Source organism: Athene noctua, chromosome 1 (assembly GCF_965140245.1).
Source record: "Athene noctua chromosome 1, bAthNoc1.hap1.1, whole genome shotgun sequence".
NCBI lineage: Eukaryota > Metazoa > Chordata > Aves > Strigiformes > Strigidae > Athene > Athene noctua.
Window position 1 is genome coordinate 233,040,594 of NC_134037.1, and position 129,793 is coordinate 233,170,386.

The 129,793-nt window shown below is 40.9% G+C and overlaps 3 protein-coding genes and 2 non-coding genes across 6 annotated transcripts; 1 reads left to right on the forward strand and 4 right to left on the reverse strand.

Annotated features, from left to right (window-relative positions):
* Positions 1-2,226: 2,226 nt before the first annotated feature.
* On the forward strand, positions 2,227-95,041 carry GTF2F2 (general transcription factor IIF subunit 2). 2 transcript variants are annotated; one of them, XM_074931439.1, is made up of 9 exons: positions 2,227-2,393; positions 9,996-10,069; positions 10,528-10,546; positions 11,985-12,129; positions 20,046-20,084; positions 43,527-43,608; positions 79,338-79,437; positions 87,926-88,069; positions 94,171-95,041. In XM_074931439.1, exons 1-9 carry the CDS (start codon positions 2,328-2,330, stop codon positions 94,288-94,290), a joined length of 789 nt encoding a protein of 262 aa, XP_074787540.1. In that variant the 5' UTR covers positions 2,227-2,327; the 3' UTR covers positions 94,291-95,041. The 2 variants fall into 2 exon arrangements, with proteins under 2 accessions (XP_074787540.1, XP_074787548.1); XM_074931447.1 differs by lacking the exon at positions 20,046-20,084.
* Positions 33,039-35,453, reverse strand: KCTD4 (potassium channel tetramerization domain containing 4). Its single transcript, XM_074931425.1, has 2 exons — positions 35,414-35,453; positions 33,039-34,405 (listed from the first exon to the last, which is right to left on the reverse strand). Exon 2 carries the CDS (start codon positions 34,195-34,197, stop codon positions 33,424-33,426), a length of 774 nt encoding a protein of 257 aa, XP_074787526.1. The 5' UTR covers positions 34,198-34,405; positions 35,414-35,453; the 3' UTR covers positions 33,039-33,423.
* Positions 95,042-103,991: 8,950 nt separating the features above from the next.
* LOC141956604 (small nucleolar RNA SNORA31) lies at positions 103,992-104,127 on the reverse strand. Its single transcript, XR_012632975.1, has one exon. It is a non-coding gene; the product is annotated as a small nucleolar RNA SNORA31 (small nucleolar RNA).
* A 718-nt stretch (positions 104,128-104,845) lies between these two features.
* TPT1 (tumor protein, translationally-controlled 1) lies at positions 104,846-109,121 on the reverse strand. Its single transcript, XM_074912812.1, has 6 exons — positions 108,964-109,121; positions 108,576-108,649; positions 107,941-108,131; positions 107,111-107,216; positions 106,519-106,635; positions 104,846-105,083 (listed from the first exon to the last, which is right to left on the reverse strand). Exons 1-6 carry the CDS (start codon positions 108,989-108,991, stop codon positions 105,081-105,083), a joined length of 519 nt encoding a protein of 172 aa, XP_074768913.1. The 5' UTR covers positions 108,992-109,121; the 3' UTR covers positions 104,846-105,080.
* LOC141956603 (small nucleolar RNA SNORA31) lies at positions 105,149-105,278 on the reverse strand. The gene has a single exon (XR_012632974.1). It is a non-coding gene; the product is annotated as a small nucleolar RNA SNORA31 (small nucleolar RNA).
* Positions 109,122-129,793: the final 20,672 nt, after the last annotated feature.

Sequence of the window (129,793 nt, forward strand, 5' to 3'; positions counted from 1 at the left end):
AATAGGTTAACTAACACACAGCTCTGCTGCTCGGCAGCTGGCCTCCGAATCCTCCTCTGTGGTGCTAAATGTGTCCCTGGCAAACAGAATGTTGATATTTTAAATAAGGAATTAATGAAAATGTGCTCTTTTCATGCTTGTTGTCCCTTTAAATTCAGTTTCCAAGGAAACAGGTCTGGAGAGGCTGCCTGAAGGGAGCCAGGAGAGATCTCTGCCTGGCCGCCTTCCCCTCCAGGTTGCCAGCTGAGCCACCCCAATTTTCACGCTTTTACAGAGGTTTTCTCTATTGTTATTTACACCTGGAATAGGAGTGATGGCTCCTCACGGATTCCTTCTCTAAGGAGTCGTGAGGTGGTCAGCCATGCTGCTGTTGCCTGCAGCTGGGACACTTGTGAGCGGAGCTCCTCTCATTCCATTGCCCATCTGGTGGAGCACAGGCTCACCCGAAGCCACTGCGATGCCACCTCACTGAAAATGTCACTCCTGTTAGAAACATCCATTCCACCAGTTTTTTTCTTTTTTAAAAGTGGTGGTGGGTGTGATCTGAGCACTCAGACTGAGCTGGGAGTGGTGGCAGAGGGACAAATTTTTTGTTAATTCAATGTTTATCCTAGGGGAAAATTTGAGACACCACCTGGAGTACCATGACCAGCTCTGGTGTCCACAGCACAAGACAGACACGGACCTGTTGCAGCATGTCCAGAGGAGGGACACAAAAATGGTCAGAGGGCTAGAATGCCTCTCCTGTAAAGAAAAGCTGAGAGAGTTGTTCAGCCTGGAGAAAAGAAGGCTCCAGGGAGACCTGTTTGCGGCTGTTCAATATATAAAGAGGGCTTATGAGAAAGGTGGAGAGAGACTTTTTACCCAGGGCCTGTAGTAACAGAACAAGGGACAATGGTTTGAAACTGAAAGAGAGTAGGTTTAGATTGGACATAAGAAAGTAAGTTTTTTATGTTGAGGGTGGTGAGACACTGGCACAGACTGTCCAGAGAAGTTGTGGATGCCCCATCACTGGCAGTGTTCAAGGCCAGGTTGGACGGGGCTTTGAGCAACCTGGGCTAGTGGAAGGTGTCCCTGCCCATGGCAAGGGGGTTGGACTAGTTAATCTTTAAGGTCACTTCCAACCCAAACCATTCTGTGATTCTAGGAAAATCATATCACTGAACCCCTCATTACCTAGATGCTTGCCTATAATTAGAAAGATAGACTGTCATATCTGAGGTATAATACTGAGATCGTTTTCTGCAAGCCAGATAAGCAATGTCTTGCGTATTGTACCAGAAATATTCTCTGCTTGTTTCTGATGCAGTCTCAGATGGAGTATGACCTTCATTGCTGTGAAACCAGACTTCAGGGAGGATGTAAACCCGTACTGGGGAGAATTCAGAGAGCAATGGGCATGACCAGCTGTCTAGAAAATATGATCTATGAGACGAAACTGAACATTGCTTAGTGTAAGTGGAGATAAAGAAAAGGGATACATCTCGTGGAGGGATTAAGTAAAATGGAAGAGAGGAAGGTAATAAAATGCTTAACATGTCCACAATGGATAGAAGAGAAAAAATGAGCTTAAAGTGCAACAAGGGAGCCCATCTAGATGTTACGAGAACTTTCCCAGTGATAGGGACAGAGGCATAAAACAGACACCTAAGAGAGGTTATCTAAGCCCAAACCCTCCATCTCAAAGCAGAACTGTCAGCTGCTTACTCTCTCCTGACTTAAGCCCTTTTCAGTGCCAGAGACGCCATCCCATCTTCCGACAGCCTTTTCCAGTGCTTCACCGTGAGCTCCCTTTGCGGAAAGCTAAGCCTAATTCTTCAATTTTTATCCATGGTAAATGATTCAGCCGCTCTTTTTTCTCACTTTTGTGACATCTGGACACACTGTGGTGCTTTGACCCCTTTCCCCAGAGCTGCTCCCCAGGCCGCCATTTCCCACCCGCTCGGGAGCGCACTGGCACGGCAGCGTCACCTCTCTCCAGACTGCTCCTCCAGTTTCTCTAGATCATTTTGCATGCCGCTGCAGTTCTCCAGCATGCCGGAATAACCCTTCCCGTACAGGGAGAGAGTACCTTTTTGTCGCCACCATAGCGAGGGCCCGCCCTGCCCGCAGCCGCGCCGGGGCGGGGACTCGAACCCTCGTTCCCGCCTCCGCGAGGGCCCGCCGCGCTCCGCGAGCGGAGGAGGTATGAGCGCCGCGGGCCACCGTCTGCCGGCGGTGCGCCGCCGCGCGGGTCCGGGTGGGTACAAGCGGCCGCGGGAGCCGGAAGAGCTGCTCGCGTGCCCCGCCACCTCGCCCCGTCCTCCGCCCCGGCCACCTGCCCCGCCATGAGCGAGAAGGGCGAGCTGGACCTCACCGGGGCCAAGCAGAACACGGGCATGTGGCTGGTGAAGGTGAGAAGCCGCCGGCGCGCCCCTGGGCCCGGCGCGGCCTGTGGCGGCCGGGCCTCCCCTCTCGTCCCCGTCCCTCCGTTCCCGGAGAGGCGGCGGCGCGGAGCGGGGCCGTGCCTGGGGCGCGGGGGGAGCCGGCCCGCGTTGTGGGGCTGGGGTTGCCCGCGTCAGGCTCGCCCGGTGCCCTCGTTTCCCTTCTCGTGGGCACGGGGGCTGGGTGAGCTGCGACGCGGGGCGTCTGCCCGGGTGGCTGCTGGGATGAATGAGACACCACAGGGAAAATTGGGTTACGTGAGAGCTGTCCTTGGCTCGTGCTTTATTAGGGTAACAAATACGGTAGCCTAACTTTCCCAAAACTCTTGAGAGTCGGAGAAAGTTCGAGTGTTCCCAAGTTCGCATCCTGGTTAAAAAAACCAAGGAAAATAAACGCTCGTGTCTTGTCACTACAGCTCACCTTGGTGCTAGAGAAGTGCAGCTATAGTAAAGGTGCTATGAAAAGATACCGAAATCATCAAATCAAACCCAAGCACCCGTCTGGTGCAGGGCCACACTCATGTATGTTCCTGCCAACAGGGCCGCCACTGCCTACGTATCACCTCAGTTCTGTGGAGGGTCTTTCTGTCAAAATGCTTGGCTGCTTTTGCTGGCAACAGCAAGCCTTGGCTCAGGAAAGAGAAGACTCACAGCCAGTGGGGAAATATATGCCTTGGCTCCCTTCTAGTCCCCTGTGGGTGTGCCCCCATTTTTCTAGACCTCTATTTGTTCTGTCTGGGGAGAAGCAGTAGCCTCCTCTTGTTCCTTCTTTGGGGATGGAGGGATAGGCTCATACCATCAACTTGAAAGAACCTGTAGGGACAGGGGAGTACCCAAATACTGGTCCTAGGTGGTGAGGGGGATGTGACACCATCATACTTAAACTACCAAAACATCTTATTGCAGCCTTAAAAAATTACGGGGAGTTTCAGACTTGCTTTGCTGTGCAGAATTTCTGGCGGTGGGTAGGTCGCTGCATCTGGCTTCCTCTTTGATACTGACACCTGAATGTCTGGTTTCACAAAACCATAATGAACGGTGCACAGTGCTCTAATTGTAATAGCTTATCCAGGACAGTAAAAACGAAAGCTCGCAGCAGAAAGCTGTGGAAGTCTATCCTGATACACTGAGTGACAGGGTGATAAAGTGGCAGATGAAATTCAGAGTTGAAAAATCTAATCTGACATGCATAGAGAAAAACTATCCTAATTATATGTACATGGCAATTGGGTCTCTGCTGGTTGTCATTCAGGAGGAGGTTTAGTTTTTCAGTAGATGTGGATAACTCTATAAGAATGTCATGTCAAATGAGCAGATTCAACATTGGGCATGATTACCAAAGATACAGAGAACAAAAGAGAAAATATTATTGTGCCGTCATATTGCCTGTATCCTAAATACTGTGTGTAGTTCTGGTTTCATCTTCCCCATCATGGAAAGTATACAGTGGACCTAGAAACAGTACGGAGGAGAGCACCAGGGATGATCTGGGTAGCGAAGAATGCTGGCTGTGGAGGGAGCTCCTAAATACATTGTTACCTTTCAGGTTGGCAAGATGATTTTGGAAGTCTTACAGAGGTTTGAAGTAATAAGTAATGTCACAGATGGGTAAGGAAGAAGTGAATAGGCAAAGGGAAGCGTAAGTTTGAACACAAGAATAAGAGGTGTGTCAAAGTCAGTCATGTGGTGGGGCTCAGAGCAAACAAAGCAGGTACCTTTTTGGACAATATGTAGTTAAATTTTGGAACTTGTTGCAATAGGAAGTTGTGAATGTCAAAACTTTGCAGAAGCCCAAAAAGCCTTTAGACAAATTCAAGTGAGAAAATCAGATTACGAGATTAAAAATAAATATGCTTCCACACCCCAAGACTGCTGAGTAGAAGATCCTAGAAATTAGAAGAACATGCTGGGGAAATACCTTTTCTTCTTATTTTCTGCTGTTCTTCCGGAAGTATCCGCTGTTGGCTGCATTTGCAGACAGGACACTGAACTTGCTTAGTCTGATACAGTTTGATGTTTCTTGAAGTAAGCCAATAATTTTAAGGCATGTCTGTGCTTATAGTTGATCCCACTCCATGAGCACAGAGTGTTGCCTGGTTTAATGAGAAAACCACACTAAAAGGAACGCTTAAATACTACTCTTCTAAGTAAGTGTTAATGTAATCCTTCATGCATGTGGTCTGAATTTATAATTTGTCTGTCTTGTATAGTAATGATAATTAAATATTACAAAGTTGCTAACATTGATAGGCCATAGCAAGGGATATGCAGGATTTTATCTTTTGAATTTTTTCATACCTGAACTTGAAAACAACCATCCTGTGTTACTAGGACCTTCAACACAGTCAGAGGCATGACAGTGGGTAACACCTGCACTTTTTATCTTCACTAGGTAGGATGAAGCTGAATTTATCCTTCCTCTGAGGGGGGAGCTATCTATTCTGCTGGAATAAAAAACCTGGCTTATTTAATTTCCTTTTATCATGTATTAAGCTAGCACAGAAAATATTCCAGAGAGAATGCTTAACAGGCAGTAAAAAATGTAGTAATGAGTATTTTAGAAGAATGAGCAGTAAGAGAAGGTACCAGAAATGGAGTGAGTCGCTTTAGTACAAACCCAGAAAGCAACTTGAATATTTTTTCTGTGTTTTCAGTGAAAGCTAAGATAGGGAACTGTTGTAAGAACTGTTGGTTATATACAAGTAAAGCGAAGCCCGTTTAGTGTTAGCTGTTAGAATTGTTAATTTCTTGTTCCCTGTATGGTGATTTGTTTTTTTTTTTCAATTTAATCTGCTGCATTGATCTGTATTTAGAATGGTAATAGCTCTATATAATTTCTTTCTTTTTTATATGTTCAGAGAAAAATAGAACCTAACATCAGCCTTACTCAGTTTCTAATGCACATACTGCTATATAGAGAAAGAACTAATAATTTAATTTCATACAGAAAATTGGAAGTAGTTTATTACAGATAGGGGCTGATAGGAAGCTGTGAATAAGCTAAAGATGTATAGAGCAGGGTCCCTCATGTCGTACCGTAGCTGCAGGGTGCCTCGTGTACTGGAGCCTGGGTGTTTGTATGACGTGAGTAGCAAGAAGAAAACAGCAGTGTGAAGACATCTTGAAGCGATGCTACTTAGTACATCAGATTTCTTTTTGTGATTAAATTTTATGTTGTTATTGAGAGAAGAGTGTTCTTACCTACAAATCCCAGAATAAAAGTCACTTGTCTTGAAAATGTTCCGTAGCCCTTCAGTAGGAGAGGTGCTCTGTCCACAGGTCAGTCTTTCTGTAGGTGTGTATTTTTCTAAGTCCTGCTGTGGGATCTTTGAAAATTCTTTCTGCTCTGTAAAAGCAGGTCACTCTTGTTTTCTGTACGCTCTTCCAAGCTGTGTTAAGAGTTTGAAAACTGACTGTTCTCCATAAGTTAAACTTTTATTATGCTAAAGGTGAAAGAAAGTGGCAAATTAAGATGTGTACAGTGTGTAAGACTTCATTTTATCTTCCCTGTGATTGTTTACACCATTAGCATAGAGCTACAGAGTTTAGCATGTGGATTTGAGAATACCATCTGGTTTTATCTGAAGTATCTGTGTATAGCTAGAAGTAATCCTTTGATCACAGTCCTTCATAACCCTTTTCCTTTCTCTGTGTAGCCCTTGACTGCAGGTAGGGCAGCAGAAAGATGATTAATTACACTCGTTGACACTGTTTCCCATGCAGCTGAAAAAGGTATGATTGATCTGCAACCTCTTAATCAGAAGAAATTCCCTGTCTGATTATATTATATAGCAAGTCCTTCACTCCTTGTCCACGCATACTGAATGTGTGTCTACCTTATTTCCTAGCAATATAGATTAGATACAGATTAGATGTGAGCACATAATAATATTTCTGATGAGTCAGCTGGGGCACATGTCATAGCATTTCTCTTGGCTTTAGAAAGCAGATGATATCTGATCTGGCATGAAATCCACTGCAGAAAATTACCACTTTGAAAACTGTGGAAAAAGTATATATTAATAGATAAATTCGTGTCTTTCTGTTGTTCATTTGTGTCATTTTTGACCCAGTGTTAGGACTTTTTGGAAACACGGACTGGCATTTGCTTTGGCTGAGCAGTTGGAGGACATCTGTTTTTTCTAGCTGTTCCACAGTACTTCATGGGGTGCTGTGAGACTGAAGGAAAGTGCAAAGAACCATTACCAAGATGTTTTCTGGGTTTTTTTGGACAGGTAAATGCAAGGTTAGTGTTAAATCCATTTGAGTTTTAGGAAGTTAGCAAGTTGCCGTTTGTCAGCAAGTTCCTGGAACAGGCTCTTTGCCTCCTCAGTTGTGTGGTGAAACTTGGCTTAGTTTTATTTCTGTGCAAGGCAAAAATCAGACTACAAAGTACCTCTTTGCTGCTTGAAAGAGAAAATGCCACAGGCATAGCCTAGTACGTTTCTCTTTCTCACTGGCTGTGTCTCACACCATTTTTCTGTGTGGGCACAGATGTTTTCAGTAGCTGTGGACTGTGTGCGCCAGAATAAACTTTGCTGTACCAGTAAAGAACATTCTTGCAAAATTAAAGAATGTAGATTTGTCCTTATGTGTCATGAGCATACAAAGAAAAAAGGTGTAACATTCCTGTATCAGAATACTTCTTTAGTATGTGGCATGGGAACAGCAAATGACTTTTCATTTAACAAGTCACTGTTTTTCTAGACACTGAGACTACTGTAGGTCTTTAAGATTATGTTCTCCCAGCGATTGCTGCATCCTTATTAGAAAGGAAAGGGTTTATAGGAAGTAGGAGGTTCTATTAGGCTATTTTCAACTATTTCCTTTTGAAAAAAAATGGTAATTTCCATCTCACTTGAACATCTTACAGTTAGTTTTAAATAGTGAAATGTGAGATTGTCCTTATTGCCTTAGGTCTGTATTCCACCTCTTGATGTGCCACAGTACTTCTGCATCTCATAGTTTGTATGTAGGGGGGAAATCGCTCCAATCTCAGTTTGTTGTACTTACGTGTCATGTTCAGTCTTTATAGAAACCGTCATAGTAAAGACAGTCATAATTGCAGAATGGTGGGGAAAAAAACCTGTGATCTGCAGAGCATTGCATTTATAACTGACTGTGCTGGCTTCTTGCAAGGGAAGGTAGACATGCCTAGAACTGATGCCATGCAGTGGAGCAGAGAAGGTAGAGAAGATCCTTGTTCCTCTGGGGCTAAACTGGGAAGCTTGAAGTACCTCACCAGGGCTGGATGCACGGACATACGGGCTGAGCTGGGAGCTCCTCTCTGAGGCAGGGTGGTGGCAGCTACCAGTGCATGCCACCTTTTGAAGGCCTGGGGAACTGTGCATTCATACAAGTGTTCAGATTTATAGGTGTTCATCAGTGATAGCACCATATATGAAAACAAACTCTTAACCTTTTGATTTCACAGAATAAATGTTATTTGTCATCTTTAAGCTTGCTTGACCTTTAAGGAGAATTGTGGCAACTCTGCTGAGCACTGGACACATTCTTCTGGCATTACCAGCTTCAGAAAAAAGTGCTGTTGCTGCTGCACGCAGTGTGCATGCGTCATCACATCTGGGACACATCTGGGAGTCTGAGGAGCATGGGTGTGTGGCACAGTGGCAGCAGCAAGGTGTTGCGGCTGACTGGGTAACTGTCAGCTGTTGGGGTCCACGTTACCTGGCAGTAGTTAGCTGGTACTTTTTTGTCCAGAGAGTGGAGAGGCAGGCTGTGATTTCAGCTAACACTACATTGATGAGAAAAGAGGAAAAATGAGTCCGCCTGGAAAGCCAGCTTCCAGCTTGTTGGTTGGTTATGTAGACACCTTTAATGTCCATCATGAACCCAGGTCATGTGATGCTGCACATACCAAAACCTTTGTAACTGAAGGAACTTGTGTGCAGGTGAGTCAGCATCACTGGAGCAACTTTTATTCCTTGGATGTATTGAGTTAAGCAGGGCTGCTTGTTCCTGACCCTGCAGTGACCTCTGCTTTGTGCAGCCATTTTGGGAAACGTGTTGGGGAGCTGGTTTTATTGTTCTGCCCGCTAAATACAAAATCAGCACAGCTAAAACAGAGGAAATCTCTCACACCTCCCAGCCAGATCAGTCTTCTCTTTCTGTATACTGACCAGCTGCACAAAGACTTTTCCCGATACAGTGGAGGTGTGGTAATGAGTGATGGGAGGCACATCTGCCTAGGGCAGTTCTGCTGCTGGAGAAGTGGACATCTGGTGGGAGTAGGGCTGCAGTTTGCTGCCCAATGTGTCTGAGGTTTCCAAACTCCAAGCCTTCCCTTCACAGCACCTTTTGGTGTCTTAAGTTGTAATTGTGTAACTTCTCATCATTGTGGTTGTTTTATGGGTTTTGGTTTGTTTTTTTTTTCCCAGAAAGATGATAATTTCTACTGAATATTTAAAAATATAATTTTACCTGTTAAAATGATTGGGACTCCTTAGTTTAAGAATATGATGCTGATCTTATTTTGCCTTTCATAATTGGATAATAGTATTTGAGATTCAGAGTATTGTAAGATTTCTCCTTCATTTGGAAAATTTGGGAATCTATACCTGCCTTATTTTTGTGCTACATTACTCTCTTTGTTCTCCCTAACAAAATACATATATAAAACAGCTTGAGAAGGGGGCCCATGTGAACCTTATGAGGTTCAACAAGGCCAAGTGCAACGTCCTGCACCTGAATCAGGGCAATCCCTGCTATCAATACAGGACGGGGGATGGAGGGATTAAGAGCAGCCCTGTGGAGAAGGACTTGGGGGTACTTGTGGGTGAAAAGCTGGACACAAGCTGGAAACGTGCAATTGCAGCCCAGAAAACCAACTGTATACTGGGCTGCATCAAAAGCAGTGTGGCCAGCAGATCGAGGGAGGCAATTTTCTCCCTCTACCCAGCTCTTGTAAGACCCCACCTGGGGTGCTGTGTCCAACTCTGGGGCCCGCAGCACAGGGTTGACATGGACCAGCTTGAGTGGGTCCAGAGGAGGGTCACAAAAATGATCAGAGGGCTGGAGCACCTCTCCTGTGAGGTCAGGCTGGGAGAGTTGGGGCTGTTCAGCCTGGAGAAGGGAAGGCTCCGGGAAGACCCTATTGCAGCCTTTCAGTACTTTAAAGGGTCTTATAAGAAAGATGGGGACAGACTTTTTAGTAGGGCCTGTAGTGATAGGACAAGAGGTAATGGCTTTAAACTAAAAGAGGGTAGACTTAGAGTAGCTATAAGGCATAAATTTTTATGTTGAGGGTGCTGAAACACTGGAATGGGTTGCCCAGAGAGGTGGTAGATGCCCCATTTCTGGAAACATTCAAGGCCAGGTTGGATGGGACTTTGAGCAGTCTGATCTAGTGGAAGGTGCCCTGGCCCATGACAGAGGTATTGACTAGATGATCTCTAAAGGTCCCTTCCAACCCAAACCATTCTATGATTCTATATTGTATACCATACTTTGCTCATACTGTATCCTGAAGTGGTCAGAGTAAAAGCATTTAAAGTGTAAAAACTTACATAGTTTTAAAATCTGCTTTTCTTGAAATCTGTCTTCTTCTCTTAGGTCCCCAAGTACTTGTCACAACAGTGGAATAAAGCTTCAGGAAGAGGTGAAGTGGGAAAACTAAGGATTGCCAAGTAAGACTTTACTGTACCTTTATTGGTTGCAATTCTTAGAAGTTACCTACAGTAAAACAGATTATGTTACACCTCTTATAATCCTGTTTATTGCGAACACTGTGCATATTTCTCTGATACCTGAATGATACTTGCTTGTATAGTGATTATGAAAATAAATTATATGAAATTACACTGGGAAGTGTCTGTATCCCATTACATGATGTTTGATTTCTTAAACCCAAGAAATATGCACATCTAGCTGGAGAATGTTAACTTACTTGTGCTATTTTGCTGCTTCTGTTCTCACCTGCTGACTTTACCCTTTATTCTTGGGCATCAGCATAACAAAAATATTGAGCAGCTCAGGAGTGAAGATGAGTAGCTAATCTAGAATTTGAATGTGCTTTTTTATCAGGGAAGCTAAACTTGTGGAATTAGATTATGGAAACTAAAACATGAAATATTTTCTTTTACAGAAATCAAGGAAGAACAGAAGTAAGTAATTACTAAATACAAAGGCTGTGAACGTGTTATATTTTGAATTCTAAAAATTGTTTAGAACATGCTGGTTTCTGATGTTACATCTTTTTTGTTTCACCTGTAAAGAAGCATTGTGCCACAGAATCAGGAGGAGAGAATTCTGTTCATAGCTCTGCCCATAGTTTTACTGTGGGACTTTCATCAGGTCTCTTTGTTCCCCAAGTTTGTTTACTCGTCTGTAAGCAGCAATTGTAGTAGTGACCTTCTCTCCAAGCCTTTTGAGATGTATTAGTGCAAAAGACTGTCTGAGAACTAAGGAAGATGATGATAAAGCAAAAGAATTTGGAGATGGAGGGTTGTGATTTCAGAAAGTATTCTGTCTGGTATTTGGAATTTGGTCCTGCTAAATATAAAGCAACTTGAAGATTTTTCTGCAGTGCAAAGGTAACTGCTTTTATTAGCAGCCTCAGTGAATGGCAGTAACTTCCTGTATCTTTTACAGGAGGTAAGGAAAGTTGCATTAGTTAGAATTACTTCAAATACCACATATGTCTGTCACTGAATTGGAAGAACTGTGGACTGAAAAGTGGCAGGGAAGCAAGCTGCATTCGCCATTTTATAACTTGACCAGGCTCCTTTTAGAGTAAGTGGAGAGAGTTCCCCTGGAGGTTTGGATGTTCGCTTGGACTCTTCTAGGCAGGAATATGAAACAACCTCCCTAATTTTGTAAGTCCCACACCAAAATCTTGATATAGATGAGAGCCACAAAGCTCATTTTGCAGTCTGTGTAGACCCAAGTGGTGAGGAACTCCTGAGAATGTATGGCTTCCTGGGGACCCTGTTGCTGCATGGCGGAATGAGGCTGAGCAGGATGGGCAGGAAAAGCACAAAGTGCTGGTCTGAAATCTCTCTCTTCAGGTTTCTTGCTGTGTCCTGCAGTTAGGAATTCTGGTCACCCAGTCCCCCCAGTACCTCCTCAGCTCCTGTATTGGGCATACAATGTAAACATAGCAAAGGAGCCCTATTTTAACCTCTCCTGGGCCACAGGCATTTCAGGAGTCCCTGGGCTAATAACACTTATAGTGGTACATTAGCACTTTTTCTGGAGCTCAGCTGGCTGTGCGAAACATTTTAAAGCACTCATACTGAACAGTGTCTGAAAACCTATTATGCCTTACATTTTAATAAGTAAAATCAAATTGTTCTCTGACTTCAGGAGGAATTAATTTACAGTTTTTTAAAAGATGAGTAAATAATTTTATAAGTACATGAAAACTTTGGATTCTGTATTTCAACTAGAGATCAATATAGTAAGACTCTTATCCCACGCTTTATGTTTTTGAGATGGAAATGTGCTATACTACCTGTGTTTTCTCTCTTTTTGTTTCCCCATAACTCGTAAAACTGTGTAACTGAGTCTGTTTAGTAACACTGTGGTAATTGTGACTGTTAGGTGTCATTTACTTTGAATGAAGAGCTTGCAAGCATCAATGATATTGGAGGAAAACCTGCTTCAGTCAGCGCACCAAGGGAACATCCATTTCTTTTGCAAAGTGTGGGAGGACAGACCTTAACAGTGTTCACAGAAAGTTCAGTAGGTAAGTTAGAATTAAAGTTATTTGTTATGATTCCACTGTACATTATTTCAATAAACTGAATGTTCTAAAGGCCAGAAGATTCAGAAGTCAGATTTTGGCTCTATTTTGTTGTTACCTGCATACATAAGACTGTTGTACTTTTTTTGTGTGTCTGTCTCTTTTCTTCCTATGATTGAGCAACTAATTTAAGTTCTCCACATGGGGTTATCATGTACATTTCAGCGTGGGTCTGCTGAAGAGAATAGAGAGAGCATGGAGTGCAGTACATTTTGTATTCCCCTTTAGGGTTTTCAGTGGAAAAATGTTTTTGTGTTCCCATGTACTTTTGAGATCAACTGATCTATTTTTTTTCTCTGCTGTGAATATAGTTTTATAAGAATGCTCATTCTTCCTCTGTCCAGTTGAACAGATGTATTTTAGCAATAAACACATCTATTAACCACCCCTTCTTTATGTATATATATGGTTTAAATGTATTAAAGCTTAATAAGGTCGTAATAACAGACAGTCCAGCAGTAAGGTTTTAATTTTTCTTGCTGGATTTCAGCTGTTCGGCCTGTCTTAAGTTCAGCTCAGTAGCTGTATATGTGATTAGGATATTCAAGATCATATATCCTAAATTGCATGTTAGACTTAAGGAACATGGTAGTATGGTCATGTTCTGGATGTTAGAGAGAGAAGGAAGGTGTCTGCAGAGTGTATCTCATGTCTGCAGAAGGTATCTCAAGTTTCAGGCACTTAGGTTGTCTCTAGAAGACAAATAATAGTAATATTTTTTGATACTCCTGCCTTCTGTGGGATAGAAAACTACAGTGTGACCAGCTTCCAATGTTTTGATGTTCACAGGCTTTTAAGTAATTGCTGTGATGGCAGTGTGATGCTTTATCAAATAAATAAGGGAGGGAGAATCGTAACTCACAGGACAGAGTTAGAATACTTACTAAGTTTGACCACCTCTTTTCTAAAATTAATTTTAAAGATTTAATGACTGAACATTGAGATATTAAGGTACAGGTAGCTTGCCTGTCTAGTTGTGTTTAGAAATACAAGCTCTTATGCTACAACTCAGGCACTTTCTATTTGTTATCCCTTTTTTTGAAATTAATGTAATCATGTTATTGGTTTTTCACTTTTTAAAAAAATTGTATTTTCACGTGTGTGACTTGCAACAGTTTAAAATACTGCATTTTATAATTCATAGGTTACAAATGTGGAAAGAGATAGGGAGGGAGTTTTCAAGAATGTTGCAGGCATTTTAGTAGTCCCTCATCCTTTTTTGTTTCTCTGTGCCCCAACCTCAGAATGCTTGACAGAAGAGAGAGATTTCAGGTGTGAAGCTGTTTAGTGTATACATTCAGAGATTTTTGCATGTTTTTTGTGAATTGCATGGGATTTTGATTCCTAGGACATCTTTTCATACAAAATATTGCTTAAAAACCCTCTAATGGTAACTTATGCTGCAGTGAGTGCAAATGCTTAACTTGAATGTAGAGTCATCAGTTCGAATTAAAGTCTTTAGAATGTGGTAGTTAGAAGATGCCTATTTATTTGTGTTTTACCATCTGTAATACTAGTGTCTCGAAACCTTTAGGTACTTAGAGGCTGTCCAATTTTTATTTAATCAATTAAAAACTTTGCATTTCTTAGCAACTAGAAAATGTTATTCAAGGACCATGAGTAGAAGTTATTATATTAATCAGGAGCAAAGGGTAGTTAGTGAAATGAGAAGTGTTTGGAATGAAGCACTGAATAAGCATAGACCCTGTCAAAATTGGTTTTGCTTGAGATTAGCAAGCATAACATGCAGTCAATGAGTTTTCATGAAACTCGCTTAAATGCAAAATGGCTAAAATGTGTTGCTGTTGTGTTAAAGCTGGTGTTGGCAGTACAATCAAAAATAAACAATAATGCGCTTTTCTTGCTTGAATTTTTTTGGTTATAAAGATGAATGTGACACAAATATTCCAAATTCCACTCAGATTTCTTGCAGACACCACGTTCCTGCAGCCACACTTTAGTGTTTAAATGTGTATTGCCAGTATGTTTTGAGCTCCATGGCCAATTTCAACAAATTTGGTAGTGAATTATGGATAGTGTGAAAACAGATGTCTGAAGAGTGGAATGAAACTATATGGATATCCCAACTGAAAGAAAGGCTGCTACCCTATTTGATGCCAGAAAGTCCACATGGAAAAAACCACTATAATTATATCAACCATGGGAAAAGACTCAATAAAAATGTACACGTCTTTGCACATCAGTCAGTCATCAGTAAGAGATAGTCATAGGAACTGAAATTCATTCTTTATTATGTTCACAGACCACTACTTGTCTTCAAATTATAATTTGCATATTTTTGCCAGAAGCGTTGGTGATCTTGTTCCTTTTTCTTCTGCAAAGTGCACTATGTGAGAGAATCAATATGCCAGTTTGAACCATGGGCGGAAGATCAAGCTGGTGTGGAACTGCAGATGGCATTGCTAATGTTGCATCTGGAAGGATGCATTTGAGGAATTATGCAAATGAAATATCAATAAAAAAGTGCTTCATGTGCTATTGCTCTCAGTCAGTACCCTTGTTGAGGACTGAATTTACCTAAAATGGAACAAATGGCATAAAACACTTGCGTTTGATTCTTTTGTAAAGGGTAGGGATTTTTGGTTGTGGGTCTGGGGATTTTTTTTTTTCTATTTTTTGGAGCACATTAAAAGCTGTAACATCTATTCTGTGTGCTGACCTCTAATCCTGGGATCCTTATGTTGTAGTTACAATCTTTTTGATAGTCTTTCAGAAAATGAATGAGGGATGGCAAAGCTGTCTCTGAAATATTTTGTAGTCTTGGAGGATACTGCAGGGAGTTTACATATTCTGGATAATTCAGCACTTCACATTGACTCCTCAGGTCACTTAGAGCAAGCAAAAAAGATCAAATTTGACAAGTAATTTAATATTTTCTGCATGATGTAATTTCTAGACTTCTGAATGGATTTTATGTGGTTTTAGGTTTTTTTTTTTTTTGTCTTAACTGAACTTGTTTCTAATAGCTGTTGTAGTTGGAAGAAATCCTTTAGTTCTTACACGGTAAACCTCTGGTGGTCCCATATTAGTTACTGAACAGCAGTAAGCTCTTCTGAGGTGCCATTTGTTATGTTCAGAGACTAATGAATTGCAGTTTCATGGTCATCTGCAGTGTGTACTAGATCTGAGGCAATATAAAGCTGGATAAAGTGGATCCCATCCCAGATACTATTAAAAATCAGGTCTATGTTGGCTTTCACAAATGGTGCGCTTTCTGTTTAGACTAACTATGGTGTTTCTTCTGTTTCTTTTCTTTTCCTCTTTCTGTATTTTGAAATAGCTCTAATGAATAATACAGAGTAGTGCAGTGCACTCTGAAAGCAGTAGTTTGCAGGGCTGTTTGCACATGTGAGACATTGTGTTGTTTTTATTGCCGGACAAATCGCTAAGACCTGCGGTGGTGTTCCTGAACATCAGTTTAACAAAGCTGGCGGGAAGTGTGGCTTCTCTGATGTCTGCAGAGGGATCCAAAGCACAGTTGTCTCTTGCTGTCTAGGTCTTGCTGTCTAGGCTGGTTTCAGTATTATTTCTGCATTAAATATGAACTACACTCTATTCCATAAACATCACCATATGTACATCAACAGTTGCTATGCAACAATGCTATTTGTGCTTCTAGTCATTTTATCTTATCTTTGTCATCAGCTATCATAGCTGTAAATTTTTTGGGCGGGAGGAAAGGAGAGCATTTTGCATATATTTCAATGTGTTGTACTGAACAAAATGAATTTTTCTTATACGTGTATAGCTAAAGAACTATCTAGGGGAAAGTCATGGGTTTGATGTGTTTGGTTAAAATTGTTTTTTTCTGAGCATCCTACTGGCAGACACCCTGGCATAAGGAAGTGCTATAATTTGACAGTTTCTTGGTTGAAGGAATGGGAACATGCTTTGTTAAACATTTAACTGCAAACTTCTCTGATTGTGATTATAAATTAATTCCCTTACTGCTTTAATTGCCTGTTGCTTAATTTTTCTCCCAGCAGGTAGTTTAGGATTGCAAGCTCTAAATATAAATAAAAAATGCAGCTATGTTATAGATAATGATAAAACTTTTTTACTGCGCTAGTTCTTGAAAAAATGTTCCACTAATGTGGCTTGGGAAAACACAGACTTTGGTAGGCAATTACATCCCTAACTGTAAAGGACTGATCCATGGAGAGGAAGATTTTACACTGTAGGCACAAATAAATTATAAGATATTTCTGTAAAGTTGGGTGAGATGACTCATTTTATTGAAATCTTGAATGTATCTTCACAACTCCCCCTTCATAAGTGGGATTGCCTTAATGCTTGTTTTAGTGACTTTAAATTCCTTCATGCTTACTGAAAGTGAAAAGCGTTCAGAGAATTCCATTGACAGAATGACTACCAGACCTTTGTTTCTGGGCAGCATTCATGCATGGATTGTTTCACTGTTTCATGCTTCACGGAAGATTGTTGTCTCTTAATACTGCATTCTTCACCAGTTTTCTGAGTCTTCTCTTCTTTCAGAATCTTAGTTCATGAAATTCAGGTTTTTTGTATTACTGTTCAATAATACATATAACTCTGCCTGTACACCTTAGAGCAGCTCCTTTATTCCCACATCCGTTGAATATTCTCCCCTTGTTTTGGGTTGTGTTTTTTTTCTTTATACAGATTCTCATATATGAAAGGACCTTTTCTGAATTTGTACATGAATCATGCCTGCTATATGACTTACAATGAGCGATTGTATTCCAGTCAAAATGAATATTCAGAGGTTTATAGTCTGTATTTTGTATATTTATTTTTTGAAATATCAGATATATCCATCCATTTAAAGAAATGTGAAGGGAAGGAACACTAATAAAAATCATGGAAAGATGTTTCTTTTTTTAATTAAAGCAGTTACTCCTATAATTACATTTAATTATTTCCAGTAAAATACATAGTGCTCAGAATCTTGATGCCTTGTGATGTTACTACTAATCTTAGTACATGTATGTTTAACTTCTCAAATTTTTCATCAAACTCTTATTTAGGAAATAAACACCTACCCTCATCGTTTTACCATGCTGAGGAGTTTTGACATATACCTGTCTACTTGTAACAGTAATTTCCAGTTATCTCTGTTTGTTCAGGCTGTCCAGTCTCCAAAATGCTTTGGGTCTTACTTAATGCTTCTTTGTTCCTTTATGTACTTCAGTCTTTTACGGACTATTAGCAGAAGAGGAAAACTTATCAGCAGCCTCATGATCAAAAGAAATAGAAGCAACAGCAGCCTTTGAGATCTCTGGCATTTATGCAAATTTCCAAATATTTGTGAGGATCATAAAGAAGATGCAACCCATGATCAGAAAAGCAGAATATGTGACTCAAGCTAGTCTAATTACAGACAGCATTTTGATGGTTCAGGATTTTGTATGTATTATTGTTATATATGGTCCATTTAGAAAACAACTGATGGCTTACATCATCTCTAAAAAATGAAAACTATATTAACTTCATATGAGTATTGTCAGGATTAACAAATTACTATAAAGTGAGTTCAGCTGGCTGATAGGGGTAAACTCCCAATTTTCTTTTAATTTTTGTTGTTAAAACTATAGACTGTTTATTTCTGTACAAATTTAAACAATAGAGGATATAATGCATAAAATACATGGTATGTTTAGAAAGGGCTTGGTGTGATGGGAATAGAATTGGCTTTTGGCCTGCTTCATTGCCTTAAAATTTCTTTGTTTTTTTCGGTCTCACTGATGTATGTGTATAAAAACCTACCCCACCCCCGCACCCTTCCCCCAAAAACCCAACAACAAAAAAACCCAACCCAACCAACCCCAACCTGTTGATGTTTATCTGTGAATCTTGCATGTTGTGGAGGAGGCTGAGCAGCTGTAGTCTGCCTTGATAAAATATATCGAATAGATATAGCACAATGTCTTTTACCTTCTTTATGATATTAGTACTGAGAAGATTTTTGAAACAGACTTGTGACTGAATCATAACAACAACAAATTGTCTGACTCTGAGAAAAAACCCACCACTTCTTTGTGAGGCTTGAATTTTGTCTGCTTTTTTGTCTCTGCTGTTGAGGGTAGATTCTGTTGATCCATACAAGCAAACATACACACTCCCTCTGTAGACATGATACACATTATTTGAATCAGAGATGCTATTGACAATTTTTAAATGTGATGTCTTATGCAGTAGTTTTGGTTAGGTAGCTAGTCTTTCACTGAAACAGAGTTTAAAGAAACAGCTTTAAATCCAGCTGCTTCTTACATCTCAGTCCAGGCAGGGCTTGATAGTATGTTTGCATGTTCTTTATTATGTCCTCTTTGCTTCTTGTCTGTGTACTGAATGTTTCCTTAATTGAGTTACAACCAAGTTAGGGCATTGGTTGGTAGTAACATTATGCTGTAAATGTGCTAAATACATACAAAAAATAATGTCAATTAGAAAATACATGGGTTTTGACAAACAGGCTATCCTGCATGTATTTCTGAAAGTTGTCAAGGATCTTAACTCTCTTTGTGCATGCTCACAGGTGGGAAGAGGTCATATAATGATGTTTTCTCATTGAAAGAGCATGTGCCTTCAGCTGCTAAGTCTAATGACAGCCACGGGTAAAGAAAAGAGGATCTGTGACATACTGCTTTTTCCGTGTGCATTAGTCCTCAGGCTGTTATCCGTCTCAATAAGAAAACAGGGCCATTGGCCATGAAAGCCAGCAAAAATCAGTTACAAGAAAAAGGTTTTGTAAAATATTTTGTGTTTTAAGTTCTGTTAATACTCAGCCTGTAAATAGCAGAAATGATCAAACTGAACTCAAAAATTACTCTTTAGTTAGAGCAGTAATTCACTTTCACCTGTGAGTAGTCTGTAATGATAACTGTGACATGTCCGAGTTGAAAGCTAAGGACAAGTATGTTTTACCATTTTTAACTGTATTTCAGATAAGTGAAAATGTTCTTTTTATTCTCTACATTAGAAGATGTGTAAAAATGAGAAATATAGGAGGAGCAGTGAAATTTCAGGTTGACAAATTTATGTAGGGGTTTAATTTCATAGGACTTGGTAAGTGTTAGAACTCAGTTTACCAAAATACATCCGCCAGCTGCCACTTATTGAAATGTGGGGTTGGAATTTCATGCAGAAAGCTGTTTCTGAATCTGACTCTACCATTCACCCGAGTGATAATTTTTTGGCGAGTCACTTTGCAACACTTGTGTCTAGGCTTTTCTTTCATATATACTTTGATTCTGCTCTGTGGAACAGGGGACGTTTCTGATTATGTGGGTTTTTTTGTACCTAACAAGTTGGGCTATAGTACCATTTGAAGACCAATGTTCAGAAAGGAAAAAGATTGAAGAAATAAATTCTTGCATGATCTGCAGAAAGGGTAGAGGTTAATCAGTCATGTTCAAAAATTTACCTAGTGCCAATTAAAGAGCATTCTTTTGCAGAATTTTTTATTAAGTATACCAGTAATATTCATTTGTCCAGAGTGACCAGTGAGATAAATGGATGCTATTCATTGTTTTAGCATAATCCTACTAGGTTTTGTATAAATGTGTAACATCATTCTTGCAGAGCTCAATCAGAGGGGTAATGGAGTTCTCTCATTTAAATTGTGAGTTTGGGCAGTGAAGGAGATTATTTTTTTTGTTGCTCCTGGTGGCAAATTACTCTTCAGCAAGTAAATTTATAAACATTAATCAAATCCAGTGATTGTGGATTTGTTGTCATTTATCATTCTTTGCTTTGCAACCCACTTTTTAGATGTAATTTCAAATAATCAACACAGAAACATTATATTTCCTTTTTTGTTTATTTGTTGGTTTTTTGTTTTGTTTTGTTTTTTTTTCCAGAAAGCCAACCAGAAGAAAAATCTGAAAGCAGCAATGCTGGTGAGTATGGACACTTTCCTTGAAACACTTAAGAAATTACTTACGACTGCAGCTTTTCAGTTGTAACTTTTCAAGAATTCTGTAGATTAAAAAAAAAGGGGGGTTTTTTATATTTCTAAGGTAGAATATAATTAAATTGAAAAATTACTTCATAAACTGATTATCTGCTGCATCCAAAAGCTTAAATTATTAATATTTTTTATTTAAATGAAGTTGAATAAAATGATGAGGGAGAGCTATAGAAATGTAATGTTCTTTGGAATGTTATTTTAGAATTTTTTTATTATTTCTCAGCTCTCTTTTTTTAGATTCATTATATTTTTTAGTTTGAATTCTTCTCTCTTGATTGGAAAGTATGTAGCAAATTCCCAAATCTTTTGTTGTCAGAAAAATAGTGTGTCTAGTATTGTACTTTATTCAGTTTTTCTAATGGAGAAAAATGTTCTGGTGAAAGTTGTATAAATTCTTTGGGAAGAGTAAAAAAGGGTTAGTTCACTGGTATTACCTACCAATTACATGTTAGTTAGTCCAACAATGTCTGAAGTACAGTTAAAAATTCTAAGGTCTCTTCTCAAACTGCACTTACCATAGTAAAAGTGTTTGGGTTTTTTTACACAGTTCAGAGTATTGCCCTCCGATTGCTATTTTTCTGTGAGATAGGCAATGTGCTTATATCAGATAAGATATCTGCCTTAGGAATCTAAAGATTTCATTTCAGGTCTGAGCTAGTCTGTGCAGGATTCTTTTACAGTCACTGAAGCAGACAGTTCCAGAAAGTCTTACTCTGATGTAGGTATGTGCTAAGTGCAATTCTCCAGCAGCTGGAGCAGAGCTCTTTTGAGGCTGTGTATTCCTAGCCTGCTCCCTTCTGCTGAATCCTTTGGGCTTACATTACTGAAACTCCCAGATAGTACATGACAGGATGAGAATCTTACAGTGTAAAGTAGTGTTTAATAAAAAGTCCCCTTTTTGGCTTTTATTAAAGAGATGTTTCAAAAATATCATTAACATACTAGCGCAAATAAGTGCCAGTGTTAGCAGGAGCCTGTGAACCTGGGAAACTAGACACAGCTAATATTAAATATATAGGCAAATCTCAGTTTTGTTAGTAGAAGGATTACCTCTGATGAACACAGATTAAATAGTACTGGGACTGGGCGGGCACTCGTAAGTGGTAATGACAGAGATAGCAGATGGACTGGAAAGAGTCTCACGCCCATGCCTTTCTTAAAAAGCAATTCCTAAACATAAGACTAATGCTAGTGGGTTTTCAAAATGTCTTCTTGCAAGTAATTTTTTTTGGACACTTTAACATGGCGATGTCTGTTTTTTCTAATGTTTGACTTTTATTTGAATTGCATTTCAGCATCAAATGTTGTCAGAAGTGTATACTTTGCATCTGGCTGGAAGTAGGATTTGGATTTTGTTTTTTGTAGGAGGGAATTCTTTGTAATACTGAGATGCTTTTTATTACACTGGCTTAAGCATGTCAAAAGACTAGTGTTAGAAATATTACAGTCCGTAGACTTGTACTGAATCCAAGGTGGGTTTTTACAGCTTGCAGTTTTTCTTAGTTACTTGCTAAAACGTGTTCACTGATTATATGTTAATTGTGATGCGGTTTTAAAGTTATGAAGGGCTACTTTCTAGAGATTAGTATTTTATACCAGTTGAAAAATGAGACTCACTGCTGTGGGATGTTGCGTGTAAAGCAGATCTTGAGAGTTTAACTGCTAAAATGAATCAGAATTTTGATCCTTACTTTGCATTTCTCTGATGTTCTTTAGTTGTAGGGATGCACCCTTGGTTTTTGCTTGGCTTTTGGGGTTTTTACTCTGTTTGTTTGCCTTTGAATGATTGAATTGTCTGCTCTTCACTCTTGGTGTGTCCTCTTTGTTCTGCAAATATTGTGTAAGATGGCCACGTGTTTAGTTGTTTGTATTTTTTCTTCGATCACAAGAATGAATTCCTGTATGCTGTGGACTTTTTGAATATGCTGACAAAATGAGTGCTAAGCTCATTTGATGTAATCAAGCTGTTTGTGAATTCAGTTTCTGACTGATGGTAGTTGGTTACACTGGGGCATTTAAAGGAGGACTCTAAGCCACCTGTTGCACTTATTTGCTTATTCACTTTTTTCCTAAAATCATTGTGGAACTCAGATGACGTTTTCCAAACTACATCTCAAGTAAATCAGGTTATTGAGTGCTTCATTTTGTGTTAAACTATTTTATCCTGGCCTACATAAGTACTTTTGAGGCAAAGATTGTCTTTTATGTATTTATGTAGCGTTTAGTACAAGACCCTAATGACTGCTTTTGGGTATTACTGTAATAAAAATACATAAGGTTTATTGGTAGCTAGAGAGTAAATAAAGGAGATAAGTGAGATAAATAACATTCAGAAATTCTTTGATTTACATCCTTAAAAATTTCCCCCACATTTTTACATTGGGAGGGTACTGTCTATCTTCAGAATTCTTATGTCATAAATCATTAAAATTATGTATGACATTTTAAATAACATTTATTGTTGGGATGCTTATAAAACACTTACCAAAAGGTGAGATAGTACCGGTGTTGCTACTTGATACCAGTTGACAGAGACAACGTGATACTAGGTCAGACCAAAGATCATCTAGCTGGTATCCTGTCCTCAGTGGTAGTCAGTAACAGATGCCTTGAGAGTAGTGTAAGAACGATGCAAAAGCATAGTGATACATCCCCAGAATACTTCTTCCAGCCTTCAGTGACTCACAACTTGGAGAGATCCAGAGCCAGGGGTAATGGTGTTTTATTTAACAGGACCTTCTATGAAGTATTCCTGTTGCTTGAGCCCATGTAAACTTTTAGTATCCATAATATCTTGAATGGTGCTAAGTTACAGTCAAAATATTCAGGAATCAGGACATATGTAAACCAAGTTTATCTAAACTAAATTTGAGCTCCTTTTGCATATTATCATTTTAGCTCACTTTTTCCATACAGAAATAAATTTCATTAGTGCTTGTGATAAACAGTGGTTGGTGATTTTAGCGCGTGAAGGCTAGTTTATGTTAAACATAAAAGGAATATAGCAAATTACTCACTCGGCTAAAGGAAAAGAGAAATGAGAATTGTCTTTGCTTGTTCCTGTATGATGATAAGCAAGTGATTTAAACCCAAATATGTGTAGGTAGCTCCTGTTTGCTTATGGCTTTGCTTGCACCTACCTGTAAGTGCTGTCAGTGGTGACAGAAGCTGTGAAAACCAAGCATTTGTGCCAGTTAGTGTGATCTGCTCCCCACCCCCCAATAAAAATACCCAGAAGCTGCTGCCCCAAGCTTCTGTAGTCTGCTGTGAATGATACAGTAAAGAAATGCATTCTTATGTAAGAGCAAATGTAATTAGGTACTGTCCTTGTGGAAGTGTGTTAAATGAAAGTTGCATAGACAGCAGCTGATTATACTGTTGCCTAACTTGGACAATGTAGTTTTGAAAGCATAGTGTTGCTTTCAGGGGCAGGAGTGGTATATCAACTCTGTATGCAAACTACAGATGCACCTTTTTCTTCAAGAATGTGTATATCGGGGAGTGTTACATGCAATCTAGTAGTTGAAATTCCTGAACATTCTTCAAGCCAGTTGAACTCATTGTATCCAAATTTCATCTCTTAAAGTCTTTGATGTAAGTTTATAGCAAATAGTAGCCATCAGTACTTAACATGATTGGGACAAGGTATTAGTCATCTTTTTTCCCTAAACTGGCCAGTGAGTAGTACAGATGCCTTCTAATGAAGGAAGAGGCACCACTGGGACCATTTCTGATTTGTCTTTGGTTAAAAGGAATAAATTATCAGAGCTGATACAGACAATATACTGTGAACCTGGTATTAAAATTTTGCCAGTTGTGAATGTACATGTTTGCAGACACAAATATACAATGCTTGAATTGTCTGTAGATCACACTTGCTTCATTTTTTGATGTCGCAGTAAAGAAAGTTGATTATACATGTGTTGGAATAATTGAAATTCAGTGTAAGCACTTAGATAAACATTGAACTGCATGTGGTAAAATCAGCAATTTTTTGCTGAAGGCACAGAGTTCTTACATTATGACACAGGATTGTATAAAACTGCTAAGTGCACATTTGATTTCACACTCTATAAGTGGTTAGTGTATATTAATTATACTTCAAAAGGGGAACTAACTGAAAAATTACCATCAGGAGGAATAAAACAGTAATTCTTAATTTAAATACTAGCTTGAAACTCGGTGTTGAAGATAAGTTAGTTATAGAATCTGCCATTTGCAAGCCACAGAAACAGTTTTTGTCTTGGAAATATAACTGGTTTTGTTGGCAGCTAAATGCAACAGTAGTTTTCCAGGAGCCACAGTCAATAATGAGACAACACTTGTAGTTGTTAAAACACACAAATAAGCAACAATTCCTGCTTTAAGGTATATGTAGTCAAAGTCTGTCATACTAGTTATAATAAATATTGTAGAAAACAGGGAAGGTGCACTGGTAGGACAGCAAAAAGGATATGGATTTACTGTAGGTTAACACTAACTGGAGTTATATTTTTTAAGAACTTGAATAAATAGCCTTAGTGTCCTTATGGTCTGGCTATTTATTTTAGTATACTGTATGAATATCTAAAATTTTGTTTGCCTGAGCAGCACTGATATATATGTATTGATTGTCATGCAGTCTTTATGCTGAGAACAGAACCTGATATAAAGCAGTGGGAGTTAATGCTATGAGCCTGTCCTTCAGTGTTGTTCGTGTCCAGCTTGTCAAAGTACTGTGCTAAGCAGAAACATGTTTTTGGCTTGCATCAGAGTTCTTGGTCTTCCCTTGTGACTTTCGAGAAATCCCAGGAATTCCAGTCATGCCTGGCATCGCAGATTGTGACTCCACAAATTGTGTTTGTCTTCTGTGAGGAAATCCGCTGATTACTGCAGTTCACCCACTTACCAGCATGATCATATTTGATGGGTCCAAACCTTTGCAGTATTGCAAATTAGAGCCTTGAATGATGGATCAAAGGGGCAGAGCAAGATCAAATGCTTGCTGCCTTGGCCAGTACAAGACTGACATGTAGCAGATGTAAAGCTAGCAGGAGGCAGTTTCAGAGTAAATAAAAAGAGGTGGTTCTGCACTCAGAATGTATTTGAGCTGTTGAATTCCTTGTGAGAAGATGTGGATGTGAAGGTGGTATTTGCTAAAGGTTTACATGACCAAAGAGGTATGTGAAAGAAGATCCAGAGGGCACTAAGATAGAGAGGACATCTGATTTAAGAGTTCCCAAGATACAAAAGCTTGGGAAACACTGGGATGCATAGCCAGTAGGAGAATCATACATGGATGCTCTGTCCTTAGGCTTCTTCATGGATATCCACTTTTGGCCACTTTGCTGGAGTCAACAATGCTGAGCAAAGCAGACCTTTAGTCTGATTCAGTACTGTTACTCTGAAGCTCTGCCTGGTTTTTTCCCCCTATTTTTTTTTTCCCCAGTTCTGTACTGTTACTACACATCTTGCATCAGCGATAGTTGAAGTTTCATCTTCTTAATCATGGAAGTAATATTTGAGGGGGAAGGCAATGAAGGCAAAGGCAAGAGCAGCTCTTCTAAGGTTGTGTGTTACCTCTGCCTTTGCTAACTGCAGCTGCAAGAGCACTGGAGGCTGCAGCATAGTAGGTAGGACCTGAGTTTTCTGTATACTTGAGTCTGGAAACAGTCTAGCAGAGCTCATCTGGTGTTATTCCTGAGCTTTTCCAGCCCCAGCATCTTGTCAACAGCTGTGGTGATACAGGAGCAGTAGCAGTATGTAGCTGTGCTACAGCATTCATGCAGGTTGTCTTAGGGATTTCTGCACCGTACTCTCAGGGCAAACCCAAAAATCATCATCTGTGTGTGGCAGAAAAGTCTTACAGAGGTAGACTTTTATTATCATATGAGAAGGCATTAAAATAGCCTACATGTTAGATTTCTGCCCTGTTGGTAAGGAATATTATTTGCTGGTCATTTTAGAAAATATGTTGGAAATGTCACAAGACCTGACAATGCTGCAGGCCTTAGATAAAGTTAGTATTGATAAGACTCGTAACTTGAGAGTACCTATTTTCTCTACTTAGCTGATTCTTATCAGACTGGTTTGCAGGGCCTTTAATTTGTCTCCTCTGACATTACCAGATTCAGCATTGAGAAAATGTACTGCTTTATCCCTAATACTTGCCAGAGGCTTTATTTAAGTAGTAGAGAGGCAATAAATGACAGGGTTTGGTGTTACAGTTGCTTGATCTGTTTACATTTCTTGATGCTTAGCCTGTTCATTGATAGTTTGTTTGCTTAATTTTTTCTAATTGAGAGAGTCTGTACCCACCTCTTGACCTGTTACTTTTTTTCTTTTTTTCTTCATCTGTTCACTGTGGTACAAAATCAAGAACCTCCTTTGACACGACAAGCAGCTTTCTGTGCAGTTGCAACAGTAGACATGTAGCTCAAGGTTTTCTGTTTTTTAAATTTTTTTATTTTAATTTTTTAAAAAAGTGAATCTCTCCATTCCCCTGACTTCTGCAAAAAGAGAAAATTGCCTGTCTGAAACCTGACATATGAAAAGCCAAAAGATAAATTTATTTTATTTTATTTAGTAATTTCAGGATAATTAGATGTTACTCGTGTTGTACAACCTCAGTGTTGCACTGTGTTGGCATCTGTGCCTTCTCTATAAACCCAGGGACCCAAGATGATAGTCACTTACTTACCTGGAGTCCCTCAGCCCTCCTTTTCCTCTCGTGGTGCTCAGGTATTGTAGGCTCTCTTACCACACTGCTCCCTCCCCATCCTCACTGCTCAGAGTCCAGCACTACAGGTTTCCCTGAGCATCAGGCCCATGGCTCTAGCAAGCCCCTTCGATCCTCATCTTCCTGGAACATTTCCCTAGCAAGCAGCCTTGGGCTTTTAAATCTGAGTTCTCATCTCCTTGGTGTGCTCCTGTGGCTAGTGAAGTGCCACCCCCTTACACAGGACTCCAAATCTCCCTTCCAGAGATGTGAGCAAGAAAACCTGCTGCCTCCTTTTGGCCAGGCTTTACATACCTGGAACAAAACAGCTGTTGAAAGCTTAGGGTGAGGTGGTGTCAAAGGCAAAAAAGATGTATCCTGGAAAAGTGTAGTGATCTAGTTTTTCAGATATCCAAAATAACACTTAGGGCGGAACCAGTGGAATTGCCCTTTGATGTGTAGAAAGATTGTGGGTTTCATGAACTGTGTAAACTGAGGTTATGTCCCCAAAAGTCCCACCACCAGTAAACAAGGTAATACTGTAGTAATTTTTAGCATTAGAAGAAATTTACAGACCTTCAGAATGGCTTGATTTTTAACAGTCTTCCAACTACTTGGTTTTGAATCCTTAATGTGTTGAACTTGCATGTCATCATTCCCTAACTGGGTTTTGAATGAGTAGAAGCTGTTCATAGCTATAATTATTGTACCAGTTTTGTGAATGTTTTTGTTTCTGAAGCAGCAGAATGGTATTCTTTTCTGAAGCTTAAAATGAACAAACATGGTGTTAAATGATAATGGCAATGATGTTAAACTGTTACCAGTGCAGATAGAAACAGCTTTTTGGAGACTGTTGCTTTAGCTGTGTGTGGCACTCCTACTACACACATTTTTAGGAAAAGAAATCAACTGTCTAGTTCTACAGGATATTATACAATTTCTTTCAGAAAGCAAGGCAACTGTGCTTTCTTTTTCCAAGTGCTTGCTCATCCACATTCCTCAGGTGTCATTATACATCTCCCTCCTACCTTCCCCAGTCCTTGCTGTGCTTCTCATTTTCTGTCATTTTATTGTGAATGTGATGGTGATTTATAGAGGCAATGTTTTGAGGCAATATTCTGTGTGATATACCGGTACATAGGACTTACAGAATGTCTATTTCAAAAGTAACTAAAAACCGTAATGTTAATTTTCTAATCTTAAATTTATCATGCCTTAATGATTGCTTTTGTTTCAGCCTAGTAAATTATGCAAGCCTATCTCTCCAGATGAAAATATGTCTAGTTTTTTAACCAGTAGTTGCTTTCCTGACAGTCTTAAGAGTTTCTGCCCTGTGTTGCAGTACGGGAGACAAATTTAGGGTCAGCACCTAGTCACCTAGCAAAGATGAAATAATTCTAACCTGAGAAAATATTATTTATTTTGTCATAGACCCAAGTTAACTTGTCCTCTTCATCCCCAGTCCTGATTCATTAGTCAACAGAATTAGGGCAACGTGACCCTTCTATGCAAATAAATTCATGGATGAGGCACTGCTGTTATTAAATTGTAATATTTGTTGCCTGTCCTTATTCTGCTTGTATACTAATGGGGAGAGAAGGAGGAAGATAATTTTCTTAAGCTGTTTCCATCTTAGTGAATAGAAACCTTGTAATGCTTTTAAATAAGAGGTGGCATAACAATGCAACTGATTGCTGCAAATGATGTCATTTTTTTCCCCTTTAGGATCTAAAGAAATATTAACTACTGTAGAGAAGTGACCAATTGTCACTCACAGAGTTGTAATGGGTATAAATGCAAAAACACAATTAAAAATAAGACATGAGTGTTTGAAAATGTCAGTAGTGTGATTACGATGCTGTGAAACACTGGTCAGTGGTGGGCAGCTACTGAAGGTGTGGAGTTGGAGCTGTAATTTGACTGTGTTTCACAGCATCAGGGCTACCTCCAAGAAACCATGTCTAGCTCTAGAAGTCATTGGTCAGTAAGTGGCTGGAAACTGAGGGAGTACTTCAAGGGAGCATCATCCTGTATGTTTTTTTCTGGTTCTTATATCCTTTCCTGGGCATCTGCTTCTGGACACTGTCTTTACTGTTTCTCCTCTTGAGTCAGACTGCTGCCCCCTAACGAAGCTCTACAGCTCTCCTGATGAAAAGGAGGAGTATGGTTAAAAAAAAAAAGAAAAAAAAAGAAAAGAGAATTAGTTGCATGATGTGGGAGGAAGACAAGATAAGGCAAAGAATGTGAGGATCAACAGATGAAAAATGGGGATTCTGCCATGAGATGTGAAGGATCAGGGGATGGAAACAGTTCACAGTCACCAGGGGACACTGGGCTAGATAGACCTTAGTCTGACGTAGTGTGGCCACTCTTATGTTTGGTCCATATGTAGGAGAAAAACAAATAGGTGATAACTATGCCAGTGTACTGCCAAGTGTGATAAAAGAGCCACTGGCTTCTCCACCAGTGGAAAAGATGGGTGAACAAATGTGGGAGGAAGGAATACAATGGGTATTTTGGTCAGTTTGGCACTGCTCTGTCATGAGCAGTCATTCAGGAAACTCACAGGGGCAGATATCGTATTTTTTAGTGTATGGAGGTCAGTCCTGCCTTCAGCTCACTCAGTCCCTTCTGAATTATCTGTCTGGTGGCCCTTTTTCTCACCTGAGAGGATGGGCAGGTAGGCAAGAGAAGCTGACTTGTGTGGGAGCAGGTTGAGTGCCTCCTTGGGGAAGGGGGAAAAAGTTCCTTTTTATTCCTACTTGTGCAATTGAAGATCATCAGAGACATTATGGAAATTGCCATTTTTTTCGTGATACTTGTAGGAATATTCTGGTTAAGTTCATTGTGATCCAGCTCTTAATGAGAGAAAGATAAGTAGAAATACTTTTCATGCACATAATATTCAAAGTAATGTTGTTAGAACAGCTGTTAGTGTTTCCGAGTTAAGCACTTGATTTTGCAGCTTTCTCATTGTCATAGTAGTGTTAAATATGCAATTTTCAACCTTAAAGAAAACAAAGAAAAGGTAACTGATGCATAACTCGGTACCTTTTCTGGCACAGCCTGTGAGTGTGGAACGCAAGCATCTACCTGAGTGACTGAATCTATATGTATTTATGTTATATTGAATATATTTATGGATTAAAGAGGAAACATTATGCACAGTATGGACGTTTTTCACATTCATATACTAAAGCAAGACACTCTCCCACCCTGGTTTGAAAAATTATTCAGGTTTATAGCTAGCTTGAGCGTAGCTGATATGGTGTGATTCAATGTAGTTATGGATTTGTTTAATGTGAACAGGAAAGAGAATGATTCTGTCACCCTCGTCTTCCTTCTGTTTCTGCTACGTGAATCAAACAGCTGAGTGAAATGCCTTCGATCAGAGATGGCATGTAAAAATTTCAAACCCTGACACTTGTAGAAATGCATGAGTGTCCATAAAAATGGGAAAAGATGACAATATTGAAGTTAACGTTACAGCAGATGACTTTACATATATGATGTAGATGTCAGTGTTATCTACATGAAAATAAAAAAATGCAGTGAAGAGTGCTTAACGTAATGAATCATTGAGTTTAAAAAATAAAACATTTATTTTTACTAATGATTAGAGATGTACACTTTTCACTTTAAAACAAACAAAAAAGAGATTCAAGTGCTTACTTTTATACAGGTTAAGAGAGAAGTAGGTACTCTGAAACAAAGGCCTGGCAAATAAAAGCTTTCCAGTAAATCTTTTAAGAGTAGCTGTAGCCTATTCTTAGAAGATATTTCAGATGGTTTGAATTTTACCGGTGATTATCAGCTTGTGAATAGCTTATAATCCAAAAGCATTTTCTATAATAAATACAGAAGCATAAAAATCTCAATGGCTTTTTCATGAGTCAAGTCCTGCAATGATGAAAAACTGGTACTGCTTTCTGATACTAAGGTGTTAATGTTTTCTTGATATTGAGCATCCCAAGAGCCCAACTGAAAGGCAAGCAACTCCAGTATATTTTAATTAACATGTAAGTATATTAACTGTTTGAAATAAAAATTGATTTTTGTGATTTTTCTTTTTTCAACAGCAGTAATATTTTAAATTTCAGTCAAAGATTCATTACATGTGAAGGTTATAACCAAAAGCATTTAAGTGAAAATGGATGATTTGACATTCTAGGAGCAACAGCCTCCTCCAGACTTTGTGCTTATGCAGTCTGTGTATTTGACAGCACTAAGAGTATTCTTCTTTAAAACTTGTAGATTAGTTGGGGAGCTTTTTTAGATTGTCTTGTCCCTTTTTCTTGCTCATGTAGAGAATTGTGTCCACAAAGGGCTTTTCATGAAATTGCTTTGTGCAATGGCGTTTCTAGTCTTGTCCTACAAGAGCAGCAGGATTTTGGATTTCTTTTAAGGGAGCTTTTACGTTTACTTTTTTGCAGAAGTCCTATTGTATCATAGATTTATAGAATGATTTGGCTTGGTAGGGACCTTAAAGATCATCTAGTTCCAACCCCCCTGCCGTGGGCAGGGACACCTTCCACTAGACCAGGTTTCTCAAAGCCCCGTCCAACCTGGCCTTGAACACTTACAGGGAAGGGGCAGCCACAGCTTCTCTGGGCAACCTGTGCCCGTGTCTCGCCACCACAAGATTAGTGGTTAAGGAGGATTTTTTTGAAGATATCTTGGGGGGGAAAGAATGACACATAGTGATGATGTATGTAAAGAACTGTATTTTGCTATATATCTTTTGTTTATAGATAGTTGATGCATTTGGACACACAGAGAAGTTTTGGGATACATGAACAGTTCTTCATCTTCTATGCCTGAAACATAATGTGATCTGATTTTTTTAAACAGTTCAGTTTGAAAAAGTTCAACTTAGAACCACATCTTTTACGATGTCTAAGTATGTAACATGGGGACTGGATAGAAAAGTTTGTAGTTTCTAGACAGTGGGTTCATTGTCATGGAGTATTCTGGAGAGGCTGGATTTCCCCATTCAATAAAATTATATTGGAGTGTGTTTCAGTCACTGCTGCCTGGTCTGGAGATCTAGAGTCCCTCTCTTAATTAATCTCTGACGAGAGACCTAGTTAACAACACCTATTGTATGTTACAAGTGAAATAGTTTCATGTTGAAGGATAAGTGGACCTTGCATTTGAGTTCCCAGTCACTACTACTAAGAATGACTTGGTTTCCTCTAAAATCTGCAAGAAAACTGTCCTCAGCCTGCCTTGTGTTAGCTGTTCTTCTTGGTTGTCAGTTCTAGTATGGGTTGTACTGCATTTTGTTGACATTCTTAGTGGGCTTTTTTCTGTTCATAATTGATGTTGGCATTTTGGGAAATTTGAGAAACTACTTGGTTGCTTTTTCTTTCTTTCTTTAATACCATGTTACTTGAATTTTGGGTTCATATGAGCTGTGAATGATTGGGTTCAGCGATGGACAAAGCTTATACTTAAAGAGTTAGTACAGTTTCTTTCTGCCTTTTGTGATGATTTTTCAGTCCACTTTTGCGAAGTGACTGGTTTGTAGTGCTTGTGGTTAAAATAGTTACAGCTGTTTCATAGAAGCTATTAAAACTTTGTTTAACATAAGTGAAAAGATTTGATAAATAGTGGAGGTGAGGAGAAAAAAAGGCATTTATTCTCTTTATTGGAGTGATGCACCTTAAATGCCAGCAGGTGGTCTATTCAAAACTAATAGTACTAGTTGCTTTTAGTAAACCATTGTGCAGAGCAAGGGCTCTGTTAATTCCCTGTCCTTATGAGCACAAATTAGTAGGAAACAGCGACCTTAGCATTGTAGGATGTCATTACTAGAAACCTGTTATGTGAAACTTTGTCAAATATTTTATTAGCCATTTGATATATATATGCAATTAGAAAATTTAACATTCTGTGCAGATTCAACTCATTTCCCATAATGTAACTAACCCTCTCAGCATTATTTGGTTGGTTTGCATGTTTTTGGCAATTGTTATGTATTAACACAGCTATGAATGTGGTTTTAGGTGAGTTGAGAAATCATTTATTTTAAAGTTGATTAATTTTAAACCCTCTAGCAATCTCGTTGTTTGCAAATTCAGTACAATAGATTAGCATAAACACTAATGAACATTGAAAATCATTTATTCCAGTTAAAATCCATTCTGATTTTGTTATAAGCAAAACATATTTTAAGCCTGCTTATTATATGAAAATACTGTCACTGCTGTTTAGCAGAGCAGTTAGGGGTATTCATGTTAGTCATACAGGTACACAAAAATTCAGCTAGACTCTCTGGTTGAAAGACAGCATCAAGAAAACATGTATTACAAATAGCATAGAGCATTCAATCTGTATTTACAATGTTTAGCAGATAGTTTTTATTAAATTCAGGCATAAAATTTTCATTCAGCTTAAGTTAAACCAGACATGGATGTCATTATGAGATTTACATACCATTAGCTCACAACAATTGATTAGCAGCCGAGCTCTGTGGTACAAGGCTGGTTAGATACATTATTTGTGATGCCAGGAGGCTGCAGGTCAAGGAGGTTTACTGGCTGCATGCTCATTTCCTTTGCCTTTGTGATTACTTGATAAAATGAAGTGCATCACTGTGAACAATTGATCCTTTCGAACAATCCAGACTGGTCAGCAGTCTAAATCCACATTTTAAAGCCATCATTATAGCCTCAAACTTAAGAGTTTCCAGGGTGCAGACAAAGGTATTGTCCTCCTTCAGTACCAGTCGTGTACCGTTTTCAGACTTTATGAAGTACTTGAATTGAATAATATTTGAAGATACCGAAAACTCCTCCGGAAATCCATCCAGCCTGCTTTTGGACACCAGTACAATTCTGGATTTTATTTTTGCAATGAAATCAGGAGCATTACAAAAGATTCTAAGTCCTTGTGAACGGTCGTGGCTGTCAGTTATTTCAAGGAAAGTAGTCTCTCGAGATGCTAGCTGTTCCTTCTCCCACCTTGATTTCACTGCATCCGAGAGTGCCTTAAGCTGGAAAAAATCTGCTTCTTGTGCCAAAAGTTGATTTTCTCGAAACCCTTCTGGTAGAAGAAGTTCTCCATTTCGTAGGAAGTTGAGAATGTGTCTGAAAAGGAGTCCATCTCTGTCTATGAAGTAATGACCATCTGCATCAAATGGGCACATTATTTTTCCATTTATGATCCCTTCCAGAAAAGAATCTGGATACTTGGTTAGTGTCTGTTTTTGTGTGATATACAGATAGCCACCAACATTCAGAGTAATCAGAGACGTTTTATAGTCCTTGTCTTGCTCAGAGCCTTCGGAGTTGCTGTGGTTTTCTTCACATTCCTTTTCTCTTCTGTTTATTTTTCTCTCCATTATCGAAGCTAGGACAAAAAGCCGGCTATCTTGCTTTGTTCTTGTCAGCTTGCAAAGAGGTTTGTTTTTTTTTTTAAAAAAAAGCACCTTTATTCAGCTCCGGCACGATGTTGGAATGGAAATGCTGCTAGCATTGCTCCGACTGTCAGCTCGGGTTTGCAGTAGGTGGCGTATCAGCTGTGTATGCAGGGAGATATCAGGAATATGACTGTAAAGGAGAATTTGCATTTAACTGTATAAGGGAAGAAGGGTATAACAACTGTTTGTCTCTTTCTTCCCTTTAAGTCTAAGAAGTTTACGTAGTTTTGGGGGTTCACAGAAATATATGCTGCTATTCTAAATGACACCTTGTATTTAATACTTTAAGATGTATTTGTGCTATCAGCAGTATCAGTATCAGCATGCTTAGTGCTTATGGTGTTAAACAGATAGCTTCATTTATGCTTCAAGGATTTTAATTTTAACAAAGCATCTTTTCACATTTTTTGATACTGATTACAATAGCTCATGCATACTGCAGGTCAACAGTGAAAGGAAAGATGATGTCCCTGTCTGCACAAGGGGGGTGTCATCTGTGGAGTACGTGCACATACATATTCCTCATTTATCGAACACGTGCACAGCAATAAGATGTTTTCACGGAAGATACTCTGGAAGTGGTGCTGAGGACTTGTTGATCTGACTGCTTTAAGTTTGTGGTGAAAGCTGCCATTTGCAGTCGATGGGAGTATGTGCACCAACACAAGAACTGCAGCCTGATTAGGTTTCACTTTTTGCCTTTCTCTGTGCCGTAGATAAGACCTGTTTTAGAGAGGGGATTTGCTATTTATATTGGTGATGTTTTTTAAGTCATGAAGGCTATCTAGCATCAGTTTGTTCTTTCTCAATGGGAACAACTCAGCTGCCCTGCGGAACAAAGGGTTAGTGTGCCTACAGATAGCTTTGAACATCACATAACATGATAGCTTAGCAACACTTGGGTACGGGGAGGGGGAAACATCAGCAGAGCGCACTTGAATCAAATGGCTGTCTTCTCTCCATGAATCTGTGCTTTGAGGCTCGCTCTTGGTTGCCTCATAGAAAAAGGTTTCCCCTTTAAACATTTTCAGCTTGGAGCAGGAAAGGGAAAGCTCTCCACACATCTCTGTGTATTTCCTTGGGGAGCAGGGGGAGCGGCAGCATGCATTCCCTAGCACTGGCCGGAGCGAACGCTTACCTTGGGCTGGACCTGAAGAGGAGGTCCCATCTTTTTCAAGATGTGTTTTTCACTTTCCAGGTAGATGTCTCCTGCTTTGCCCGATTAGCAGTCAAAAGTCAGATTATTCATCTGTAAATTCTTCTGCTCTGTTTCTAAATATTCTATTCCTACTGCTCCCAGTGTCTAAGGCTGTTTATTGTTACCGTAGAGTCATCACTATAATATTTTATTAATGGATAACTGAATCTAGTAGAAATAAATGCACTTTTCTGTACTCGCTATTCTCCTTGCCAGGGTATCCCTAGCACTGATATGCTAAATTTTTCTGCTGCTGTATGTGATATATTAAGCAGATATTATTCATTAGATTCGATTTATCAGGTATTAGTCATGGTTTTAATGTTAACTCTTTAATGCCACTGGTATGTTTAGCATAACTTCAGTCAAAGAGTTTTCAACCAGTTTCTAATTTTTAAACAGTTGGACTTTTTTCAAAATTCACTCCTTTCACAATTATTAAGTGAATAATTGAGAAAATGAAAGAGCCAGTTAGTTTCAAGTATAATTTTTCTTTTTTGCCGTTACAGGAGACAGCCATTCAAATTTATTTTCTTGTTAAGTGATGGAAAATTCAGTTAATGTGCTTAGATCGTGCATAGCTACAGTGTTGAACCATCTTAGTGGCTGTTAAACTCTTAAGAGAATGATATCTGTGGTGTTTCTATGTTACACAGTGATCTTGAAATACTTTGAAGCTGAACTAGGAATGTCCTGGCACAAGTAAGTGGGGATTTCCAGGGAGATATGGGATTTGTAAAAGATACAAAATTTTTCATGGCCAGCTAAGCTGTCTACATTTTAAAAGATGGCAATTACAGAACAGTATCTGCTCACTTAGTTTTTCATGTTCATATCTTCTCAGTGTTCTAACACTTGTAGTTGAAATTTTCCATTTTTGTGAACGAGTAAGTAGTCTTTGAAAGATCATGCAAAATCATTTTAGTGGTTTGTATGATAAAATATTCGAAATTGATTTGATGTGGAAAATATCTGTGGAGATCATGAATATTTACATTTAAACCTTTGAGACTTGAAAAATGTAGAGCTGCTGTAAAATTTTCATCACCAAAAACCCATGTAACTTTACTGTACTGCAGCTGACAGTCATCTGTAACACAAAACTAATGCCTGGCATATCTTTCTGAAAATTTTCCACTTTCTGTGCCATACTACAAGACAACTTTTCCAAAGAGCCCTCATTCTTGCTGTGCACTTGGTGATACATATAGTATTGCAGCACATCTAGTATTAGTGGGGTGGTTTCATATAGCTCACTGTTTTCTGAAGGTGTAGCTATGCCTAGAGGAACTGGATTTCCTTTATTCTTTCCTTTTGTCCACATACTGGAAGATCATCCAGAAGTTCATTTTGGTAAAGGTATGCAAGTATTTCTTGCAATCAAGTTAGAGACTTTGATCATTCTTGTGTTCTGAGAGTCTTTGTGTTGTGCACCAGGCGTGTGATAGCTGAAATGTGCCCAGTGCATCTCAGGTCTTCTTGCTTCCCACCTGGATTGAGAGAGCAACTTACTGCTATGTGCTCTTCCATGCTGTGAGTTAACGGTCTGTCTCTGTCCTATCCAGCTGAAGTATCCTGCTTACCAATCTTGGTAGCTAGCAATCGTGAAGTGAGTGCTGCTTCACACATTGTTAGTGTCTCCTGTATGCTGGGGTTGGCCATTCAAGTAAGGAATATTGCTGAAATCCAGCAACTGAAAGGATATTGTTTTGGTTCCAGATTAAGTCAGAAAACATATTAAGAACTCTTGCACACACTTAAGAGAGTGGCTGTAGCAGTAGTACTCCATTTCTCACCCTTTAGGCTGCACCAGGAGGGCAATCCACAGAGCTTTTCAGTTCCTTCTTGGTCAGGCAAGCTGTCCTGGAGACAATGAAAATGCAGTGCTGGTGTCTATCAGCTACACAGGAAAACAGATCTGAGGAGGAGGGTGCTAGGCATCTGCCCCTCATTCTGTTCTACATGTTTCTTTTTGGAAAATGACCTCAATCCTCCTCAACTTCCATCTTCCTCAACCTCCTGGTCTGGAAGCTTGGGCATGCCATGGAACTGAGGATTCAGGACTGGAGCACACCACAGGAAAGTGGTGCTTTACCAGTGGTTCAGCTCACATGTCCAAAAGGCAGCAGCTTCCCTGAGAGTCTGCTGTCATTGAAAATGACTTGAGTTACAGAAAACAGCTACTTTTATTTATTACAGTGCAAAGGATAAGATGAGTTATCTGAGCTGTAAGAGGTAGAGGATTTTTGAAATGTATTAGGAAGTCATGCTAATGAAATCTGTTTGGGTTATCGAGGCAATTTGATAGTCATTTAATGTCATAACACTGAAAATTGGCCAGGTTGTTGGACAATTAAACCATTCAATAGCTACTATCTCACAGTGTTGATAGCATAGACATTCTCATTCCAATAATAACTCCAGGATGTTGATTAACAGCTATTGAAGACAATCTCTACACTCTAATTAAAATTGAAGATTTTCAAATCGGCAAGTCTGAACAATTTGCATTCAGGAGTTTTGAAAGAGCCATCTTAAATACTCTATCAACAGTTGCTGTTGATATTTTTAATAATTTTTGAGCGCTGCAGTTCTACAAGACTGAAAAAGCAAATGCTGTGCCAGTATTTGAAGGGTGAATTGGATGACCCAGGTATTAAAAAATGAAAAGGGACTGTATGAAAAACAATAAAACATCTGACTTGGAAGTCAATCAGTTAAAAGTTAAGGGAGAGTGATATAATACTAGTCAGTATGGGTGGAGGGAAAATGGATTGTTCCAAAATTTCTTCCCCCTTTTTTTGATTACAATTTGTTCAACAAAGGAGGTGATGCTTTTTTCTGTTAAATCTTTGAGTATGTCTCATTTGTCATTTTGAATTAGAATATATACTGTATTTGTTTCCCTTTCCTTCAACTATACAAAAACTATCTACAGGCTTCAAACTGACAAGTGTTAAGCAGCAAATTATCACTGAAATGTTGCTGTGATTTGGTTCTCAGTCCTATTTATTTTAGTGATAAGGAGGAGATAGTTACTGATGAAGCTGGGAGATGATAAAGACTGAGAATATAATCAATAAGGAGATAAATTGCTGATGCTGAAGCATCTGGATGGTTGGCTAGGATAATGTTTTGATATGACCATTTATGAAGTTTATATGCCCAGGAATACACTGTAGACGAGGCTTGCAGTACATAATGTTTGCAGGAGGATTAGGGCAGAGGTTTTGTCCTATGTATAAGGCATTATTGACATCTGAACATGAGGTCGTTGTTCTGCATGGTGGTCAGTAAATCAAATGTTGTATGTATCTTTGGATGCCTAAATAAGGGAGTGCCAAGTGAAGACTGGGCAATCTTATTCTCTAGCTACGTAGCTACCAGGGATGGATGGTCTGGAGAAGGGCACCAGCTTCAAGGCTGTCCTTTGAATGGAAGAAAGGTGCCACAAAATGCCTCTGGTCTGGAAGAGCAGAGCTGAGGTCTAGTGTAGTAGAGGACCTCTGCTCCTTGTCCAGCCATCACATACAATAGCCTGGGAAGCTGTACAGCAGTGTAAGTGAGCAGTGAGAACTACTGGGGCTTCCAGCTTGCAGGCAGTGCCCATAGCCTGTCCTTACTGCACTTTCTTCCACTTTTTCCTGCGGCCAGGGATCCTGAGGCAGGTCTTCATCTCCTCCTTCCCTGGCACCACTCACAAAGAGCAGGAGCTAGTAAACTTCAGATCCTGTCCCACATGCTGTCAAGTCTGGCTTTGAGACATGATGTCTCAGGAGAGACATTCATGAACAGAACTTTCTCAGGCCAATAAGAATGATTAAGAAGCTGAAAAATAGGACTAATGGAAGATTCAAGGAAACAATTTATTTTTATTAGGCTTGGTAAAGGTGGAGAGTACGTGAGTGCTTGGATGGACAGAAATGCTTCGCTATCAGGTTTAGCAGGCTCTTCAACTTAGCAGTCAGTGGTCTAACAAGACCCAGTGGCTAGAAGTTGGAGCTGGATGCAGTCAGACTAGAAATACTAACACATTAAAATCTCCAAGCCAGTCAGTCCATCCTCTCAAAAAAACCCCACAAAAAACCCAGCCCTTATCAGTCCATCTTCTGCACAATTCCAGCAAATTCAGCCAGTGCCAGTATTAAGATTGCCTTAAGAGTTTTAACCATATTCTGTTCATTTGATGGTGGTTGTTAGCAGGATTTGAAGCTGGAATTGGTGTCTCCCCAGAGATGCCAATTGGTATCTCCCTATCATCTCACTGAAAGAGTCAACAGTTGAAATTCCTTTATGAATTGGCACCAGGGCATTCAGGCAGGAAGGTCAGGGTGAACATGCATTTGGCAGCTAGTGGTGAAGCTATGGGTTATGTAGATCAGCCTGTCTGGAGCTGCACTCACAGTGTACTTGTACCTGCCACCCCACATAGGACAACTGAGAGTGTAAGATGTTTGGGAAAATGTCTGTTTTCTTTTCTAATCACTGGTTTTAGCGAGTCTTCCAGACCTAGTCATTTATCTTGTACTTTATGTTGAGGAGGTATTTTTAACAGGGAATTGCCACTTTCATGCCTTATTCATACTTTGGCTTCTAGGCTGATGTGGCTATGGAAATATCAAGGCAGACATGTAACACTTCGGATGTCTTTTCATTGCAGATCTGGTCCTGCAAAAAGGGAAGACAGACCCAAGTCTCTGAACTTGAGTTTGACTAATTAGGCTGTGAAACCTGTGTTACCCCGCTACAGTCTTGCATCTGGATGTTTGCATGCATCTTTGCAGATTTATTCTGCTAGACTCTCTGGATGTATTAAAATCCCCAAGAGGGTCCAGGGAAATGGGACATAAACCTTGGCTTTTGGACAATGGATGAGCTTTGACAGCAGAGTAGTTTAGCTGCAAGGCGGTGTTCTTGGACGTTGCGGACAGCCTGGTACTGTGAAGCAACCGGAATATTAAAAGCCAAATCTGGATCAGTGGTAATTAAAAAAGGGTATTAGCCAAGACATCAAAGATGAGATATTACTGAGGATAAGCATGTTTAATTGGCAGGTTCATTTCCTAAATAGTTGGGGGTGGGGGTGGGGCCATCTGGTTCACTAGTCCTGATTCTGAAAACGTGAGAATAATTTGAAAATTGTGCAAGGTGCAGAGATTGATAGAGGCATGTTGGCATTCAGACAGCTGGTCTGGGTGGCTCAGACGAGTATGGGCAAGTTAGCCTTGAACCTGTACCATAGAAACTAGGGGAAAAGTTGTTACGGAATTCAAGAGGTAGAAAAGATCAGAATTATAATGAATGCTAGCAAATACACACTTTATGTAAAGGTTTTCTGGTCAAACAAACCTAATCTTGTTTATTTTATAAATTGTGAGCTTAAAGTAACAGCGTGTTTGCAGCCTGCTTAGCATTTTGTATTGCACATAATTTAGAATCTTGTGACATTCTGATTTATGTCAAAAAAAAAAAAAAAAAGGAATAGCAAGCATAAAACAATATTAAAAACTGGCTGACAGTTATCAGAAAGTAATTATCAGTAGGAAGCCACTCAGGTTGTGGTTTGAAGGTCTTCCTCTGGATTAGCAAGAGGGACAATAGTAAGTGAGAATTACTGCTTATAAAACATGACATGATTGACATAAATGCTGGTCAGACGGTGAGTAACTACGACAGGACTGTCATGATGTGACCAGGATCACTTAATTCACAGAATCTGTTTAAAGACAATGCATTTTAACCAAGCCAAAGGTAATTATATACCTAGGAGCAGGGAATGCAGAGCACATCGGTAAAATGTGAGGCTTAGGAAAGACTCAAAATATATCAGTGATACAATAGCCAGTCAGCTCCATCAACCCCCAAAGCTTGACTTTTAGAGACAAATTGATCTTAACCCAGTTTAGCCATTAAACAAGAAGCACAGTCATGGGACACAGATGTGCCCTGCCTCCCCTAAAAAAAACCAACAAACAAGCAAAAACCAAACAAACAACAAAAAAACCCCACCCGCACAGGGCAGATCATTGAATCCCAAAAGAGATGGGACCAATTTTCTTCTGAATGTCTCCCTTCCTCCCTCTCTCAGCTGAATTCAGAGATTCTGCTGAATAACCTTGAGATGGCTAAAGTGAGGTGAGAGAAATTCCAGCTCTTGTATCTGTTATTTTACCTCTGTATATGGTTTTGGTAAGACCAGTACAATATTCCCATTTTCTGGTCTCTGTATTCTTAAAACATAGTTGCAAGTTTGAACAAGGTGCAGATAAGAGACCCAAAACTGATCTATATGTGCCATAAATGCCTTGTGGTGTGATAATGCAGGAGCTTGAATTACTTCACTTATTGCAAAGATGATTGAGAAGGGACTTGATTATGATGTGTAAGAACTTTCAAAGGGTGAAAACACCAGGTACTAAAAGACTCTTTAGCATAGTATAGAAAGTCATAAGAAGAACCAATTGCTAGAAGCTGAAGGCAAATTTGTGTTAGAAATTAAGCAGCAATATTAGTACCACTTTAGCCTCAAGTAAGTTACTAGGTACTATACAGAAGAAAGAGGGTAAAATTTGTCTGTCTGATATACAGGAAGTCAGGCAAATTTGCCAGGTTGTCTCTCCTGATCATAAACCTTAGAAATCTGTAAAGCCAGAAGCGGTTTAATGCAAGTTTTCTTTATTTCATTCAAAGCTACCTGGAAGAGTATGACATTCTTATTCCTTTCAAGGATTTAGTTTAAATCAAACCAAGAAATTTTAGATTAAATAATTTTAAAAATATCACTGTCTGCGTTATTTAGGGAGAAGAGACTCAGATTTCTGGATGTAATATTTCAGTCTATAAGACAATGGAAAAATTACAGACAACTCAGAATGCCTTGTGTTACTTAGCATCAGTATGTCTAAGCATTTCTCTTATCTTCTGTGACATTGCCAGCTGAAGGTGGCGGTGACAGTGTACACCAATAGCAGGACAAAACTCTCTGTTGGAAGGACATTTTAAATAGTGAGAGCTAATCAAGCCATTAAAGCTCATCCTTTCTTGTTATGCAAGACTGTTCCAGAGGTGTTTGTTTTAAACATATTGTGCTGCCTATGACTAAAAATGATGGATAAATTGCCACACAGACAGTCCACACACACACACTGTACACTAAGATATCATAGTAGAGAAGCAGGTGTTTGCCCATCATCACTTCTCTCTTTCTTTCTACATCAAGTTGCTTTTAATTTTTAGGCTTTTCTACCTTTACAGAGTAGGCTGGTACTATTGTACTGCTCTGTTAGTTGTCATTGCTTTAGGCAAAAAGGTGTTCACGTTGGATTACAAAGTGTCAGTGTTACAGAGGTGAATGTACAGAGAGCAGTATTAACTGACCCTTAATATGTGGTCTAGATTACTAACTGCAAGTTTTTATTTCTTTTCACCAAGTTTTAGCAAATGTAGTATTACTACTTTGTTGCATTATATTCCTTTAGTGAACAATTTTTTTTGGTGCTGTAATAAGATGAAAATAGGTTACTCTCTTCTGAGGATAGAATAAAATTAGCTCTCATTTTACTTTCCGCTAATTTTGGATACTTTGATGTTTGGATTCTCTTTGTAGATTACTTTTTCCATGGTCACTGACTGTATTCTATGCACATTTCTAGAAAACAGTTCATAGATAATCTGAGTGCAACAATCTAGAAAAAAGAGGAGCACACACAGTTACTATATCTTATTTAAAATTTGGTCGCAGTGATTCACTCTTAATATGTAAAACATCTGATTGCAAAATAAGGTCGTCTAGGGGATACCAGCTGTGCAAGCATGCTTTTCCTGCTTGTTTCTTCAGTTATTTAATCTAGTTAAATAAATTAATCTAGTTAATCTGAACTTAAATTCAGAGATTTTAGAACTTAATTTGAGATTTGAGAATTTATAATTGCATTATATTTACTAAATACTTAATTAGTGAAAAATAATTCAAATGTTGACCATGTTGGTGAATCTTATTTTAATGTCCAGTTTTGCTTTTTTTTTTTTTTTTTTTTTTTTTTGTCCATTCTAGATAAACTTTCTTTGGAAGGAATAGTGGTGCAACGTGCTGAATGCAGACCTGCAGCTAGTGAAAATTATATGAAACTGAAAAGGTAGGAGTGCTGTATAACAAATGGATATGTGATATTTGACTCTGATGTTTTTATTATTGCCTTACTCTGGATGGATGACTTCGTTATTATCATGACCTTACATGGGATTTATACAGAATTGGAACTGTTCTTGTCTTTGGGGTGTATTTACTTTAGGGAGGGAATGAAGGTTGACATGGGGCTTGTACATCCCTCTGGTATTGTCTGGTTGGATGAAGTAGACTTTTGTGTTCCACCATGTGCAGAGCTCTTACTAGAGCACACGTTGTGCCTCTTCATACCTGAACCTATGAATGTGTGGCTATATTCAAATGTGATTGAAGCTGAATTTCCTGAGGACTTAAAAGGTGTACATTGTCTGGTCAGTGTGCTTAAGTATGGGTTTCTGTGTGGATTGTTCAGATTTAATGCCACTTAATACTGTGCCATGCTAGACAAAGAGCACCTCTGAAAAGATATTTAAAATCCCCAAAATAGGAAAAAGTTCAGGGAGAAGTGCTAGACCTAAACTGGCACACTTGCTAGAAAGATAATGGCTGAAAATATCAGAAATGGCATGGAAACCACAAGACATACATTTAACAGACTTCTGAAAATTTATTCCAACACATCTAGAACTTACCATGTGATTCTTATATCAAATGGATAATTAACTTGATGTTCTCTAGTAATAAATCAGATTTAGAATTGAATTGTGCATGATATTAAATACATATTTATATATTTTAAGGATGTGGGTTTTAATTAAATCGCCCTTTTATATTGTGAGTTTGTTGTAAATAGAGAAATGCAAAGCAGGAAATTTCAGGAAGAGAATAATCCATGGCTAGTTCTAGAATCATCAAAAGAAATGCAGAAAAGGCAAAGTAATGTTTTTTTCCCCCCAATTTGTGATATGTTTCCTGTGTTATCGTATACTACATTTAGAATATCTTATGTTTTATTAACTTCTGCTGTCATCTAAACTGCTCCAGTATTTCCTTACTGTGTTCATTCAATTCTGAGACTTTATGTTCTAGCTGTTGGCAAATCAGTACCATAAGTTTGCTCATGTAGAGTGAACTACTTTATTCCAGACTGAGTTCTCTGATTGCTGTCATGATTTTTATCATCAGTGTGAAATGGAGTATGAAGCAAATGTGATGTTACTAGAAAAGGACTCATTTCAATGTGTCAATTTTAAATATATACAAATATAGTCTGTGCGATGTATTTCCTTCATAATTGTTGTAATCACAGGTTGCCCGATCCAAGTGTTTTTTGCATTTTTGTACATAGTTTTCTATGAGTTGATCAAATAAGCTGCTTCTGGTAAGGCCACAGCAGGAGACCAAAACATAACTGATAGCTTTAATGACATACTACCCAAACTTTGAATTCTACTTTCTGTCACACATGCATGCGTGTAGCCCCTCCTGGTCTTTGATTTTGTCATGTTCAACTTCTATAGGAGCAACAAAGAAGCAAACACAAAGGTAGGTTTTGTGTTTGGAAGCACTGGCAGCTGAAAACTGATGGTACTGTTGTTTTTTCTTTCCTGTGGAAAAATTGTCAGGCTGTGTATGCCTCGTTTCTAACTTTCCATGTTGTTAAAGATTTTTTTTTTACCTTTTACTGAGAAGTTTTTTAAAAAAATATCTGGTGGGAATCAGCATGAGATTTAGCAGATCTTGCAGTCACAGCCTCAGAAGAAATTGGTTTATGTCCAAATACTGTTTCTGCTATCTGAGTAGTAGGATCTAACTTTTCACTCCCTTTACTCTCTCCCACCCTCAACATGCTGCATTTATGCTTAAAAAAAGTGACAGAATTCAAGATAAACCACATAAGTTACAGAACTGTGTTATATTAAACCATTTTTATTCACTTTTCTATTTACTATTGTGCTTTACATGAGAGAGACTCTCCAAAGGTGGAATTGATAATATTGATAAAACAGCAAGTCTGTTGTGTAGGCTTTAAGTGCTGCAATAGTAAGTTGAGTTGGGAAGGAAATAAAATTAAAAGATAAATGCAGTTGCTTCAAACTTTAAACGTCTAGAAAATTAAGTTAAGCTGCACACTCTAATAACTCTAATCATTTGTTTTCTGAGAGCTGGCAGCAACCAAAAGGGTTTATATACCTCCCTGGTATTAAATGCAGATATGGATCATCTCTATTTTACCATCTGTATCTGGGTCAAGAAAATCAGCTGATGGGTATGTAGTGTGGTGTGGCATTTGCCTTCCGTGCTATGTCTAGGTCAAGGAAATCAGCTGATGGGTGCGTGGCGTAGCGTGGCATTTGATTTCCATGCGGCTCTGCAGAGTTTTAGTGAGAGGACAAAGTGATGGTCTTGTGATGGGGCTGCCAGCAGTTAGGTGGGAGATACGTGTGACGTGTGGGTTTAAGGATGCATAATGAAAGCACAGAATTTGGTGACACGCATGGGCGAAAGCGTTATCAAATGTAGCAGACAGGAGGGTATTTTCCCAAGGAGCAGCTTTTGATTTGATTACAGGAAGTTGTGTAGATGGCTGATGTTCAGAACACTGAATACAAAGGCACAAATGTGTGTCTAGGGATAACTAGTCAGAAAGGTAGAACAAAGATTGTGTGACCTTCACTGGATATTTTCCATTTTTGAAGTTTTGTTGCTGGCAGGTTTATTTTTTTTCTGTTTTCCTGAACTTCACGTTCTAGAAGGGGAACACATACCATGAAACATCTGCTATCCTGTACTAGTAAAGCTTCATGCTACTGAATTTCCTAGAAATTTTTTATTAACAATGTATTTGTTCTTTGTAACACCTTAATGATTAGTTACACATTTGCAGTTACTGCTGGTGATGCTATTGCAGCTAGTTGGAAAATAATATGTGGTTTCCAAGCACCTGTCCTAATTTCTGTCTTGTGGGAGTGGATCTCATGATCCCACTTAAAAATATTTAGACCATGTGGTGAAAAAAATAGGCGGACTGTTCCCAATTGCAGACGGTTTTACTAGGTGGTGGTTACAGAATATTGTCCCTACACTTCCTGGTTGATACTTATCCTCTTGTCCCATCAAACCTTTTGGATGAAGGAAGATGGTGGCATGTGAACTGTTGTAGCAGAGGGTGTGTAACACCGATGGGGTTACGTGCATGGTTTGCTGTACAGCACACGCTGTATTTGCACTAGTCTTGTGCCCCCACTCTCCATGTCACCTTAGGTGGGCTGCCTTTCCCTTCAGCCAGGCTGCCCTAGGTGGGCGCTCTGCATCCACTCCATCCAGTCCCACCAAACTAGACTATTTTCTTCATTTTACTGTAGTCAGCTTTCCACCACAAGGAGGTATTATCTGTCCCTTAATTTTGTCTTTTGAAGGCTTAAGATTTTTTTTTTTTTTTTCATTTCCTTCATTCCATGATCCCAGTGTTTAACTGCCTTGGGATTAATGACTCCCCAAAAGAGAGGTCCTCCAAGAGGCTTGTCTGCACTGGGAAGGACAGGGCACAGGGAGAGAGGAGTCCCCCAGGCATTCAGGATCCTCTCAGGCTCCAGATGACTTGAGAGGAGATAAGATTTTTAATACTCCCAAGGATCTTTTGCTATGCACAAAAGAGGGAAAATGGTGGACTGCCACACACCCCATCTCAGTCTCTCTGCCAGATTACCTGTTTCCGTCCTTGCACTGGTCCTCACATCTGTCTGTTCATGACTCTGACCCTAGCAAACCTTCTTCTTTCCTAATTCTTCCTCAGTCCCTCTTTCCCATTTCTGTGTACTTATGTTTCTCCATTTCATCCCAGAAAGAATTTTATTTTCAAAAACAATTTGAACACATAGCTATCATATACACTCAAACTACATTTCATTTTGAGGAAAAGTTAAGGAAAAAAAAATAACCTCAGGGAGCGACTTCTGCAAAACTCTTAATTCAAACTGACATTGTCAAGTTGAGTAGCTACAACGAGGTCTCCAGAACTGCTCAGATCCTCTGCAATTGGGGTGGCTGGGCACCAGGATTGCAGTTCTCAGAGGAGATTTTGAAGGCACATGCAGAGTGCAGGTCGAACAGTTGTTGAATGCAGTGTTTGATAGCACGTCTGCAACAGTAGTGGATGGCAGGCAAAAACTGGGATAAAATCAGAGCCCTTGGTTCATCCTCAACTGTGCTGGTGAAATGCTGGTCACTTTTCAAAATGGATTTTGAGAGAGTATGATTCAACTATACATAATCTGAATTAGTGATCTCTCCCAAACTGTACACCAAATAAAAAAAAAAAAGAGTCCCAGGATTACAGAAAGCCTAGAAGAGTTGACATTTAACACAGCAGTGAGGATGGTAATCCCTGTAATTCTCTTAAGTAGCGTTAAAATACATCTTGAAGTATCGTTAGTGAAAATGATAGTTGTCAACATGGCAGCTTGTAACAAGGCTGGAAGAATTCTGTATATCTTCTTGCTTTTTCTTTTAAGAATCTTCTACAGAGAGTGTGATAAAAGTACCTAGAACTGGAAAAAAAAGTACCTAGCTACTGGAAGGAACATGCGTGACAGGCTTTTAAGAGAAATGGGTGGCAAAACATTCTAGAATAATTAATGAATTGCCACTTTTGAAAAGTCATATTTCTTTACAGCCATATTACAGAGGCCACTAGAAGTCCAGACACTTGGTGGTCTAGGCCAAGCAAGTGAAATTTAATTGGTATAGATGAGGTGCTCATCTTTTCTAAAATACTGTGAGAGTATTGACTGACTGACAGTTCAGTATATTGCTGAAAATTAGCATTATGCCAGGGTTTTTTTCTCCCAAATACCCCCTACTAGCAAAAGAAAATGAATAATTTGACCAGCATGCCACTTCTTATATATTCTTGCAGATATGCTTAGTTGGCTATGAACTCACTTTCAAAATAAATATGTATGAATACATTTGTGCATTTTCCACAAAAGCTGTTCAGTTTGTTTGAAGTGGGAGGCCATTTTTACTCAAAGCTGAGATTGCATCTGCCTGTCAGTCAATGCAACCTTGATTTTTTATGTTATCGAGGATCGATTTCTTTGTCTTGAAGTAAGATTCAGCATAATACAAAAAGACATTCTCTAGGATGTTTTGAGTAACTCATTATTAAGTTCAAAAAACAGATTTTTTTTTCATATGCTAAAATATTTGCAATCCCAATTTTTCCTGGAGAATAATGTACAATTTGTGGAAAATTATCTAATAACCATATTCATAAGGGTTAAGCTGTATTGTTGAGAGATGTAATTCCCTTATGTTCCTGGACACCCACCAGTTTTAACAAATCAAGCAAATTCATTCTACTTGTGAACAATTGGACTGCAAAGTAGCAGGCACACTAGTACTTAAGTTTGTCCATTTTTGGTCCATTTTTCATATTTTTTGAATAGAGTAATAGAGAGGAGCAAGTAAGAGAAATAAGGTTAAAGTGAGATGAGTTCAACAGCACAGAAGAGTGACTGTTCCCCATTTCAGAGGTCAGGAGAGTTGCTTTTGTTGGTTTCCTACGTATTTCTTTGTGGTCTTAAGCTTTTTTCTCTGTCTCTTGTCCTTTCCATTTTGTCTGTCATCTTTTACTGTTCTTACAAGTGCTGTTCTGTAGCTGGATTTTAGTATGTCTTTTATATTACCATGCTTTTTTGTTCAGTGATAAGAAAAGGTCCTAATTTTGGTCGCTGCTTCCAGCCATTATAATAATTCTATAATGTACTGTTTGTAATGCAGCATATATTTTATCATGTTTCTTTTAAACCTGCAGAAGGTTACCATATCCTTTTTACTCCACTGTTGTCTTCAGCCTCTAGTAGCCAGGTATATATGGGCTAATCTAGGGGTGGGTAGGAAAAAAACCAGAGAAGAAAAACAGAGAAGCATGAAACATTGTTATTTTTCTGCTATTTACTTTCTAGAATATGAATCATTAGTTATGGAAACTGATACTCTTAAATTTTGGGAGAGATCATTGATCTGATAAATGGATCTCAATTTCCTTCCTTTTGCAAATGCCTGGAGGCAGAGGATGGAAAAAAAAGTAGGTTTCGTTGCTGGCTGACTTACCATTCTCCTTTTGTTTACCTTAGAATGTCTTTCTTACAGCGTGGCATGAAATTTGCCTTCTTTCTATCTTTTAAATATGATAGTTTCCATGTGACAGGCACAGAATCACAGAATAATTGAAGTTGGAAGGGACCTCTGGAGGTCATCTGGTCCAACCCCTCTGCTCAGACAGGGACACCTAGAGCCAGTTGCCCAAGACTGTGTCCAGACATCCCTGCATTTCTCTGGAATTGACATTTTGTGATAAGATGCTGCTGGAATGCTCTTGTGTTTCTTGACACTGGGCATACTGTATGTATTCTGTGCCTTTCAGAAAGGCATGTTGTTGAGAGGAACCTAGGATGAAGGTCATTTTCAGAAAGAAGAGAGATGCTTAGGGATGCGTATTTTAAAAGAGTTTATGGCAAATATGGCATGGATTTTTTCCTTATACCCTGGGGAAGTAAATCAATAGTTGTAATTGGAGAGTTCTCGTTGTCTGTTTCTTTAACACAGAGTTCATGAAACAGTATTCCTCTTCTGCTTGTTAAAACTGCTCCTTTTCCCCTGCTATCAGAAGCATTGCATTTAAGAACATATCTAATTTGCCTTTGTGGTAATTAGCCAAAAAGCATCCATTTCCTTTTTATCTGTTGAAGGGGGTGAGACTAAAAATAGTCACCATGGAATATGTTCAGGCTTCAGTCATAGCCAGCTTCTTCAGGCCAAAAAAAGCCTCATTCAGTACCAGTGCTCAGTACCAGAAGTTCCGGCTACTTGTATTTCCAGTAAACCTAAATGTCAGTGGCACAGATTCCTTCTCTTGAAACTAAAGCCTTTGGTGTTATACAGTACTGGAGGTCTTTTTACCTTACTGTTACCAGGGCTACAATAATTACAAATATGTCTCTGCTGCTAAGGTGCTTTCCAGATTTCAGTGAGGTAGTCATTTAGTACTTAGGGACATCCTTCCTCTTCCCAGAGTATCACCAATTCCTTCTTTTCATCTTCTTTTCCATCTGTAGTATGAAAGTCACACTATAATGGGTGAAAATCTCTGAAAGAGAGTGCAGTTTTAACTATCATGACTTATCCTGTGTTACTAGATATACTAACCTTGTGTTCTTTTTGTTTACCATCATGCTTGACCCCGTCAGGGAAGGTGGGATAGCTAGCTGGTATAAAAAAGGCCTTTTCTACATCACTGTCAGAGTTCAGATGTAAATATTCGTCTTCTCTGCTGCAGAGCAGAGCTCAGTGAAGCTCATGGATCTCTTCCTAGCCACCATGCCAGATACTATAGTCATGCTGAGTACTGCTGGTGTTCTGGGATCTGCAAAACTGCTTTGGCAACTACCAGGCTGACAAGCTCAAATTTACACAATATGTAGAATGTCAGCACCACAGCACATCTTCTATTTTAAGCAACTTTGTTCACATACTACTGATGATACTTGCAGTTTGTGAAAGATCGGTAGACTAGTATCGTCCAACAGTTACCCTGCTGCCAAGGAGCTCCAAAAATTGTATGATATCACTGAGTACTAAAAGTTATCCTGTGCAAACTCAAAGATTAGAATCTCCAGGTGGCAAACTCTGTTGGTAATGTATTCATTTCCTGGCTTATTAAAATATTTCTGAAATTCATGGAACTGCAGGAAGGCACTAAAACAAATGGCCTCAAGGTTGGCAGAGTACACATGTCCATCCAGATAGCAGTTACTTGGGATGTCGCTAAGTTCAAACAAGTTCATAGATGACAAACCATCCATCCTCTGTTTCTGGTTCTTTTGGGGGGAGTGTCTGTCTGTAGGGCTCCAGTGTTTCTCAAACTGGGGTTCCCTGTGATCAGTGGATGATTTAATTCCTGAAGATGGCAAAATTACAGTGGGAGCTTAACTCCTAGAGTGCCACTGGGCCAGCTACACCATGGGGGAAGCAAATAGAGGTATCTCTTGTACTCCTCAAAGGCTCTGTGGGTGGAAAGGATCCCAGCTTTAGAAATTAATCACAACATTACATTTTATGGGAGAATCTTTCATTCTCTAAATACCTCAGATATATATACAAGATACTGAGGCACTGCAACCATCAGTTACTCTCCAGACACAATCCTGAAATGTTGTGCAGCCACCTGCCAATGCTCGAGTCTGGGACATTTTTAAAATGGCTTGGAGTTGAAATCAAATGAACACCATAAAATGAAAAAGAGTGGTAAGTTGTTGTTTGGGTTTTGGGTTTTTTTTTGAGAGCAATATAATGCAAGATCCTTTGAATTTCAGTCATCTAGAATACATAAACTCACTTTTTTTCCCCTTGAGTTCTCTTGATAGAGAAAATGAGACTGCCAAGTATTGGAGGCCAATAAATTATACTTAAGTTGTAAATACAGTGAAGGAACTTTAAAATCCTAGGGATTTTATTTACATTTAAAATAAAGTTAAAATCATTTTCAGTAGTATTTTTCACCAAAGCTCTGCTACAGAATGTTACTTTCCACATCTTGAAAGAAGCAGAAATGAATATAAAGGACCACTGCCTAACTATATTTCTTACATACCTTCATGTATATGCTCAGATTTAACAGTACTATAAAAACAATGGTGTTCAACTTCTTTGTGTTCTCCATACCTGCATTTAAATACAGACCCATCAGCTTATGGCCTTAAGATAAATATATGCTGCTACTTTAATTCTGTTACCATCACAAGACCAACATGGCTGTGAGAGAACGAGATGGTTTCTCTTTGAAATGGTATTTTATCAACAGAATGTGACTTAAATGTCAGTGCTAGTGATGTGCAAATCATGAAAGTATTCTTTCTTTTTGAGTCTACATTGAGTTTGAAATTTGCAACTTACTTTGTGCTTTGTAATGAAATATGTTTAATAAGTGAACCTTGTAGACAGTAGTCATACAATTTCTGAGGTTTCTGGTAATGATGTTTCTGCTAAGCTCTTGCCTCCTTTGTTTGCAGTTAGTGGTTTTGTCTGGGATTTAATCATTGTCATATCAGTTTCTGTGATGCCTTGCTGAAAATTTGTCATTATACACTAAGCCAGTGCCATCAGTGGGACCTATTACAGTGTCCATGTGAAGCTGTTGTAGGGCTGATGTGCTTTACCCAGACCTGAGACTGGATTGAGAAGGTTTTTACAAGCTAACCTTATACCTTGTATATTGTGAGGATACAAGGAAAGCGTAAGAGTGCTGCAGAATCACTGCCGCTCAGTTCCTTCTTTCCCTGCTTCCCATGGCAGAAAGCTGGAACTGAGCAATTTTCTGACAGCTACCTGTAATCAGTAAGGTTTAGGATCAGTGTTACTTCAATGTACAATTTTGTTTGAGTTTGCTCTTGTATAATATGGTTGTCTTCTGTAGCACACACATACATATAATATACAAGGTCCTGCACCTGGGTCAGGGCAGTCCCCAATATCAGTAGAGACTGAGTGATGAATTGGTCAAGAGCAGCCCTGTAGGGAAGGACTTGAGGATATCAGTAGATGAAAGACTGGACCTAAGCTGGTAATGTGCACATGTGCACTCACAGCCCAGAAAGACAGTGGTATCCTGTGCTGCATAAAAAGCACTGTTGTCAGCAGGTCAAGGGAGGTGATTCTTCCCCTCTACTCTGATCTGGTGAGACCCCACCCGGAGTGCTGTGTTCAGCTCTGGGACCCCCAGTACAGAAAAGACATGGACCTGTTGAAGTGGGTCCAGAGAAGGGCCACAAAAATGATCAGGGAGCTGGAACAACTCTCCTATGAAAAAGGACTTAGAGAGTTGGAGTTGTACAGCCTGGAGACCTTATTGCAGCCTTTCAGTATATAAGGGGAGCTTACAAGAAAGACTTTTCGGTAGGACCTGTACTGACAGGACAAGGGACAACAGTTTTACATTGAAAGAAGGGAAATTTAGATTAGATATAAGGAAGAAATTCTTCACCGTGAGGGTGATGAGATACTGGAACAGGTTGTCCAGAGAGGTTGTGTCCCTTCCCTGGCAGTGTTCAAGGCCAGGTTGGACGGGGCTTTGAGCAACCTGATCTAGCGGAAGGTGTCCCTGCCCATGGCAGGGGGATTGGACTAGATGATCTTTAAAGATCTCCTCCAACCTAAACCATTCTGTGGTTCTATGAAAGTAATACATGGATATAAAACTATACAGTCAGTTTCATGCCTAAGGCAAGGAACTGACTCCTGCCTATGCAGTGAAGGCAGAGGTGTTGCATGAAAGTTGTGAAGGTCTGTTTTGCCTTGGAGGTGACTGTTTCAGGTGACTGCTCTGTGTTTTCCCAATGCTTCACAAAAGCCTGAAACATCCAGATACAAAGTTAAAATGGGTAGTGAGGCACCTGAGAGTTGTCAACTCCTCCTGTTTCGGGTGCTTGCAAGCCATGAGTCTGGAAGCAAGGTATAGCGTAAAGTGAAACTGAGAGAGAGAGAGACACTGTGCTGGTGTTTGAAATTAAAGTTTGCAATAAAGTGTAATTAATATAGCAAAGCCACTAAATGGAAATGTCAGTTAAAAAAAAGAAGTGTGCTCATCTTCACCTAAGTTTCTGGCATACCTGAACATTAACAATGTTCTGCTAAATCACTAAAAATGATTCTGCACAACTGAATTAATATTGTATTGATATCCATGTATATCATATCATTGTATATTAATTCATGTCACCCACCCTATCAAATTTTTTTTTTTTTTTCTCTTTAGGATCCAATGTTTTTACTAAGGTGTTTTAACATAGGTGTCTAAAGCCATTTCTAGTTGGGCTGTCTCTGAACAATTTAGAAACCACTGTGTGCACACACCAGAATTTACACCTACAAGGTGGAGGAGGGCAATAGTGAAACCTGTGGTGGCAGACTGAAGTTGGGATGTTTTGGAGGACAGACTGATTTATTTATTTTTTTGCAGTTGCTCACTCTGTGTTTGTCTTTTTCATCCCCTTGCTTTTCCTTCCCTTCTCTCATCCAGTGTACTTATCTTACTCAAACTTGAAGTGTGCCAGATGCTCCTGCTGTTTCCAAGCACTGTTGAAGGTCTACTGATAGAAGTTTAGGGTGGCCCTTTCTGACTCAGATAAAATTCCAAATGAGTTAATCCAGGGGTCATCTTCAGCAGCAGTTTTAATAGATAAAGCAATTAAATTCCATGCTCAACTCATATAATGTATTCTATTGACAGTTTACATCTAATTTTACAAATAACTAATGCCAGAGATAGCAAACTTTCAACTTTGTTAATGTATTAGTCCGTCCTGGCAGACGTTTCACAGAATTAATTCTGCTGCAAGTCCAAAAAGACCTGCCAGAAATGAACAAGTACAGCACTATCTTGCAGGTTCTGGGCACACTGAAACACTAACTGAGAGACATATGAATAGACTGGGTCCTCACCAAAATTAATGCCAATGAATTATCTCCTTATGTCTTTATATACTTAACTATTTTTCAGGAATATCTGGCTAATCCCCTTTTTAATGTTAGTCACAGAATCAGGAAGAGCTGTACCCTGTGACTTGTAATACAAATTTGAATTACTGTCCTGCTGTTCCCTCAGATTGTGTGTATGTGCTTGAGCGCTGACTGAGACCTTGCCAAGGAGGGAGATAAAGAAGAAATAGTAATGTATTAGGAAAAGAAACAGCTCACCAAAGAGCTTTCCTCTGTTCCTTCTGCTCTTGGACTGTATTCAATTCTGAAGCTTTGCGCAGCACTCCTTTTAACAAGCATAGGGAAGTTTCGGATTTTACAGGGTTCGGTTCTTTGAATAACATAAGGCTCTGGCTTCGTGATTCCAGTCTGCAGACGGTGGAGACACACGGGCTTCTGATCTTCTGCAAAATTGGTTGAACTGTGTTAACTTAGGTTAGAATAAGTTAGGAATGTGACAACAGCTTTAAGATGAAGAATCTAAATGTAAAAAAATAGGCTAACACAAGTGCTTAACTTCTCACCAACCCAGGCTCTTGTTAATCCTTAGACCATCATGACCACGACAATGCAACTGCTTCAGGTTTAAAAGCAGAGGGAGGTGAAAAAAATCACTTGTGAAATTGTTTTGATTAAAAAAACCCCTTTAGTTGGGGCTAGAAGCAATGAGACACCCATTCCAGCTGCTAAGTTAATTTTTAGAAGTTCCTGTGTCATACTTGAAGGAAGGAAAAGAAAGGATCCTAGCTCTCCAACAGTGTTAACTATAGCTGTTTCTAGGGTTAATGTTTCTATGCCCAAAACCCTGCTGTTGCAAGGCTGAACGTTATCTGTATCGTAGTTCATTCCGTTTTTTCTAACTGGAAAACAGACCGGAGAAATGGGAGCACAAAAATATCCATGGCCAGATTTCTTTACGTAAAAAAGGGAAAGAAAATCCCAGTTTTCTGAAATATATTTTGAATTGAGAAGTCATCTCAAAAGAGAAATTTCAGTGTATGTGAGTGTAGGCGGGAGTATAAAAACATGTGATAAAAATAGCAAACTACATGGAAATCAACACTGATATATGGATGTACCTGGAGATGTTACATGATAATATCTGAGAGTAATATGTGTTAAGTATGTATTTATATAATACTTTTCAAAATTAAAAAAAAAAACCTTCCATAGTTTTCACATTATACTTAATTGCTTTATTTTGAATTCTGATTTCAACTCAGACATTGGCTCCTGTTCTCACCTTTGGGAGCCACTTAGAAAAATCAAGATCATTTAAGTACTTTGAAGTTGGTGGCACATGTTGAAAAAGGACTTTTCAACAAAGGCCTTGAAAAGTAGGTATTCTTTCTCTGGAGTAAAATTCAGGAAATAAATACTACATCCTAAAAATCTGAAACTATGATCAAAACACTTAAAGCACTAAGAAATGGCTATATTATAGAAAGTACCTTTCAGTTGAGAAGGGGTTAATTGATTAAAATAATTATTTTCAAAGCGAGTGGGTGTTTTTGTAGGATCTCCTAAAGCGCAGCTATGGGTACAGCAAACTGAGAATTTTCATATACAGTCTTTTTGGTATTTGAAGCAACAGATACATTTTGTAGATTGTCAAAATGTGTAACTTCATGAGGTTAATTTGTTTATACTGTATAAAATACACTGCCCTTCAAGTCGGTATGGTAAACCAACTGGGAAGACCGTCAGTACTTTTATTCAACACTAGTGATTATTGTACCTAATGTCTTCAGAAAAACACATTTCAGATGTGCTCTTAAGTGTCAGTTGGTCTTTGTTATTATCAGCATGATGGGGGAGCATCATCTGTCTATGGGAATGCACTTTATGATAAAATACAGCTAATTAAAAATCCCTGGAGGATTTATATTCACACATGCTGTGAAACTGAATCATACAAATATTTCCTATTAGATTGTAGCAGAACTAAAGTGTTTTAATTTCTAACAGTGTGCACCTAAACCCTTTTTCCCTGTCTTACTACCATAAATGTAAAGTAATGTGAAATACACTTTATTACTGCGATATCGACCAGGAGAGCTACTCAGGGTAACTTGGAGAGAAACACGTACAGCATAGGTTATGCTGCCACATAATGGAGTAGGAGTAATAGTGTAGGTTCTGTAAAATGACACCTAAATCACCTGATCTGAGTAGATTATTAAAACTGGGTTTATTGCTATTTCTTTTTTTTAACTCTTATTAGCTCTTATTTTATTAGTAGATAAATATCCAATGTAGTATCCACTGGGAAAATGCTTCCCAGAAACGGTACCAGTTTGTGGTACCTTGGCACGGGCAAAACTAGCAAATAGTTCTTCTAGATTTGAGCCGTATTATTAGTCATACACAGATGCTTTTCCCCCTTCTCTATCCTGATCTCTTAGAGTTGCTTGATGTGGCACAGAAAGATTAATCACTTAATACATCCTTCTACTGTTTTGTAAAAAAAGTAACTTTGAATGTCACTTGGATATTAGTTTGTACTCTGCAGAGGAACTTTATTATATAGCATTTAGCTTTCTATTTTTTAAAATTTCATTAAACTGTATATAAGTGAAATGCTAGACTAGTAAATTATATATGTTCGCTGTAGTGTGCATATGCTGATTTCTGTTCCCGAGCATGCCTAAGAACCGCTGCTTGTGGAAAATGAGCTGTGGCTTTGTGTACTCAATGGAGTATATTAGCTGTTGCCTAGCCTGTGCTTGTGTAATCAAATTTGTCAGAACATAGATTGGAATATGGGAATTATTTGCTTTAATCACTTTATAGGCTCTTATAACCTAAGAAATTGTTTTCTATTACACTCTACTTCGTGTTTATAAATCCACATAGTACAATTGAAAGAGAAGTTTCACATGGCTTAATTACCTAAGCATATCACTTGTGAAAGTCTAGAAACTGGCAAAATGGAGAATAGGATTAAGTTTTGGGGAAATAAATAGGATTGTGTTTTTATCTTCTATGTATATACTGTGACTTCAGCTGTATGAAGGAAAGCAAGATTTGTGAAGACTGCCCTGTTTAGGCCAAGCACATGCTTTTCAAGCAAAGTCATTCATCTGAACTGTGAGAGAAAAGCAAACAAATCATAAACTCCAACAAAAATTTCGAACTTCAAACAGATAAAATATGCATTTCTTTTAATATATATATATTTAAATATTTTAAAACAGTGTGTAAGGGATCATAGGTAAAATGTTCCCAGCTTTAGTGAACCCAAGCTGTTATGTTTTAGCTATAGATACACAAGGTAGGAAATAAAATGGCATAACTTGTGGTTTTATTTCTCTTGAAAGGGTCAGTAAATTCATTTGTATACCTCAGGGACTTCTTGGTCCCTGAACATCTGGGTGATGAGGCTGGAACAAGGCCCTTGAAAATAATATCCTCTCTTGTAGAGGAATACAACCAAATCAAATGTATGTAATCAGTGACGTGTTCCAATCTGTACATGGGCAGCTGTATGATTGGTGCTGTGTAAATATTACAGAGATAAACATGAGTAATGAAAATCAGGACGTGCCTAATTATGCATGAAGTAATTTGGAGTTACACAGATAATGGGCAGATCAATTTCAGAAACTAATGAGTGAAGCACAAGTGTCCTGTGTATCATCCAGAGAAGATGAAGAGGATTTATAAGCATATTTGCCCAAATGTCAAGTATGCCATTATTTAAACATGGAGTTCAAGTTTGGTATTTAGAAAAACTGTTGAGTGCAAAGCAGAACTAATACTTGGTAGAGATGTCCAAAACTTGCTAGGAAGCAAGAACACAAGCTCTTACTAAGTTCAGAAAGACCTATGCTGGTTTTGGAAGCAAGGGAAACACTTTGTTACGTGGTCAGCTTTGATGTTTATATAGGCCTTTTGGTGTATTTGTGTGTCTACATAAAAAGTGACTGATACACAAGACATTTATTTGGCGAAATCCAAAAGGCAAAAATTAAATTATGTTTTGAATTCATGACATGCTATACATATAATACTTGCTTTGCCTTTTAAATGTTTTGGGTTTTTTTTTTTTTTGCTTTTCTCACTGGTCTGCCTCTACTTGTGTAAGTGAAGAAGATACTGCTGTAACAGTGGGGTTTTTTTCCTGAAACAAAATGCAAAGTGGAGGCCACCCATTTCTGCAGCACTGTCTTCAGAATGATTAAGCGTTGTTTTGTCACTCAAGTGCTCTTCACATAACCTGGCTTCTCACACTGGCTTGACAGTTGCATCTCTTCTCTTCATTAATCACTACAAATACAAGCAAGTGCCCTAGACTCAGTTACTATCTGAATAAAATAAATTGAACCTGGCTTTGGTTTCAGTTGTGAACGTGAATTGAAAGTCCCTTGTGAAGGTAATTGTGGCTAAAAAGGATCATCTGCTCTGCGCTCTCTTGGACCAGGCAATTAGCACACACTTCTATATTGCCTCCTATTAAGATAAATCAGTATTTTTCAATGTAAGTATATAGGCATCCTCCTTACTTTAAAAAAATATTTTGCTTTGGTTTTGTTCAAAATGTTTCTTAAGTTAAAAAAAAAAAATAAAATGTAGGTTTGGTAAGAAGTACTTCCTGTTCATTGCAATATTAATAAAGGAAAGAAAAGTCAAGTTTAGGGGTTTTAGCTATATGAAAGGCAGCTGACAAAGATAATCATCTTGTTCAGACATAGCTTCTGGCTGCAGTAGATAGGAGCTTTTTGGAAACAACTCTGTCAAAGTAAATGACTCAAAACAAGCAGCTAGTAGCCTATCTCCAAGGAAAATTAAGCTATAGACATTTTTTAAAAATAAACAAGATTACAAGAAAGAAATACTTGACTCCATCATTAGTTTTTGTTCCTCACTGAAATAGCCTCGAGGATGCCCTATGTTGATTTCTGGGTGGAGGTTGAAGTGCAGCAGCAGCTTCCCTATTTCCACCTACAAATGGTTGTATTTCTCATGAGAACCCCTAGTATATGAGCAAAATCCTGTCTGATGTCCCTAATCTCTGTGAAGTACAGAAAATTAATATATTATGATGGCTGTCTGTTGACCTCTTTTCTGTTTGTTGATTATCTTTTTTCCTTCCCATTGTGACTTTCCTTCTTTTTGAAGAAATCCTCTTTTACTTATGTAGTTGTGGCTTCTTGGATATTAAAAAAACTCTTCCAAAAACCTCCCCAATTTTCTGTAACATGTTTCTGTCTACATTTTCATTCTTCATTTTCTCTAGCTTTAGGAAATGGGCTTATCAGAATGTCTATACAGATGCATAGGGTTCTGTGCTTGAGACTGTCCTCATCAGGTCATGACTATGTTGCCTTATCCTAACTAAATGTAGTAACTGCAAAACTTTTTTTTTTTTTTTACTTCATTTTAGTTCTTTTAGTTCTTTACTATCTTAGGTGTAAAAACCCAGCTTTGTCATGGATGTCCATCTTGAATGAGTAATTTAATTCCTCTGCAGTTTCATTGGCCAGCAGGAACAAAGATTTCACTTTTTTATTCTTCTGCCTGGTTTTGGTTCAAATATTTACTTTGCATGTTACTCCAAAGTGGTACCTCTGTGTTTATTCACATGTTTAGGGCATAGTCTAGGGTTTGTTAATTGTGTAATATACCTCTATCCAAGGGTCATGAAAGGCATTGCATTTTAGATGGTCAATTTTATGTCGTGTTTTTAAGCAAGGAGATAGATGTGCGAAGAAGCTGACCAATCCAGATTTCGAGAGTGAACTGATAGTGTTCCTCTGCATGTCCTGCCAGAAATTCTGTGGCATGGCCACTTTTGAGTTTCAGGCAAAAAACAGGTTCATCTTATTTTCCTTTGTCTATATGTGTCATATGAGATGCTGCTTCTTTCCAAGACTCTGAAATCAAAAGCCTTGCTTTTGAAATAATACATACTCGACTCAGAAAGTCTTCCTTTCAATTTTTCTTCTATCTCTTAGACTTACTTCCAACAATAGGATTGCAACAATATATGCCTTTGTGTCCTTGAATTGGATCTCATCCTTCTGTTAAAGGTACCTTTGAGCAGGAGCTAATTAAATCTATCACACATTTGGAATGACATTAAAATTCTTTTTTTTTTTTTTTCTCATCTACAGTAGTTATGACATTTGATTACTGGCCCAGTAATTAACATTTCTCAGGACTGTCATTTCAAGTGAGTGAGAAGAAATCACAACAATGTCTGATATGTTTTCTCTTTCTGGATTGTCAGTTCTTTTGAGCTGGAGTGAGCATGTAGCACCTCCAAATCTTCATCTGTTTCCTACAGACCTGCATGTAGCTATGCTGTAGTTACAAAGAAGAGACTCTGTGGCTGCTCATTTTTGATATGCCATGGAGGGCACACCTCATGCCTTGCACTGCTCAACAGAAGGGGGGAGTGCAGTCTCTTCAGTTTTCCTGCTAAATCCAGCACATTATGCTTGTCCTGTGATACACATGAAGTTATATTTGATGCATATAACATGTTTTATGCCTTAATTTAAAACCATTTCTGCTGGGTCAGAGCAAACTGTCTCACCAAATGTCACAAAGAGTTACCAATAATGGGTGGCTTAGAGAGGACTATTAGAACAGGGCAGGCACCTGCAGATACTTCCTCAGCACAGTCTCTGAGTCTCCTTAGGACAACCCATCAGTCCCTGGTGTTTAACAGCCATCAATAGAACTACTCTTTGGGAATTTATCCTTTTCACAGAATCATTCAGGTTGGAAAAGTCCGTTGGGATCATTGAGTTCAACCATCAGCCCTCTACCCTACAGTAAAGTTCTCCCCAACAGCACATCCCCCAACATCTCATCTAAACAATACTTAAACACATCCATGGACTCCACCACCATCCTGGGCAGCCTAGTCCACTGTCTAACCACTCTTTCTGTGAAATTTTTTTTCCTGATGTCCAGTCTGAACCTCCCTTGTTGCAGTTTAAAGCCATTCCCTCTTGTTCTGTCACTAATTACCTGTGAGAAGAGACCCGCACCAACCTCTCTACAATGTCATTTCAGGTAGTTGTAGAGAGTGATGAGGTCTCCTCTTCCTCAAGCTATACAGTCAAGCCTTCTCTTCCTCAAACTGAACAGTCCCAGCTCCTTCAGTCGCTCCTCATAGGATTTGTTCTCCAGGCCCTTCACCAGCTTCGTTGCCCTCCTCTGCACTTGCTCCAGCACCTCGATACTGCTCTTGTATTGAAGTGCCCAAAACTGGACACAATACTCCAGGTGTGGCCTCACCAGTGCAGAGTACAGGGGGACTGTCACCTCCCTACTTCTGCTGGTCACACTGTTTCTAACACAAGCCAGGATGCCATTGACTTTCTTGGCCACCCGGGCACACTGCCGGCTCATGTTCAGCTGCTTGTCAATTAGAACCCCCAGATCCTTTCCTTCCAGACAGCTCTCCAGCCACACCTCCCCAAGCCTGTAGCCACGCAGGGGGTTGTTACGGCCCAAGTGGCACTTTGCCTTGTTGAAGCTCATCCCGTTAACATTGGCCCACCAATCCAACCTATCCAGGTCTCTCTGTAGTGCCTCCCTATCTTCATGCAGATCGACACTCCCGCTTTTGAACCCATAGGCACTTTTAGCATCCATAATATCCTGAGCAAGAAGTTCCATATTTATTTACAAATTGTGTGAAGAACTGCTTTCCTGTGTTTGCTTTGAATCTTCCTATATTCTGGGTTTAATGTCTGCTAGTTCTGGTACTTAAAACATACAGTTGTTCCCTATTTGTTGTCTTCCTAGACAAAATGATTTTGTAGACCTCAGTCATATCTTCATCTCTCACTTTTTCTCTTTTCCAGCCCTGAAGCATACTGCTCTTTGTTTTCTCTTACAACGTAACTTGTTCAATACCTCTGTGAATTTATACTGGGGTATAATACTGCCCCAATTTTCTTGTTTCCTTTACTGTCCTTTGAAAGAAGAGAAGACTGCCATTTTTAATGAAATACTGCTTCGTTAATTGCAATATCTTACTGGCCTGGAGATAATCATCCTTACTACTGAGGATATGTAGAATAATGATGCTGAAATCTCACCCTGGCCTCTCAGGCATTGAGTTCAGGTTTGTTTTTGCGAAGCCGGCATATCAGATGAGTGTTTCACCAATATGTCAGCCTGACTTTTCAGGTGCTTGTAAGAAGGAGCCTTGTGTATGAGATGTCAGTATTTCTGAAGTCATCTGGCTGTCTGCCCTGATGGCGAGTGGCACAGGGAGCCAGCTGGCCTGGGAGTGTGGGGCTCTGGCATTCCTGGGCAACTCACGGCTGGACAGCCAGAGATGAGGCACCATGGATGCTCTGGCAGCCCCTGAGCTTGAGTCTAAAGCAGTTTTTGTCATTTTTGTCACCGCAGCAAGCCATGGAAATGGCAATTGTGAAATGACAGGAATTGCATTAATTTCAGTCAGCAGCTGCTGAGGATACTGGGAAAGCATATTTTGTTTTGGGAACATCATGTTTGGGTTTCCAAAACAAAATTTTGAAGGATTTCTGTTCCATGAAAACTTTAAATGTTGGCTTACCTCCTGATTCAAGGGTTTGGGTTTTTTTCTTGAAAACACAAAAAGCATGTAATAAAGATTCAGATTTCCAGACAGCTCTACTTATGCTTCAGTTGGAAGATTATTTCTCTTTTTTCCTACGTGTTATTAGTAAGAAACTTTATTACATCTACACTTACTGCATTTGTGTTTCTCTCATTGCTGCAATGACTATTAGTGTCCCAGTGTGCTGCTTAAATTTTCTTCTGCCTAATTTCGTTTCATTATTTCATTGCGCAGCCTTCAAATAACCTAACTGCTTTTTTTTGTTTACACCCTTGACATTCACAAATTACGATGCTTTTCAGTCATTCCGCAGCTAAGCTACACCTATTTGTCTTGTAGTCTTCTGATTACAAAGTAAATACGCAGCTATGGAAAATACACATTCTCTAATGTATATTAGTAGAAGCAGATGGTGCAATCTGTTCATCGATGGAATTCAGTTTCTAAATCTGATTTAATCTGGTTTGCAGCAAATGCCATTCCAGCACCGTCTGTCATGGAACATGTGCAAAGGGAGAAGTCCCATTTCAGGTTGTTTGTATTTCATTGCAGTAAGGTGTTTATTTCATGTGTTACCCAGGCTATTGCACACCAGAACACCTATTGTAAAGGCATGTTGTTTCAATTCACAAGACTATATTCTTTGTTATTTGGTATTTTCATATATTATTATTTTTCATTACCCTTTTTGCATTACAAAGCTGTGTACTGCCGGTCCCTTTTGCAAACCTATTTTTCATGCAGCCATTAATAGAATTTGCACTTGAGAAGAAATGATGGTGAATTATTTTCTTAATTTGTGAACTGGAGAGGAATCTGAAATTAATCATATCAGCATTTTGCATAAGTTGGCATTTTTCCCATTGTGAAAAAGAAGTTTCCTCTTTTCTTCAGAATGGAGGCTTTTCCAAAATTATTAAGGCCAGAAAGACTGTTTGTGTTCTGTTTCTGCTAAGCCAACAGAAAAGAATACACTGTGTAGTATCTGTCATCTTCAGCTCAGATAGATCCTGTAACCCCTAAAGCAGGAATTACTTAGGCTGAAATGGTGAATTGCCATAGAAGTCTTGAGGCTCTGTGTAGCTGAAGAAACATGCTAGCAGAGACAACTTTCTTCTCCCCACTTACCACAAACACAAAATGTTTGCACCTTTAGATACCGATGGTGCAAGGAGTAAATATGAGAAAGTGATAGGTAATTTATATTCCATTTTGTTCTGCACTGAAGGATGTGGGAATCCTCCAAAATCTTGTGGAGTTAATAAAGGGTGTGGTGGAGTAGAGCAAGTAGTCTGAAAAATATTGCAGAAATAACATGATACAGAAGCGACCATTTGGAAGAAACCTGTTAGGCTTCTTACATTTCTGAGTAATTGCTTGACTGTTCTCTGCACTTTGAGAATTAAATATTTGCTACGGCCATTTCTTTCTTTTAAGTGTTTCTGTTTCTCTTTTCTCTAGAGTGCCCTCAGCTTCTCTGGACTTAGAGCTAGAATTTAAAAATCGATCTCCCACACAATTTAAACACTGTCCACCAGCTCCAAGTTGTCAAATGTCACAACTTTCACAAAAGATAGTTTGTTTCCCAGTCGCCCTAGAGATGCTTATAATTTTATTTTGTACAAAGCCATTAATTAATACACAAGAAAAATTAATACATGTACTGTAAGGTGATACTATTGTGTAGAAAGAAAGGAACTTAATAGGAAATGGATGAGTGGGGAAAATAAAAACTGCCTTTTTGTAAAGTAGTAAGTATATATGATGTACCATGATTGTTCCTAAAAATATACCATGTATGCCACTGAAGAGAGGGCAGATATCCAGCAGTTCACATTGTTCTGAGCTGACCTATATTTGCTGCTGCATATAGCAGATAGCAGTATGTTTATTGTTTAGTACAGAGCACTTCTCATACGGGTGTTAAATGCTTTTAAAAAAATTTACAGCTCTTAAAATCTCTAATCTCAAGGTAAATTTTAATAAAGTTACAAATTTATTAGCATTTCTAAGTGTGGTGGATTGACCTTGGCTGGCCACCAGACACCCACCCAGCTGCTCTCTCACTCCCCCCTCCTCAGCAGAACAGAGGGAGAAAATAAGATGGACAGACTCATGGGTTGAGATAAAGGCAGTTTAATAAAAGAAGGCAAAGGTTGTGTGCAGAAACAAAGCAAAACCAAAAGAGATTTATTCTCTACTTCATGTCAGCAGATGATGTCCAGCCACTTTGTGGGAAGCAGAGCCCCAGTGCACATAGCGGCTGCTTCAGAAGACAAATGCCTTAGTAACAAATGCCCCCCTCCTTTTCCTTTCTCTTTTGATATCGTATGGTATGGGATATTCCCTTGGTCAGCTGGGGTCAGCTGTCCTGGCTGTGTCCCTCCCAACCTCATGCCCACCCCCAGCCCACTCGCCTTTGGGTGGCGTTGGAGAGAGCCTTGATGCTGTGCGGGCACTGCTCAGCGGCAGCCAACACATGGGTGGGTTATCAACACCATCCTAGCCACTATATGAGCTGCTATGGGGAAGGTAAACCTCCTCCCAGCCAGGCTCAGTACACAGATATCTTGTTTTACATTCTGTATTTACAAGTGCCATTTGATACATACATACACACCGAATTATAAATTGTAGAAGTTTTTTTGAAAACCATACTTTTTTCTCAGTAATAATAGTTTCACAGTATATTCTATTTCATGTTTGGATTACTGACTGACAGATTCAGTTCCATGCAGGTTTATGACAAACCAATAAAACTTGTGTGGAACATTTCTTCTTGTATGTATTTATTTTTGTTAATTGCATCCTTAGGTCTAATTAAGAAAAACTGTGCAGGGCAGGCTTTAAAATATAATGGTTCCTGAAGCTTCTTTCAAGACTCTTTTTCAGTGGAGGACATACTCAGCCAAATTACACATTCATGGAGTCTGCTTTCACACAGATCTTATGGACAAACCCAATTATCCAGCTTCCTATTAGGGAAGCTAGACAATGTTTATGCTTCAGCCATTTACTGGTTTTGGAATTTGTCATGCCAGACAAATCTGTAATCAAATCTTTGGGGTTTTTTATTTAATAACAGAATAGGTATGGCTTCACAAAGTCTGGGTGAGTTTCTTTGTGTTCACAAATAACAGGCACTCTTCTGAAAATCTCTAATTAAGAGGAGAATACTAATGTATCAGAACTCAGAAGTACATGAAGCTTAAGTTTATTTCTTAACAAATAAGCTCACTAGGGAGTGTTCAAAATACAATGTTCTGAGCTACCAAGCTTATGTTGTTGTTTTTTTCTCCAAAACAAAGCTAGTTTTTAAATGCAAAACGAAATCTTATGCTTTCTGGGCTCAGTTGCCTCAAAACTTAGCCATGTCCTTGTTGTGCCTTGTGCTTATCGCTATGTTTTTAAAAGAAAGATATTTTGAAATAATTTTGAGAATTGTTGGTTTGAAGTTGTAGCAGAGCTTGAAGCTGAGTCTTGAGACACAGCCTCGAGATCGTGAAGGTTATTTTCAAAATACTGAGAGCTCTTATCAGGGGCTAACAGTGATGCACCTGTGGCTGTGATGAGCACTATACACCACGAAGTTGACACACAGAAGCCAAGTAAGGCTTTTAAAGAAAATAACACTCATCTTTGCCCTCTGCAGCAGAATTTCAAAGACCAGACCTCGAGGAAGGTGATTTGAGCTAGGCTGAATGATTCAGGGCTGGTGTAAAACCATCTGCACACAGTCTGGCAAACGGGAGCAGAGGTCTGCGGCAGGTGGCCCAGCAGTGGCTTTTTTCTCCCTATTGCCATCACCCCCCCAGCCGCAGAGTGACCAAGCAGCTCGCACCCCTAATCCTGCTTGCCAGGCTCCCTCCACACAGCTGGTTTCTGCCTCTGGCTTTGCTGCAGCTGTGTACCCCCGTGCTCTGCTTGTGAGAGCACAGTCCCCACTCGAACAACAGCTGAGGGATATCATAGCAGTGATTTGCAGGTGGAGGTGGGTGGATATGTAATGTATTGGGAGAGGGAGCTGGGAAAGCACTTGTTTTGCAAAATAGGAGGAGGTAAAATGTAATTAAACTATTTAAATAAATACAGCAGAGCAGCAGTGCTGTACAGTTGGTAAAGGAAATACAGTTGGCTGAAAGAATGATGATCAAACTTTTTTTAAAAAATCTGTTTTCTGCTTTAACTGATACATACATCTTTCGGTCTGCTCTTTGGTTTGCTGTGTTACATTTCCTTTTTTTCTGCAGCTTGCAGGAGAAACTGGTAAGTTTTCTAGTTGGAAGATAAGCAAAACTGATTTTACACCTAGACTAAGAAGTAAGACAGGTTTCTTTCCCTTTCAGTTTTTGTTCTGTAGTTTATAGTGTAGGGTTCCTAGGGCTGCTGAGCCTACACAGCTTTTCTTTTTAACTTAATGCTGATTTTATTTGGATTAAGTGTGTTTTCAGAGTTCAGTTAAAACCAATTTGGTTCTCTTCGCTTGCAGGGAAGAGCATTGGATAGGTTAATTCAGCAGTTCAATGTGAGCTAATTCAGCAATTTAGTGCAAGAATATGGTTAAGCTATTTAACAGTAGTTGAACTGTGCAAATTACCTTTTAAGCTACCGAGGGCAGTGTATAGTCATTAACACATGGGCATGCGCAATGCTTTCTCCTAGCAGTTTCTTTTCATTGCCCTTTGCAGCAGTCCCTTGCTGTTTTTTTCCAAGTTTATTTTAACAGAAGGGAGGTGGATGTCCTCAAAAACATGCCTTTCTTTGCCAAGAAAGGTTGGACCGGATGATCCTTGAGGTCCCTTCCAACCTAGTATTCGACGATTCTGTGATAATTCTAAGAAAAAGACATTCTGGCATTTTAGGTCTGCAGGCTAAGGAAGGAAGAGGCAGAGAAAAACCTCGAGGTTCTGAGCCGGCTAGGTTTTCTAGGGAAGCAATCCAAATGTTTCCCAGATTGCCACAAACTGTTAAATTGTTTACAGTAAATTGTAACTGGAATATCCCCAATGGAGCCAGATGCTGTGGCTGTTTGCAGAGCGATCGGGGGAGGGGTGAGGTATCTGGGAAGTGGAGTTTTAGAGATGGGAGCACGTAGTCGGAGGCAGAGTGTTGGCAGCTCTAACTCCCTGAAGACGTTTTACAGGAGAAGGGGAGGAGAGGTTCAGATTTAGGAGAGTTAGCTGAGATGCTGCAGGGGTTCTTTTTCACTTGAGGACTTGTAGCCAACAGTCTGCCTCTCTCGTTCCAGCTTCCCTTTAACTGTGAGCGGTTTCATTGCAGAGTGAATTGACTAGCTTGTAAATCATCCACCTTTTTACCAGTAATTCAAGACCTAGGCCTTTCAGGGTATGGTAAAGATGTAGCTTAGCTTTTTCTAACAGTCTTCTTCCTAAAATTCTCCTTTCTTGGTCCCATCAGCAAAATGTTACACAGTTTCTGTGTCTGCAGACAACCACGAGAAGTGTTGCCTTTCTGTTGCCTGGACATACAAGTCCCCATTATTTATACCATTGGTTTCAAAGCAGCAACAAGCATTGCAAATTAGTTTTGGCAGGAGAATGAATAATATGGGATTTTGAGACAAGTCTATTTATTTTACATTTAGAAATAATTAATAGTTGAGAATTTAAAATTCTTCTAAAATCAGAAATAGTGTCTAACAAAGAAATCCATTAGTTACGGAGAAATTTGGGGACTGAGGAAAATGGGATCAGGAAAGGAAACTGCATCATTGGAAATGTAAGTGGGAAAGGAGACTTTATTTTTAAACACATAAAAAGGAACAGACATACAGTGATTCTTCATAATTTTTGGTTTTTTGAATGATGACAGGATGTTTTTCTATAAATGATGTAGTGTAGCAAAATTGAAATTATATCACTGGATACTCTTCAGTCAGTAGGACACAGTAGAAAAATTTGAATTATTTCATTATTATAATAGTAATTTCTGTCTTTAAAATATACATATAAATAACTGAAGATAACTTCATTTTTAAAGATCTGTTTTGTCTTGGTTTTTACATTAGGATGTCAGATCTTTTTCTTCCCTCTTATCTCCTCAGGCATCCAAGTACAATATTGGCGCTAACTGGTTTACAATATCAAAGAAAATATTCAAGTTGAAGTTTTTCTTAAATGGAAAACAGTTTATAGCTGCAAGTTCCTGAGTACAGGCACAGACACTTTCAAACATGTTTTTTCATATTGGTGGGAGAGTGAGCAACCCAGAGTGAGCAACCCAAGTAGTCAGGACAGACCTAAAATATAGAACCTGGTGGTCCCCAAAGTTTGGATAAGAACAGGACTCCAAACTGCCTATTTTCAGAAGGGCTTATGTGACATAAGGAGTGCAGAGCAGGGCTTGACTTTAAACACATCCCAATTTCCTATTCAAAAATCTCATGGACACAGACATCATTTGTCAGCTAGATCAAAACTCAAAGTGCTCAGTGCTTGCAGGGTTTAATCCTTTCATCCATGCTGTTGTTTTTAGCAGTCTACATTTTGTCAAGGGTGTTTCAAATACTTTATTTCTGTGTTGGTTGGTTTTGTTTGTTGACAATTTAGAATAAACTTTCCTTTTAGTAAGAGGCAAGAGATTTCCAAACATCTGTCTGCAAAGCAAGAAAAAAGTCTTAAGCCAGCAACAGGGGAGATAAAACTATTCATTGCACTTTTGCCTTCAAAATCACAAGGACACTTCTTAATATGTTTTTGCATATATTTAAGCTCACATACATTAATTAAAGGGCTGGACTTCTATCCTGCTTAGACTGCTAACTAGTCACTTTTCCTAGATCTCCAATCTATGTCTTCTGTAGTACTAGTAATGGGCTTGTGAGATTCATGGTGTTTCCCCCAAAGCAAGGAACCACTTTCACTGGTTATTCATTCCCACTGATACTTAAGATAAGAAACAAACTCTGTTAGCCACACTAATAGATGGGACTACTTACAACCTACTTTAACAGGCACATTGCATAGAAGATACCTCTGAGTTATGAATCCTTTTTTGAGCTTAGCCTCAGATAACACACTTCCACCCTGTCCCCAGGAAGGATCAGGCACGGCTAGAACCTGACTTCATCAGCATCAGGACGCTTCTAAAGAAAGTATCCATAGGCACATGTGAGCTTGATTAAAAATATCCATGATGTCAAGCAGATCTTACAATTTTCTTCATGCTAATTGCATTAGGGCATCACTTGAAAAGTTTAAAGCTGGGCATCAAGTAATAGAGAAAGTTACTCTATCACTTGTAGAATGCTAAAGTCTGGCTTATTTTATCTTTACATTATTTATCCTTAGAACCTCAGCCCAGAAGGTTTTTAATCATTTGCAATACTAAACTCAGAAAAAATGGGAGCTTGGTGGTTTTAATCAATTATTCCCATTTTATTTAAACCAGAAAATAAAATACATAAGAATTGTTACTTATTGTTGAATTGCCATTCATATCATCTTGTGTTCTCTACTGGAGAAAGATACGTAGAATTGGAGTCTTCAGCTACGACTGTGGTGCCTGTCTCAATATTAGACATGAAATTATCTTATATTTGTATGATTCATTGATCAGCCTTCAACATAAAGAGTTGAAGATGTCAACTTCAGGAGAACCTAATAGGTTTCCTGAACATATAATAATTGCACCACTTTTCTTGAAATGCCAGGATTTCAAGGCTTAAAATTAGTTATAAATCACGTTCTATATTAATAATCTGAAACATTTCATTATTTAATGCTGGCAAATACATTTCTTAATGCCATTTCCATTCAGCATATCCTTTTCTCTTCCTGTCTAGTCTTTTTAAATGGGGTGGACTCGCTTTTCTTTGACTGGGTGTGTGTGCTGGAGTAACACTCGACTTCTGAAGGAGAACAGTAGATTCTTTCATGCAACAAGCTGCAGTCATCCATCCACCTCGGCTGAACATGAGACACGAAGACTTCTTGCGACATGCTGAATTTGCATGTTGTTAGTTCTTATCTTTCAGAATATACGACAGAGTGTTTTGTGTAGCAACAGATTGTCATCATTATTATTAGATAATGTGTATTCTTACCAGTGTGGTCATTCTGGTAATATCCTATGTTGTTTGTGGTTAGGCACTGCCATGGGATTGTTTTAGCAGGATATGCCCCACAGAGTGCTGAGTTCCCTTAGTTCTCACAGTATTACAAAAAAGTTTCAGCATCTCGTAGTTTTCATCTCTGGCCCATTGTCTGCTCACTTCTTCTATTACTAATATTCTTGGTTGGAAGAAAAGTCAGAAGAGATGCTACCTGAACCTCAGCAAGGTGAAGTAGTCCAAATGAACACAAGAGAAGTAGGTGTGAGGCTATTGTTATATTTATTTTATTAGCTTGTTTTGGATGAGATGTTGCAGGATGTACCTACCTCTGTCATCTTTGAGGTGCTTATCAAACTAAGGAAGCAAAGAAAAAACTTTGTTGCCCATATCAGGTATCATGAAATTTCACGTAATGCAGCTGTATCTGGTTCAAGTACAGAATTACTGAGTGAAGGACTAAGAGAGCATTAGTCCTTGGCTTTCACTCACATAGTACCAGCCTGGGAACTTCTGAGGGGAGTCAAAAAAAAAAAAAAAGACCTGCAAAACTGTGAGTATCTGGAGAGTTTGTGTTTCTTCTACTCCAAAGCTTGGGCAGTGGGCTTGCTCTTTTCCAGTGCATCTCTGTTGGGTGATATTTCAGAAAGAGAAGTAAACAAACCTTTCCGTTTTTGCAAGAGTGAGGTTAGCTCCTTACTTACTAGTGCCCTGTTTAAACACAGCCAAGCACAAAAAGGTATTGAAACTTTTCAGTCCCATCTGTACAATAATTTCTTTGGAGATGTCAAGAATTCACACCCAAGCAGTGTTTCTGATTAATACCTGCTTCTAATCTTTGAAACATTTGTTTTGTGGCAGATTAATCACGGGAAATCATCTATTCTAAAGATCTTTGGTTTGGTTTTTATTGCTGGAAGATACATATATTTAAAAGCCAATGAGCATCTCCTCCTAGGAATGTACATATTGCCTTCATCTGTCTCCCTTTATGAGCCTGCTGCATGTTGACAAGTCCTATAGAATTATTCCCAGCCTGTTTGAATGTTTTTTTCCCTTATTCAACTGTAGGCACAATGACAAATCAGAGTTGCAGTAGAAGATGTATTTTGCTGGGAAATGACCGTGGTGAATTCAATGCCTGCTGGTTACTTGCTGTATTTCAAGGCAGAAGAGCTATATTTGATCTTGGGGGTGGAAGAGAAAACCACAGTGTGCAGGCTGGTGGCTGCTCTGTCACTAATTTATTGGCAGTTTGGGGGGAAAAAGATCTGCATTCTCTTTTTATTTTTTAGGCCAGATATTAGCATGAATTATGGCACTAGCTTTTTCAACAAGACTCAAGTGGAAAATTAAACTCCTTAGAGAGTTGTATGTAGTTCTGAGCCATAACTAAGGCTTTTAACTGTCACACTCTTGCAAATCATAATAAAGAGTAATAGGTAAAAAGCCACTGCTCCTTTAAATCAGTGTCACCAGTGACTCAGAATATTGATTTTTTTTCTTTCTTTCTTCCTACCAACAGTTTCAATTAAGATTCAGCAGATCCACTCTGAGAAACCCCTGTATAAAATGCTTCATAATATTTTGGTTTAATATTGCTTTTTAAATTCTGTTTAAGAAATGAGCATTTTAAAATAATTATACCTGTAACACATTAAAACATCAATCTAAAAGGCTAGTATAATTCCCAATTCTTAGCTTTTGTTATAAATTTTTGAGTGTGTAATTACTAGAATGTATAAATATATATATTTCATCAACTTTTTTCAAACAACAGCTATACAAATTTTCAAAGTCAATTATATTCACCCAGACATACTACTTTCTGAATATGGGTGAATTATGGCATGGTTTTGAAAAGAAAACAACCAAAACACACCATATTTTCCATGCAAATAGTGTCTGTACCAACAAGTCATCTGGACAAAATGATTACAGGCTATTTGTCTTTACCCTTTGTAGTGCACTAAGCAAATTTCAGTGCTTCATCTACACATGAACCATTTGCTAATTTGGGGTTTGTAGCTCCTTTGTCAGGTCCTTTACCTGTATTTGTGCATTTTGAGGAGGCTAACTCCAGATGTACAGCAGCTGTTGTTCCACATAGGATTGTGTGACCATATTCCGCATGGAAGCCCAGTGAAAGAAAGGCAACCTGAGGCTCTGTTATTCTCCAGGAAGCCTTGTAAGCTGCAGAAAAGGAAATAAGATGGGCAGCCATTAGGGAGAAGAGCAAGATTCATGTGTAGAATAAATGTATATTAATAAAAAGGTTTGCCTCCTGAGTCACCATGCTTCCCATTTAGATTTTCATATTAGCATGTAGCAACTGCTGTAATTGCTTGCATTAAAAAGTAATACTAGGAACGTAATATATTTTTAGTTCTCACTATGGCAATTTATCCACTAGAAACAGAAAAAAGTTAACGTTGTACTGTTAGCCAGTTTTCTAAAGACCATCTGAGATCTGTGCATTCTAATTTGGAAAACTTTGACAAGAAATCTTGAAGTACAATGTGGATATATCTGAAATTTCTTACACAGACAAATATATTTGTAGGTGATATATTTGTTGTTTGGTACATGTAGATGTCACGTCCCGCTCCGACGAGGGGGACAAGTGACTCAGATTCGCAAATCCCCAATTGGAGCGGACAACAAGTCTCCAAGTTCAAGCATTTATTAACTACCTACAATGCACTAATTGAACACATGATAATTGGCTAAGTACAGAGCAAGTTGTGGTGAGCAATATAATATGCTTTGCATTTCTTAATAGAAAAAGGAAAAGAGGGAGATAGAGGGAATGGGGGGATACAGATCACCGGTCTGGGTTCCTGCGCTGATCCCGCCGGTGAGGGTTCCAGGAGGCGGCCGTCTTCTTCGCTGGCATTCGTCTTCTTCGCTTCACTGCTTTCTCCAGATGGTCGGGGGGGGGGGCAGGGAGAGGGGCAGAGAGAGAGAGAGAGAGAGAGAGCCCTTTCTTCCCCCCTTTGATTTATACCCACTTTCCTTGGGTCCGTCCCCTAGGTCGACCCACAGACCTACGTATCCCATGTACAGGGAGGGGTAAGGTGTTCCATGGGATGATGTCATTAGCATGATCATGACAGCCCTCGTTAGCATATTGAGGGGTGTCAACTTTAATATGCATTTCGTGGATAATGAAGCAAAGTTCATTCACTGGACACATGGCCCTTGAAATTTGCCCAGGTGCCCCAGAGCAGGGCCGTCCTGTCTCCACAGGGCTCTCTCCCCCAGCTACATCGGGCAGCGTTATCAGCTTCGGCCTCCACAGAATGCACCCTGTGACTCAGAGTTTTGTCTTACGAGTGTTTGAGGCATTTCTTCAATCAGCCTCAACTTTTGCTTTCCCAGGTTGTTTGTCTTAGTTTCTCAGAGGCCTGGTTTCTTGTCTCTCACAGTAGATCTTTCTGAAGTCTTCTGCCATTTCACAAACAAACTTAGATTGTCCGTTTCCATTTTCACTTGGTAGGCTTCCCTTCCATTTCCTAAGCAGGCAAGAAGGTTTTGTTTGCTTTCAAGATTGTGTGCTGGGGAACTTCACATGTTAGATGCCATCAACCTCTGAAGGCCTCTGAGAAGTGCATTAGCTCTGCTACATATTTGGTTTTCTACTTGTTTTGAAATTAGCAGGTTAAAATAAACTGAAATGCATATCCTGCATGGCAAGGGAAAAATGTTAAGAAATAAATTGCTGGTGTTCTTTTATGCAAAGGAGGATTAATTTATGGAAGCTGCACTGAAATGGGGATTGAAATTTCCTGTATTGTAATTTTAAAATACAGAACAGGAAGAGACCTTCAACACTGAGTGGTGTCCGAAGTTCACAACAGGCTCTAGGCTACAGAGCTGTCAATTGTTTGCACGTTTAAATATCTAATTTATTAAGAAGCTGGAGGCAGTTTGACATCAGCATTCTAAAGCTTTTCCTTCTGAGGACAGTCTGAGGTGTTCAGTCCGTATTTTCAGTGTTCTGACATTTAATCATTGAAGGGCTAATGTTCTTTGGCTGTTTTCCTGAAGAAATTGAGGATATTGTAAATTTACATTATATGCAAATGTAAATTTACATTGAATGTAAAGCCCGGTGCAAGGAGGATTTAATCATGGAGAAATGCCACTGTTCTAAGCACAGTGCTCCCTGAAAACAGGATGATGTATTTTAGTGGTGTTGTGAACCTTGTCAGTCACTTACCTGTGCTGCAGCTGTAATGAGAAGGACTTAGGAACAACATCACAAATCAGATAACTAAATCTGGTCCATGTGAAGGTGGTGCAGTGGCCTTGGAAGTGAAAGGAGAGACAGGAATTCCCAGTTCATCTCCAGGAGCCTGTATCTCATGAATGGGAGCAGTACCAGTAAAGAGGTTGAACAGAAAACCTCCTTTATGGAAAGAAAAAATGTGAGAGGGGACAAGTGAGATGGAAAAATAAGTATGGTGGGGGAGAAGGAGGACTGAAAAACTCTGCAGCTTAAAACAATAGGAAAAATGGCAAAGAACTGCAAGGAATTTAAAAAAAAAATAAAATAAAATAAAGCCAAACTATTTAAAAATAGTCATTGAGACCAAAAAAAAAAAAGAAAGCAGCAATGAAGAAAAAGACAGATTAGGAGAAAAAATATTGATTTAGCATTAGCCTGTGCCACTGTGAAATGGGAGTTTAGAAGACCATTGGTAACCAGATCAGCAAAATCTTTAAAATCATTTAATTTGATTGAAGGCCAAAAGATAAACTCTTGTGATAAAAACTTCTACTTTTATTTTCCAGAACAGGGGTAAAAAGAGTTCATTGCTCATTTACCTTCCAATTGATTTTCCTTCAAACTAAGAAAAAATATGCTACATTTGGACAGAGAAGGCACTGATATACCTTCTCCTGATTTAGAAATGTAGAATACAAGATGATGGTTGCTTAAGGGTAATTAAAACTGTATAACAAATGAAAAGTCTACAAAGATTCAAGAGGAAGCAAGTTTCTATCCTGAGTACCATCACACAACACATGCAGGACAACCAGATGCTCAGGCCCAGTCAGCATGGGTTTATGAAAGGCAGGTCCTGCCTGACAAACCTGATCTCCTTCTACAACAAGGCGACCTGCTTATTGGATGAGGGAAAGGCTGTGGATGTTGTTTACCTTGACTTTAGCAAGGCTTTTGACACTGTTTCCCACAGCATTCTCCTGGCAAAACTGGCTGCTCGAGGCTTGGATGGTCACACGCTTTGCTGGGTAAAAAACTGTCTGGATGGCCGGGCCCAAAGAGTTGTGGTGAACGGAGTTAAATCCAGTTGGTGGCCGGTCACGAGTGGTGTCCCCCAGGGCTCGGTGTTGGGGCCACTCCTGTTTAACATCTTTATTGATGATCTGAATGAGGAGATCGAGTGCACCCTCAGTGAGTTTGCAGATGACCCCATGTTGGGTGGGAGTGTTGATCTGCTCGAGGGTAGGGAGGCTCTGCAGAGAGACCTGGACAGGCTGGAGCCATGGGCTGAGCCCAACTGGAGGAGTTTCCATAAGGCCAAATGCCGGGGGCTGCCCTTGGGCCACAACAACCCCCAGCAGTGCTACAGGCTTGGGGAGGAGTGGCTGGAGAGCTGCCAGTCAGAGAGGGACCTGGGGGGGTTGATTGACAGCCGGCTGAACAGGAGCCAGCAGTGTGCCCAGGTGGCCAAGAAGGCCAATGGCATCCTGGCTTGTGTCAGCACTAGCGTGGCCAGCAGGGACAGGGAAGGGATCTTACCCCTGTACTCGGCACTGGTGAGGCCGCCCCTCGATTCCTGTGTTCAGTTTTGGGCCCCTCACTCCAAAAAGGACATTGAATGACTCGAGCGTGTCCAGAGAAGGGCAACGAAGCTGGTGCAGGGTCTGGAGCACAGGTCGTACGGGGAGCGGCTGAGGGAACTGGGGGTGTTTAGTCTGGAGAAGAGGAGGCTGAGGGGAGACCTCATCACCCTCTACAGCTCCCTGAAAGGAGGTTGCAGAGAGCTGGGGATGAGTCTCTTTAACCAAGTAGTAAGCGATAGGACAAGAGGGAATGGCCTCAAGTTGTGCCAGGGAAGGTTTAGACTGGATATCAGGAGGCATTTCTTTCCAGAAGGGGTTGTTAGGCGTTGGAATGTGGTGCCCAGTGAGGTGGTGGAGTCCCCATCCCTGGAGGTGTTTAAGAGTCGGGCTGACATAGCGCTGAGGGATCTGGTGTAGTTGGGAACTGTCAGTGTTAGGTTAACGATTGGGCTAGATGATCTTCAAGGTCCTTTCTAACCTAGATGATTCAGTGATTTTGTGATATATTTATGCATGAGACAAAACTTCCAGCAAATACTGTCCAGTCACACTAGCTGTGAAGGATGATGGGCTTTATTTCCAGTTGCTAAAACTAGAGATTTTATTTCTTAACGTTTACTTCAAATGTCATTTATTTACGTTGTTCAAGTGTCAAATCAGAAGCATGCTGAATTTAAATTTAGGGGTTTGTTTGCGTGATATATTTTTACAAAAATAAATCAGTGATCTTAAACACAATGGGTTTTTTAAAATACTGTCTGTTTTATCCATTTTACATTAGTAAACATGTTATTATTTGCATTAATGTCACCATATTAATTTTTTTTGAAAGAAGCAAACCTCACTGTACATATATTGGTCTAAAAATCTCATTGTGTTTAGTGAAAATGGACTCTTTCTTCCTGTAAGATACATCTTTGGAAACAAAATAACTTCACTGGAATAACATTAATCGTATGTGCTATTTTCCCTGAAGGGATGTTGCCCTGCACCGTACTAAGCTTGGTTTCTTGCGTCTTCATTTCAAGTAGTTGTTCTTGAGTGCTAAACCTGAAGTAAATGGAGCACTCCTCCTACACCATCATACACATAAGCTTTAAATTGCATGGGGATGAGCTTGACAAAATGTGTACAACCTCTGACCTCATAGTCTTTCCCAAAGAGGACTGAAGGTCACCTATTGTTGACTGTATGGTTGAGACTTGATTGTACATTGATTTGCACCTGGGTGGATTTCTCTGTCTTCCATGTTTTTAAAAGTGCTTGTAAAACAGTTACTTGTGCTCTGTTACTGTGCTTTAGTGCCAAAAGAAAGGTCACAGAAATTTATATTTTTACATTAAAATAACTAGAAGAAAGTCATGAAGTCTAATCTTTGCTGTGCTCTAGGAGTCAGCAGAGGTGGATCAAATAGCTTTTTCAGCCCTCAGTTGAGTAAACTGGGAGATTCTTGGTTAATTTGGGTTGGGTTAGACTTTTTCTAAGGGCAAGGGCTTTTCTTCCACCTGAGTGTCAGGGTTTTGGAATACAACTTTTATTTAGACATGACTTTTAGTATCTTCCCTTTACAGTTGCTTAGTTTTCAGCATTTCAGTGTCTTCTGTAGCATATATTGTCCTAAAAATTCAGTGTCCTTGAACAAAAATAGAGTAGGAAAAACTTAATTCAGAAGAGTGCATCAGGTTTGCCTTATGATTTGTTTGCAGCTGACTTTGATAAGGACTTGTTCATACTTGCAGGTTTTTAGAATTAATTTTGAGTGTGTGCTTGTCTGAACTTTTTATTCTCTTTTTGTTTTCTTTTGCAGATTACAGATAGAAGAATCTTCTAAACCTGTAAGACTGTCACAGCAGCTGGACAAAGCCGTAACCACGAACTATAAACCGGTGGCTAATCATCAGTATAATGTAAGTAGCTTTCAATATTTTCCCTTCTTCTCTTCTTCAGGAGCAGTCTGGCTCAGGACTCCAGAACTGCTCTGCTGCTGTCATGCAGCTCTTTTCGCTCGCAGTTGGCCACTGTCTTTGGAAATGCTCTATGTTACCTGGCTTTTCCCTGATTTTATGTTCTGGGGATCTTCTTTCTGTCTCAAGAATATTACCACCCTTGGGGCTAAGGTCTGCCAGTTCTAACTCTGATGTTACTTGATGGAAGGCAAACTCCCTTTACCCAAGCATTTTGTACTGGCTTTATTACATTCTTCCTCTAGTCTGTTTTGATATGTAATTTTGAAGTTCGGGGATAAAAGGCAGTTCTGGCTTTTTGCAATGAGATGTGGAAGCACTCCTTTGAGCCAAATAAAGTATCATATGGAGCTGGGTTAAAGATTTGAAAAGAGTGATTGGTTTGCAGTCCTTTGCAGGAACTGACAACAAGTAGAAAAGAATAACAGCTGATAATTTTTCACAGTTTCATACCTTCGTAGTACGTGTTATTTGCATCATTGGCTTTGTCAATATTACACCCACACTGCTGTTCCAGATCAGTTGATGTACATACAAACTATAATGTCCTTTTTCTTAAAGATCCTCTTTGAGTAATTTGTCTGTATGCATATATAATCGCTGCTACTGTTGAATGTGAGAAATGTTAAGTCATACTGAAAATGAATCACTGTGTTAGTCATTTAAACTTTTACACTTTTTATTAAGATTTTATTTACATAAAACAAATGACAATATACTGGATGATATTTAAGCATTATTCTGAAAGGCAGTCTATTTCCACAGAACCAAAAATAATCGTTTCTTTCTCATGGGACTGTTTTGTAGTAGTGACTGTTCAAAGTCTGATCTATACATAGATGATCATACCAATATAACTATTTCAGCTAAGGGAATGACATTTAACCAAAATAGTCACACTGGTATATCCTGCTATGCAAATGCAATTTTATATGAGTATATTGTTTTATGCTGTTACTGTTATTCTCTTCTTTAATTCTGGAATAAGCTACAGTGATGTATAGCTTCTCTTTATAGTGGGATTCTGTGCCATTTCCCTGACACTAGCATAGTTAAAACACTATGACTTCAACCTGGAGACAGTCTTTGAATCTTTATTCCAGTTGCAAACTGCTGTTTGTCATTACAGAAATTTAAGTCTTGTGTGAGATTCAAGAGGTATAACCAGGACATAACCAGGCTTCTTAAAAGTTATGATGCTCTTGTGTCCTAATTATTTCATTTTTATTTATGCATATCTGTCCATGCTCATGGAAATCCACTGACACTGTGTTCACTTTTCATGTCTAACTTAAAGGTGTTCTGATGGGAAAAGTCTAGCAGGCCATACTTGTATTTGAACCACTCATGGCCTTGCCTTGACTCTAAAGGGTCAGGCACAGCTGCTTTCTACAACGTCTTTCTTTTCATTAAATCTTTTATTAAGGTTCAGTTGAGATGTCTGAAAGGATGTACGTAGGGGAGAACAAGTCTATTAACTTTTTTAACTTCTTGGTTACATTTTTCTGCTGTTTTCAAGCAGCAGTTGCTTTCTTATAACTTGCTGCATTGCTTGTAATCATGTGACAGTCCCTGTTGGGGACAAGACTTTTCACAAGAAACAAGAAAAAATGTACAAACTGATGCATTCAATCATATTCTGAGGAGTTTCTGAGCAAAGAATTAGTATCTACTAACTAAGAAAAAAAGGGGTAACATTTCCTGAAGGAGGAGATGATAGAATATTAAAGTATGGCTGCTCCATATACCAATAAATGAACATACAACAGAAAGGAGGAGAGAAATAAATTACATGTGAATGGGCAATAGCAATAGCTTGTTTGAATACCAGGATGGGTAAAGTGGTGGGGTTTTTTTGCAAGAAATTATATTAAGCCTACCTTTTTATTACAAAAACATTGCAATTCCATTAGAGTATATGCTAGGATTGTAACTTAGCTTTTCTTCTCTGGGAAAGTGACCTTCATTTTCTGTATATCTGTAAATAGTACACGTTTACAAGGTTGCAATATTAATATTCTTGCAGCTGGAATTGTTCCGTAATGCAGCAGAAAAGTTCTCTAGTGGTCCTGGTTACCCCTCCAGAGTCTTCTTTGTGGTCTCCCCTCTTCCCACTCTCCCATACTATAGAGGTTGGTACCCATGCTTCAGGGGATGGGAAGACCTTTTAAGACTTCTTTCAAACATCTTCAGATGAAACTTTAGATTTAGTCTCACTTCTTTATCACCTTTGTGTTAGCAAAGTGTAATACATCAGCTTCAGTAATAATGATACCTTCAAGAAGGCAATTTTGGCAGCTTTTCAGAAGCTTAGCAACATCCTGGGAAGGTAAACAAAGAGAAATTGATTTCTGTATCAAGTCTTGCAGGGATAAACTCGCAACTTCTATGCTCGACAGCTTGTTCTAAAATGGTCCTTCCTTGAAATCAAATCATATTTTAATGTTTTTTAAATTTAAAACCCACACAGTTTTAAAGAAATCTAATTAGTTTACGGTGTATATGCATTCTGTAATATGACTCTCAAAAAGTGCTTTAAGCCTGCTGCAGAAAACATCCTGTTTGCAAAGAAAACGTGAAGGAAAAAAAAATGAAAGGCTGCATTGTAGGTTGCTATGAGCAGTGCATTCACAAGACAAAGAGAAGAAAACAGCAACAGATACCATGCTTTTTTTTTTTTTTTTTTTTAAAACAGCACTTCACAATGTGCTCTGTGTTTTTAGACAACAGTGGGAGCTGTTGCTGAAGTTAGAGGGAGATGCTAGAGTGTTGCTAATTAAAATGTGGGCAACTGGGACACCAGCTGCAAATAACTTTTCCACAAAGGGAGGAATTGATATTCAGTTTTCTGTACAAGTTGATTTTATACATTAATGGATTAAGAGTATTATTCATATTTCATTTGTATAGGGAATACAAACACTCCTCTCTGATTTACTTAAGCTCATCCAGAGAATGTAAAATAGAAGCTCCTACTGGGGATAGTGAACCGAGGAACTAAAATAATAGGGAAAGAACAATTCTGGGCATTAGATTTACTAGGGGAAAAAAAAGTTGTGGTTTGGTTAGAAAGGCTACTTCATGTTATTTTGCAGGAGACTATTATTTGTATAATTCGGATTTTATACCCAGTTGTGAAATAGTCCTGTCAGAGATCTAACATCAGTGAAGATAATGTTGAGAATTTCTTTATTGTTACTTTATTCCTTTGTGTTTTATTGTTACTTTATTCCTTTGTGTAGGAAGCATCAATTTTAAAGTAGGTAGAGGTAGGTTTTTTTCTCCACATGCAGAGAGATGTAGCTCGTAGCTAGTTGCTAGCTAAGCACATTTTGCTATTATGTCATCTGAAGAGGTACAAGCAGTACCATGGATTTTTTGTTACTGTTCTCGGATTGTCTTGAGCTCCAGTAGCTTTTCCCATTACGCCCAGGTTACTTACACATTATTCCCATAGCTCTGCTACATACAGAAGGAATAACCTCAATGCCTTGCTCTTGCTCTTTAAAAACAAAACAAAAAACAGAAAAGGAGAAGATTGGTTTCTTCCATCACTTCAGCTTGACTTTCCACCTGAGGAGGTTGTAGTTTGCTCCTGGTTCTGTTTTTCTTCTTGTTCATTTTGATTTTGTTATTTGAGGAAGTAGAAAATTGCATAAGATTTGGTAAGAACAGACATAAGAGCTGCTGCTGTGGCAGTGATGCAGCCTGTAACTGACTATCTTTCACACTGCATCTTTCAACTGGTGTATTTTTGAGTCAGAAAAAAGATGCTAACCTCAAAAACAAATGCATAGGTCTTTACATTGAAAAGTGACCTCAGATGTATGCAGGAACCCAGAACTCAGTCAAGCATTGCAGATGCCTTCAGCTCTCCTACCATTATCTGGACTTGACCTCTAAAGTGTCAGATGCTTTTCTGGCAACAAATTAAGGCTGGATAATTCATCTTCTCCTCTTTATGTTTTCATGTGCATATATTCAAAACATTTTTGTGTCCCCAGTCCTGGTGTCCCATAAGCCATTGTCTCAAACAGCACAGGGCTCTACTGAAAATCCAGTAGAGTGTTGTTTACTGGTATCAGCTGTGATCTGATCAGCAATTGCACAGAGAAACTGGGAAATTCTGTGGATCACTAAGTCAAAAAAGGCTGAAAACTCAGGCTCAAGAAAGCCCACTGCAGTTGATTGCAGTGGCTAATTAGAAAACTCTGCTTCCAGAAGAATACAGTGTTGATGTCTTGATTTTTGAAGAGGACTCCATAAAGCTGTAGTCATGTTTCCCTTCCCATGTGGTACAATGTATCCTACAGGACAGTAATTCCTGTGTTTGACCATGAACTACCAAAGGGAAAGTTTTCAAACAGGTCCAAAAATTATTTGTTGTACACAACTAGATTATTCTATTTAATAATGTTTGGGTTGCTGTTGTTTATGCATTTTCTTCTGAAAACACAATGTAACCTGGCACTGTCTGCAACTTTGTGCATGCCAGGTATTTTCTCTACATTGGTTTCACTCCATGTAAAATGGTGATACTGGCATATTCGTGATGATCTTACTCCTTCGTTTATTTGAAACACTGTCAGACTCATTACATATGCAACAGTGGATTTTCCCTTTAACTCTCTCCAGCTTACAAAGCAAAGAAACAGTTTTCAAATACAAATGATATTACAAGATAGAAACCAAAATTGTTCCTGTGGGTGGAAATGAGACTTCCAAAATATACAGTGCAATGGGATCATAAGTGCTTTTCAACACTAGCATGGAGTATCAACTTCAGACTGAGATGTGACATACTCATGTATTTTTTTAAGACCAAAGGGACAGCTTCATACTAAATTAAATTTTAAATGCATGTCTTAAACCCTGCATACTTCATTGTCCTTAGGATGCGCCTGTGTCCTTGCAGCAAGTCCCTGCACCATTGTGTTGAGTTAGAACATGAATGACTATGATGGTAGATGATTGCTCTGAAAATATGGTTTCTCTGGCAGGAAAAATATAACGTGCTGCTCATATACCTTAGTAAGTTCTGACTTAAGCCAGGTGTAAAATAAAGGCATTTTTAAATGTTGCAAACTGACTGGCATCAGATCAGTTGAAGATCAGATGCAAAGACCTTTTTGGCAATCGAACATTTGATATAGTGTATTGCTTATCTCGCAGGTAGCACTCTCACACATCTCATACTTCATCCTACATTTCATGCAGCAAGAAGCCAGTCCCCTCCTCCTCCCCACTCTTTGTATCATTTCTTTAGGTGCTTCATACAGAAACCCTTGCTCACGTACCAGGACATGGGTAGTGCTGCAGGTCATAGTAGACTTTCAGATGAATGGGATTTATCCAGCTTGTCCAATAGCTGTGTGACTATGTGAACATACCCAGAGAACTGGCCAACTGCTTTGTTGGTGGAATTGCAACCAACAGAGGTAACCCCTGACTGCACCCTGGCCAGGCTGCTTGCTAAAGAATTCAGCTTATGTCATGTTACGGTGTCGTAATTTTCTGTTGTATTAAAGGATCCTGACTGTAATTTGGGACTGTAGTTTTAAAGTGTGTCAACGGAGTAGACTTGTTCATATGTATTTTGGTGCCATTGCAGTTCTGCTTCATGGGGTTACAACTAGCTGCAGTCTACTTGCATTATACTGCATAGTGAGACTATACTAGTAGAGAAACAGAAATTGAATCTACAGCAGGGCTTCCAAAGCTTACAGTTAAAACCTTTTCAAGGTCAACAGAGGCTGCTAATGAATTGCCTGTTGGACTTCTAGAAAAAGCAAATATTTTGACTTACTGTTGTTTATAGGAAGGCCAATGTCCTAGATTTATGTTCCTACTCTAGTTTCAGTGGTGTAGCAGTTCTGTAGATGATGGCAACCAAGATACTGGGAAACTGTTTTACTTGATGCGACATTTTGTTATTGTTACAAAACTATTACTGTTTTGAAAGTGATTTATTTTAAAATGCGGAGGCCAAAGACTTAAATAATTACAACAAAATGTATTAGTGGATAAAAATCAATTGTGTGGATTTGTGTGGAGAGGTTGTATCTTTTATAACACTAACATACAGTTGGAAAAGCAGACGAGGATTTGATTGCCCAAGCCCATCTTGGGTTTTAAGCAGAAGCAACAGATTTCAAGCTACAGATTGGGAACAATTGCTCTACGTTCACTTTAATGATGTACATCTGTTTCAGGATTTGAAAGAGGAGTTAGCTGGCTGGAGATCTGTGAGCAGTGGCAAAGGTGGTAATAGTCTTTAGCCACTTTGGGACAGGTACCAAGAGACAGGCTATTTTCACTCAGAGCGTAGAAGGGAGTCAGCTGGCAAGAAAACAGGAAAAAATATATTGTGCCATAAAAGTAATCTCTCTTCTTAAAAACAAGATTTTTAGTATCCAGTAGAACTGTGAATTTTCATTTCTAGGCTTCTTCTCTGAAGGTCTTCTTTTGAGGATCAGGTTTGAGATTTCAGAGGCCGAACAACTCCCATATAGAAGAATGCTACTGGCAGCCAGGCTTATTGGTCATATGCATCGTTTATGCTGTATGTTTTGCTGCTTTGAATTCACCCACACAGGATGCCTGAAAGCACTTGATGATTACATGAATTGTATTGCCTTCTGGGTCACCTTTGTTGGTTCCAAGGAGCTTGATGGTTTTCTGTTATCAGGAGTGGTACTGAGGGTGGATGGAGTGATGTGCTGGCAGATTTGGCGGTTGGTGCTCTGCGGTAATTTGGGTTTGTTTGGGGTGTGCTGGTCTGTGCAAATCTTGCTTGTGATGAGGAGTCTGAGGAAATGCAGGAAGTATTTGTGGAGGTGTCACGGATGAAAGTATCAACAACGGTAATGATTTAGTAAGAAATCTAGATTTATTAATAACTAACAGCAATTTATCATTACAAAATAATTCAGAAATGCTGAGAGAAAGAAAAGCGACTCATTCACAGATTCTAAAATGACAAGATTCACTCTAACTTACTTAACGGTACCTTAATTTATACATATATACATGCCCATACACAAAACGGACATATAGACAGAAACAAAGGTGTTTGGATAACGTAGAATGAACACAAACTGGACAAAACACACGAAGAAACAAGGATATGTACCCACACACACCAATAAACAGAGAAAGAACGGGTGAAAGAGAAGCTAGCTCAAAGAAAATTTCCCTCTCCGGTTTAGAGCAAATACTCACAATGCCTTGGCATTCCTCAACGGGCGATAATTGAGACTCGAGTGGGTGGACTTCGCCCTGGCCTTCCGTCTGGAGCAGACAACACCTTAAGGGTTTTGGTACCTGAGAGGCATCCAAGCTCAGGGGAGATGCTGGTCACAGGCCGCTGCGATCCAGGAGAGCTCAAAGGGTCTCCCTGGTGGTCGCAGTTTATAGGGTACAAGATAACTTACTTTTGTCAAATACCTTCTGGTGCCTTCTGGCAGTTGCACAAGAATTAGATGAACGTGCAACTCTGTTATTGTTCCCATCTGACCATACCCCAGGCACAGGTGTGCCAGGCCATCAGGAGATGATGGGCCATTATAACCTTTTCCGAGCAATTGGGAAGGTGGAATCACACCTGGCACCATGCAGCCCAACAAGGAAGGGTGGGGAGGGGTAAGAATTTCACCACCACAGGAGGTGATAAAAGTTTCTGCAAAAATATATGGTCATCTTGTGTCATGCTATAATAGTTAATTACTTTTTAATATGTCTCCTGAAATAGGATGATGTGTGGCAACAAGGGGCCTCTACTTTCTTGAAAGGGTTTTTTTTGGATTACCATAACTTTGTGTGTGCTACCCAGGTTTCTTCTGAAGAGATACCATCCACGTCCTCAAAGTGTGTCTTCACTTGGTGAAGATTGGTTTTATATTGACAGAGTGGTTGCCGTGAGTGCTGTTTCTGAAGCAGATAAGACAGTGTCCAAGGGCCATTGGAGCATCCTTTGGGCAGGTTGTTGTTATGATTGAGGATGAAGCCATGTTGATCTGTGGATTTTCCTGAGTATGGCAATTTGTAGGTTGTTTGATATTTGTCATTATACTTCAGAAGCTGGTATCAACAGAGGTGGAGTGAAAATACTGTCTCAGTTTGGATTCCTGTACTAATATTAATTCTCTCCCCAAGTCTGGGCACATCATGCAGGCTCTGTTTCTGAGGTTTTTTTACTAGATAAAGCAGAGATACATATCAGAAAAGCTTGTTGTGCTGAAGACAAAATGCTTAGTTTATGTTCATTAAAGAACATTTGAGTGCTCAAAAGAAAATTTTCCAGATGAAAAGCACTGAGTCACTGAACAGTGTTTTATTAAATAGAAGGGGTTTTTTGTGTCTTAATGTTCAGCACTGAGAATTATACAGCGTTACATATGTATGTCTTTAAAACATGTTTTGTATCTGATAGATTGAATATGAGAAGAAGAAGAAAGAAGACGGAAAACGGGCTCGAGCTGATAAACAACAAGTGTTGGACATGCTTTTTTCAGCCTTTGAGAAACATCAGTATTACAATATTAAAGACCTGGTGGACATAACCAAACAGCCAGTGGTATGTACTAGTAGTCTTATAATATAACTTCAGTAGTTACTATTGTGTGTATTTTCCATATCCAGAAGAGTTTCATGTATACTCTATGTCTTTGAACCAGCTCTCTAAATGTTTTACAACAAGCAGAAATCATCAAGTTTTTTTAGGGCTGCGTATGATACCAAGCATTGCAATGAGTATGCTTTTTCTTGACAGAGGTGGTTTAAGTAACCTACATAGTCTCTTATTTAGGTTTGCTTTAATACAAGAAACCAAATTCTGTAATGCTCACGTCTCCATGCTACTTCCATCCTCACTGAAGTAACAGCATAGTTCTGTTGCTGTTGGCAATAGAGAGCTTATGTAAGTGAGTGGTAAGCCCTTCCTTCAGCTTCTGAACTTTATCTTGGCATAGCAACAGGGGTTGTTCTTTTTCCGTGGGTCTAGAAAATTGTGTTTCATGGAATAAGTATTAAATACATGCATTGTCCATGTTAGGAGCTCAGGCGTCATGTCAACATCCCCAAAATCACTTGATTTCCTTTACAAATACAATAATTTCTAGACTAAGAGTTTAGGGGGTTGATAATTGGTTGGGGTTTTTTTAAACACTGTTTTGATACACAAACAGCAAAAGCATGAGGACACATGCTTATGTGATGCTTTTGTTACCCTGCAGTCTCTGCCAGCCCCTTCATCTACGGACCCTAACTTTCCAGTTCTTTCCCTGCTTCCCCTGTTCGAGCTTTCCTTGAGCACACCACACGGGAGTAGGGGGGAGACAATGACACATGAAGTATCTTTGGTGCTTTTGATATTTTTCACTGCTGACTTCAATATCTACCCTCAACCCAGCTGCAGTTTTCAGAAAACTTAAAGGGACTTAATTATGAGTCTAAATAGAGCAACAATTTCAAAAGTTGTTAGAGCTAAGGCAGAAGAAGGAACATTGACAGCTGGATTATGGAAAAAATTGTTCCTTTGTAAAAGAGGAGAAAAAATGGAGATGTGTACTGGTTTTTCTCTCTTCACGTTTAGAATTAAGTGGATCTGTATCAGAGGATTTGTACAAGGTGCACAGTCTGGTTAAGAAGCTGCAAGAAGATGTTACCCAATACACATACATGTGGGTTCATGGTTTTCTAGTACCTTGGAAGAAACTAGTTGGATAATGTATTCATGTTTTCTATTCCATTCATTTATCTAATGAGTCAACTCCTTATCTGTGTGGCCAAGGAGGTGTGTGGATAATGGGAACTGAAGAGGCGGAGGAAGGAATAGAAGCAAGATATGGAGGGAGTTGCAAGATAATTGTAAGATTTTTTTATTTTTTTTTTTTTTTTTGGCTAAGAGATAGATGTGGCAGTCAATATCTTGATTGCTTTGATTATAAGTAGCTGCAGGTTTATCCCATCTGGCATGACTTCAGCTGGAAATAGTCACCCACAAGTCCCACTTAAGCCATGGGAGAACAAAAGTTCTCTTCCTCCTGTGATGTGATTTACCTCTTGAATGTACCTGTCTGCATCAGCTAAAAGGGGCCTGGAAAAGCTGTGCTTCTGGCAAAAGTTTCTTCATTAAGCACCAAAAGCTGGGCAAGATTAATCCAATTTTTGTCTTAGTGACTGCCCTAAGGATTAAATGTATAGGGTAGTTATTAGATTAGATGTAGAGAACAAAATACCTCATATGAATAATTCTATTACATTTATGATGAATTTCTATGCCTGTCTATATATCTCTACTGTCATCATATGTTCCTGAATATATTCTGCCTGTAGCATAGTCAGTCAGTGCTGTGTACTTTATTCTCAGCAAATCTAGCCTTTATTTTTTTCAATTATTGTAGTAATACAGGTATGCTAAAAGGAAATTGTAGACTAATTTGACCCAACATCATGTATTATTTGGGCTATATCTTTGCATCTGTTTCTTGTTTGAGGCTCTCTACTGATAGATAAAAGTCCCATAGGGCTCCTGAGATTAATCAAACCATTAAACCCTCTTCCCCTGAGTGGGCTGTGCATTCTCAGTTTCGAGCTGTGTGCGAGTTAGGGGTTTTGTGTTCATTTCCAGACAGGGTTTTGCCATAGATGTTGGCACCCATACAGCTTCCTCAAACCTGGACATCCTGAGAAAAAAAATACCAGAATTCTCTTTCTGACGCCTTTCTTCATTCACTGGGTAGCCAGTATGGTGATAAATTCAGAACTTTCAGTATGTCATCTACCCCCTCATCTAAAGCTATCCTAATTTACCATCTGGGTTCCCATTAAAAACTTCTGTAGGGAGTTGCTAACAGCATCCATTTCCATTTAAAAATACTATCCCTTGGTTCCTGCTGCTCAGCCGGTGTATCTGTTCCTAATGCCCACTGTGACTTTATTGTTCACAGAGCAGCTATACCTGCTAAAAAAAAGTAAAATGCCAACAGGTGAATAGGCATGCTTTGCCTGTGCTGTACAGAGGTTGGCTTCTAATTAATCTCTGCAGCGTGTTCACTGCTTTACTTTCTGTCATAGTGTCTCAGATTGACTGGGTATGTAATTTCTTTGAGTTTCTAAATGTTGAGGTTATTTTCAGACGTGAGGAAAAAAAAAATGCTGCTGCTGCTGTCTCCTCAGCTCCTGTTAAAATGAAGTTCTAGGTGCTTACATCACTGGCTAATAATATTTAAAACACATTTATCTGAGGGAATGAACATCTTGGTGAAGTAACAAATAAATAAGGGTATTTTTCTTATGGTAAATGTAAATAGTAAATTAAACCGTTGCTACAGAATGTGTTCCATGTTACATGGGAAATTGCTGCCATCTTTATTTTATGATCATGAAATCACAAAGCAAGGATATTCTGAATGCAAACCAGTTATATAGGGAAACCTGGGTTTATTTCCTTTCTTTTTTAATGAAAAATAACAATATTCAGTAGTAGGCAAATCTGTTGCCACCCACCCAGATGTAAATATTGAGTGTTCCCTGGAAATACTGCAGTAATTCTAGATTTGGATTTCATGGCTGAGAACATAATATGCTTTTTATGTAAGCAGTCAAATATTTGTGAAGAATGGAATCAGTATGGAACCAGTGGTCTACTATGAACTGTATTTTTTTTCAATGGGGTATGTTGTTTGCAGTTTTTTCCTTTTATTTCAGCTTTAAACAATGGTTATGCTAAATACAGGGATCGGGGGGTGTCTCCCCTCAAAGTTTCAGAAGGGTTGTCAGAGCTTAGAAATTAACTCCTCAGAAATGTTTATTCCATAATTTTGTAATAACATTTCACTTCTTATGGAAAAAATCATGAGGGAATGTGTAACAGAGCAGAGGATGCCTTAAATGTAGAAACAGATTACCTACATATTAGCTTCTGTGTTAGAATTATATGTATATAAATATATTGAATCCCTTTCTGAGAAGAAATTGTGGGCCTCTGATTAGCACTCCTAGGCTCTAAAATTCAGTATTTGGCATCACTTGAGGAAATGGGGGGTTTCTCTTAATCATATACTACCAGACTGAGCAGTATGCTTCAAGATGTATAGGCCAACCTGGCACAACCAGGAGGGTCCTGGTTTCTGGAAGGAGAGTGATCTTACAGGAAAAATCAGAATGTCCCCTGAATGCATCTCATCCATCCACTTGCTCTCAAATATGGTACAGTACAGCAGGAGTAGCCCTGATTTGTAATTGTCTAAAAGCTGCAACAGTTCAGCGTTGTCTGTGCAAGCAGAGTGATTTTTTTGGGGGTTAACACTCTCAGCTGCCCTCCCTAAAACCACTGCTGCTTGCTTTCCCTCTGCAGCGGAGATGGCAAATAGGAATATGTTGCAAATCCTTAGTTGCCTCAGTTCACAGTCTCCACTGAAGTGCTCTTAATTGTGACACGGACGTTACCTCACTGTTCAGTTTGGGTGGGTTTTGTTCGTTTTGTTACGGTGTTGAATCAAAACTCTTGGAAGTTTTGCCTAGAGAGAAGCAGAACTGCCTGCGGAATTGAGTCTGCAAACTGGTTGAAATTAAAACTAACCTTTGTTTAACTGGGTGAGTGGTTTAGAGGTGTGAGCAAGTAGTGAGAGGTGAGAACTGCCTCGTGCAAAATGGCACCCAAAGAGAGTGCCACCAAACAGCAGCCAGCCGCTGGCAGCCACTGCGGTTTCATCCAGCCTGAGCCCGGCGGCATCGCCACGCCTTGCAACCTGGCTTCCCAGATGCAGACAGGGGCTCTCAGCCCAGAAACTGCGTATGGATGTACTTCATGGGACTAAGTGCAATTCTGTGGGTTTTTTCCAATACTCATTAATCCATTCATGTGGTCTAGAGCAGAATTTAACCTTGAATCTGAGTGTTTCTTCCACCCTCTCTGCCATCTTTTGAAGTATCTGTGGGTGACACTCCTGAAAGCTCTCTCGTGTGCAAATACAAGGACTGCAAACAGTGCAGTGCATACGCTGGTATACACACACCTATGTGGAAATCACTTTTTCACCTGCTTTCATCACCTTTTAAAAAATTCATCGCACAACAGCAGTGTCATCGCAACAAAAACGTTTGTGCACTAATTGCTGTTGTGATGAGTACATTTGTCTTAGGTACCTGACTCTCGAATAATGACAGCATCTCGGCAACAGATGAGCTGTGGAAAGGTGTGCTAAGAGATGTGCACTGATCTCCTGCTGCCACCTGCTGGGATTTGCATCGTGCACCCTCGAAGGCTGAAGAGCCATCCCCGCAGTGCAAAATGAACTCCCTGCTCCCCCGCTCATGGCTCCTGCATGCAGCCACTCTGCTCGAAGAAACACCCCAAGAAAGTCGTTTATTTACACATTTGTTATGGGCATCTTTCCTAGTTCTTGGTCAAACACCCCTCATTGCTTTGAGATAGGTTTTTAAGAGTAATTTTGCTACATGAGTCCAAATGAAGTATTGTCATTAGCATGGGATCTGGATTTTTTTTTCTTTGTAGATTTTTGATGTGTACCGGGAGAGATATTAATGGTTGGTTTCTCTAAAAGAGACATTTTTTAATGACTGAAAACATACTTTTTATTTATTTTCCATTTAGCAAAAAATGAGAAGAGTGTAAGGAAGAGACTGGGCAATTGGCCTTTCTTTTTTTCCTATGTCATCAACAAATACTTGCTTTTTTAAATGAGTTGGTATATGTTGATATTTGCACTTAGTGGAACTGTAGATAAAGAGAATACAAGGGTTCCAGTAACTCCAGTTCAATTTATGCACTCAAAGAGGATTAAATGTCTCAGACTAAAGCAATTATGAATTTTATGTGGGGGTTCTTAAACTGTGGTCTGTGGTTGCCATGGCAACCCACTCAAGTCAGTCCTGATTAATATTTAAACAAACAAGCAGGCAAACAGCTCTTTAAAAAATGAAACAAAATACTGGTGTTTATTACAAAGAGTAGAGGAACGTGGTATTGGTGAGCTGCCTTGTGTCAAAGGTTACACTACTGGTATCATAGCTTTGCTTGGATTTTTTAAATTTCTCTTCCTAGCCTTAAGATTTGAAGGTATTAGAAAATTCTCTGGCACCTGCTCAGCTCTCTGCTAAAAATGAGGCCATAGTAAAATGCTTAAAGCTTTGCAAAATGGTATGAAATCCAACAGCTTGGGCCTTTGATGGGATCTGAATAAGGCAGGGAGTTTCAAAATAATTTCAGCCCAAGCAAGACGAAAAGCCAAGAGCTTTTAGCTCAGGTGCAGAAATTCCAGCAGGAGGAAGATGTCTGAGAGAACCTCAGCATCGTCTTCCCAGAGTAGGCACTGGGAGCTCGTTTCGGCAGCCCTTGGAGCATCCAACTACCTGGTACCTGCCTCTTCGCAGCCGGGCACGGCTGTGCAGGGACTGCCCGGGAGCCATCATCCCTGTGGCTCGGGTGCTCCTGGCTGCATCCCCGGGTGGGTGTTACACCTGGGCTGCTCTAATCCCTGTTGGTGCCTGGGGACTGAAGTCTGTCACAGAGTCCCACGAGTTCATGCCAGTCAGCCAACCTTGGGTTGTTTTTATCAGCCAAGTTGATGTGATTGAGCAGATCGTGAGACGATGTGTAGGAACCATAGTAATTGCCTGCCTGTGTAATTTGAATTTTTGTTTCCTTTTCAGATATACTTGAAAGAAATTTTAAGAGAAATAGGCATCTACAATGTAAAGGGGACCCACAAAAACACTTGGGAGCTGAAGCCAGAATACAGACACTACCAAGGAGAAGACAAGAGTGATTAACAAAAGCTTTTACAAAGCAAGAGAGAATTAGAGTGATTGCACTGAGGGAACTGTGGTGGGTTTACAGACAGGACTGAGCACAGCGCAATTTTGCAAGGCTCAAGTTAAATTCAAGCAGTTGATACTTTGTAATTTTATGTAGCTTCTTTTTTTTTTTCCCCGATAAATATTTCTTATGTGTTTCTATAAGTGTTTTGTCTTTTGACAGGAAAAAAAATATGTATAGAATAAACCTGTATTAGATTTATCTTTGTTAGAAATCTTTTGAGTTCTTATCTTACTTTTTCTTGGTAGCTTTGTGGCTTTTCCAAGCCTCCATGACTTTGAAGGAGCGTGTACTAGAGGAACCTGTAACTTTGTGGGTTTGCGTTCCAGGTTAATACCCTCGCTTCTGCTGGGATCTGTCAGGGCTTCATCTGGAAGGCTGCAGAGGTACACAACGCTCTGTACAGTGTTTGGGTGGAAATTCCTTTTGTGGTCAGGCTTTAGGAAGAACCACAATGGTGGTGCTCATCACAGTCCTTAGACTCCATGGGAACAAATCAACACAGTTAAAAAAACCCATAAAGCAAAGGCTGATACACAGGTCAGTGGGAAGACAAAAATCCACTCCAGGTGATTACTGAGAAAAAAAAATGAAATGTCTGTCTATTATGTACATCAAGGAATAGATTTATCTTTTGATTTTTTTTATGATGTTACCTATGGTTTATGTTTAAGCATATCAATAAAAGTGTTATTTTAATTTGTACTATGCAGTGTTCTACATTATTGACTGAACACATGTGATTTAGATAGCATAGGTATGAAGGTTTTTTTCAAACCATGTTTTTGTGGCTGACCACTGGGTTTCTCCGTGTTTTGGGGAAGATTGCTTAATGTATCTGTGTCTCTGTTCCCCCATTTTTGAAACACACATTGCAAGGGTTGTCTCTTCAGCATCCTTTTTGGGAAGGAGATAGGACAGGACTATTTAATTACATTCTCAAAGCTTTTATCTTAAAAAAAGAGCAAAGAAAACAGTGGAAAAAACTGCATTAGTATACTTGTAAAAGAAGCAGAAAGTGAGGTTTTATAGCACAACTTTCACATTCCCTCTGGTCCTTCAGATGTGTGCATCGCTTCAGCGCACACTAATAAAATAACAGATCTGCACGAAAAGCAAACATTCCATTATTGGTCCACCTGGAAGCAATTAAAGGTCGAGGGGGGGTTGGGGGTGGGTGTCAAATGCCTTGGGAGGTTTGTAAAACAACTCTAACCCCTTACGCATAAGTCACACAATTTAAGTGTGCTCGATTCATTTTTTTCTAAAATTGTTTGTGTAGGTATCTCTGCAGATATGCTTCCTGCTGGTGCTCAGATTTCCATGTCATGAAGTGTCCAGTTCCTAGGAGGTGGACTACTCAGAGTTTTTGAAAAGCCGATCACATTCCAGGGGGGGTGGGGTGGGGTGTGTGCTTTCATAAATATTGCCACTGACTCCCATCTTCTCAGGCTCTACAAGCAGGACTCAACTTGCTAATGGCTGTGGGCTATATCTGAGGATGCTGAGAGGAACCCAGGAAGTCAGCCTTCGTGTCTTGCTATGGTACACCACGTGTTCCCCAGCAACAGCCAGAGCCTGCACACACTGCTGCCCTCCTCATGCTGTTCGAGTCCTCCGGAGACTTGCATTCACAATCATGTAGGATGAGGACTTGCTTTTCATGAGCTGGACTCCTCTGTTGGATTCGTGTCCTGTTTGAGCAGCTAAGGTACCTAGAAGGTCTAGGTCACCTTCTCCCTTGTGTCCTTCATGTGGTCTTCTAAAGCCATGCAGGGGAATGCCATGCGATTCTGATTTTGTAGTGTTGCAGTTCAGTGCTACAAGTAAAAATGTACCGTTTCAGAGGCAAAAGGTTACCTTTAGTGGAATCTCTAGCAGGATTAGCTTAGCAGAAAAGTATTTTGGATCTGCTTGTATTTTTGGTTTTATGTGAGTTTACTCCTTCACAATTTGCCTTGAGAGACATAATCAGCACAAAATGCCAGGAGATCTAAGTAAAGTTGGGATTTTATTGATCTGCAGAGTGCCTTTGGACAGGGTATTGATCTGCAGAGTGCCTTTGGACAGGCTCTACTTAGGAGTAATGGAAAGTGTATGGAGCGCTCCCATTTTTTTATGGGTTTCATGTTTTTTACAAAAGACCAATTTTTATGGGTGTCATTAAAAACGTGGAGAGTGCTAGAAATAAACGAGCAGTGGTTTTCAACCAACCAGCAACGGGAGGGTTGAGGAAAGCCAAAGTGTCCTGGTTTGCTTGCAGCCTTCACTGGAGTAGGACCAGTTTTCAAGGTGAAATGGGGACTGAGACAGTGAGGAAACTCCATTTCAAAAATGGAACTAGGAAACAGAACTGGGAGATGCTATGCCAGGATAAATGAAGAAAATACATGCAGTGGACAGTCCAGAAGCCAGGTGGCTCATGAAGCACTTTTTTACCTGCTTCCTGCATGATTTTGAAGGCTTTCTAGCTTTTAGGCTGCAACTGGAATTTTAGCCCTAAGAGCAGCCACAAAATCCACGTGGCCTGAGAGACTGGCACAATGAGCCCGCAGGGGTGCTGACCAGGAGGATGAGAGATGCTCTCCTGTGCCAGCACCAGGCCCTGTGCTGTGCATTCAAGGCCTCTGCTGGCTCCTGCCTGGTGGAAGCACACGGTAAAGGTGGAGGTGGAGCTGTTAAGTGCCATTGGCAGATCATCATGCAGCCTGCAGGCAAGCCACAGGGTCTTGCAGCACATCCCACCCTGGAGACAGAAGCAGCAGGGTAGACACACTGCTATGGGCCCCACATTGTCCCTTCTGCAGTAAGTCAAGGCACCGTGGGACCAGTTTAACTTCATGTGAGGCTGCAATAATGATTTAGCATTTGGGGCAACCTCATTTGGCTCCAGCACGTAATAACCAGCAAGAACTCTCCAGTTCTGCTCCACTTGTTCTGCGGGAGGACTGTACACAAGTGCTGTTAGCAGGATTGCCGTCTGCCAAAAGAGAGGAGGAGGAGGCGGCTCGCAGGCATTCAAGTCTGATTCCCCAGCCCCCACATTTGGATTAATTTAAACTCTGAACTTGCGGCAGTGATGAACAATGATTCCCTGCTGGTCTTCCCATGTGCTGTTGTCTCTGCTGACTGATGAACTCTGCTCGTGCAGATGTTCTTGAATAATTGTGGTCAAAACGTTGGTCCACGAGTGGGTCCCATAGGCATGAGTGGAAGTATCAATGTGCTAAATGCCATTAGATGAGTGTGTCTCCCCTCTAACATTGCTTCTCCCAAATGACCAGTTCTTTGAGTCATCAGAAATTTCATACTCGGTAAGCCCAGGCGGTACCAGCATGGACCTGAGCAGATGTGAGGCGACAGCGATGCAGCTGCCCCAGTAGAGACATCTCTGTGCTAATGGGCTGGGAATGGGCAAGAAGGTGCCAGCCTGGAGGCTGTCACTGCTACGTGAGGAAGGGGTGGGGGGGATTTGAACCCAGCCCAGGACAGACTGGTACCAGTACCGCCCTGCTTCCCTCCCTGCCAGCTCACAGCTCTAAACATCTGCCTGCCTCCGCTGCTGCCTGCCGCCTCTGCAGCCCTCCCCAGAGGCTCCTGGTGGGACAGGCAGGGCTGCGTGAGGCATGGGAACAGAAAGCACCAAGTGTGAACATGAGCAACATAACTTTCAGCCAGCCCGCAGCTACAATACCTCTGCTGCTGACACCACAGCTTTGAACAGAACTCGGAGTGGGATCAGAGCTCACTAGCTGCTGTGATCCCAGTGGATGCTCCCTCAAAGTTGTCCATGCTTTGAGTCAGCGACATACTGTCTTCACCAGCTGCTTGGAGTTGGCTCCAGCTGAAGGTACCTCCTGCATGTGTCAGTTATACCCACCCACATTCACATGTCCCTGTCGCCAGGATGGCATTTTCATTAGTCACTGTATCTACTGACTCCTAACAAATCTTTTTTCTCACTAACACAGTATCAGAGCTGAGTCGTTGCTCCAGACTCACCTGGAAGATAGCTTTCCTTCTTGAGCTTTTCTGTGGCTGGGCACAACCTGCCTCATCGCTCATGCTGATGGCATGACTGGAGGACTCTTTTTCTCGGCTCTCCTTACCAAGACTGTGTGTGGCTACCAGGCTGTGGGGTCAGCCTTTCTCAGGAAGTGGTTAATTATTTGCACAAGGATGACAAACTCCAATAGGAAAGATCAGAAAAGGCCCTTTCCAGAAGAGCTCAGCGCCTAGTGCTGCACGTGTCTTAAGGGTCACATCTCTTGTCTAGCTCAAGGTCAAACTCTTCCACCTTAATTTCTCATCAAACTCAAAAAATTTTTGAGTTCATTGCATTTTGGAATAAGGAATCGATAAATACCTTTGGATGGGAAACAAGAGGCACCTATAAGCCAGAGGGGTCAATGAACATAGGTGCCATTGACATCACTTCAGCCAACCACACTTAGGGCTTGGATGATAAGTGAGATCTGAGCACCAGCAGCTAAACTTATAGCTACCCTGTTCTGCCCAGCTCAGCAAACCTCAGTGTAAGGAGCTGCTTGGTACTGGTCTTGGGAGTACCTCAGCCAAAATGCATTCCTTGAGAAGTGCAGCCATCAGAGAAAGGGCTTCCTGCTCCTGATGGCATACACAGGGGTTTGGGCTTTTGCAGCCAGTATGTTTGCAACTGTAGGCAAATAGAAGGGAGAAGCTGCAGTAGTTGATTTTCATCTTGAAAGGAAGATCACAACTACTTCTTTTCCTCTCTACTCCATTCACTTGTTTTACCTCTGGAGCTCATTCTTGAGAGTGGGATTTCCACGGGGGCCTGAACACCTCCAGGACTTAGGGAAGGCTTTCAACAGCTGAGAGATGGACAACCAAGTACCAAGCGCCAGAGGAACAGGCAAGGGCAAAGGCTTGATTAAAAGCAACAGAGAAAACAATGGAGAGCCCTTCCTCAGCTGCCTGGGTCTATGCCCGCACCTATCCAGCTGTCCCCACCAGTCTGTGGTGCAACAGTTGATAGCACTAGAAGAGGGAAATGAGACCAATGCACCCTGGGCTTCACACTTTTAATTTAAGGTCTGGTTATTTTTATTTTTTTTTCCCAAGGAGGCTCACATAAAATGCAGCTTGGATTCCTGAAAAGCCTCCCTCCACCACCCAGACAAGCCCAGCCTTGGGAGGATGCTATTTATACTCGTGATGAGAGGCTGCAAGCAGCAAGGACTGCATCCATGTGGAGTCTGCCAGCCCATGCACCCCCAGCCAAAGGATTTTCCTCCTGTGTGCCCTTCCCAAAGCTGTCTGGCCCACAGTAAGCAAGGTGGCCTTGTGAATGTGAAACCCATCTACTTCTGGGCAGCTGCTATCTTGCCCATTCAGCTTAAAAATCAGGTGGGTTTATGGGGATCAAAGCACTCTTAGCTCCACCACAACAGGTAAACTGAACAGCACATGCTGCCAGGAGGTGGCCTCTGGGCCCGGCAGCCAAAGCCAATGGGTGAAGGGCCCCCCTCAAACACCTCTCTGTGGGCAGCCTGACCAAGCACCAGCAGCTGCAGTTTTATGGCTACAGCCCACAGCAACCACAGAAATCATCCCTTCCTGCCTCAACTGGAGGAGCCGAGGGTGCCCAGCCCAGGCACAGCTGTAGGTAGAGATGAACCTCAGCCAGCAGCAATAGTGGGGTTTGCTAGCTGAGCATCCACAGTGAACAGGGAGGCAGCATCCAGCTTTACATGGCCTCTTGACTACTCTGTTATGAAGAACTTGGGAAACTAATCCTTAAATCCTTTCTGGACATTTAGTTTTCTGGACATGCCTTATAAAAGCTGCAGTTGCTCTGGCAGGGCTGCCAGCATACCCATGCCTTGCTCAGTACGGGAGGAGAAGAAATGCCATTAGTGCTTCCTCCCATTGCTGCTGGTCACAGACAGGGCGGTGAATCCCAGCTGTTGGCTCCCAGGGTAACAGTAGGGCTGCAGAGAAACAATTGCTCATAATTCTTCTCACCGTGTTCAGCTGCTGCCTCATTGGCAAGGTTGGTATCACTCATCAAAACAGTCTAAAAAGGCCTCCTAGGGTGTTTGACTCCTTTCTGCCAGAAGTGGAAGGAGATGAATGCACGTCTAATGGCTCGAAACACCCAGCAGCTATGCACATCTTCAACAACATCCTGACGCACTCCTACAGAACACACTTCCAGGGTTACCAGCATTTGCTGGCACAAAAAAAACCCAACCTCCCCCAGGCCTCCAGCTCTGGCCACAACCACTTGGCTGTGATCTTTGCACAACAGCTTCCAGCTGCAGCTTCAACCAAAAGACAGCCAAGGCACAGGGACCAGAAACCAGCACAGTTGCATTCCTGGCAATGAATTTTGGGCTGTTTATGGCAAAGACTCTCAGGCTTGGCTAGTTTGGGCGTTTTTTTTCCTCCTACTGAGACATTTATCTCTGAGCTAAATGAACACGGTGTTTAACTGCTGCTCTCCCACTGTGGGCTAGTGGCGACATGGAGATTTACTTGCTGGCTTGCACAGGGCAGAACATCCCAGTTTACAACAGCAGCCGCATCCCAGGGAAGCGACTACAGAGCTGAAGCGCAGCTGGAGGTCCATGGGAACGGAGGGAGGTGTCTTACCTGCTCCAAGCTAACAGCAGCATGTGAGAAAGAGGTATCTTGATGCAGATACTATTGCTGTTTAATAAAAGCATCCTCGCTAGACAGCTGTCACAGAAAACACTGCCAGGACTGCAGAAGGCTGGCCTGAGCCAGCTCAACATGCATAGACTGGCTAAGGGAAGGAAGCAAGTTGCAATTTTTTCTATGTATTTTTAAAGAAAAAAATCCAATTTTATTTCTCTGACAACAACCATGTCTTAAACTTACAGTAAGTCTCTCCTGACCTTAAGCTAAACCACATAAAAAACCCCACCCAAACACCAACTCTGTTCCCTACATCCACTCATTTAAAGTTTCCCCTTTGCAGGTTTTCCCACCTTGTGCCAAAGCTGAGGGCTGCACAAGGCTCCAGGACGATCGCCCACCCAGGCTCCAGCACCCACCCCCTGTCCACGCTAAGTGGACAAAGCCAAGGGACAAACATGGCCTAGCTTGGCTAAGAGGGTACCTGAGGGAATAGCGGGATCTAGCTTCCCCCTGGCCCCACCAGCACCTCTCCCATCACACTAAATGCTCCCTGCGCTGCATAAACGTCCCCAAGCCTGCACCCTTTCTCCTCAAAGGAGGCAGACAAGGAACAAGGTGCTGCAGCAGCATTCAGATGTTAACAGTACAATCACTGGCCTGCAGGGGGTGGGATTTTTTTGCCAGTGCTTGGCCGAATCCCTGCACACAGGCTGTGAGCTGGAGATACTGTGGGAAGCTTTGAGAGCAGAAAGAGTGGACTTGTAGATGGGGCAAGACCCAGCTATGGAAGTAAAACTATGAAATAAAGATCAGGCATTGAAGATGAATTGTGGGGTGGGAGGGAAAAAGGCCAAGGGGACCATGGGACATGTGCCCAGCACAGTAGCTGCTTCCTCTGGCCTCAGGACACCAGTCCCTAACCACAAAAGTACAAAACTAAAAAGGGAGCATTTTCTTCCCCTCTTTATGAGCAATCACCCAGCTCATGGTGGGTGCAGGAGCAGCTTCCTGGTCCCACACCAGGCTGTGACCCAAGCTAGCAGAGGAAAGGTTTCTACCCAACTGCTTGACCCCACTCAGTTCAGGGGAAAAGCTACTTGGATCCTTCCCAGCTCCTCAGGCCTTCCAGCCACATAAAGTATCTTCCCAGGAATGCAAGATATAAGCCTCAAATACATTTTAAAACAAGATGGGGCTAGGTTTTAAAGCTGTCCTTCAGTTCAGGCTGTGTTTAAGTAGCACCTGGGTAATTTGTAATGATGGGGGATTTATGAGTTTAGTAACTCCGAAACTGTAGCATTACAGCGGCATGAAGCCTTCCCTTTTCAAATCACTTTTGGTTTTCAGCCCCAGAAAACAGCTGCTTGAAATGAACAGGGGCCAGAAGAGGAGGAACTGGGTTATGAGGAAATACACTGACTTCATTTCCAACTCAAAGCTGCACCAAGGATTGTTGACGAGCACAACTGCCAGCCACAGGCCTCCCACTTAACAGCATGTAGCAGCTCCCAACGCAAGGAGCTGCATCCCAAGTTTCCCCTCGCCCTGCCTCCACTGCAGGCAGCTACCACGGCAGCACAGCTGAGGTCACTGTTTGCCACCTCCACCATCCTTCCCTGCCATCGAGTGTGGTTTAACCTCTCCTCCCTGGTGCCCAGCAGCCTTGACACTGCAGAAGGCGGCTTGCCCTTTTCCCTGAGAAACTGCATTTTTGGGAAGCATGGTGCAGCCAGCAGCAAAACCACTTCTCTTGCAGGTCTCTGGAGAGATAAGCAGAATAAAATCCTGCACCTCAAGAGCATCTGAGCTGACACTTTCCTACAACAGGCTGCAGGGAGACTTCCCATCAGAGGCTCCACCACGCAGAAAAGCATACAACATTGATAGGAGTATGTGACCCACTAGTTAGGTATGTTTGCACGCAAATTAAATATCCCAATTAGCCTGGAGCAGACAGGAGGTCACACAACTTGCCGTAAGCCATTCAACTCAACAGCAAGGCTGTGCTCATCATGGCTTTAAGCACCTGCTTTTCAAAGCAGCACTTCATCATCTGGACGCAGCTGCCACACAGCCCTTTGCTCCAGACTTGTGCCCGGGGTTCCCAGCCTCAGCCTAACTAGCCCAGCAGCCAGGCAAGGGGAAGAGCTATTTTTACTTCCACATACCAGCTCCGCTCAGTTTTAAGCACTGACTCACTGGTAGTGGAAGCCAAGAGTATTAGGAGCTGCACAACCATACAAGCACTGCCCTGCCCACACTAACCTTGCTCCACTGATAAGCAATTACGTCTCAAACTAAGCAAGTGCTTACTCTCCCCTTCCTTTAAGGCTCCCAGTTTTCAACAAAGATCCAACAGGAAGGGTAAGCGAACATCCTCACCTGGCCCTTTTAAACAAATCTTGTGCAAGGAAAGCAAGAGTTGGCTTACAGCGATTTTATTTAGGCTTTGAACCTGCCTCCCTGCCTTTCAGTCTCATTGCACGAAGGCAGAGGAGCATTAGTTTACATTGCTCAGATTACACTGAAATTGTACCTCAGCCAGAAGCACAGCTGACCCAAAACCCTTTCCTGGGAAAGCCAAAAAAAAAAAAGATATGTAAATGAAGTTCCCATAAAACTAAAATAGGGTGTGTTTAAACCAGACAGGAACCTCCAAGGTAACTAGGGCATGCTCCACTCCCACCTCCACTGCCAGTATCTCACTCCTCCCAGCCTGCTGCCACATCTATCTCACCCCTGCAGAAACCTACCTTCAGATCAGCCTGGGGCCAAAAACTGACATGCAAGACAAAGATGCAAAAACTTTGGAGGCATGGGGCCTCACAGATCAACAGCTGCAAAGTGGATCATGCCTTCCCCTTTCAGGCACCTCCTAGACCACTGCCATCACTGCAGTAAGAAATACCAGTTAATGATTTGCAGTCCAAGGCAAGACCCCTGGTCGGGCACACAGTCACACTGTCAGCAGTGACATAAAGCCCCTTGCCCCAGATGGGGCTCTGAAGGGATTTGTGCTCCTTTATTCAATCCAAACTGCCATGAGGTCAGACAGATAGAAAGCGCAAGGAACCGGCTACTGTTGCATCTCAGCAAGAACCAGAGAAACAATGGCAGTTTGCTCCAGGTCTGTCAAACAGATGCATTTCCCAACAAGGAACACAGCAGGAACAGTTAAGTTATAAATACTCAGGTAAATCTCAAGCCCAGACATACACCTACTTTGTATTAAGCCTAGGACAGGGCTAGGCCATTCCGACACTTCTCTCCCCAAGAAGTATGAAAAAAACCCCAAATCCTGCAATTTGACCAAACTCTAGTTAATCTGTTCCTGAATAGCAGTCCAATACAAAGGAGCTAGTGTCACAGTCAGGCTGTGCTAGAAAACCTATTTCACTCTCTCCCCAGACTGTTCCTAGCACCTGGGCTCAGAGCGTGCTGCTGTTAAGACTTGCAATCCATCCATCCTACCTGGATCTTGAAGTCATACTACAACTGAGGACAGACTCAAGTATCCTTGTCTGACAAAAGATGCTCAGCCAGCACTCAGCTCGAGTAGCACATATTCCATCCTGTTTGGGGTTTTTTTATTATTAATCCAGAGAGAAGTCTCTGTACAATCATGAAAGATGAAGGTGGTCCACTCCATTACGACGACATTTCTTGGGCTCTGCCTTATTGACCTCAGCCTGCTCTTGCACTCCAATGCCACAGGTAGAAACTGCGTGACGTCTGTCTGGAGACAGTCAAGTTGTAGTGCGCTAGGACCAGGCTATACTACTGACAGTACCAAATCCTTGGACAAACACCTTGCTGCAACCTCTCCTGCAAGTCACCCTAAGAAACACACTAGACCAAGAGGTATCACCTAGAATGGGTTTAAATGAGTTTTATTTTAGACAACCTACATGACAGATGTTTGGTTTTCTTTTTTTAAAACAATGCCTCCACTCCAAATCAGGGTCAAAATAAGTGAATAAAGCTCAAGATGACATCAGTCCAGTTATTAGACATTGCCGATTCCTGGTGTTGTGCCGATGAAGAAGAAACAGCAGCCAGCTATGAAGACAGGTGATCCAAAACCATTCTGTTTGATTTGTTACTGAAACAAGAGTAGCAAGTGTTAGCCCAAGGTCATGACAGTCACAGCAAGTTTCTACAATTTATTTGTGTATTCCCTAATTCAATCTGAGCTGCCACAGGCAGGCAGGCAGAAAGCGCAAGGAAGTTATTTTTGCATCTTAGTGCAAACCAGAGAGCAACAAGAAAAGTGCTCATGGTCTATCAGAGGATGCTGATCATTTTTACAATACATACAGCAACTGGCATCAGCTGCTGAGCAAGCCAGACAGGATACTCATTCACTCTTTTTGCTTGACACACCAAGTTTCAGGTTTCCTCTCAAAAAAGAGCAAGCCCTCGACCAGCGCTAAAGCCTACCATGTACGTGCTGAGCTTTACCAAGAAGCTGGAAGAGTATTTTTGCCCACTGGAACACCCTGCTACTATTCCTTCGCTCCATCTTGAAGCAGATGGAGTTAAACCCAATCACACACCCAAAAGGTCTGCCCAAGTAGTGGAGATGCACACAAGCTGCTGCTCCGAGGAGGCACCTTCCCAGTGACCACCGGTTCCAGGGCCCAGGGCAGACATCACCCTTCACTCAAGCTGCAGTAAGTGGTGTGTCTGCTTCGGCCAGAAGAAGTGTTCCTTTAGTTGGGCTACTGCTCCACACTAGAAGTTTGGTTCATCTTTACACGACTTGCATACCAGAAAGCTTGTAAGAGGCTTTACAGATAAATTTAGCTGGCTATAAACAGACTTCATATGTCCACAAAGACTGGGAAAAGCAATCAGTGATCCCATGCTGCTAGCCTGCAGTGAATTCCACAGCTCTCCGAGTAAGCCCAAAAATGCAAGTATTGGGATTCAAATATTGTTTCACTGCAACCACATTTCAAGATAGGACAGTTAAAGCAGACCACAGGAGTGGTCTGAGCTCAGGCAGCTGGGAGATCCCAGATACAATAAGGTTAAGCACTCATTCAAGTATTACCATGTTCCCAAACTGAGGGCAGTATTTAAACAGACAGCTCTTGCATAACAAAATAAGGGCATCAGATTAAGTGAAAGAGGATGGAATGTGACCATGTAAGGTACTTCAGCATTAACCCCCCCAAGAGGAATGCGAAGTAGAAGTGGTCCTTTTTGGAGGACACTGTCTTTAATCAAAGAGTTTAAAACCATTACCAATTACACACATCTCACCAAGGCAATTCTTCCCGCATTTCTTAGCCATTAACTCACCATGCATCATTGCAATGAAACTATGTCCCTCTCTAGTATAACTGAATAGTATACAAGGGAAGTTTCAGCCACGTTGTATAATATGAAGCAGCAATTAGGCTGTACTTAGATGAACTTTTAAGTTTTTAAACTGGCAGCTACTGTTCAACTTTAACAGGGACACAAAGTGATGCATTGAAAGAGGTAATCATGTAGTTAGGCACATTCATCCAATTCAGGTCAGTACTTACACACTTCTCGATTTCTAAGCCGTCCTTAAAGAAAATCATATATGGGGTCACACCATCCTCACGGAAATCCAGGAGAGCCACCATACCATCTGGATTCATGTTCTCTCCTACAAAGAACTTCAGAGAAAGGTGTTACTGAGCTATTTAATGAGCTATTAACAGGACAAAGTGCCTTTTTATACAAGAAAGCTGTAACATCTCCAAGTTCAGTTTAAAAGTCTCCCTGACTAGCTGCAGGGATTTTGCTTTCTGACACCTGTCCGTTTCAGTACCACTAACCTTACCACACTGCTATGAACAGCAGAGTAAGACACAGCAGGGGCCAAAGTGATCCATCTTTCAAGTCTTTAACACCATGGTTCCTAAACGGTGGTAACTACAGATATCATTAACTACGAGCATTGCAAGCTGAGGTGAGATCTCAAACACTTAGGAGTCTTCCACTGTTTCTCCTCCCTGACTCTCAGGGCCCCTAATACTCTTAGAGAGGGGCAAGTTACATCCCCACAACCGGAGCCCTCAAAACCCTCAACAAGCTAGTTCAGATGAGTATCACTGCAATACTGCTGTAAGGAGACATAAGTTTCATTACCTGGTAGTTTTTGAAGTTAGCGAGGATGTGTTTGATTTGTTCTGCAGCCCCTGTCATGAAAGGCTTTACTCTCTCTGGCTTGTGTTCCTCAAGTCTGGCTTTGATTCTGGAAAAAAAAAAAAAAAAAGCTTGTTCTAACTTAAAAACTTCAATGTGTAGCACCACAACACAGTAGAGTTAACAGCAGTCAAACCACTTGATTTCGCTGTCTTTCCCCCTCTCCAAGCCCCTGAATTTTAACTTAATTTTGCTAGTGAATTATAGCAGAATAGTGACCACCAATTATATCAAACTCATGTTACTTCTAGGCCAGTGGTAGACAAAAATAAACAAGCCATTTCCACAGCACCGAGTACTATCTATCAGTAAGTATCACAAAGCATGTTCATCTTTAACACTAATAACCCATTGAACCATGAGCAACAGAAATTAAATCTTGAACTAGCAAGAAGTTCCATTCACACACATTGTTTTGCGACATTTAAACTGTCAAGTTAGAAAAGCTTCATGAAGCTTTTCTTCACACCTCACCCTCTTCCACATGAACGTTTGGCATAGAGGAATCCAAAAGAAAACAGCAAGGTTACAAATAATATCCAAAGCACATGATCAGGTCCTCTACCTCAGCCAAGATAAACTTAGATATTCCAGTAACAATTCTTTAGATCTCTAGTTTTGCCAAGTATTAAGACATTACTGAAATTCACAGCCAGTTTGGCACCTGTATCAGAACTAACACCTACTAGGAATAAAGTCCAAAGCCGTTTTTAAAATCTCAGCACGTAAAAATTTTGCAATCCCATTTAAAGAAAATGCCTACCCACACTTACGCTTTCATGTAGTCCTTGATGTACTTCTTGTAGGATTCTTTTGTAAAGCTGGTTTCCTGAAGGTGGTGGTTTATTACTATATCAACACCAGTTATGACCGTGGCTTCTGTTCCATCTCCCTCAGGACCTTCAGCAGAGGCATTGCCACCAATTAGAGAGTCATCAATTTGACCCTCTGTCCTGGTGACCATCTAGATTTAGAGACATCAAAAAACTTAACGGCTCTGCGAAAATCTTCGTGCTACCGCTCTTACACATCTATGACCTGACAGCAGGGCATGACTTCAGAGCCACAGTTAAGTGCAAGGAACCTGACTGCAGCCCGAGCACGGATTTCTGAAGCCAGGGCTCCTCTCCCGGTGCCTGACCAAAGCTTCATTACACCGCCGGCGCTGCACTCCACCTTGGGGCACACCACTTGCGGCAGCGGCCGGCCCTGCCCCGGCCACAGGCACCAGGCCGTGGTGGGTCTCCCCCTCTCGGGCCCCTGCCAGGGAAGCCAGCCCGCTCTCCCCAAACCCTGCCTCCGTCACCGGCCCGGCAGGCCCGGCTCCACGCAGTGGCCGGGCCCTGAGTCACCACAGCGAGGCCTGCCTCCCTCTCCCCCCCTCCCCCGGGGCGGGCGGGCCACTCACCTTCCCCTCCACTTCCAGGCACAGGCCGTTCGCCACCTCCCGGATCTTGTAGATGTCCGAGAACATCTCGTCCTCTGCGGGGGCACAGACACACACGGACGGGCGCCGCCGCGTCAGCCTCCCTCCGCCTCCCCGCACATACCTCCCCCTCACCGCCCCTCCAGGCCCCGCTCCGGCTTCTCGCGGCCCCCAGCCGGGGGCTCGGCGCGCCAGCGCGGGCCCGGCGGCCTCGGCCGGGGCGGTCGGCACCCCCGTCCCCTTCCCCCCCCCGCCCGCACCGCACATGCGCGGCACCGCCAGGCCCAGCCGCCGGGCCCAGGCCGCGGCCACCCGCTTCCCCCGCCCGCCCCTCCCGGCCCCTTCCCGCGCGCGGCGCCGCCGCCCTTACGGCTGATGCAGTCCCGGTAGATGATCATGGCGGCGGGGGGGCGGCGGGGAGCGGCAGGGAGCGGCGGCGCGGGTCTCTGCGCAGCGACCCGAGAGCGGGCGGGAGCGAGGCGGAAAGGGCCGAGTCAGCGCCTGCCGGAGCTCATATAGCGGGCACGTCCCGGCGCGTCATCGCGCACGCGCGCCCTCCTCCGCCTGCCCCCGCCCCCGCCCCGCGCGGCGCCCCCGGGAGGGGCAGCTGAGGGGCGGCGGCTGCGGCGGCCCCGGCCCGCGGGGGGCGGCTGCGTGCCCGTGCGGGGCGGGCAGGGGCAGGTGGAGGAGCAGGGGCAGCCCTCTCTCCCCTCAGCCGCGGGCAGGGCCCGAGGGCGGGCTGTCGCTGTGCTGGCTCTTCGCTGGGCTTTGACTGGCAGATTTGCCCAGCCGCTGTAGCCGCCTTCCTCTTGCTGATTTTTTTTTTTTTTTTCCAGTGACCTGGGCACGAATCTTACTGTTTAGCTCTGGCGCAAGCTCAGTTGTCGAGGGGAAACGCGCCGAGGCTTTCCCGGGCCTCTCGAGGAAGCGCCTCTGGCCGTCTCCCGCCGCGGCCGGGGGTGCCGCTGTGTCATTTGCTGTGCTCGCTCCATTAGCAGCCGGTGAGGTGTGTACCGGCTGTCCTGACCTCCTCCAGCTGCTGCCCGCTCACCCACGGCGTGCTCGCTGTCATCTCCATCATCTCTAACGACTGCTGCAGTGTGGGCTGTGCTCCCTCGCTGCTGGGGAGCTCCTGATGCCTTGTGAGGGCCGTGACATGTATTCACTGTACTGAGAGCTCTGCTTTCTCCAAATAAATGGTATTTTTCAAATGGAGAAATATTTAAGAAGCTGTTGGACTCTTCCTGTTATTACTCCCTTAGATAAATCGAGTTGGGTGTGTTCAGAGATGCCCCTTCTGTGCTTGCAAAAGGACTGGTTGGGGCAGGGATATTTTTCTTATTTTTACACAGATAAGTGAGATTAAGCCCAGCAGTCAGGTGCAAGATGAAAGGCAGAAGGACAGTGATACCTAGGCATCTTTTCTTTCCCCCCCTTGCACATACTTTTCTGCAGCAGCCTGTCCCAGTTGAAATAAATGTAGACCTCCCTTGAACCCTGATTCTTAGGGGACATTGACAAAATACCTTCAAAAGACCTAAAATGCTTAATGCTGCTAACGATCTTGGACTTGACACAGACGCCAGGGCACGGGATACAATTCCCTGTCACTCACCCTCCTCAGGCAGTAAATTACTCATTGCTTGCTTTGTGTGTGCCAGAGGAACTCCTGTTTTATCTTCTCTTCCCCTGATACCCCTTCCTTTGCTCCAGATATCAGTGCCTTTTTTTTTTTTTTCCTGATGGTCTAGCTGCTTATGTCATCTAATTAAATTTGTAAGTCATTCTCTGATGGTTTTCACCTTCAAGACTACTGCTGCTATTTCAGACCCGAAGAAGGGGGCTTCTGCCCAAAAGCTCATCTGTTTTTTTCTCAGTGGCAGCTGGCCTGATAAAAGATAACCCCTCTTTTTACAAACTACAGTAGAAAAAGAGCAACTTACATCTTTAGCAGTGGGTTGAGTGACAGGGGAACATTTGGCTCCCTCTCCATAGTGTAATATGCAGCTAAAAACATCCAGTTAGTAGGTGTGCTTCAGTGTGGTTTTATTCTGAAGAGATTGTTCTAGAAAAATTTGTATTTCTGTAGTAGTATTGAAACCTCTTACAAATTCAGCAGTTGACTCAATTTACTGGAGTCAGGGTACAAACCCTTTGACACAACTGCTAAGGTAGAAGGACGTTCAGGTTGGTTTGCCAGTAGGTCTATATTCAGAGTTGCAGCTGTGAAATGGCAGGTATTATTTAAAAATTCATTGGTTAAATAGGTCAAGGCTCCTGTGTGAACACCAATTTGAGGCGGACTTAAGCCAAATACCAAGCTGAAAAAGCTTTAAATGGGACCTGAGTTCCTTTTAAAACTCATTTGAACTCAGACAACCCTGAATAAATTCCAGGACTAAGTTAGTGATATTTTAATTGGTGTAGCCTTTGCAAGAAGCACTTCAGTGATGAAAAATTTCTGTGATGCCATATAAACAGGTAATTATGTCATCTGCTGATACTTTGTGATGAACTAGATAAGAAATTGCATTTTTAATTCCCCCCCCCCCCCAAACCAGTATCTTTTGAAGAAAACCTTAGTGTTCCTCACCTGCTTCCTGTGCAGGCAGCCCCTTCAAGCACCTCTTGCATCCAGACAGGGTTAATACATTCCGGAGTAGCAGGTTAAAAAGGTTGTCCCTCTGCAACAGGGTCTTTTTAGGTGCCAACTGACATCTAAAATAATATGACAGCTTTTCCTGACAGCGCGCTTTATCTTTGGAGATGTGTAAATCCCCAAGGTCTGATGGAAGTCCTGTGCTTCTATAGATGAGTTTTTTAATATCATTTGAGGAGGATTTTCTAGGTCGGTGTCTGCAGGGTCTCCCCAGATGCCTTTCTCATGGAAAATACAGCTAGTCGTGAATTAATTGTAGTGTTACTTCCATCAAATATTGGCATCTGGATATGACTGTGCTCAGCTAATTGTTTGTGTCTTGGATTAAAATGGCAAATGATATAGCTGATACTTCACCATTCTCTAAGAAAACAGTACATTTTCAGCTCATTGTGGCAATTCCCACTGAGCTGTATGCAAAGGGAGGAGATCCTGCCTGCAGCTAAATCTGCTGCCAGGTGCAGTCAGTGGAAATAAATGAGAGGTGAGGCTGGGCTGTGACGTAAGGAACAGCACTAGTGCGTTCTTCTAACCTTTGTTAAAGGCTGTGAAGGTCACATAGTAGTGGTGATATTTTATATCATTTGCTGGATGTGGGGGAGAGGGTTCTAAATGTGTATATATATATATCTCCTGCTAGAGAGAAACTGGAAAATTGAAGACTAAACAACTGAGTGAGACCTGGCACTGCAGAGAGGCTTGGCAGGGCAATCTGTACCCAGTGTCCTCTTCCCCCCCAGGGCGTCTCCTGGCACTACAGCTCTTGCACTGGGAGAGAGGATGCATGGCAACTCCATGATCAGCTTGTGTCTTCACAAATCTGGCTGGAATTTAGGACTGAAACAGCTGGGACTTTACAGCCCCTCATTCCACCCACCCAGATGGAAACTGTAGGTCTAACTGGTTTTGTTCAAGTTTTTCCCCGGGGAGTTTCAGGGCAATAAAGATTTGATCTCTAGGTGCTAAACCTTCTTATTAATTGGGAATTGACCTCAGAAAACCAACCCATCAGTTTGACTCTTTCAGGTGTGTTTAGGTTATGCGATACAGCCAGCCTTTTGGGCCCTGGTGTGCTGGGTTTGTGTGCTGGGGTTTTGGTAGTGGAGGAGAGAGCTACAGCTGTGGCCCCTGTGAGAAGCTTCTCAAAGCTCCCCCTGGTTCCAAAGCAACAGTGGCTGCACCTCTGCAATAACGTATTTAAGAAGGGAATGTGAGAGGGAGTTGGGAGTTGTGAGGAGGAGTTATGAGAAAGGCAATATGTGAACACTGAGGTTAGTAGAAGGAAGGAGGAGGAAGCAGGGAAGGTGCGTTGGAGCAGAGATCTACCCTGTATGTGGTGAGACAGCAGGGCTCCCCCCTGCCACCCATGGAGGTCACCAGTGCAGCAGAGGTTTGCCTGCAGCCTCTGGAGCACCCCACGCTGGAGCTGTGCCCGAAGGAGGTCGGGACTCTGTGGGAAGAGGCCCCCAACTGTTGTAGCTTGGTGCAGGAGGACTGCAACACGCAGAGGTGACCTACACCGGAGTAGCACGGGAATGTCTGCGGCCCATGGGAAGAACTCAAGCCGGAGAAAGTTCATGGAGGACTGTCTCCCGTGAAGGGGATGCCACGTGGAGCAGGGGGAAGAATGCAGAAGAGTGCTTTTTCCCCCCCTCTTGGAGGAAGAGTGGTGGACTGACTGCACTCCCTATCCCCCTCCCCTTGTGCTGCTGGAGGGGAGAGGTAGAGATATAGGGAACAAAACTGAGCCTGGGAAGAAGGGAGGGGTGGGGGAGGTGTTTTTAAGATATGGTAGTACTTCTCATTGTCCCATTCTGTCTGTTAAGTGTTTTTAGTGTTTTGAATTAAAGTGATGTCCTTTTTATTCCCCTAACAAGTTTGTCTTTTGCCCATGACCTCAACAGGTGAGCCACCTTTCCCTGTCCTTATCATGATTCCCGAGCCTTTTGCTTAATTTTTCTCCTTCCCAGCCCTGGGAGGAAGGGGTAGTGAAGGGCTTTGTGGTGCTCAGTTGCCCTCTGGGCTCAAACCATGACACCTGGCTATCCTTGGAGCCAGGTGTCAAGCAAAAATTCATAATTTAGATTGATGATGGCAGTGTACTAAGCCAGAATCCCACATCCCAAGATTGGTACTTGGAAGAGTTGAGCTTTGATCATCAGTGTAGCTTATCCGGTCCGATCTATTCACAAACAATAGGGTATGTCAGACTGGATTAGATTGATGAAGATATCCCAGACAGAGGCATCACTTTTTAGAAGACAAGAAAGGTCTTCGGTTCAGCAACAGCCCCTCCTTGCACTCAGAAGTAATGCTGGTATTGTTACCCTGACGTTTACAGTATTTGCAATCCTTCCTTTTGCAGCTGGGTCCCTGAAAATCCTCTGCATCTTCTCTGGCTGTACACCCACAGCTGTTTTGCTTGATGGCTGGCTGCACTTCTTCAAACAGACAGAGAGGTCACTGCACAGCAACAAAAAACCTTTTATCAGTGACATTACATGCACCAGTTCAGTTTACCTAAAAACTTGCCAGTGGGGATGTATGCGGGTGTCAGGCTGCACTGCAACTAGCGTGTTTTCAGGAAAAACAGGACTGGAATTGCCAAGATAAGAACTTTAAAGCAAAGTGCTGCCCGAATCTGCAGCCACATTTTAAATTTAGTAACTATTTAAACATCCATGTGACTAAAAGAACTGTGGTAGAAAGGTCTGCTCCTTTCTTGGGTCTGCTACCACTCAGTGTTTCACTAATGTGCTGAATGCTGGAATAGAGGGTGTATTCATTAAAGTTGCAGACAGCATCAGGTTGGGAAGAATCACAATTGTATTTGAGATTGAGGTTAGAATGAAAAAATTTATCTTGACACAATGGATAAGTGGCCTGAATTGTTCTTCATGGAAATCACATGTGTGCAGAAAGAGAGGCATTCAGGTTCTGCAGTGCCCAGAGCTTTAACCCTGGTACCTTTAGTCCTATCTAAATACAATTTAGTACAGTCTCAGATTAGAGATTACAGACTCAGATTAGAGGCTACAGAAAGGACTGCATGACAAATTTAAGGGAAAGGTGAGCAGGGACTTAACTACTTGTGCTTGGCAGGACTCTGCTTCATCTGTAGGCAGTAAACCTGTATCTCTCTGCAGAGAGATCTGCTCTTACAGCGGAGTGGAAGATTTAGAATGTCATGCAAAAAAAAAAAAAAAAAAAAAATCAGTGCACACCTGGCTGGTTCAATCGCTTTGCAAAGATTGAGAGTGGATGGAATTCATCCTATTTAACCTCCACAGTAGAGATGGCTCACCACTAGATCCCTTTGTTAAGTGAGCTGAATCTGATTTACGGAGCCGCAGGGCCAGCTACGTAGGGGAAGGGGAGCTGGGAGTGCGGGCGGTGGCGAGGCAGGCAGGGACTGTGTCCTCCCCAGCAAGGGCTCAGTATCACAGTGCCCCAGTGAGGCCAGTGGAGTGGGACCAAGGTCCGAAGTCAAGCCAGGGCTGGGATGAGCTGGATATGGGGCCAGGCACAACATGGCCACAGCCTAAGGCAGACGTGGAGCCAGGGAAGGGCCTGAGCGCAAACGCAGCTGCTGAGCCGTGGGGGGAGAGAGCCCCAATGAGGCTGCTCATAGCTTCATCTCACACTGCAGCTGGTTTTACTGCAATCTGAACCAAGATTATGACTTCTATCTACAGACACCCCTCTGAAGTTGAACGGTTTTTTTCTAAGGCCAACTAACCTCTCTGCCTAATTTTTCTCTCTGAAGCCATTGAGCTGAACTGTATCCTCAGTTAACTTAGCGATCCCCATAGAGAAGACTCAAAAAAGACTTTCCCCCCTGCTAGATCTCTGTATTTGCCCTCCAGATGTAAGATTTTCTAATTTATGTGCCTGTGACATACCGAGACACCCCACTAGATGGCGGGACAGGAGCCGGTGGATGGCAAGCAGGACTCTACTCCTCTTGGGAAGACAGAGCTTTTCCACTGGTGTTGTGTCATTCTCGTATCACCTGGAATGCCCCTGGACCAGTGCAAGAAAAATTCGATCTTGGACCTGTAACTGATACAACCTCTCTGGGCTCCTAGCCAGTTGGATGCTGCACAAAAATACCATTCCCTCCAGATAATTAGCATCTCCATGTGATGAACTTGAGTCTATCGAGCTTTTAACCATTATAGAGGCTAATCCTGCTGTGCTAAACTCACTCAATTGTCATTTTTCAAAATGGCATTTGCTTTACAAATGTTTTGAAGCCTGAAATTGAGTTCTGCCATTTTAATCTATCGCTGTGTACTTTTTAGTTCATTGTTATGCAGTGTGAGCTATCGGTGTTGTCAATAGAGAAATAATCATCAGAGCATGCAGCACGTTAATGGTGTTATTCCTAAAATTCTGGCAATGGATTTGCCAGCAGGTAATAAATAAGGCACACACTCAGTTATGTTTATAAAGCAAACCTTGCTGCAGATGCTCCAGGAGAATGGCAGGAATAAAGGTGGCATTGTAAGGAAATGGGTAGATCAACCTTTTGGTCTCCTAGTTGTGCAAAGCATCACTTTAAAATACTGTAGGGGAAAGCAGATATCAGGAACAAAAGACTGCATTTTGGAAAACAGGTTCCTAAATGGCAATCCAGTAACGTGAGTTCATAACACTTGTCAGAGGCAAATACAAACCTGCTATTATTTTCAAAGATCCCAAGACAGATTTCTTATTTATTATTTTCTGGTAAGGATTTTTTGTCTACTTGATTCCCTTCTTCTGTGAAAAACAGGAAGGGACCTGAGCAACAAAGGATATGTCAGAGTGTTAGGGGGTATCACCCAGCTTCTGAGTGATTTTCAATTGCTCTGGTTTATATTTTTTAGAAAGGTATGGTAGTACTGTAGGAGCCATTATGAAATGGAGAATCTTAACAGAAGGATGGTAGAAGAAGCTCTTTGCAAATTGTTCCCCACAGATATGCTCTGAGAAAATAAGGGCTGATCTCTTTATCTATCTGTGAGGTGGCTGATAACCTTAGGCACTTTAAGATTAGGGTAGGAAAGGACCTTGAGTAGTCAATCAGCTGGTGTTCTTGCATCAGGGGGATTAGTTAAGACATGCACCACTCTGGGAAGATGTTTGTCTACCTTGTTTTTCAGATGTCCTCATGATGGAGATTTCCATCCTCCTCTGCAGAACAAACATTTACTGAAAAAGGGGCTGGGGGCTGGGTCCTTCCACTCCCCTGTGAGTGTTGTAAATATAGGATGGATCATAACCCACATTAAAGTGGATTTAATTTCTGTGTTATTTTGTCATTACTTTCACACAGGATGAAGCAGGATGTTCCTCGCTGTTTGGTTCCTTCACTGGGCCAGTGGGCACATGGAAGTCTGCAGGACTGTGACACTGTAGGCAGAGAGGAGAAATGGAGGAACCAGCCCATCTCATGGATTTCTGCCAAGAAGCTTTTCATGCAAAAAGCAGTTTAGCTAATGAATACAATTCAGGACAGAGTTGCCTGAAGTGATAATAGATACTTCTGTGAAAACGTAAGAGCAGTTCTCAGTGCTGATCAGAAGACTAAACTGTTAATGAAATTTTAAGAAAGAAATAGAGAATAAAACCAGAAACATCCCTGCTGTACATATGTCTGTACACACACACACAGAGTTAACATATATACACACACACATTTTGTTTATAACTGCTGTATGCCCAAATGGCAAATGCTGTGTGCAGTTCTGGCCTCCCATTGTCAAAAGGGTATGATAAAAATAGTAAGAGTACCAGGAAGAGAGGCCAGAAGCAAAATAATAAACTGTAATAGGACACACCAGCTTTAAAAAGAGATATCTGGGGTGGTGGGTATGACAGCAGTCTTTGAAATTAACAGTGGCACTGAGAAAGTTAAAAAAGGGCAATTATTCACTGCCTGTCAGCAGACGGGAACTATAGGAACATCAAGAAAATGATGAGGTACAGATTCAGAAGGGACAAAAGAAGGCTCCTTTTTATACCCTGTGCATAGTTATATTGTGGAACTTGCTGCTCAAGGATTCTGTGGATGCCAAAAGTTCAGATTATTGCAAAAGCAATTAGAAAGAGTCATGAAAAAAAAATGCAGAAAGGCTATTAAGCACTTCAGGCTCAAGACCTTCAGCCAAGGACTGCTGGAGGCCAGGAAATTTAACACTGAAATGTTACCTTCCTCTGCATAGATCTGTAGGTTTTGCGGGATAAAGGGTTTGGAAGAGATCTCCTGTATCCTTGAATCCCCTTTATTAACTTATCAATCATGTGTAGCCTCATGGAGGGACATGTCCAGGAAGGAAGAGGGAGCAAGAAGGTCACAAGGAGGCTGGGGAATCATCTTTGGCTGTTCCTCTGGCCTGAAATGACCCTTGGTGAGCTGTGGGGCCATGCTGAGGTGAGGGAGGACCGCTGCCCGCTCTGCCTCACCAGCTCCCAGCTATGCTTCTTGCATTAGCTGCTGCCCTGGTCTAATTTTGCTGTTTCATAGTTCTGACCTGGTTTTGACATTTGAAACAGCAAGTAAAACCCTCACATGTGGCAGGTGGTTTAGCTGCCATCAGCTTCCTTAGTGTTTAATGACTGTGCCCAAATGCCCAGCCAAGGCGGTGTTGGATATCCCTGGGTAAGCGAAGGATTACGGAGGTGCTATGAGGTCAGGCTGCTTTGTTTCAGCCATGCCAAGAAAGCACGTCCACCCTCCGCAGTCTTTTGGGCAGCCACAGGCCTTGTCTGTCTGTCTTACTTTTGAGTTGTTCTGCAATGTAGTCTAGTCCTGTATTCCTCTACCTGTGGCTCACTGGGCATGAAATGACAGCAAATTCCCATCCGGGACATCCTGACATACGTGTACACCTCTACCCACAAACATTTATATGTGGGCAAGCAAGCAAAGGGCATTGGGAGATAGAAGAGACATATTCACACATGCAAAGTTGAGCATTCATATTTTCCTGTTGTAAATGAAAGCCACTGTGGCCAACGATATGCACAGTGCCTGTTAGGTTTGGCTTTGTTATTTTTTTCCTAAATGGTTATTGCGTCCTTCAGTTTTGAAAAACTCAATGGTGTGGGTGAGAGCACAGTACACACCCGGGAGGCAATAAAGAAATTCCTGTGTGCCAAAACTGGTGTTTACAGCCTCTCTTTTCTGTGACAGCAGTCGGTGCATAACCCTCCTGTCTCAGACTCTCCATGCATGAAATGAGGCTAGTAATGTTTATCCACCTACTGTGAGGGTTGATAGAACAAATCATTATTACTCCATGGGGATAGGAAACCAGGAAGAAATCCCATTGAAATAATTAATTTATACAAGAGCAAGTGAATGCAGAGAAAAGAAAGAGGCTCAGGGGCGTATGCTCTTATAGCACAACGCAAATGATTCTCCACTGAGAACAGCATGAATATGGAAACCATGCAACAGATGCACTATGCTGAACATCAAATGTATGTAAATTATTCTGCTTGTCTTTTTGGTGCATTTCCTCGCCATTCACGGATGGTTTTGTGCTGAACATCCAAGAGAGAAGCTGAGGAGTTCGTTTTGGTTACAGTGGGTGTTGCAGACACACGGTGAGAGTGTGCAGGGTATGGTGTGCTGGCGCTGCCCAAAGCCAGGGGTGGCTGCTGAACAGCAGGATAGAAATTGCCCTCTGTTTTCAAACTCCTCTGCAGCAAGGCAGAGGGGGTGAGCCCCAGCCAGGCACCTAAGAGCAGTGCCATGGAAATGAGGACAGTCTTTTCTTTTCTTTTCTTTTCTTTTCTTTTCTTTTCTTTTCTTTTCTTTTCTTTTCTTTTCTTTTCTTTTCTTTTCTTTTCTTTTCTTTTCTTTTCTTTTCTTTTCTTTTCTTTTCTTTTCTTTTCTTTTCTTCTTTTCCTTTTCCTTCCTCTTTCTTTCTTTCTTTCTTTCTTTCTTTCTTTCTTTCTTTCCTTTTCTTTTCAGTTTATTACCCACTCCTTTGGATTTCTGCTGGCTGCTAGTGCTATTTGAAGACTTGGCTTTTATCCAAAACCCGCACTCACGTGCTTCATAGAAGAAATGCAGACAGAAAAAAAAAGGAAATTCTCCATTAGTTCATTGAACAGTTCTGCTGCTGATGAACATAAAAGGCACCATTTCAGTTTCTGCCTGCAGGTCTGACTTATAAGTAAGCTGCTTATCTGAGGGTCAGCTTTGCCAGAGGAACAACCTGACCACTTATAAGTGCAGTGGGTCTATACTACTTAAGAGTTTCACCAAGGCAGACAGAGGGTTGGGACAGTAATTTTTACTTGCCTTTTTTTTTTTTTTTGTTCAGGATTGTTGTGGCCCATTGAAAATTAAGGGCCATGAAAATTCTTCTTCATAAAATTCCTTGACTCGTGATGATATTCTCCATTCTTGAAAACAACCATGATGGTAGATATATTGACCAAATGTGTTTATTAATTCATAGCTTTTCTTTTGATTTAAGGCAGTTGTGACAAATTATTAGATATTTCCATAGACAGGGAAACAAAACTATGGAGATCATGGATATTCAAGAAGGATAGTAAGAACCCGAGATCTTGCCATAATAAAATATTTCAGTGATCCTAATGCAGGAGTTTGGTCTTCAGAAAGCTACAGGGTTTGCTGTGAGAGTGTGGCATTTGGCCTTGCATCCCCAAGTTATAAAATTATAACCCTAAAAGAGAAGTATGAAAAAGGACTGAGTTTTGGACTGACACCTGGAAAGTCCCATGTCCCAGCCCTGCTGGAGCAGTGCCACTTTCTAGGGTGTTCAGAGCTAAGCTTGTAAAGCTGTATTTAGGAATCAAAGTAATTTTCTTCTGATTCTCAGAGGAGGTAGGAGCTTCTTGTGATGCTCAGGTCTTGTTCTTGGCACTCAATTTGGGCTTCCATCTTTTGGTTTCAGTCCCTTTATTCATAGATGTATTTCTGGGCAGTAAATCTGACCACAGAGGATTACCCCAAAGACATTACTGACAGCTCAGAAGTGCAGTATACAGGAAGAGATCCTTTTAAAATCTTGAGGAAGAAGGCTGAGTATTACAAAGCTTGTAAGAATTGCACCTCCTTGCTCAAGCCCAGTTGTGGAGACATGAACAGCAGCAGACAGTTCTCCAGCCTCTTTTCACTATCAGTGACATTTCAGTTGTATTCAGGATTTTGAAGCCCATTATTTGACCTTTTATACCATTAATATGAAGGACCTGCTAGCTTAAAAACTGTAACTAGGAATAGCTGTGGATTTACCAAGAGGCACAAAGTGAAGCAGACTTGTGCTATCCCCCCAGTATTTCAACAATACTATTATCATCCATCTATCTATCTATCTATCTATCTATCTATCTATCTATCTATCTCAAAGAATTAAAAAATATATTAACATGCATACAGTGTTAACTAATAAGTAATTTTTTATATGAAAAAGATGAAAGCTACGGACTGCATATACTGCACACATGGACTTGCGTACAAAACTCATGGAGAACATATTGGTGATCAGATTGCTTTAGTCTTTAAATGCAAATGTCCAGTAGAAATGTGAGAGGTAAAGAGTGTTGAAAATATGTGTTCAGGTTTTGTCTGGTGTGTGATACAGTAGTGATATTAAGATGACTGCCGTTGTTACATTTTTCAATCATGTAGTTTGCAAGACAAGAGCTGTGATTCACAATGCAACGTTTTATTCTCCATGCTCTGACAAGTGACACCATGGATTTGTTTTGACTTAGTTCAAACACAAATTCATATGTTAATAGTGTATAGTAAGAGGAAATCAAGCCAAACAATGAAGATTTGTAAAATTTTAGGTACAATTGTTTTATGATTTCCCACTTCTTTTTCAATGCTTGCTCTACAAGGAAGTGCATTTGAGCATTTTTAAACTAAGAAAAAGGATGGTCTGAATTATTATAGTGTATGAACACAGTTGGCATATTTTAGCTGATGTATCATCATTATTGCCACTGTTATTAATTAACATGCTGAATGTCATGAATGTATTAAGGCATACTAAGTTTGTATTCCATAGACAAGGTTTCTGTTAACAAATGTTTGTGATTAATTTACAGTTGATATAAAATACAGAACTATATTTCCAAAAGTCATGATGCATTTACTTACACGTTCCCTACAAATACACAAACAGCTTTAATTTGCAATACTCTTCCTAGTTTCTTGTGATCGCACATTTATTTGGTAAGTGCATGCTGTGTTTTTTTCTCTTTGTATTGCTTGCATTAATTCAGACATGAATCTGTTAATGCAATTACAGAAGTGTAAAGCAGAAAGCAAAATACTTACTTTTTAATACACCAGTGCAGAGTGACCCCGCAGTAAGGTCACACTGCTTGCATTGGCTCCTGTCTGTGGTCAGGAGAGGTCTCTGGGAGCTGGTTTTGGAAGCTGGCACAAACTCACTCTGTCATGTGCTACTCGGGGAAAAGTTCAGACATTCAAATCTGGGCTCAAAACACAGACAGCAAGAGCGGAGATGCAGTTCTGAGAGAGGAGATTTATTATATATTTTTGCCTGTCCTGCAGTGCTCCTGACTGCCCTTTTGACTGTACCTTTTAAAGTTCATGTTTGCAAGCACCTCTTCAAGTATGAAGTAAGGTTGGAGAGTATCTGTATCTGGGTATGTGGCATTCAGTGATGGCAAACTTTTCAGTCTGTGCCTGAAAAGATTTAAAAATTGAGACATACCGGAGCTGAGATGGATCAATGCGTTAATAAAACCAGTCAGTCTCCACCACCAAAAATTCGAAGTGACTACTATTATGACTTGCCACCTATGCTCCTTACCCCAATGGCCACAATCAAGCAGAATCAACAGAGCAAAGCCTACATGAGCACAGGGCAATATTTGAACATACATGTCTATATTTACACTTAATGTTGGTATCACGGCACGTCTTTAGATTTAATGTACCTTTTGTGGCAGCACCTTAAGCGTTAGTGCACGTGAAGTATTTTAACACTACTGTATCTAGCCTAATATTTGAAGATGTGATATTACACTCCCCGTTTAGGGTGAGCAGTTGTCAGCATCCTGACAAAAATCTGAGGGACATATTTTGCTCTTGATTTTCATTCAAGACTTTTTTTTTTCTCATTTTTGCCTCGAGAACTTTACAAAATAATAATCGGCCTCCCACCACTGCCCTCTGAAATCCTATCTCTGGCTTTCTAAGCATTTTCACAGTATCCTCACAAAGCCAGGAGAGATCAGCTAAAACTTGGAGGCAAACCTAAGTCCCTTTAACAAGCCTATCATTCAGTAACATTTACATTGCCAGTTGTGTCAATGCGTTTGAAGTAAATAAAACAGGCAAAGTTAAGGAGAAAGAAGTGAATGTCAGTGAGAACCTCTAGGGCCAGATGCCATTGCCACTACTCAGCGAATGAACTCCAGAGTTGTTGAAACTGTTGGAAGAGATAGCACCGGATGGGTGGAAAAATGTTGTGGCCTATCTGAACAATTGTTTTCGGGAGAACTGATGTATTTTGCAGTGGATTCAGAAGCAGGAATTAAAAAGCTGTTCAGCTGATCTTTCTGGGTAAACTGATTTTGACCAAAAATGTTATTTATAAAAACGCAAAAATGCTCTCGTGGTTTCTAATGCAAACCAGCAAAATAAAAAACCTATGGCACAGGCAGAGCAGCTTTGATCTTGAGTCTTCATTCTGATTTCTCCTGCTATGAGAAGTGTTGCACTTGTGACAGTGTGCCAAGTATTCTGTTCCTAACGCTGTCTCCCTGCGACATGTAAAGGAAGTTTTGAAGGTCTCACTGCTGCGACAGCTCTGTCTTATATCACTGTTGGTGGGGGATCACAGCAGAGCACAGAGCTGCTGCAGAGGCTACATGGGTTTAAGTAAACTCTTAGAACCATTTCTGGGCAGGTATCCGGAAGCCAATGTCTGGCAGCTTAGAAGGCTTTTCAAACACAACTAATCTGATACTTGACACCCTTGAATTTAGGTGTGCTAACATGCAGATCGAAAAGACTGACACAGAGCTATGTGTTAACATGGTCAGATGGGAGGGCAGCTCAGTTTGGAAGCTGTATCCTTCTGCAGTGGTGACGCAGGCAGTGGTTAAACTAAGATCTTTTTTGCTGATTAGAGACTTGCTGAGCTAATTGAATGAGCTCTGTTCAGATAAACCAGATGGAGCTGCAGGACTCTGCACACCACTGTGATTTTTTCCCACCTAGTTTTTAACCACACCATTTAAATGCCTCTACAATGTGTCAGATAGCATAGAGAAAGTAAAATAATTTATATTGTACACTTAATTGTTCACTCTTTGCACCTCCCCCACTCCTTTCAGATGCTGCACACTTATTGATCAAAAGCCATCTTCTGGGGTTCCCCTGCTTCTGGAACTGTTTCTGTGCTCCAAGGTTTTAGAAATACAGAGCATCCTGTTTCTAGTCTCCAAAATTCAGTGTTACAATGGAGTCTGCAGTGAAAATCAACACCAGAAAAAGTGCTGTCATCTCCATATTACTGAGAAGCATTTGAAAAAAAGTTTTGTAGCCTCTATAGTTACCACATTTTCATACACATACAATTGCATCCATTATAGAAGCCTCTCAGGTAGGAACTGTAGTTTAAGGTATAAAAATAATAAAAACAGTGGATGTACATCTTTTGGAACCATATAAAATCCAGGATGTGTCAGAACTACAAGATCTGGGATAGTTTCCCATAAAATTTACAGATATTACAAACCCTCAAAGTTTAACTCCATCCAGGGGGAAAATTATAATCTATTGCTGAGTCCTGCTCTCCAAGCAGCCTGAAGTATGGCCACGCTGGGTCTCCTGAGCTGTGACTACATAGTGCTGTGGCCTTCCAAGGTCCCTCCAGGAAATTCAACTCAATCTTTCCTTGGAACATTTTGGCTCTCAGGCTGCTGAAGGTGTCAGAAGTCTTTCAACAGTAGCATTTTTCTCTGGAACAAGCTACCTAAATGCTTTAATCCTCACGTCAGCTATTACAGAACTGGCAGACCATCTGTTTTCAAAAGATCACTTATTCTTTTCACTTACAAAAAACCCCTCTTGTCATTTCAGACAGTCTAGCACCAGTAAAAGCTTCTTCACAATTTATACATGCCTGTTATGCTCATGTCTCTTGTCACAGCCTTCATTTGCACTATCTTCTCTTGTTCATCTGTCACTCTTAATTGCTTTTTTGTCTCTCTTCTCCCTGTCTTCTTGTTGGCATCGCATTTGAAATGAAAAGCAATGAAATTTGTAGACTGGTACTTTGATTATACAGGACTGGATTCTCCATGGCCTTAGAGCTGAAACAAGGCCAACCTATCTCCTGCATGAATAGACTGCATTTTTAGCTGTACTGCAGAAGTCCATCCAAAGTCCTCTGATGAAGTTTTACACATGGTCCAGCTGACAGCCTTGCAGTCTGCAAGGTGGCTCTGCCCTGTTTGCAGTCTCTGCTCTCCAACCTTGAAGAAGGTCAGAAAAAGTTGTTGGTACACTGGGTGAAGTCTGGTGGTTAATGCCACCTCCTGCTCACACTGCAAGTCAGACAGAGGTATTAGGATGTGGCATTAAAGGCAGGATGCATACTGCAACCCCTCAAATGTTCTTGCTGTGCCAGATACTTGTGGCTAAGTCCTGTGAGATGGTGAGTCATTCTCATAGTTTGATACTTCCAAAAAGGCTGAACCCACTGCAAGTCATCTGCTCCTGCTGCTTCTGCTACAGTGGTGCTGGTGCCAATGTGAAGCCAATTAGTTCCATCAGCTGGCAAAAGCCTAGATTTTGATGGGCACATTTTGTAAACTGAGTTGAACCTGCTCATGAGTCAGACAAGAGCTATAACCAGCATGAACAAAGGGCCAGAACTGTGTCTGGGAATGGGAGGGTGATGTGGGAAGGTAAGGGAGCATCCTCCTTTCTGGCAGTGAGCTGCTACCTTAGTGCTGCCATGTTGCAGAATACCCTTGTTGCAGCTGCGAGGCACTGTGCTCACTGGTGCTGCCATTGGAGGCGTGAGTGAGTCCCAAAGCCGGCATCCACTGAGCCCTGTGTAGGGAAGGATGACTATGGAAAGTGGAGAGAGGTGTTTGAACACATCAGCTGTCAGGTTCCCCCAGAAGCCCAGGGTGTCACCACAGTCTGTGCCTGTTCAGCCCCCGGAAGACCACAGCTTTCCCACTCTGTCAGGATTTGTCACTGGAAGCAAGTGGAGATGTGAGTTCCTACCTGTGGCTGCTGCTTTGCAGCATTGGCAAGGAATCCCACTGCACACTAAAGCTTCTGAGTGACTCATCCGAGATGTGTTTTCCATGACAGATGACTACCATAAGGACAAAATCCTACAGCTGTTTTCCCCTGCTGTGCAGAATAACCCATCTTGCTCAAGGTCATCAGCAGTCAGCTCATCTTGGCCAAACACAGTGTTAGTTCTGGGACCCTGGTGTTGTCATGCTGTGAATCAGCAGGCCTGGAAAGCAAGAAAGTACTTTTTCAGAAAGCATCTTCTCTTTTCAAAACCTTTTAATTTAAAAAAAAAAAAAAAAAAAAAAAGTGATGTTCCTTAAATGCTTAATTATACAAAATTTGTAAAGTACATTCTTAAAAAGAAGGAGATGGTATTCAAACACTGATAGGAAAAGCTGGGTTACCCACAGCCAGACAGAAGAAAAACTGGATTATCTGGGTAATTATTTAATGCAAAGTATTCTATAGACACTATGTGAAAATGAACAGAACTTGGAAATTGGGAAAGAGAATAGCGAGGCTCCTTTAAAAAGTAACAGCACTGAAAGTTTGAAATTTTCCTACATTGGCATTTCCGTGTTTTGATCAGCCTAAACCCTCTACTGTGAAGGACAGGGCTTGGGGTCACTTGGTGCCACAGCTCACTGTCCGTTGTCTTGTATAAGTCACATTTCTGTTACTGTAGAACTACTTCACCTGCATCTCTGGTTTCACAGGATAGTCAAGTGCAAATATGTATTTCCCCCAGCAGATGCTTCCTAGTATCCCTGGATATTGACTACTGTCAAGTAAGGGGTGTACTTAAAGTTGTAGAAAACGTACCTTATGTACCACGTTCTTTGGTGTCGTGCTGACCTCTCTGTCCTTTGTTCAACATTGAATCTCCTCTTGTTGAAATGGTTAGGCCATATCCCACACCACCCGCTGTCTGGTTTTTAGCAGGGCATAGAAACATGTTTGCTTTTCTTTGTGTTGCATCTACTAGCATTCAAATTGGCATTGTTTAACTTCAGTGCCATGTTAGACAAAAGCATCTGTGAAGCAATTGTGACTGATCTTTATTTGGCAAGTGGTCAGAGGACAACAGCCGACTTCTCAGATTGCCTGTTGAGGTTGGAAAGGACTGTATAGTAGTGAAAAGCCTTCTGTAGCGCCTTCCTATCAGAGACCCTTTAACAGCTTTTTATTTGCTCATGCAAATAACATAAAATCCAACACTATGACATATATAGGAATTATTATCTCTGTAGGGAGCCTCAGAAATGAGGAGAAATCAGTTTCCCAGGACCTGCTGAAAGATTGCACCACTTCCAGAAAATTTTGTCTGGATTACATGTTTACATTTACTCAAATTGCCTTGCTGGGAACTCATGCTGTATGACTCTCTCATCCACTCAAAGTCCGGGACTATCCTCAGTTCCTTCACCCTCAAAGCCTGGAAACGTCCTCCATTCATTTACCCTTTACACATTAAAAACAAATAACATGAAAACTTCTGGCTCTCCCCAATGATAGAAGCCAAATCACATTCTCAAAAAATATTTATTGACAAAAGCTTACAAAATAACATTTACTGTTATGCCTGCTTTCACTTTCTTTTCTCCCTGAACTCTGCACAGCAGAGACTGCTAGTAAGTTAGAAATTCTAAGATGTGTCGTCTTTGTATGCCTATATGACATATACTAGAAGCATAAGCAGGAAATGAACAATTACAGAAAAAAGGGGCTGGAAAGATCCTTGAGAGCCCACCCTGATGCTTGGACTGGATCATCCAGACTGAAACTACTTCTGAGAAACAACTGCTTAACATTTTTTAAAAGCTTGTGATGATGCCCCCAGTCAGTCTCATCTAGCGCTGTCCATAGCCCTAGAAAGTCAGTTCTAATAAGTGGTGGAGAACAGGTAAGTCCTTTCCTCGGTATGGCCACCTTTCAGTCTTAAAGATTACATTATCCTCAATCTTTTTTTAAAATAAACAAGTCTCTTTCTTTCAATCTTTCCTTGCAGATCGTGTTTTGTATCCCTAGCCTTATTTTCCTAACTCCTCTCTACAGCCCTCCTGAAACGTGTCACACATAGCTGGACATGGTGCTCCTGCTGAGGTTTGCCCTGGCAAACATGATGGAAGGATTGTTTAATATGTCTTATATTTTTACACATGCCAATAGCATGTTGAGTGTTTATTTTTTAAAAAACCAGTCATCTGCTGTATGACTGAGGGTCAGATTAACTCCTTCTGAGACAGAAAGCGCAAACACCGAGGACAAGAAGGCTGTGCCAGGGCAGGGAGAGGTTGACTCCCATGTGCCAGACTCACTTTCATCATGCAGCCAATGGGACATGAACAAAGCAAATGAATTATGTGATGACTAATTATGAGTTTCCAAGGGACAAAACAACAAGGCAGTTTGAATAATGCCCATAGCCATCTGGGTCACTTAACTAACCCTTCATTTAAGCAACAGGGCAACAGGCAAAACTGTCTTCATTACTGCAAAGACCAGAAGAGAAATGATTTTCCTCTGTAAGAAGCAGGGGAACCAGTGAAACAGGAATCAATGCACAAAAAGCAGAGGGCTCTGGTAGAATTGTTTGGGGGTGGCCCTCTTTTGTTTAAGAAAGAAACACAAAACATGTGTGAGGAAACTCAGGAGCAGTAAGGTTAGGGGTCTAGGAACTAGTTAACTGAACTTTAGCTTTACACAGCCCAGCAGGAAAGAACTGCCTTTTGGACAAAATCGTTGTAAGACTGTGTAACCAGTAACACACCAGTAGCACATGGATTGTTCAGAGACATGTGAAAAGGTGCTGAGCACCAAAGTCAACTGCTGATATGGCATTGATGTCAGGCTCAAGGCAGCTTGCCAAAAATAATCTGTTGGCTGTTGATAAAAGCGTTCTGTATCAATCGGGTTGGAAATACAAGAAAAGAGGTTATTCAGAGGACCCATCCTAATGTCACTAGAAGTAGCAAAAGTTAGCCTGAATTCCTCGTTATTCAGAAGTACACAGTTGAGTACTAACAGGTACTTAGAAATGTGATCAGGTGCAAGCTGTAATGTGTGAGCGGCAACTGGTTTGTATCAGAGATAATAAAAACCGGCTGACTGTGGAAGGAGCTGGCCAAGCTCCAGGAACAACTTAAGGTCAAACTGGAATGAAAGTCTGTCTTAAAAGCAGACAGAAATTTGGGAAGTTGGAAAACAAAAGTGGCTGTCTTGCAAAATCACTTAGCATTAGAATCAGTCCAAATGATCTCTGTGCAAAAAGAAAGGAGCCATTTAAAGTTTACCTCAAATGAGATCCTCCCTCCTGTAGATTTAAAACCTGGACAGTACTAGACAGTTACTAGGAGTTTCAGAAGGGGTTCTGAGCACGATCACCAATTCTGGGGTGTGAGTTTGTACCTCCCTTCTGAGAGCGCCATCTTGCAAAGACAACTTTGCAACACTACGATTGGAGTATGAGCTCTGTGGGCTGCCCGTGTTATAATAACTGAAATGTAAAAATTCTGACAGGTCTGTGATGGAGTTGGGTGGTTGTAGAGAACTATTTTCACTGTTATGAAGCATTTACAACACACTGTGACCCAAATTTTGAATTCCTAATGTTTTACTGACAGATTCATGTAAGGCTACAGCCAGCTGCTGAATGAGCATTATGCCCTTCGTCCACCAGACGGTAAGCTTAAATAAACTTTCTCAGTTGCTAGCTTTGCCCTCAGATTAGTGAGGGAAGCAATACTGCAGGACGTTTTGACCGTTCGGGGATAAGGCATGCGTGCCATCCACTTGAGAGGCAGCAGAGTGACAGTGGCAGCAGGGCTGCACCACGGGGGTAAATCCTACAAGACATCTGGCAGCTCTTCAGCCAGAACAGGAAAGTGCTGAGTTGCCAGACCAGGCTGCCATTAGGGGAAGAGAAAGAGCTAATTTCAACTATTTCACAGGGTGTCTTGAGCTCTGAACCAAGGGAACAGACTAGTTCTGTTCTTGTCCAGTCCTCGTGGACTGGTCGCTGCCACTCACACAGTGGCCGAGACCTGCCCTTTTGGGTAGCCCCCGCGTTCCTCCTCTGGCCAGGCAACATTATGGCGGCCACAGCCAAAGTCCTGTACAGCACACTGCGATCCTTCTGGGGGGGCACTGGATATACATTTACAATGCAACGTAAAGCTTACATAGCAAGTGCATAATTTCAGCGTTGGTAATGCAAAGAAGCATAGAACTGCACAAAGCTGCATAATAATAACAAAGTCACCTGTGGAA

Coding starts and splice junctions, on each gene's coding strand:
- GTF2F2 (XM_074931439.1), top strand. CDS start 2,328: ATGAGCGAGAAGGGCGAGCTGGACCTCACCGGGGCCAAGCAGAACACG. Junction 2,394..9,995: donor CGGGCATGTGGCTGGTGAAG/GTGAGAAGCCGC, acceptor TTCTTCTCTTAG/GTCCCCAAGTACTTGTCACA. Junction 20,085..43,526: donor ATCTGAAAGCAGCAATGCTG/GTGAGTATGGAC, acceptor TGTCCATTCTAG/ATAAACTTTCTTTGGAAGGA.
- KCTD4 (XM_074931425.1), bottom strand. CDS start 34,197: ATGGAGAGAAAAATAAACAGAAGAGAAAAGGAATGTGAAGAAAACCAC.
- TPT1 (XM_074912812.1), bottom strand. CDS start 108,991: ATGATCATCTACCGGGACTGCATCAGCC. Junction 108,132..108,575: donor GCCTGGAAGTGGAGGGGAAG/GTGAGTGGCCCG, acceptor CTCTAAATCTAG/ATGGTCACCAGGACAGAGGG. Junction 107,217..107,940: donor ATCAAGGACTACATGAAAGC/GTAAGTGTGGGT, acceptor TTTTTTTTCCAG/AATCAAAGCCAGACTTGAGG.